General features: G+C 34.6%; 5 protein-coding genes and 2 long non-coding RNA genes across 11 annotated transcripts; 3 read left to right on the top strand and 4 right to left on the bottom strand.

Moving 5' to 3' along the window:
* Nucleotides 1–15504: 15504 nt before the first annotated feature.
* LOC146729003 (somatostatin receptor type 2-like) lies at nucleotides 15505–17058 on the bottom strand. Its single transcript, XM_085495748.1, has 2 exons — nucleotides 16240–17058; nucleotides 15505–15666 (listed from the first exon to the last, which is right to left on the bottom strand). The coding sequence occupies exons 1-2, from the start codon at nucleotides 17056–17058 to the stop codon at nucleotides 15505–15507; spliced, it is 981 nt and encodes a 326-aa protein (XP_085351874.1).
* An 18770-nt stretch (nucleotides 17059–35828) lies between these two features.
* LOC100370060 (alanine--tRNA ligase, cytoplasmic-like) lies at nucleotides 35829–60897 on the top strand. The gene is made up of 18 exons (XM_002734194.4): nucleotides 35829–36113; nucleotides 40870–41058; nucleotides 41873–42018; nucleotides 42471–42662; nucleotides 43312–43456; nucleotides 44339–44484; nucleotides 44752–44860; nucleotides 45994–46144; nucleotides 46785–46912; nucleotides 47090–47231; nucleotides 48796–48965; nucleotides 49431–49550; nucleotides 50424–50564; nucleotides 51298–51551; nucleotides 53132–53486; nucleotides 58476–58562; nucleotides 59069–59182; nucleotides 59870–60897. Exons 1-18 carry the CDS (start codon nucleotides 35829–35831, stop codon nucleotides 60044–60046), a joined length of 3051 nt encoding a protein of 1016 aa, XP_002734240.2. The 3' UTR covers nucleotides 60047–60897.
* Nucleotides 60898–61797: 900 nt separating this feature from the next.
* Nucleotides 61798–71931, bottom strand: LOC100370208 (uncharacterized). Of its 3 annotated transcripts, XM_078008758.2 has the most exons (5): nucleotides 71642–71931; nucleotides 69776–69924; nucleotides 68445–68590; nucleotides 66208–66332; nucleotides 62241–62344 (listed from the first exon to the last, which is right to left on the bottom strand). In XM_078008758.2, the coding sequence occupies exons 1-4, from the start codon at nucleotides 71914–71916 to the stop codon at nucleotides 66213–66215; spliced, it is 690 nt and encodes a 229-aa protein (XP_077864884.1). In that variant the 5' UTR covers nucleotides 71917–71931; the 3' UTR covers nucleotides 62241–62344; nucleotides 66208–66212. The 3 variants fall into 3 exon arrangements, with proteins under 3 accessions (XP_002734241.2, XP_006815834.2, XP_077864884.1); XM_002734195.3 differs by lacking the exon at nucleotides 66208–66332 and having other exon boundaries at nucleotides 61798–62344; XM_006815771.2 differs by lacking the exon at nucleotides 66208–66332 and having other exon boundaries at nucleotides 61798–62344; nucleotides 68445–68587.
* Nucleotides 71932–72213: 282 nt separating this feature from the next.
* On the top strand, nucleotides 72214–99237 carry LOC100370358 (pleckstrin homology domain-containing family A member 8-like). Of its 3 annotated transcripts, XM_078008762.2 has the most exons (14): nucleotides 72214–72318; nucleotides 74007–74123; nucleotides 74828–74980; nucleotides 76640–76761; nucleotides 83254–83421; nucleotides 85075–85116; nucleotides 86898–86935; nucleotides 87611–87892; nucleotides 92736–92821; nucleotides 93364–93422; nucleotides 95336–95466; nucleotides 97218–97288; nucleotides 98366–98427; nucleotides 98813–99237. In XM_078008762.2, the coding sequence occupies exons 1-14, from the start codon at nucleotides 72270–72272 to the stop codon at nucleotides 99008–99010; spliced, it is 1578 nt and encodes a 525-aa protein (XP_077864888.2). In that variant the 5' UTR covers nucleotides 72214–72269; the 3' UTR covers nucleotides 99011–99237. The 3 variants fall into 3 exon arrangements, with proteins under 3 accessions (XP_077864888.2, XP_085351797.1, XP_085351796.1); XM_085495671.1 differs by lacking the exon at nucleotides 74007–74123; XM_085495670.1 differs by lacking the exon at nucleotides 85075–85116.
* Nucleotides 99238–101518: 2281 nt separating this feature from the next.
* LOC144350664 (plasminogen-like) lies at nucleotides 101519–105804 on the bottom strand. Its single transcript, XM_078008760.1, has 9 exons — nucleotides 105698–105804; nucleotides 105400–105472; nucleotides 104826–105029; nucleotides 104482–104605; nucleotides 103898–104185; nucleotides 103494–103757; nucleotides 103146–103403; nucleotides 102308–102588; nucleotides 101519–101854 (listed from the first exon to the last, which is right to left on the bottom strand). Exons 1-8 carry the CDS (start codon nucleotides 105802–105804, stop codon nucleotides 102311–102313), a joined length of 1596 nt encoding a protein of 531 aa, XP_077864886.1. The 3' UTR covers nucleotides 101519–101854; nucleotides 102308–102310.
* Nucleotides 105805–106240: 436 nt separating this feature from the next.
* LOC144350666 (uncharacterized) lies at nucleotides 106241–117821 on the bottom strand. Its single transcript, XR_013420295.1, has 3 exons — nucleotides 117762–117821; nucleotides 106419–106500; nucleotides 106241–106284 (listed from the first exon to the last, which is right to left on the bottom strand). It is a non-coding gene; the product is annotated as an uncharacterized LOC144350666 (long non-coding RNA).
* Nucleotides 117822–129078: 11257 nt separating this feature from the next.
* Nucleotides 129079–134894, top strand: LOC146729002 (uncharacterized). The gene is made up of 2 exons (XR_014928259.1): nucleotides 129079–129276; nucleotides 134724–134894. It is a non-coding gene; the product is annotated as an uncharacterized LOC146729002 (long non-coding RNA).
* The last annotated feature ends 9285 nt before the right edge of the window (nucleotides 134895–144179 follow it).

The following is a 144179-nucleotide window of genomic DNA, read 5'->3' as shown; positions in this document are numbered from 1 at the left end:
CCTCGGAATTGTTTGTATATGATTCACGATCAAGTTTAAACAAAAATAAAAATAAACAAAATTGTACTGCATACCACTATTTATAGATTTTCTTGTAATATAAGTTCTAACTGTTATCAAGAATGTAATATATGCAATATATATGTTTTCAGAAGCAGGAGTTGTAACAAAATGTTATAGTGTCACTTTCGCACTAGGAGCATCATTAAATTATAAAAATTCACTGGACTGCCTATTTCTTGCTACTCGTTGATTCCGGGAGCTTAAATTTGTTCCCTTGTAAATTTACAAGGATAATATTTGTTTCGGGGGGGGGAGGCATTGTGTCTCGAATGTGTATCAATTATTTTCTGAAAAAAGGCAGTTTAAAAAAATATTACCAAATGTATTCCATAGTAATTGCCACTCGCTTCATATTGCACAAATTAGCTCGAAGGCAGGAGAACATTGAGCAGTAGAGCACAGTATCATGGCGGGTTCAGTCTACTTTGCCATTGTAGTTTAGCAGAATATAAGCTGCTTTTGCGGAGAAGCATGTTTGTAATCATATGAGGTCAGTCCGTTGAATCGTTTGTACATGTCAATGTCACATGATATGCATTTAGTTCCTCACGACGATGGGGTTAGACCTTACAAATAACGTTTTTGTACACTTCAAATGCTAGGATGAATTTTAGAATTGTTCAAGATCCTGACATTCTATTGTCCTGTAGTAAACTGGTGGTTAGAGCTTCATTACTAACGATGATGTGGCATTTACCATCAGAATAATTATACCTGGGGATAAGGAGACAAGCTAAATTGAAAGTATATCACGACGAATCGGAGGAAAGACCAGCTTGTTATGTGGAAATTGTTCAGATGGAATTGCACGTAAACGTAACAGATCTGTAACCTTTACAGCACTGGGTGGATACTTGGATTAGTGTTGAAAGAAGTCCTGAGGAGGCCGCCATCTTATCTTGCGTTTTATTGTTTGACGTTACTACATCTTCTGATGATTGGCGAATGGCCTTGCAATGGACGCTTGGTTACAAAGCCTTCCTTTGACGGTTCAGGACTTTTTGATGTTGCCGACTCATTTCTTGGTTTTGATCGTGATGAATTAGGTCTGCTAATGGTTATGACTGCATAGCATTGGAGCATTGTAGACTGTCGAAGTTGAATTTCTTTACTTGGTGGCTAACTGATCTAACATATTGTTTGCCGATGAACGGTAACTGGTCAGATGTAAGACATTGTACTTGAACAAAAACAGTAGTTGAAACGAAATGTGCAAAAAAAATAAACAGGTAATCAATACAATAAATTAGCGAGAGTTGTGCACTGGGGTGAGACAACAAATTGAATGAAAAACTGAAACAAAAAAAGTTGACAACAAAGCTAGGTGTGGCTAATTTTAGGAGAATAAAAACAGTTAATGGGCTAAATTAATGACTAGTGATCGGCTGGGGTGTATGTTCATTGATCCGGATTTTGCATCAAGCTCAGAGCATTTACTAAAAAGTGTTGCCCGAATAGAGCACTAAGTTTTCATTTACAATTTTGTTGATTGTATACTTATCGACGAAATTACTTTTGCTTACTCAATACTGTATCAATGTCCATGAATTAAAATCAAGTCTTGAAAACAGCCTTACAAGAACCCACATGTTTCAATGGTTCTACATTATCTTACCACTTTTACATCTCTTCAAACAAGTTCAAACATCTCATTCGCCAGAATAGAAGTATTACTCCTCACACTTCCCCCCAATCAATCAACTGCACTCAATTTTTCAGACAACTTGATTTATTGCGAAATAATTATAGCTGGTAGTACCATAATACTATTTATTAAACATATTAATAATATAGAGATCATGTCATAGAGATTTCTTTAAGTAAATGCTGCAAATTTTCATAACTTATTAAAAATGAAGAATGCAACAACCTGCATAGCAATGTATTGGCAAGGATTACATTTGGACCAGGTTGCTCCTCTAATTAAATCTTAACTCAAATCCAGCGAGTTAAAGAAGTCTATAGGTCAATTAAAATCAATAAAACATAAGCTCAAATTAGTAAAACGTACATACAATACATGACGTTTCGGGTGAAAAGGTTTAGCATCATATATTTCGAGGCCTTTAAGCAATATCAGAAACCAGTCCCTCACAGCAGGACAATTTCCAGTTATTCAACAACAAAAATGGAATCACTTCTAGTTGATAACAATCTTTGTCATTTAAGTAACAACCTACGCATTTCACTATTACCAGCCTTAAGACTTCTTTGCAAAAAACAAACGCTATTATCGTTCATTAATAAATGTAATTGTTTATTAATTGAATATTTCTTGACTTAACCAAGACGTTTGATACAATTAATAATAAAATCATTAGTTATACACCTATAACTAGAATAATTCAAATGATTTAAGTTACCTAAAATCGTTAATATTTTATTCAAACTTCTAGTTACAATTTAGCACACTATTAGCTATGGTATCCCATATAGACCAATTTTGGAAGCTTTAATATTCTATGTCTACACCATTGTCCTTGAATTACAATTTAAATTTTAAATTATCTACCAATGCTGTGAAGCTGTCTCAATTCAATACAAAAACTTTCAAGCACTTCAAATTTTAAATAAAAAAATACAATTATAGGGAATTCGGGTACAGCAAAAACACACACATAAAAGACAACGACAACGGGCAAATTACTTAATCATAAACACATATAATAATCAATAGTGTTGATAGTGATTGTATGCGGATTCGGATTTGTAATTGTAACACAATGGGAAGTCCAGTGATATCAATTGAGCATTGGATCTATTTAATGGTTATATAACCCACGTGATATGTATAATATGGGGAGTCATTCGAATGTGCAGTTATGGCTTTCCTAATCAATGATATTTTTGATAGTGGAAATTTCCAAAGGATTGGCCAGGTCATCATTCATGTCTATAAGAAAGAATCAAAATATTTAGTAATATTTTCAATAATAGGTTGTATAAATGGTCGGATGAAATAAAGCAGCACCATCTCGGGTGCTCAAGCTGGTTTATCTACAATGGAGAGCATTTTATTTTAAATGATATAGTTTAAAACCATTTACATTTACAATAAATGGGGAAAATGTTATTGAATATTTGATTATTTTTTTTTATTTACAAAAGCGTTTGATGTTGTCATTTATTGAAGTTGCAAGGGACACTGTTAAAAATAGTAAAATCAACGTCAGGACGTCAAGTCATGCACAATGTTAAATAGAGACTTATTCGATAATGTCACTATTGTGTTCCTAAACACATATAATTATCTAGGGCGTATTATGTGATGTAGGAATATAATATCTTACGATGTATGAGATTTGGGCGGTCAAGCAATTAATATAATGATTTCTTTATTCAGTTTCGACCGTACAGTAAAATGAAAAGCTTACACATGGTTTACTTTATCCCTTTCCTAGTTGAATACTGCCAATAATTGTGCACTGAGCGAGATTTAGGGTTAAGAACAATATGCTCTAGGTGATAGAGTACAGCTTAAGTTATGTGAAGATTGACCGAGAGTAGGCCACAGAGGTGAAGTATATCTATTTTATTTGGTTTTATGACGGCCTGGATAGAGCAAGGCGTTCAAAATGATAATGCGTTGATGATACTATTCAAACAGCGTGTTAGGGATATGTATGAACAAGATGTACTAAATGTATATTGTTACAGCCAGAGAAATATCTTATTGAAATTAAAGAAACTAAATATTGACACAGCTTGCCAAAGCTTTTTTGTCCAAATTATATGCGGATGGTTCAGAAGAGATAATTTACAGACATACATGGACGACAAATTATGTGAAATCTGAGATCTGTGATGAGATTGTTGTCTTCAAATGATTTAATATATAATTATAATACCCAATTAAGAAATCAACAACAGTAACCAAGTACATTGCCATGGCGAGTGATACATTAATCACAATTTAATAAATTAAAATACAAAAAACACCTCTTATATGCATCATAAAAATAAATTCATTATGTATTTTTTCTTCAATACTTTTGTATAATTTGCTTATTCTTCCCCACCTATCTGATAACCTTGAGGTACGAGATGGTACAAACTAATATTCTTGTTTCAGAAATAACTAATCAGACTAATGCTTTTCAAACCTGGACTTATTCGCAGTAAGCAATTTCTCACTACCTGGACATTTCAGACATAAATACAGTATAATATCAAGTAACCCCATGTTCTGCTATATTCTCAATAGGACCCCATAGTTTTCACCATATTATCATGGCGTTAAATTATTAAATACTGGAACAGCTAGGTATTCAAGAAGAGAACAAGATCACGATCACAAAAATGGTTTAAACAATATATCCTTGGCCAATACTTGAATAATATAATGTGACAAGAAACCATACAAACATTGAAAAAGTTTGTTACATATGTGTCATATAATTATTGATAGTGTAATCTTCATTAGTGAGGACGTATACACGACAAGCTGTTCGGTACCTATTTTTTCCCGGCCATCCTTACATAGTGACAAACAACAATGGCGTCTGTCGACCAGTTTCCATCTGCCCGCGAGCTCGACCACCCGTATTACTGAACCTGGTCGTTGTTTGATATATAATATATTCAGCGATGTTAAAAAAACAAAACATGTTCCTATATCAACATATTTATGTAAAAGATAATGCACGAATAGAGTGCATTAGTTGCATGGAGTGCAAATATAGATTTGACCGTTTACATGCACGTTAATTGCATAGAATTCGATGCAAACGGATGGTAACACATCAGCTTGACGGCACTATGTGTGATATAAGGTAACATTATATACAATTTTGATATTTACTAGCATCGAGTTATAAACTAAAGACTACTCAACCAAAGAAGTTAGTTCTTTATTATGCTAAACATATCACAGAAACTATTTGCCAAGGTTATGCTTGATGTAAACACTGCAAACATATACTGTTATTATCGTTACAGCACATCACCTTTGATCTCAGCTGTCTTACTGAAATACAAAACATCTATTTGCGTATATGTCTATTGTAATATGGATCATTATCCCATGCCGGGCGTCATCATTATGAGCAACACAGTGTCACCTGCGGCGAGTAGGTCTGCGATGAATATACTGCATAAGAAGATCACGTTAACTGGGCATTCTTTGAAGACACCCTTCGAATAACGCACATGAAGTGGAACCTTTCTCAGATTTTGTTAAATAACTTGTTAAATAATGTATCTATTACATAGAGTGCAGCTGTTTATTGAATTAGTTTTGTACTTGATGGCATATTTGTATTGATCGGTTCTGAGTGAGAGGATAAACATACACATTATTCATTTTTAATTGTCTAATTCTTTATATCAATTATTTCATTAGTAACGGTATGTCCATAATTAAAAAAACATATTCAAATATGTGATTGAAACATTAACTCGACATCCTAGAAATTAGAAATATATAATAATAATTTTATTCAGCATATTCAGATGATTGCATTACTTCGCATAACAGAAATACGTACAAAACAGAAAACAAATGCATATTCATTGATTGAAATTGAAAGCTGAATAATGATTTAAAAAGCTGTTCCCACTAGCTTGAAGACTCGCATAAAGCGCAGACATATTCCAATCACTGCAGAGTCCAACTAATCCCATATAAGTGTAAGATACAATTTTTTATCAAACTACAACAGTGATATGCATTTATTACACATCACCAAATGATTGAGATATATATGAGGTGACATGCCTAACTGCTAAATTTTAAATTAATTGTACCTTCTTGGAAATAAAATTCCTGAATTCTATTCTGTGGAAGAGTTTCCGATGACGACATATTGTACGTTTTCAACTGCACAGTTAAAGTTTTAATATCGTTTGATTACACTCAACAAGGTATTACCCATTCAATGAAAAATAAAACTGTTACCACACATTTGTTATATCATTCCTGTACTCATACATACAACTTACTTTCGTGAATAATTGTCATCAGTAAGATTGCAGAACATTTTTACCATCAAACAATTTTACTCTTAAAAAGATGTATATGGTTTGCAGAATTTGACTTCTGTTGTAGTGCGCGTCTTATCCCAAATTCGACAATAACGGTGTTTGTAAGATATATTGGTAAATTGCTAGTAAACAACCAAACATGCCCAGCGTTCATGTAGATTCAGCTGCAATCGAGTATTCGATATCTTTGGATGTCAACAAGTACTACGAATCACACGCGAAATGACGTATGTAAAAATTCGATGTGAAGCAAGTTGGTAATTTATTTGTTCTTAAGTTTCCTTATATGTTTGTTCTTATACATGATTTATGGAAACTCGTGAACATGCATGCGATTACACTGCATCCAAGCAAATATCGAACATGTCATACTTACTTGGTAAGTTTCGATTCAAACTGCGTTGCATGTGGGGTTTTCAAAAAATACAGCGGGCATATTAACAGAAAAGGGAAAAAATAAGTATTCTGTAAAGAATTCAATTACAACCTTGTAATTTTACTAATGGAAACACTCACTCGATTTACAAACACTCCCCAAATAAAATAAAACCACATGATCAAAGGTGATATAATTAGCACAACCGTGTATGCGTTTCGTCCAAACATAGTTATCACATACTGAATTGTCTGTCTTTTGAAATAAATCACGAATAAAGTATGGGCGGAATAAAGTATATAAAGTATATAACAACCAAGTTATGCGACTCTGTAAACTTTGATCGCCAAGCTTGCAACCCTTGCCGAGGACACTTGTTATAAACAATTGAAACAGAATAAAATCATTCTTTATAGAATTAGAATTAGAATTCCTGAAAAGTATAAATTGACATCATTTCTTTATTGTCGTGACAGCGTTGCACAGGAAATAAAAACAAATTAAACACATATATTGTTTTTACTTCTATAGTAATTTAAAGGTTGAATCGAACGTATATGCTCAACGTAAATGTGTTATAGTGTAAATATTCAAGTACTCTCCTTTACAAAAGTTGAATTGATTAGTCTCCACGCGCGATGAGATATCCGATTGCCAAATCCGCCTTGCTTCGCATATAGCACGGAATTTTAAAGTCGTGCAGAAAACAGTCAATATGTTCCACTGCTCTATTCACTCACACTAACATAGATTATCCAAAATCTTGATTTCAGCTGTCCATATTCGTTTGCAGCGGTTAGTCAAATTGAAAAACAATTTGTATTCCTTGTTGATAATCGTTCACCCCGAGTCTAATAACCCTCAGCCAATATTTAACACTTCCCGTTGAATAGTATCAAAACGAAGGTATCTTTCCACAATCTTACATAACGTAGTGAATGTTGCCAATCCCAAATATCTTTTGCAAGTCGTTTGTATGAATACTTTATAGCGGAATATATATCATGAACACCCATATTTTGCTGCCATATCAAATCATTGGTAATATCTTAATATCAAATGTTTTGAAGTAGATATCAATTATTAGAACTTCGGTATGCTTATTTTTTGTGTGTATAACATCAATCTTTTTTTACTGGATTTCATCTACAGATGTTTGAAACGATTAATCTAAAATATTTATGCGAGCTCTCAGTCTGTACGAGTTGGCTTCAAAAATACTAAATCCCGCTTTTACTTTAATGGCAGGCATTTCGCAATTAAGGCAATTTTCGTTTTTATAGGTTTATAGACATATGTCATTTTTGGGTAAACTCATACAAAACGCTCATGATAATAGCTCTCAAATTTGCCATAACAAAAATGTAATACACTACAAAAGTTTGATACTATTAAATCATATTGAAAGATACAAATAAATCATCCTTTCACTACACCCTTTCCTAGATGAAAATATTAGTGATTTGTAAAAATTGAACATACTGCCATTAATACCGTCTACACCTAACCAATACATTAGGCAACTATAACAAGTATGACAGATTAAATATAGTTAAACATGTGAACAAGTGTTTGGTACGAAATACGCCTGACAAATATCCGATAAAATAGTGAAATTTATATCGTGAGACAGTATGGTGCCATCGCGTTATTATATCAAAACGTGTCAACAAATAGAGAAAATATCAATTTACGCATGTATGGGGAAATAACTGATATATGATCTATCCAAAACAAATGCGTGATGAACTCTGGGACCTGTATGTCATTATGGAATTTAAGGGAATAGCGAATGTATATTAACGATCAAGTAATCCACGAGAAAATAAAGACTCTATATTGTATAAAACGCACCATAGCATCCCAAGCCTAAACAAGTTGTATTTTCTACAGTAAGCACACAGTAACATGTAAACGCATGGGTACACAAGGGAATAAAAAACATATACTCTACTCTACTTGCTAAGAATGCAAGTTGTCAAAATTAAGTATTTGTAAACGCACGAATCAGAATATATTGTTTAGATGCGCCGCTGTTTTATACAGCATTTTCTGGTCGCCCAACTTTTCTTTTAGCAAAGCGAACATCGGAATATGTGACTGAATAGAAATGAATTTATTTTGAACCGACTTTGCTGAGACAGCTTATCACTTTGTACTGTGGTGGCTCTTACCCGCAGAATCAAACACAGTAACGCCAATACAATGATGTAAAGCTACCTCGATATGGTAAAACGAAGACAGCTCAGTATGTTATACTGATTTCAATAGATTATAGTCACCACATTGATTCTATTTACCTTGATTTTCCGAAATCGCTTGACTTGGTCGATCATAGTCTTCCTCTATAAAAACTACCTTTTAACAAAATGAGTGGAAATGCGTTACTCTAGTTTCAATCGAATATGCATGATAGACAACAGAGAGTTTTTTAAATAGTCATGCGTCTTGCGTCTTTTGAGTTTGGTTACTGTTTGTTATTTATGTAAATGACCTACCCCAAAATTCGAACTATAAACGTTTACAGATGACTTTAAGATAAACAAATCAACTCATACCCATTTTGACCGTGTTCCACGTGGCATGTTAGTTTAAATGTTACAAAATTTTAAATAATTTATTACTATATTTTGAATGTCTGTCCCTTATTAGATGTTTGTATATATCGCCTGTATATCCCTATACTCATACTCCATGAAGTTCCGTTCAGTTCAGTCAGTAAGTCTTTTTTGCTGTCTTTATTCAATTATTACCTTATTATACCTCATGACCGTGACAGCTAATAAGACTCGCGCATTACGGGCGAACAGATTCCTTTGCCTACCTGCTGACATTTTCGTATATCAACCTCCACTAGGTACCTTCCTCCCGAATTTACATGATTTACGCCAATAACTCAACAATAACGAGGACGCCGTGTGGCAGGGTGGCGCCAGGTGTTTGTACAAATTATGTTGTTGTCAGTTTAAATCTGCTGAAATTAAAATTATACAACCATATAAGTAAAAAAAGACTTCCATGATAAAACTTAATAAAATTCGACCACTGCTCTTAAATTGTTCATCTTCTATATTTGTGTGTATGCATTCAGCTCTACGGGGATGCTATGAAAGACTGCCATAAGTGAGTGCTACAATTTCGGATTTATTCGGTATAATAATACAAATGTTCACCCTAACAGAGGCGGAAATAGTTTTAGCGACTCGAAGATCTCATTGTCAACCAAGGCGAAACTCCTATCATCATCAATCTGGCATTTATTCACAGAGGATGGTGTGAACGATTGTCACAAAGAACACATGTTTATATACGAGCACACATCTGCAAAAGAACAATATCGCCATACATGTTGAATACTATTTGGTGTGATATATATGAATGAAATAAATGTCAAAGTGTTACCGTGATAGCGAGCTGGGTAGAAAACAAAAACTAATTTGGTTTAAGCCTAACATTGAAATGAAGCAATTTTCTTTTTAATTACGCTAGTTTGGTTCAGTTGTGAAACAATCTGGTGAATATAGCAATGTATGAGAAATAAATAAATAAATAAATAAATAAATAAATAAATAAATAAAAATAAATAAATAGTGCCGATGTAATATTTCAAGACACTAAAGTTACACGACACTGTCTGCTTTACAAAACATACAACCTGTTTTTGAAGATATCCAATGGGAACTGAAGGAGCATTATGGGAAAAAGCACGACCACCATACATAATTTGACTGTATTTTGGCTGTTTTAAGAAACTTTTTGTTTTGCTAAACAGGGAACAATCATATTACTGATGTAGTTTGGGGTGCGACCATTCAAAGCGTTCTGGGTTAACATCAACATTTTGTAGTCAATTCTTTGTTAAACTGGTAGCCAGTGAAGATCATGAAGAAATGGTGATATGTGATTATGTGTTCTTGAATGAGTGATGATTCTTGCTGAAGGTTTGGCTGTGACAACACGACGGAATTAATGTGTGACAGATGTTCTGGTTCAATATGTTCTTAAATGTCCAATGCTGCGATGTATATAGTATTGCATGTGTCCTTGATGTGACGTGTAATCATGTTAGAACTGTCAAAGTTCATTTCTAGATTTTGAGCAAAAGTTTAACAAATGATGATGATGATTTGATCAACTGGATGGCGAAACTGGAACAGAATAGGATGACTTCTGTATTAGAGTTCTTGAGCTGAAGCTTGTTTTGTATCATCCATAACTTAATGTCACTGATGCAGGCATTAATGGAGTTGTCAGCAGAATGTGAATCATCATGTTAAAATGCAATTTAGAGTTGATTGACTTCTGCATGCTGTTGATACTTCACTTGTTTTCAATTAAAACAGATTGATGTATACGGCCAAGGTAATATCAAAATCATGTGATGGCCATACCAGTGGTACCAAGCACAGACAACCTGGTGATATAGGATCTATAGGATAAATACGACATAATGAGCAGAGTCGATATACAAGCAAATATAATTGTATGTTTTTAAAATTTAATTTGCTGTCAGATATATATTCAGTAAATAATCAATCAGCTTCTCCGGGATCTTGGATAAAAACGGGAGATTCGAGACTGGTCGGTAGTTCTTTAAAATAGTGTTACTTACTTATACTTCGTGCCAGCAATTTGAGCCTAGACCTCCTATTTTATGCACGTCACTCTCTTATACGCTTAGTATTTTTCCAGGTATGTACATTAAGTCCCTAACAAAAAGTACTAACAAAAGAAAAAGTACTAGCCAGTGCATATTTAGCAGTGTAGCATATATATTTCGTAAAACCAGAAGGTATCATTCACCTTAACTTTTAAATGTACGTTACATAATTGTTGTAATTGGTGTTGCATATTCAGTAAATAAATATAATAATAAACAATCGAATTCCTGAATTAGCTTGAACATTACTTCAGAATGTATTTATTCGGCCACTTTCATTCTTCATGCCCTTCGCTTTGGGCTAAGGATTCCATCCTGCCCCCCATTAAAGGGCACGGCGGCCATTTTCATGGGCACCCCCAAATGTTCGGCTCTTGCAGGAAATCCTTGACCTTGTGTGACCCTGGTCCTGCGTGACCTTGGCACCAACCGATCGAAGGGATCCCCTGCCAAGCCTTTTTTACAGTCTTGTATTTTTTATAGTTTTGTATTTTGTAGTTCATGCAATTTTATTCAGTTTTTTGTTTGTAATAAATATGTGTTTTTTGTTACTCTACTTTTGTTGTGGTGTGCATTTAGAAAGTGGAGATTTGTAAAGTGTCAAATCTATTTTTGTAAATGCACTGAGCAACATGCCCCTCGATTTTAGTCACCTTTGACCTTTGTCCACCAGCGAGTTGTTCCTTTGGTCAACATTGTTTAGCCAATCAGTCTTTATTTTGCACTCGGTACGTAGCGTCACCTCTTCTCTTAGAATTTCTTTGTTCCCCATTCATTCATAGTTCGCTACGCTTTGCTGGCTCTATTTCGCTATCCCACCACCTACCCCTTCATCCTACCTGTGTGTCTCCTTTTGTCGAGTGGCTGGGCTAAGGATTCCATCCTGCCCCCATTAAAGGGCACGGCGGCCATTTTCATGGCCACCCCCAAATTTTCGGCTCTTGCAGGAAATCCTTGACCTTGTGTGACCCTGGTCCCGCGTGACCTTGGTACCCACCGATCGAAGGGGCCCCCTGCGCTATTTGTAATATGAAAACATAATTTGCTCTTTGTTCTCGCTCACTTTTCTGCGTTTTCCTTTTTTCAAAAGTGGTTCTATCTCACTTGGACCACTGGTGATCCACAACACAATGAGATATGCGTATACACTTTGGTTTTAAAATACAAAGCTTTCTCACTGAATAATGTGTCCATCAAATGTCATTCGCCCGTCAAATGTGTTAACTCGTGATAAATTACTCACCATGTAAATATCTTCTTCGTCAACGTTCTTAATAGAGTTTGGACAGATTTACAAGGACTTTACATACATTCGGTGTATCCCGTAAATTTCAGATGGGAATGATGCACTGTCTCGTCACGTGTCACGTGACGCTATGTAAAGCATTTGTACCTACAATTTTCTTTACGCAGCTTTGGTACATTGTTTACACATACCGCCCGTAACCTAAGATTGTAACCGTGGTAGAATCATATTCGGTACTATATTTTTCATATTCCTATTCGTGATGTATCCAGTGTTCGGTGGTTTTTATAACGTTCAACACGAGTTTACATTGTTGCATTGTCAAAATAATTATGGAAAATTGTGTCATAAAAAAATAATTTACTCTTTATGTGTGGGAGTAGCTTGTTTGAAATTTGAGTCTTCCTTAAATGCACATGCACACCATATATTAGTGTATCTATCTATTTGGAATATGAAACATAATCCCACATAATTAGACGTTATCGGTAAGAACTATGCACTGAAACCCTAATCGAGAGAATTTGCAATGAACACGACGTCACCACGTACGGCGAGCACAAACGCATTGGCTGGGTATCTTTAAAGTCAGTTTTCGACTTATTTCGTTTAATGATTTGACAAATGATGTATCTATTACATACACCACAGCTGGTTATTTAATTATTCGTGAAAGTGGTGTGTATTGAACTGCTTTGGGGGAGGGACTAAACAAATTCAAAATCACACTGATTCTGATTAGTCTAATGGTTTCTGATCACCATTCAATTAGTACAAATATCTTTAAACACAATCTTACACACATGTTTAATATAATTATTATTCAAATATGTGACCGACTCTATTGTAATAATAATAATGATTTTCATCTCTCATACTTATAACTCTTTACAAAACTAAAATACGTACAAAACAGACACCAGTAACAAATTTATCAAACGACTATACAGAAATTGAAATTTAATTTTGATTTTAATAAGCTTTAATACTGATTTTGAAACGCTAAAGTTGCCTCGCGTATCTTAAGTGTGTTTTGTTCGTCGCTTTGGGATCCACGTTGTACACGACGCAACTGTATCTATAACATAATATTACTACTAGCCTAGAGTGACCCAGCCCTGGCATTTTTTTTTATCTTGGTCGATGCGAAATTACCAGGACTAGACTATTCTGTGGCGTATTAAATGTTATTAATTATTTATGATGATATTCAGTGATGTTATGGAACCCAGGAGCGGAACACTTTCAAAAGAGGAAAGTTGGAGTGTGATTTCGAAAAAGATTCTACACGCGTGCGTTATAGTAGTGTAAATCAGGTATCACCAAAATCTTCTCCTCTTATTGTTTGGTAGCTTACGATTAATGTTATCATATTTATAACCTCAAGACACAGTAACTACTGAAGACTGTGCGGCAGACCAGTCTTGGATATTTCAAGTCTACGCGAGAGAATCTATTCTTCAACCTGTCTTTGCTACTTTCTAACTAGTATATTATAATTCTCCAGTGTTCTATAGTCTTGTGCGTGTAAGTGAATGCTCGAACAGCTGGTAATATTCAAAAAAATTACGTTTCACGGAAGGCATCGGTATGTCTCACTTCATTGTACTCAAGAGAGCGTCTGTATGTTTGGCAGCGATTTCATAAGCATTTTTATCAAATTTACTGAATGTTGGCACGAAGAGCAGAAAGAAAGAAAGAGTTATGTGGCAGAGACTGATTATGGACCCTCAACCACACCACCAACGGCAGCATTGGTGAATGAACACTTGCTTGAAGACGTAAATTTATTCTTAGGCATGGACATACACACAACACCTTGTCAAAAAAAATGAATAGACACGAGTCCATTAAATATGATATTGCAGGGCCACGATCTCAATATCCTACTATCCCTTATGCGTATGTATCATATTAAGTATTACAGCGTAACCACTGTTATAAAAAACGAAAATAAATTGCACAATGAATATATGAATACAGTTGCCAGTGGTGGTCACCCGGGTGAATCAAATGTAACTAGCAACTAGAGATAACACGATGGACATCCACGTTCGTAACTGTATCATGTGGTTTCATATTTCGATGTTAAATATCCGTTTCGTCTATAGTAGTACGTGGATTTGCTCACCGGATTTCATAGCCCTGCTAAGTACCAGCCCTGACGTCACGCAATATATTATGTAATTCGTTAATTGGTTTACTACACCTATACATTCATCACCCACGTACTCAGCCAATGTCCAGTATGTTAATAAGGACGGCATGTTGGGCACGTAGAACGACTTACTCAGACAGTTGTAGTGTTTATTTAAGAATTCATCAGATAACTGTAATGAATTTGCAAGGCATTAAATCAGTTTCTTGACCAGAAATAAGACCGATACTTATACCTAAAATCAAAAAAACGAGAACAATTTCAGGGGGGGCAACGGTGTTTTTAGTCACCATCCATTGCACAATGACATGCACATTGGGCGTTGTTTCATTCATTCCAATGAAGTTGCAGTTAAATCATATTGCGTGATACATGTACATGCTCGTAACATCCAATCATTACTTTCTTAAAACAACTTTTGACAAGTTGAGCATGACTTGTGCAGTAACTTCTTAAAATGAACATACGATACGAACATATCAAAGGGAGCTCCGTGATCCCTGTTTTTGTTTTCGTGTTTTTATTGTTGTTAGTGTTAATAGATTACATTAGATTTTGATATTCCATTGTGCCAAAAGCGAGTGAATTATCAATGTATTTGTGAAACTATTGATCATTGTTAATTACACGTATAGTCCCTATTAACTTATGAACTAAGTTTTGTTTTCACATTAAACATATCATTTTTCCTTCGTCACACGTGAACATTATTTAGTGTCACATCGTTTATTTTATTGAATTTGTTCTTTTGTTTTTCTTTGTATCAGCTCATACATTTTCTCAGTTAGTAATTTTGCGTCTTATCTCGCCTTTATTAGCTCTTATCAAACTTTCAACACTCCGTACGTTAATGCATATTATTCATATTTTAATGAAAATACCGTGTGGTCCTTCAAATTATACAAATTCACAGTATTAATACCAACAGGTATTTGTTGTAAGTTTTTTTATTACAATTCTACTATTATGTTAAAAATCTTTTTGTTTCAAATATCACATTAATATTAACTTGTTTTTAATCACTGGAGAATATCGACAAGGACGTTGTCTTCCTCTGTTTGTTGCAATTCAGTTGTTAATGTCATACACCCCATTCCCATAACGCCTAACTCTCGATTCCAGATTCCAGATTCCTTCAGACACTGTGGCCATCTCATTACATGTTTACCATTAATATGTAACTGCAATATGTAAATTTATTTGTAATTTACCTTTAATGTATTCAATATTTGGCATATGAAATACACTTTGCTATAATATATTCAATCCCTAACATTTGGAATTCAGTATATAATACACACGTGTTCTTACATTGCTTGTGATTTGTGGGGTTAACACGATTATAGTTTCCGTTTACATTTTTTGTTAATAAATATTTATGTATGCTAGAATCGAATTGACAACGATTCTCGCAAAATGAGTAGCTACTATGAATATACTCAAACGAGTTTGTCTGATGAAGTTTATATAAAAATAACAACATTGAAGAAATACTTGAAAAACAAATTATAAAAGCAGGCAATAGCATGTCTAAGTATCTGATTATTTTTTTCTGAACGTCCAGTGTATCACGTTATTTATCGGATTTTCGTCATGTCCATGTCGTATATATATTGTGATCATCTTGTCATGTGTTTCTGACAGGAACACATTCTTGACAATTTCTGACTTATATCGTTTTTAAAACATGCGTATATGAAGGGATCAAGACATCCGTTTAGAAAGGTTACACATAGACTACAATAGTATGCTACCTCCATCGATTTCGACGGTGGTCCATTCGGTGCAGCTAACAATACGATGCGCACAAGCCAGAACGATGTCCACGAAAATACAAATACGCATATTGTGACGACAACCAAAGTGGAAATCCTGCCAATTTTGATTGCTGTTTGACGTAACGATTTCTGCTTGCAGCGAAGGAATCTGACGATTCGTACATAACACACGCAGATAATCATAAGTGGTGCTACGAACCCGAGAATAAAAGCGGCAGCCATAAAGTAATATGTCACTGCAACTGAACATACGATGGTACAGACAGACAAACTGTTATGTAGCAATTCCGATGTAGCGTAAAACCACAGGGGAAGCGTGACCAACAGAGACAACACCCACAGTCCGATACATATGCATTTTGCTCCGAGAATCCGACGATAAGACCTTGTGTCCGCTGCATGTATAATAGATTCATGTCTGTCTACAGCCATTGCTGTTAAGGTAAAAATCCCCGTAAACATATTCATTCCATCAAGACCCATCGTGAGCTTGCACATCACTTTCCCGAATATCCAGTTCATTGAAGCGTTGAAATATACCACGAAAGGCAGAACCAAGTAAAATATAAAATCCGCCAGAGCAAGATTCAGTATGTAGATATTTGTGACACATTTCCGCATTTTCTTAAATCGTAGAATGATAAAAATAACTAGGCCGTTGCCGATCACACCAACCAGGAACACCACTGCTGAAAACACGGGTATTGCGATATGGAACACCCATGGAGGTAAGTTGCTAGACTGTATTTTGCCAAATTCTTCAGTGAAATTCGTATCAGATATGTTGTGTGACATACCGACGAGATGTCTAATTCACAGCGCTGTATATTCTAGGAATTATGAGCACACCCCATTCACGCTTCAATATATCTCAATATTCAATCCTTACGTTACACGGCTAAAGGCGCCCTCTCATCACCACGTCGGCTTGGAGATGCATACACATAATAAATGATCAAGCTACTGCAGTTTCATTTATCTCAATTACAGTTCAAAAACCCTCAAAACTTAACCGACAAGTCTACATTACAGTTTTTTTCAAAACAAACAAACAAGCAACTAACAAAACATCACAGTACATAACATTTGTTCGATGCTAAGTTGATCTTGCGTTTTAATTTAATGACACTGTCAAAATAGAAAAACAATTAAATGCTAACGCACCGATATCATCATTCGTGCTAAGTTGTGTTTATATCATGTATGTATCATGTACACACGTTACACCTGCAAATACAATCAGTTATATTGAGCAATTAAGAATATATACACGAATATGTAATAGTTAGTTCATTTAGCCAAGTAAATCCCGAAAGTTTTAGCTATTATTATTATGTGCTCATTAATGAAATGTATATAATGAGATAAGTTTTGAAGTTCCATTATTAAATAATAGAAAAGATAAAGATATACTCGAAAGATAAGACACAGTGACAGGACACAAGATATATATATATATATATGCTTTATTACGTTTCTGGGAGAAATGACAGGTTTCATAGTTTCGATTTTCTTTTTGTGTATTGTGAATTGCTCGTCACTTGTTTTTCACAAGTACATAGCAAGGGATTGCCCCATATGATGACGATAACGCCAATGCAAATTAGACTAACAAGGAACACCAATGGTGAAAACACGGGTAACTATGGTGATTTTACGCACCTATGTCCGGTATCTTGCCAATCCAATTCGCATCCGTCATGTTGTGCGGGGAAAAACGACGAGATATGACTTACTTCGTACGTCATTGTATCTTGCGGGTTAACACATCTCTGTATCCACCTTTATAACGTGAAGCTGTACTCTGGGTGCCCAGTGTGGGATTTGTTTGTAAAAAACGACGACCATGTTATTTTGATAGAAGTGTCTCAGATTTCAGAACATACTAAGGATGAATATTAGTGACAGCGATGTTTCATATGAAAAAGGTTATTATTCTGTTCATGTTATTTTTTTGAGAACTGAAACTGAAACAAAGAAACCGAAAATAAACTTTTTTTCAACTTTTGATAAAACACATGAAAGTTACATCTATTACAACGTTGATTTTTAATTAGTGTGAATTATGATGTCTTGTGAAATATATAGTGTGAATTTCACTTCCTGAAAACCTGTACTACATGCTTAATACATCTAAAACTATCACTGTGAAAGCATGAGCAATAAAGTATCAGTATATTTTCTATCACATATATTAGTTAGTGTCAGTGAAACACAATGTATTTATTTAAGTAAATATACTCTAATTGGCAAGTTGGTCCACCAATTAACATGTCTGTAAGTTAAAATAATTGAAAATTCATAATTGCAATTCCTGTAAATCATGGGATCGACAAAACGAATTTATACCATGCAGATGTATTTAATTTCTTCTCGTAATACATTATTTATAGAATTTTCTATTTTTCGATGTTTCATAACATGATATGCTCCCTCGCAATTTGCTTTGGACAAGAACAAAGCCTTGTTATTTCCTGACTTATTTTGTCTTTAAAAAATGCGATAATGAAGAAATCAAGACATTCGTTCAGAAAAGTTACACACAGTAGTATAAACTGTTGTAATACGGTACCTCCTCTTTTCTGATGGTCCGTTTGACCCAGCAAACATTGCGATGCGTACGAGCCACAATGGCGTCCGCCAAAAATACGAATACAATGTACGCATACTGTCACAAACCTAATTGTGTAAATTCTGCTAATTTTTTTTTTTACCGTTAGCTAGTGCTTTTGTCTGAATGCAAAAGAATTAACGTTTTTAACATACGTATATGATCGTATAAGTGGTGCAGCAGACCCTAGAGTTGGCGTGGTAATCGTTCAGTAATAAATGCATCTACAACGTGGCATAAAACCACCTTGTCAACGACTGCTCTGACAATGCGTAGTTAAGACCTTGTGTCCGCTGAACTAATACTAAAGCGGTGTAACTCTACAGATATTGATGTTAAATAAAGTAAACATTCTTGTTAAACATATTCATTCCATCATTAAATATAGTTGGTTTGCACATCAATGTTGAAATAGACCACGAACGGTAATCCACCAACGCAAGATACAGTATAAAAGAGAATCCACGATACCTAGAGATTTCTGGCTCAAACCAAAAACTTAGATGAGTGGAGTCCTCGAACGTTAACCATTCATTTGACCGCTAGGTTCTAGAACCACCCACCCTTTGTTTGAATAATTGATATCCATTGACATGTTAGTGTTATGTGCGTTACGTAACAGTTGTTTGCGTGGTTAAGCAATGAATGTTGAGTGAAACAACCAAAAAATGTGAGTGACATAGCATATTTATGGCGTATTTATTTATTACGTATTCGTCATACCTCATTTAGCAGCACAGCTCAGTCACTAGAGCGACTACTTCACTACTTGGATGATCTAAATAAAAATGGGTTCTACTCCCACAGGTATTGCTACTCAAATATTCGACACTCGGAAATAGTGTGCACAAAAGGATGAATGCATGTAACAGTAATCGTTTACTACATTCCCATTGTGGTCACACTACACATCGTACTTTACTTGTTTATTTTAATGCTATCTGACTACAACGATTTCTATATTATGAATAAAAGCTAAAACAGATATACAAGTAAAAGTACACTACAGTCTCTTTTCAAACTTCACAGTGAGTAACATGGACCTGCATTATTAAATATTTACTGTCAAAATAATAAAAAAGGAAATACTATGGCCGGATCATACATGTAGATTGGTGTTTTGTTTTTTTCCAATTTTGTATGTATACCGGACAAACCTGCATATGCAATTAGTGATAGATCCATTAAACATTAATGCACAAACATGTAATAGTTAATTAAATTAGAAAATAAATCATGAAAGCAATAGATAGTATTGGCGTGTAATCCATTAACAAAATAAAAATAGTGAGTGAAATCGGATTATTTTGAAATTGCATTATTCAACAATAATCAGAAATTAGAAAAAATGAAGATGTACTTGAAAGATAAAATACAATGACAAGTCATGGAATGTATAGGTACTCCTTAACTGAAAAATGATAGGTTTTGCCTAATTGTTTTGATTTCTTAGTATTTTAATGTGATCTCCTCGCCACGTGTTTATTGCCAAGAAAATTGCATTTTAGTTTTCTAATTTATATTAAAAGAGGCTTAAATATAGAAATTGAGACTTCTGTTCAGAATGGTTATACTGAAGACGTACGCTACCTCCATCGGTTTCATATACGCATACTTCAAATTCGTTTTGCTGTTTTGGGAAATGTTTTTTCAACTGTGAAATAATTTGATGAACCATGTAGTGCAGGTGGGCGTAAACCCACTGCGGGATAGTCGCCAACATATACATTACCCATAGCCCTATACAGGTAAACTGCGACTAAGAGACCTAAGATAACAACTCGCATACTGTAAAACATGACTTTTTCGCGAATTTAGCGAGAGAACTGATTTGCTAATTCAAAATGTCGTTAATGACTTTATAACAAATTCAAAATGGCCGTCAAACAACGTCTTTTTATCCACACACACTTTGTAACAACACGAAAAAAAGCGTACTGAAAAGTAAATTAACACAAAAAAATAAACGTATTCATTGTGGTCATTATTTCAATGAAAACAAAAATTGTTGAGACCTAATATGAAAAAAAGTAAATGTTCTGGATGTAAGGCAGCAAGATACCCGCTTTTTCAAATCCCCGTTGAATCAGTTTTTTATCATTGCGAACAGAATCAAATTACACTTGACAGTTTTTCTTTGTTTTTATGGAGGTGATAACGGCGCATTTGTTTTGGTGCTCGACAGACAAGTATTGTGAAAACAGAAAATCAACAACGACAAGAGAGATTCGCTAAATCAACATTTCGCTATTACGTCATTTTGCCACAATTCGCTAAAATTGCATGTCGCTTTTTCATCGTGTTTTACAGTATTCATTCCTTTTAGACCCATCGTTATCCTATACATTCCATCGACGAATATCCAGTGAAAGGAACTTTTGAAATAGACCACAAACGACAAAATGCATGCATGATCTTGAGTAAAATTCATACCGGCATGTTGTAAGACGTATCCACGAAATATCATCTACTTTACAGTGTAATGCAGATGTTAAGACAAATGAGCACATAACAATACATTTAGCCGAGTCTATAGTATTATCAGCTATACTCGGGCGTCTATGGTGTTTTTTTCTTCATGAGGGCGCGGCACATATATGAGAGGAAACTACTTTTCTGCTTATTAGCAGCTAAAATTCTGCGGACTATTTTTTTTCAACTATTCCTTATCTTAACCGAATTGTGCTGACTTGCTCACCAAATTTCATTCACCAACACTATACAATTATACTTACAATTTACTCATTTCAAGACAATTCAGGATTTCTATGTCATAGGGCTTTAACAAAATGTATCAAATCCCTCAAAGTGAAGCACTCAATCTCGAAGAATCGAGGTGTTCTGTTATGAATTTCTCCTTAGTTTATTCTAGCGTACATGCCACGTGCTGAAGATCTGATATCGAATTGCATGTCTTCAACGTCGCCAGCGCGCGTTTCAATCGTGGAAACGTAACGATAGTATTAACAAAAATAAAGCGCAAAGAATTTATGATAAAATAATTATGATCTTATGATAGAAATATGATATTGATCTGATCTATGATTGTACTTTATTTTTTGATTCCACGTCAAGATACCTTACGTCAAAATATATTTTTGCAGTGTAACTCAAAAAGTTACAGATTGATTCTTATACACTTTGTGCGGGTGTCCTTGATACAAATACTAGCCCATTAATTTGTGTTATATATGTAGGCACGGCTATCATGGAGACTGTAATTCTAACAATGATTTTCCATTTATAACTCGAAAGGTTAATGATGGTTTCTTATGAAATTATCAGAAGGGGGTATGAACATGAAAGCAATAGCTTAGTTTACTGTACGGAGGTGGATACAGTTAAGATGGTGAAAACAATGTTGGTAATGAGTATTTATTAATAGTATAAGAACAAATTTGTCATGGGATTTGACAAAATTTGGTAGATTTGTATATCTTGTTGCCATGATGATAATTTTGAGGAAATTTGAATATAATTTTCAGTCATAAAATTTTCAGTCGTAAAACTTTCAGGTAAATTCACTCCTCATTTGGAACAGTCGATTCAATTTGGGCGAAGATTCGGATCTGGATATTTTTGTAGTTCATACAACTTATGTATGTTATAAAATTAATGGAACTCATGGCATTCCCAGGAGGGGTGCCAAATCTGTAAGAGGTTTGTTGAGAACTGGATCTCATTGCCATGAAAACAAAGATGTTTTCAATTAATTTTAAAACCTATAATAATATTATTTTAATAATAATCCGGTACAATTTTACGAGAACGTCATGCAATATGGTATTCAGGGGTTCTGAAAATTAATCTGACCTTTAATATTAGGTTGACATCTTGAAATTGATATCGTTCGACATACATCAATTTAATAAAATTAGTGTAGTGTTGTTTATTATTTACCAAATAATCGGCATTGCTACAACATATACTCAGTAAATATACGACTATAAACAATGCGAGTAAAACGGTTTAATTAACAATGAAATTCACATGTGACATAAAGATAGCTTAATATGACTTACGACTTTCCGAACTGCGTGCTTCAACCAAACGAGGTGTAGTGGATTTTGTGTTAGGTTGTTCCACAACCATTTGAAAAGTGAATCAAAATCCTTGAAGCTTGGGCGCTTTTTGGTCGAAAAATTACGGTTTTTCCTAAGACGTGACTCTTAAATTGGTGCATGGGAGGTTTGCTCGGCTGTGGAAATGGGGATCAAAACATCGCCACGTACATGCATAGTTTAAGTATGAGGGTACCCTCCCCTACCGGCGTAGTACGAACTACAGTCAAGCGTTAAATAGCGTTTGTTTATACTCATATTTATTTTAGAAATGTATATGCTCGGTTTTAACTGATTAAAAACAAATCACGCGTGACTGTTGTAGAAGCCCTTGTGAGGAGTGGTTGCATGGTCGCCATTTGCAAAATGTCAACACTGAAGTGGTTCATAGTTTCACGTATGCACATAAGTCCAAATTACGAATGCCTGGGAATGGTCTGTTACAATTTCTTAGTCGCGTCCAATAAAACTTCATCCAAAATGTAGAAAAAAATCATAAATGTAAATATAAATCGAGCTATCATCGCACAACGCGTCTATTAATGTTGTGAGCAGGATGCTAATGAGACTTCGCAAACCAGCGTGAATATAAATTGATAATCGACATGATTCATCATGTCTGTGTTAAGCTTACTGATTCGCTCCTGATTCGTTTGGTCGAATGTGTTTAATTCTACAGTTTTGGGAGGAAAAATGTGAATTGCACAACAGAAGTGCTGGACGTTTTTCAAAATTGCCAGTTAACCTAAAATATCATATCAAAAACCATGTTTGGTTTAGCAATTCCCACACAAATTCTTACTGCATAAATATAAATTATAGAACAATCGGAAAAAAATAGGACATACGCTTATACTATAAAATACAAAGGCAGACTATGTATTGTTTGTAACCCCACTGTCTTTAATTGGTCAATCAACGTGACAATATCATTGAGGTTATATCATATGGCGTAACCCGGTTATGACATGGTATATGCTAACACAGTACCGACAACTTTGAATACATGTGACAAATTAAATACAATTTAAACCATATGTATTAAATCTGATTGACCGAAAATAGGATTCGAGATAGCCGTGTACAAAATGTGTATGAGAATCATTATTATACTTGTGAACTTATTTTCGATTTTCTGACTTATATCGTTTTTGCAATATACATATATGAAAGAATGAAGAAGTGCAGAAAGGTTACACACAGACTGCATTAGTACTCCACCTCCATAGATTTCGTTGATGATTCATTCGCCGTAGCTAACAATATGATGCGCACAATCCAGAGAGCGGCATCCACGAGAACGCAAACACGTATTTTTTGATATTCAGCAATGTGGAAATGTTGCCAATTTGTGTTGCCGTTTGTGGTAATAACTTCTGTTGACTGCGAAGGAATTTGACGATCCGTTCATAATACACGCAGATGATACAAGTAATGCGACCTACCCGGTGAGGAAAGTGGTAATCATGAACGAATAATGTATTTCTGTGGGTCACGAAGTGGATCAGACTGTCATATTTTTATGTAGAGGCTAAGATTTGGCGCAAAAACACAATGGAACCGTGACCATCTGATATCCTATCCAAAAACGTTTACAAGTAAATTTAGCCATATACATGTGTTCACTGAGTGAATAGCGGTTTGGTATCGATTCACAGCCAGTGTTGTTGAGGTAAAGATCCCATATTTATTCTATCAATACCCATCGTTAGCTTACACATCCCTGTTTTCGGAATTGTTGAAATGAACCACGAACGGTGAAGCCAAGTAAAAGAACACATCTTCTAGAGCGAGATTCAGTTTGTAGATATTCCCGCATTTTCTTAAATCGATCCATGATAATAATGATTATGCTATTAGCGAGCACATAAAAATCGGGCACCACTGTTGAAAACACGGTTATGGCGATATTAAACACCCATGAGGTTAATCCTATATACCGCATTTTGTATATTACCATCTTGCCATCTTACGCGTGATGTCGACATTATGACACCCACTTCACAGTGTAACTACGACTGCATATTACGTTCGATTTGTTTAAATATTCAACATGTTTAAAACTGTTTTATCTACGGATGTAATTTATCAAGTGTCTGAAGCCGAACATTTATTAATTTCGCTGTGTTTCGTTTTTTATAAATACGTTTTATACTCAACCACTCAAACGGTATAAGGCCGACATTATTGTATTTGTCATCATTAGTTGGAACATGACTGCGCGGGTTATGCTACTAATTTAAAAAACTGTTGCTGTAATATAGTGAAAATTTTCATATCTGCCTTTTTGTCATTGCAAAACATGCTCAATTTGTGCTCCCGTTTACTATCTGTGGTTTTCACGGCAATGCCCAGTGTGTGAAATGTATTTTAAAATAATTTCATTCAGCGTTGTACCTGCTTCATTAAAAACAACTGTTTTGGTTCATAGTTTTCTCACAAGAAGAACAAACTCACGAAGCAAATGGCCGCCGAAATCTCGCTGGGAGCGAGAGAGCAATGTGACTTGTTTTCCATTCAAATAGTGTCCCATTCTCTACAACATTTACGCTCACTTTTTCGAATAACTTAATTACATATAAACATATGATATGATGATGCTAGAACATGCAACACGAAATCACGGCGGCCATTTTTTTCAAAGAAATATTTAATTTATCTATGATCAAGCCTAAGATTAAACCTTAAATGTACTGATATCTAAAAAATGTTTTCGAAAAAAAACGTCAATATTCCTGATTTGCATTAATCAATAAATATCAATATTTGTTTTGCTAGTTGGTTGGTTTACAAATGTCGAAAAAAAAGTCAAATGTGACTCGTTTTGTACCAAATAACACTTAGTAGTAGAGGAAAAAAATTGACGTATATTGATTAATATTGAAAAAGAAATAGCTGTTAGACATTTATATTTATTTATATCCTGTCAACGGTCTCGGAGCTCATTGCCAGTTTTGTATGTATGTATTTAAGCCTTCACTCTTTGCACGCTAGCCATTGTACCGCACATCAACTCATAGTTTCGACTTTTCACATACAAAAATTAATCATGCCAGACGCACTGTTTAGTTTGATTGATTCCGGCTAGAGTAACATAGACAAAGAAAATCTCTTCGGCGCATCGTTCATAGATTTCGATTAAGCATTCGATCTTGTTGATCAGAGTGGCTTTTATGTTAACTTACTAATGCATATATGTAACCCGTGTGCTATTAAAGACGAACAGTGAATGCTGGCAGTATTTGCAAGTTTCTATTTTACCAAATTTAAATTGTGGTCCCTGAAGTTCATATTAACCCGGGGCCAGTATTATTTCTCCTGTATACGATTATATACAACTTAGGGGACATAATAGTGATTTGCATATGTATATTGATGAATTAAACCCCGTAGCTACTGGTAAACCACGAGGTTTTCTAACGCAACGGAACATGGATAAGACTCTTACTCACGTCAAAATCTGGTGTTCTGAAAATAACCTGCGAGTCAATGATTTTTTACGTACGATTACAAATCACAAACGCGGAAATCTGGTCGTGTCGAGATGAGTGATGTTGCTCATAGTGAAAATCGTATTTGTGTAAAAATAAACAGGTTGTGTCAAATTTCCGAATTGTATATCCTCATGGTTAGAGTCAGATTTTACTTTGCCCACAGGGGATGTCTCGATTCAAATGCATAAATTCAGAAACAGAAATGCCTTCACTACTGCACTCTTTATCCGAGCGATGTGCGAACATTAACATTCAGACATTATTACAAAATGGTACTGACATGCATGCATTAAAGAAAACTCATATCATGTAATTTAGAAAGTAATAAATGTAATAATGCTTGTAAAATTTTGACCTAAAGCACAGTTCTCATATTATAAACATGAAAAAGCTTTTCAAAATATTGAGATAAGAATAATATTAATCTACATCGGGCAACAAATTTAATAAACTGTCTACATCGTCAGTGAACAAACCGATAGGTTAAATTAAAAAAAGAAACGAGAAATATAAATCGTTTTTGTACCTCTGACAAAGCCTGACATTGTGGTTGCCTATGGCCGTGCAGTATCATAAACATGTCTTATCCAAGGAGTGATTGTAAACGCATAGTAGCTGCTGACATAGAAAGTAAAGCAGGTAAATACATGGCAAATCAACACGTACATGTACTCTCTAATCGTATAACTTCGTCATCTTGTATGTGGTGTTATTTAATTGCTTTACTTTCTATGGCAGGAGCTACTAGGAGTTTACATTAATTTCTTAGTACTTATTTACTGTTATTATTGCTGGACCATAAACATTGATTGTCACAATCCTAGTACAACTATATTGGCGTCGACGGATGTCACACTGTCTGCACGTAATAAACTCGGTTATTAAGCATCCTATTTTGGAGGAGACCGGTGGCCAAGGGGAGGCATGTCGTGAGGTGAAGCTAGGCGATTAGATGCCATACGCGAGCTAAACAAATACAATTATTTTCAGCATCGAGGAAGTTCTAATTTAAGTTCCTATATACAATTAATCAATGCATTACACATATGAAATTGGTGTAAAATGGTGGGAAATGTAACATAAAAACAAATAAATTTATGAACATCAAAAATAATATATATATATATATAGATTCATTCGAAAAAAAATATTTTACGTCATTATTAAGTGAACAATTTTCTGTCTCAAGAACATAGATATTGGCTTTGTCTGTTTCTTGCAATTTATTTTTATTCATAACGTCGCTTCTTTAGCACATTAGCTAGACTGGTTGGTCATGAGTCGCTGACATTATGTATCATAGATCACTCTAAGTTTATTGTATAGCAAATCTAAAAAGTATCTCATATCTCTTAGAATGGACGATAACATTGACGTCATTCGTTGCAGCAATGAGCAACTGATCATTTCACTTAATAGTCACTTAAAACCAATTTAGATTCATTACACGTAGTATTATACAGATTGCTTTAGCTATAAAGCTTATATCCTTCTCGTTAACAATCATCATGTTGCCAGTCATGTGACTTGTGCTACATCCGTATGTGCATAATAAAGAGTTGCTCAACATCTTAACACTACTACTGAATTTTTTTGGCAAATAAATACCATCGAAAATCACTACTGAATAAAAATATATGTTGTGTCATTATTCAGCTCAAATTTGAAAGTGAAGGTATTCATTTTGGTGTATACCAACATACTCCAGTTTCTAGTATTGTGTATTCTAACGCAAACACTAATTGCCTTCCCAAACCTGCCCAAACCCTAATTGCTTCAATTCCTAAATCTTACCAACCCAAGCACCAATCCTAATTGCATGCGCATACCTGCCCAATCCATGTCCTAGCCCTGATAGCCTTCCCAAACCTACCCGAACTTAGCCTTAACCGTATAATGTAATTACCGTGACGGTCCCAAACCTAATTAAGTCCTTAACTTAAATTTGTTCACATTATATTAAGATAGCAACATGGCAAAATACGAATTAAATATGATCTGAGATTCTGTAAAAGTTAATGAGTATGCTTTTATACATAATCTGAAAGCTTGACAAAGCAAAACACAGCGGTGTATATGTGTCACCGACGTTTGACAATTTATTTATTTATTTATTTATTTATTTATTTATTTATTTATTTATTTATTTATTTATTTATTTATTTATTTATTTATTTATTTATTTATTTATTTATTTATTTATTTATTTATTTATTCTAAGTGGCTTCTTAAAAAGAGGTTCTCGTTTCTGAGAAGACCGAGATAAATAGACATGAGAACAACAAATCTTACAAGCTAGTAATCACATTGACATTTCATTAAAGAGTCTAATTGTTTCCTCAGCTCCAAATATTAGTCTCGTCGCTCTGTTTTGAAAGATTTGTAGAATTGTCAGTAGTCATGGTTACTGAATATAGTCACTACCTAGCTTGCATTACCGCATAACACTGCATTGGGTCGATGTTCTTGATGTTATTCGCACGAGAGAATAGAATCCATGGGCCGATTAATTTGATCACTTGTATTTCTAATTCGACCTGATCGTAGTTGGCTGCTTTTTGTTTAGAACAAATAGTCATGAATAGTAGCATTTTGACTGAGCTAACATATAGTAAAAATTCACCAATGATCGCAATTTAGTACCATTTTATCACCTAGGGACACCGACATCCAAACCAATACGTTACAATTATCCAATCACAACACCGTGACCTACAGTGTCAAATGCCCCTCGAGAATCTATAAATACAACACTTGTCACATTTCATAGATTGAAATTGCGTAACCCTTTCTCCGAGATGTTAACAAGTGACGTCACTGTGGAGTGGTATTTTCTAAAAACCTGATTGACAACTTGTAATTAATTTAATTTCTTCTAGACTAGTTGAAAATGAACAGACTTCTCAAGTAATTTTGATAATACTTAGACGATTGAAATGGATAGAGCTGTTAGTGGCCGTTGTCGCTCCTGATTTGTACACTGGGATTACGTTGGCTCTTTTCTATTCTGAGGTAACCTCCCCAATTTCAGCGACATGTTAATTAGATATGACAGTAATGACATTATTTGTTTCGTTAATGTCTTTAGCCCTTGGCCTTAGTAGAAGAAAGATTAGGTAATTGAGTTTCCATAACCCCCACAAAGTAACATCTATTTTTTTTTTAATTGTCAAATATTAGTATTGAAGCCGGAAGCTGTTAGCATGGTTCAGGCAAATCGTATTGAAATAATCGTTACATTCCTGAGCTATTTGTGTTTCCAACCGTAACAAAACCATCAGTGTCCAGGCTGATTTAGGGTTCAATAATATCGTCTGAAATAGCCGAAAAGTTGTACATTTTCTCAGCTGGTCTAATTAGTACTCGACTGTGACCCGATTACAGTAATATTAACACAAAAATCTCGATTTGTTAAGACAAGTCATTTTTGTTAGCCCCGCTGTCGACTTTGTCAAGCGGAGCTTATCATATGCGTGATTTTCTGTCGTCCGTCGTCGTCGTGTTTCGAGTTCATTTTGAAAACTACAAACCTGATTGCTTTGATACTTGTTGTATATGTACCTTGGGTAAACTTTTTTAAAATAGTTCATTTCATGATGATATTTTTAATTCTCTAATTGTTGGCATTTTGGTAAAAAGTGATATTTTCGACTTCTTGTTGAAAAGATAAAATGCTCAATTGCTTTGATATTATATATATAAGTACCTCAGGTAGACCTCTCTCAAATTTGTTCATTTCGTGATTATATCTTCAATTTTCTAATTTTGATGAATGCTTTTGTCATTTTTGATAAAAAGTGATATTTTTTGACTTCTTGTTGAAAACTGCGAGTCCGATTTCTTTTATATTAAACATACAGTTACCTCAGATAAACCTCTCATATTTGTTCATTTTGTGATGATATCTTCAATTCTCTAATTGAAATGTACATAGCTAAAAGTGGGGCTATGTCATATGCTTGTTTTTATACAGATTTTCTTTTTTTTATATCTGTTATTAAGCAAGATATAACTCCCCTGATACGACAGCTTAATCGTGGGCATGTGGCTATCGCAAATATCTATGAATCAACATATCCTTGCATGCCATGCATCGTTCACCTCAGTGATTTCTTTCTGTAATGCTTCAATGAGCTGCTGAAAGATCGTTGCAGAATTCGTTCTGATCAAAACGTTCAAAGTATCTCCATTTAATGTACTGGTGCACAAAGTGCCGGCTACTACTTATATACTACTACTTATATAGGTTATATACTGCAGACAAGGTCGTGATTAAATCGGATTTTAGCACAGACTCCATGTACAAAATAAGACAAACTAGGAAATTTACTTACTCCCTGAGTTTGAGCCCCAATTGATTAGATTACAATTAATGTCGCCTAGAGTTCAATGCCCAATATTTATATCCTTAGGTATTGCGTCAAGTTCATCAAACATTTTTTCAGGTGAGTTTGGTGGATGTGCATACATAGAAATGATCAAATCTGACCTGCGTAAAACAGATATACCAAGTATTAAAACATCAAAGATGACACAAATAAAAGGATACAGAATAATAGTAAGATGAGTCTTTTGTTTTGTTTACATTTTTACTAAATTGCGCCGGTATAACCGCACTGTTTACGGTACAGTTTTAAATTTTGCTAAAACGATGTTTTGCCTTTCTTAAACAGAATAAGAGATGCCGAGATGCGCAGTCAAGCAGAAACAAAGCACGGCTGGTCGGGTCTCAATTCAGTGCTAGGGGCAATCAATCGACATACCATTTGATCGTAGACTTAATATTATGCAGAACCGTTTTTTTTAATGATGTGGTAGGGAAAGAAGATGGGAAGCATTCTTGAATCAATTATAAGTGAAGTGATCAAAAAAACTTGAACAGGCCATTGTTATCTCGAAAAACAACCCAATGAATATAATTTAATTGAGATGTAATTTTTAAGCAACTTAAAATGTATCGTAACTGTTTGAATTGTTGTTATTTTGTCAGTATAATTTATTTGAAACAGCATATAGAAATTTATTAGCAGTTAGTTGCCATGATTTCTGTGTAAGACTTTACATACATTTTGATTTTTATAAAGCCAGTGATGTTTGTGTCAACAGCAAAACAGGTCTAAATGTGTGAATAAACAAATTGAGAAGTTTCCGAAAGACAGACCTTAATAATAGAGAGGCCTATGAAAACGCAAAGGTTCAAATCAACAACAGAAAAGTCATAACAGATTAATCAGTTTGTCAGAGGAACAGGAATCAGTTGCAGCTGATTAATGCTGTCAACTTGTTGAATGTTCAAGTCTACTTTTCGTACTCTCCAGAAAAATGAATCTGTAGAATTTCTTCTGTGCATATACTGAATTGCAGAGTTATTTGATGTATGTACATTTATGCTATGTTGTGTTGAAAAAACATTTTGTGTTGCAATAATATAATAAACAACATTTCAAACAACAAATCAAACAACATTCTGAAGTAGTTGTGATTCTTGTGGCAAAGCTACATAATAGGAATCCTGGATAATCTTTATTTTATGCATTTTTAAGCCCAAGTATGAAAAATGGTGTGACTACTCTTCTGGTTGCTACCGGAAATATACAACGATATATTTTAAATCATTGAGGCATGCTTATTATGTGTAAAAGAATAGCGAGTGAGTGAGTCCTTGCTACATTTTAGGTCAGGCTTACAGTATGGGTTTGTGAATGTTATATAACTACACGTAGCTGGGCCATTCTAAATTGACAAAAAGGTTACTGAATGTGACTAACAAATACACAGGCATATTTGTGAGTCAAAAGTCAACCTAGTTACACTTTGAGGTCAAAGGTCTACATTAAGATATATATATGTCTATGTCTGTTCACAATAGAGTTTCAAAAGGAAATATTGACCTTCTTAGAATTGACACGCATGTGACACTGGATGATTTTGGCGTTATCGGCTCAAAAACGTCACAGTTTGTATTTATATGTATAGCCATTACCTTTAAACTTGGCACACACACGTTTCTTATGTGATTCTAATACTTACGTGTGAACGTTGATGTCAAATTAAAGAAATCTAGCAGAGACTCATTTTGATTGGTTTTGTGGGATAAAACATAGAGTTAACATTTACTAATCACTTTGAACAATGCAGTGATTGAGTGAATAATACCACTAGAGCTAGCACAACAGTGAACTCACTCTTTTTGGCGTTTGCTTTCGACTTTGGACAATATGTGGCACATCAAACACCCGTAAATAGGATTCTTAACATCGGAATTGCTTCTGAGCTCACGTTCCGTCTGTTCATAACCTTGTGAACATTTCGTATATCATGTATGGGGGTGCGCGATATCTAACAACCAACTTTGGAATTCATTACAAGTAAATATCTCTAAATTTACGTATTCTCCATTTCGCTTACATTACAGTTGACTTACCAAGCAATACGACAACCTTGCCATTAATTTACAGTAGTCCCTGTGACGTCTATGTTATCTCAGGAGCGTGCGAGTTTACAGGATCGAACACACAGATCGAAGGCTTAATATGGAAGAGCAGACATCGATGACGTTACAAAGTACATTACTATTGATAAAGAGTGCCTTTATTTAATCCTTACTTAAACTCTATTTACCTTTTTATTTGTTAACGAAAATAACCTTGTGTCGATATGTGTCTGTTCTCTGCCTCGATACACACACTACTATTCAGTCAACATTCAGTATGATTCCAACTGTTTGACATTAAAATCTGTTATTGGCAATTTGAACCTTATACATTCTCACGTAATCTGCTGTGTTAGTTTTTCAACGGTATGAACGATGTGCCACAAATGCGATCTGAATATCAAAGCAGGCGCAAAGTGCAGTGAAAGTCAGCATATTAGACACTGACATACACATTGTGTTTTCCATTCAGGGATAAAGTTTATACATTCTTATATACATATATACATCTAAAGATATGGTTGCACACGAGTTAAAACTTAAAATGCAATTCATTATATACACTCATATGCTGTTAATCCCCCTCCCCCAAAAAATACTTAACTGCATATTTACTAGTATTGTGCTGCTAATTGGTATTACACAAAAAGTCACTTCACGGGAGGTCTCACACGCAAAAAAACTGATTCAGAGCTCGACTGATGCGGTTTCCTTCCTCAGTTATCGCCCTACATTAATGCTGACTTGACATTATTTCAGTAATGTGCATTTACGTGATATAACTGTCAAAGCTAATGTTTCATTGAATATTTCCGTTTTTCTAAATATTGTCCTAAATAAACTGCTGCATGTCTATCGAATATGGGACGGCTAATGATTTAAAAGTAACTCTGAATAGCTTTGAGGAATGCTGGGTATGTGAGTTTTACTCCAAATTTCATAATATTGGCCACTAAGTGTTTCTAGAATCGCTTAGCAAAACGATTTGTTCAAAGCAGGAGGGTCGTTTGTTTTTAAACATTGACACGCTATGGCCATCTGACGCATGCGCATGTGACGACTCTCCCGTTTTAAGTATAAAAATGGCGTGGCTAGTACTGAGCTTTTCTGGTGCACGTGGTTAATGAAAATGTGCAACGTTTAGTCTGATAATTTAATAATTAACTGGTATAATGTAATACCAATTCGTAATGTGATAACTCGTCGGTAATGTTATGAATGACCGATAATGTAATAATTTGTCCATCCGATATTGTAATCACGATTTTACTGCTATTGTAATAACATCCAATAACCATAGTTATATGTGAAAATTCAAGTTTTAAACCAAAGCATAATTATACCAGTAATTATAATGTGAGTTATTTACATAGTATGTACCTATTACATATTTTGGATAATATGAGGTTATTACGAGGATACCGAAACGTATGCACGAAGACAGTACAGCGGGAGTATCGACCGACGCGCAGCCGGTGGAGATCGATGGGGCTGCCATGTTTGTTTTTATTATTAGTGGAGGCTCACGCGCATAATCGCTCCATAGTTGGAATTCACATTTCCTAAAATGGTAGGATGAAAATACCCCGTAAAATACCACAAAATTACGGCACGCTGTAACTTACGGCGTTACATATACAGATGTATAATAATATCATTTATTAAATGACTGTATAAGTTTTTAATCACTTTCTTGACACATATGCCGTTGCATTAAGATAGCAACGAAAAATAGACGGAAGCTACTCAAATAAGAGTTAAATAAACTTAATTGAAAAAGATTGTGGAAGTATTCGCCTGATTCATATCTGGTTCGAAAATAATCAGCCTTAGTTTCAGATTAACCGCCATACGTTCTACTCAACTTAAGGTGAGGTGGGTTGTAAGTATGCCGAGGTGGTCTTTATTACGTAAATAAACTGAATTATCGAAACATTTGAGTTCGAGTGCGGAATGGCTTCGCAAAAAATACTATACCCACATGAGTTTCTATGCACAAGAGAATAACTTTTAATGTCTGAAATATTCCTCTGATGGTAAAAACAAATCGGGTTAGCGACGTTGGCGAACTTCGAGTTAGTAATTTCAAGTCGTGAGTTAGCACCCCTTCAAAAAATCGGGTAAAAGTTGGCGTGATTAGATCAACACTGGGTGTGGTCGGGCCAAAAAGTACGACCCGACAGTAGACGAGGTCAATGACTCGAAGTCCGAACTCGAAGTATAGCTGCCTCTGAGGGTTATTGTGGGACTGTGTGTGAAATGACAACCGATACGTCTGGGTCGTATATTCTGGATGCAATCACGAGTAACATCGATAATTAGAATTTGACAGAAATTAATTTTTGAAAATTGTCAGTAAAAATTCTTCAATATTAAGGAAAAGGTAGTGGGATTTAAATACGATAGTTTCAGACTAGCCATTATTTTGAATGTTCGGAGTTCGACTCTCTATTGATTTTGTTTCCACTATACGAATAAACACATTAATGTCAATTTCTATTTGATCGATTTCAAACTGCACTGTCACGCAAAAAGCAAAATAACAGTGTCATATCATCTCGCTCGTATATGTCTTTTAACTGCTTGTCTGTTGTGAAATATAAAAACATTCAGTTTATTCAAATCACACCGGATTTTTATATTGAGATGCAATATTTTGACAGACCAAATACGGACATGTACGAAAACTAGATTACAAAGAGAAAAAGAGGTCATTTGAGTGGAGAAATTAAATACGCGGCAGAAAAAAACAAAACATTTATAATTATTTTTTCACCAACCCAATATGTTGCAAGCGCCCGTGCTCCCAGGTGCCTGCAGATGGCAATGAATAAGCTCAACGTCCTTCGTGTGATGTCAGAGGTATTCCCCCGTATTGTAAAACAAGATGGCGTCCCCGTGAGAAACGGCGTGAACGTGGTTCCTGGGTTCGTTCATGTAGTTTCTACCTCACCGCAGTATGAAATATGTCGATTAATTTTAAGCAATCATCAGTTCTGTCAAGACAGTTGTGTTTTTGTTTGAAGAACGCCTCGATCGCACCGAACGTCGTGAACAGATGTTTTCACCGGACACATGTCGACTGCCGCAGTACGACGTCGACAAAATCAAACATCTTGACATCAGGAGAAATCAGAAGAAAGTTCATCGATTATTTCAAAGAGAAGCAGAGTCATTTGTTCGTACCGTCTTCATCGGTTATACCAAGAGAGGATAAAACATTGTTATTTACAAATGCTGGAATGAATCAGGTAAAATAATTACCCCAATATCTGTCTTGTCTTTATCTCTTTATCATTATTTCTACTTGGGAGAATAGTGTCTGGGCGACCCCCTAAATTTTAGATTTGAAGATTTTTAGATTCAAGATATGGCAAAATTTAATTAGGATGATGGTAAATAATTAAGCATGTATATTGTATATCAATCTCAACTTACACGTCATAATAGAAGAGACTTATTTCTTGAAATTGACCTAATATTTATTTAGGAATTGGCCAAATTCTAAATCTCAAAAATATTTTTCTAGGGCTTGTCTAAATTTTCAATGATTGTCGACTAGCTTATTCTTCTCTGTTATTATTATGACTACTAATTTTCTCTGATTTTTTTATTTTCAATACTTATTCTAATTCCATTAGAATCCATGCCTCGATCGTGCATGACTTTGAATAAAAATCGTCAAAAAAGTAGACCCAACAAAATTTAGCTTGCTTTGAAAAATGGAGTCCATAATTTGAATCTTGACACAGGTACATGTACACATAAACACTAACATCTCCATCTACATAACAGATGACCACCAGCTTTAAAGTTTCTGTGAATTGTCTGCTACATTCTTGCCTAAAATAATTTATTGGTACATCAATATTATTATTTTTTATGTTTCTAAGAATAAAATATTTTTTAAAGTGAAAATATGGGTTTGAAGCTCAGTCTACGGTAACTTTATTTTTGTGTATTTTAAAACGAGGCTCCTCATTAGCTTCTCATTAGCATACAGATATATGATGATGTGTGTATGCAAACTTGTTGGGCAGTTTGCATTGCTGATACATATCTATAAGACATATTTCCTGTTCAATTTTCTCATTTTTGACTAAATTGCCACTTATGTACTTGTTCGTCAAGAAAGAATGGATCATAGTGAACACACAATATCAAGTTTATCGCATAGGGTTGAGTTATATGTGAAATATGTCCTTTAAAATTCTGGCATAGCTGGTTACCGTGATCATCAGCATCATAATTATGACATTATATTGTAAATTACATGGTCGAAACAAATTGACAGCCCAATCCCGGATTCTTATTCCAGAAATTATTACGTAGATCAAACTGCAAGTAAAGATCTTAGAGGCGTGATGTCATCATTTAACACCAATCACCGAACAATTCACAAACTATGTTATTTCCTGATTGTCCGACACTTCGGTTTTCACGTGACTATCAAAATTATTGCTACCTCTTACACAAACTAAGTGGTCGCTATAAAGCAATATTCAAGATCACAAAGACATCAAATCATTTGAAACACTTGCTTGACATCTCTCTTCTAATATATGCCACAGTGAACATGGACTGGTCTGGAATCTTGTTCTTTAGAAAGTGTTGCTTTTGCACCAGGTTTAAGTTTTCGCTTGTGTTTAAAACATATGTGTTCTTTTATAAATGAGGATAGTTGTTTTGCAAAAGAATCGGAGGTAAAATGGACACTGCATATGGCGGTGTAAGAAGAATGTCCTACCCTACGTTTTCTCATTGCTTTCATGGCGTTCGTCCACTAATGTTGCACCTTTGGATTGATTGTAAACGTGTAATTACTTACACTGTGGCTATACGTATTACTCCACCCACCCACGACACAACGTTTAACCATCATACATGTAAATGTTTGTAGTGAAAACAACTTCTAAAAACTCTCTCTCTCAAAATAAAATAGATAAAAAACTGCTGACTGAAAAATGTATATCGTTAAAAGTATCATATGTTGAATGACACAGTGCTATACAGAGTATGGCTTCCTCACATATTTTGGCATTTGGTGACGCACTTTAACTCGTCGAGAGACAGAAATCCGGAAATAATCAACCGTTCCAGGATAGGTGGGTGTGGCTACAGCACAAGAAATATCTTGTAATTAACGAGTAATCATGTTCAACAAATCATTCAATAACTGTCTTATTTCAGTGGAATACAAATTAAAAATTGGAAACATGTAGATGGGCATTTCATAGGCACTTTAATTTTGATTTTATTAATATGTATTAATTTAAAGAACTCACTAATACAATTTGATATCAATCTAATGTATAATTGTTTGGCCTGGGTTGGTGACAAACCAAGAAAACCTTGCCAGAATAAAAAATCAGGTCAAGGCCATAGGATTCATTGTAGTCTCAATTACATAACCTTAGATGTATGTCAAGTTGCGATGGCATCTTCTGCTGTCCATGTTTTTACTGAAATGAGTTACCGGTCAGAAAAAGAATGTGTAATAGCATTACTGAGAATTATTTGGAAATTCTATTGGTATTGTCTTTGCAGACTTGACAGTGTGGCTTTATTGAATGCTGACTTTACTGTCTGAGATTCAGCATTGGGGTGTGCAACTTGGTGACTTGCAAATCTTATTTAGTGTACTTATACATGCTGCAGAAAAATGTTCATCCCTCACTCCTTTTCGTCTGGAAACTTGAACAAGCTGAATTGTTCAGTCTATTTCCAACTGTCTATTTTGGTAATCTTTGAACCAACTTGGTTATATCGGTATATCCAGCTGTTTTCATAGCATTATGCTCAAACATGTCAAAGTATTAATCAGGCTAAATAGATTATAGTTGCGTTCACGCACAGCTCCTTAGCACGGGATAAGAGGTCAAATTCCGTAGCCCGTGCTAAGCAAACGTGCGTGAACGCTTAGCACGGGCTAAGGAATGCTAAGTACGGGTTAAATCTGATCCGAATTTAAGACGCGGTCTAGACCCTTAGCACGGGCTAATGATGTGTGCGCGAACGCTTAGCCCAGGGCTAAGCTCCCTCTGTAGCGACCTTTGGGTATGAACATTATGCATGTGATCAAATATATCTAACTTTCTCATTCCCAAAATGGCAATCGAGCTCAGTGTACACGCTTCCACACTGATCGGGTCGCTGTAGTACAGCGTACAGCAGCTCCAATCATAGACAAAATAAATTTGGTGCGCTGTCTACGACATGCATTAATAAAACTCTGTATTCTTTTACGCCGTTGTATACTGTTTCTGTGCATCCAAATAAGTTGGGCCCGCCTTCTCTCGCGTTTCTGTGCACGTCGCTTCAAAATTAGAATGAAACATTTCAGCAGCAGAAATAGAACCTTGCGCGTGTCATCCATTTTTCGTTCGTAAATAGCGGCTTGCCAAAGGTCACCAACTGATGGCACCCTTTAGCCCGTGCTAACGACTGGCCCTCCCTGTGCGTGGACGCAATTGGGTCTAGCTGAAACGCAAATATGCTAGATAAGCCTAAATCAGCTTAAATCTTAGCCCGTACTTCGTGTAACGTGAACACAACTAATGTTAAAATTGAGTCATTTGTTTGTGTATTGCAGCAAAAGCAAAGCAAAAGACAATTAGTCCAAAAAGCAAATACATATAAATACATAAAGTCCATATAGTGGAAACAATGACACATTCAAGTTCTGATTTTCATGGCAAAAAAAACACAAAACTAGCTAACTGGTTTAAATTATTAGCATATCTTGACCTCATACAGTAAGCAAGATAAATTTGTATAAGAAGAGTTAGTACAAAACCACGCAAGCAAAAATTCTATTCTAATACATTGAAGGTGAAGGCAAATTGCCAGAAAATGATATTCGTCTTCAATATAAAATTGATTGCATTCAACACAGTATTCAAAAAGTCTTTTATCAAAGGAGACATTTTCATGTCTTCCCTTTCAGTATGCAAATTGTGAGAAGAACAAGGTAACCTTGATAACGCATCTCTAAATTTAAAAACATGAATTCAAGACAAATATTATTCTTGATCAAGTAATGACATAAATTATGATAGGAATGAACAGAGTTTGAGGGAAGAAGCAGTGTCGTTGTGCCAGACTTGTTGTGAACTGTACAAGAGACAGATTTTATGATGCCACACTTTGGTTCAACCATACATGGCCGAATCCGAAGCAAAAAAGCAACATTTTTACACTAAACACCCAATTTACTTACGTTATAACATTTTGATCTTTATCTATTAGCATCCATTTTTAGTAACTTCAGCCAATGAATTTTTAATGTAAAGAACATGGAGAGGAAATCGTCCACATTTGGAAACAGCTGATAAATCAATGAGTTATTATACTTGCATCGAATAGAAATTTACAAAATTGATTTTGAACTTGTTCTATTTGAGGAGCGTTCTCAAAACCCCAGATATCACTACCATATAATAAGATTTGCACAATGATGGCACCAAATAATTTGAATGAATCGGGATATAGTCATACTTCCAAGTTTTTGAATCTGAAAAAAAATAACTACATATACTGTACCTTAATTTCTTGATTGCAATCATGTTTTAGATAACCACCCCCTGCAAAAAACAATTATCTATGTTTGTTTAGGTTTAGAGTTAGACCCCAGTGAGAACAAAATTGGTGTACTTTATTTGTTGTTGAGTGTGTATTGGCATTTCAGAACTCACGGCTACCTCATCCGCGTACATCAAGATATTTTAAGGTTTTGAAGATTGTCATCAATGCAAACTCCCTTCTCATCTAACATGATAAATGAAATAATTTTTTGTTTAATTATTGTGTTTACCTTTTCTAGTATGATAATAAAACGATTTACATAGTGGGCGTGTCAATAAAAAGTACATATATCTTGAAGTCTAGAAATGTACGGAAACCAAAAGTCTCAAACCATCTTGTTAACTGACAATCCAAATAAAACTAGTAACCATGGTAACAACATTCATCTCTAGCTAATGAATATTTTCTTGTATTTATCCAAAGTTTAAAAGTATCTTCCAAGGTGCTGTAGATCCAAGTAGTCCAATAGTGAAATACAGACGTGTTGTCAACAGCCAGAAATGTATCCGTGCTGGGGGGAAACACAACGACTTAGATGATGTTGGTAAAGATGTCTACCATCACACTTTTTTTGAAATGCTAGGAAATTGGAGTTTTGGAGACTATTTCAAGGTAAGAGAAAAAAAATATGAGTTTTAATTTTAAGATCAGTATGGTGGTTTTCTTGACATAGCATAGTTTTTTACAGTTATAGTGTTAAAAAACCACAGTCATCATGCCTTGTTGTGCTTGATGTGGGTTCCTAGCAACATATACAGCTATAATAATACCGCTGAATGAAAAATTATTTGATAATCATAATGTAGCGTAATATTATGAGATTATTACGATGATACCTCAAGTATGCACGTATGTCTGAGTACATTATACATCTTTTCCTTCCAAGGATACGTCATGGCAATGCCAAAATCCAAAAAGTTTAGAACAGAATCAGCGAACTCCTGGTGGCAGTCATGTTTGTTTTTATTATTACACTTACATGCGTAATCATTCTTTATTTGATATTCGCATTTCCTAATATGGTAGGATTGAAAAAAACTGTGAAATCCCTCAAAATTATGGCACGCTGTAACTTATGGCGTTATGGTGACAGATGTATAATAATTATCTTTAATCTCAAAGCATCATGATACAAATGCAAATGCTTAGCATAGATCTGCTTAAAAGTGTAACTAATATTAATTTGTATATTTTTGAATTTAAATTTGGTATTGTATCTATATTACTAATATGCCTGAAATTAGATTTAATATGTTTTGAATGTAAGCTAAGCTTAGTTTAAAGCCAGTTTAAAGTTAGGTGAATATATGTTAAGTTACACTTGGACTTCAATTCTATTCTATTTATACATACATACATATAGGAATTAACAAGTAGTATCAGTTGATGACCTCTTTAATTAAAATACATCTCATTTTACCTGCAGAAGGAGACTTGTGAGATGGCATGGGATTTGTTAATTAACGTCTATGGTTTATCATCGAATAGATTATACGTGACATATTTTGGTGGAAATCAACAACTAGGTTTATCACCCGATATTGAATGTAGAAATATTTGGAAGAATATTGGGTAAGACGTGTATTATATAATATTTTACATATTAAATGTTATACTGTTTTAAACCATAATCTGCCATACTAAAATAACTCATGGAGTAGGGAATTTATTTTCACAAGTGATATTTTTGTGGTCTATGCCGAGACTAATAAAAATTACATCAAGCACATCATTTTAAAGTAATTCCTAGATGTACTATCCCAGTGTATCTATATAAATTGTTTCCATTCTTAGTGAGGAACATTTTATTCAATGTTTTATTTATTACAGTGCCATCAGTGTTTAAGTTTATTTTTTACTTTGTTTTTATAGTTTTTATCAATTCTAACCTGAAAAAGTAATTTTTTACAAGATTTTGAATTTCTGTTTTTTGTACTGTTATAAAATGTTGTGTTCCTTCAAGTAACATCCCCAGTGTTATGTAATAACTGATGAATAATATCCTGAATATTTAACGTTAACAGTGTCGCAGAAGACAGAATTCTACCGTATGGGATGAACGAAAATTTTTGGGAGATGGGCACAATCGGACCTTGCGGAATGTGTAGTGAGATCCATTACGATAGAATCGGTAACCGAAATGCTACGTCGCTGATTAATAAAGATGATCCCAGTGTTCTTGAATTATGGAATCTAGTTTTCATACAATACAATAGGTAAGCACCGTGAAGGATCACATAGTCTCAGTTGGATTGATTAGGTTTGTTTCATCATAAATAAGTTAAAAAAATGTTGCAAAATCCATCCAACTGATTCATTCTGTAAACCATTGCTCAAAAAATAATCAACGACTCGCTGGGTGCTGAGACACTGTGACTGGTACGCCATCTTGGTGTCTGCTACGGCCTTGCACTCCTCTACACTAGGTCGCAGTTATGGACCGACTGCTCAGGGGGCGTATCCAGGGTACATGTAGTATCTTTACCGCATCTCACCCCAACTGTATTGTTTGTGTAATAAATATTTTTAAATTCTATGAGAGGCCGGTGATTTGACCAATACTGTGAAGCCCAACGAAACTTACAGGCTAAGCGAACAAACAAACATGGCTGAAAAGATGGTGTGTCTTAGCCATCCTAGTATAGATAGAGAAACAACAGTGATTTTAATCTGACTGTAAAAATAAAAACAAAAAAGCACTTGAAAACATGGATACTTTCATTTGTTTATGCAAACTGTGCCCCAGCCTGTGACATTTACCAAGAAGCCCATAAACACAATATAGCTTACAGTACTATAAAGTATGTCCTTTCTTGGTTTTTTTTTTTATGTTTTCTTCACTATTGTTATTGTTTTTGCTGACAGAGAGGAGGATGGAGGTTTAAGTAAACTTCCTCAGCACAACGTAGACACTGGTATGGGACTGGAAAGATTAGTCTCCATAATACAAGGAGTCGACTCTAACTATGATACTGACTTATTTCAACCATTGATACAGGAAATACAGAAGGTAACAGGATCTAGCAGATTAATAAAGTTAATAATTTATTAACTGTTATTCTAATAAACCATTAATAAAAAAAACATCCCTTAAAATTGTGTAGAGCATTTGAACTAAAAAGTTAATAACGTTCATTAATTTGTTTACTTTTTTAGTTGGCCAGGTCCTATTTTCAAAAGCAGCTTGGATGTCTGCATTTCAGATCAACAACACGGTAGAAAGTTTGTATAGTGAAATACTTTATTTTCACTTGGAATTAATTTTCGCTATTTTCGCTGAAGTAATTCATGAAAATGAAATCCAGCGAATATACCTTTTTTTCCTATTTTTCACTTTAAACTCGGCAAAAATAAGTGAAAATAAATTCCATACAAAACACCCAAAAAATCTTTTCAGCGAAAATTAATTACAGCTAAAATAAAGTAATTTACAGTAGTGAAATATACCTCACCAAAAATTGAGTGTCTGATGATTACTGCTCTAATTTCACGAAAAAAAAAATATATGATTTTGCAAATCAGTTAAGTCATGCAAGCATTGCAGACTTGTGAAATTTATGAATTTTTTTTTTCGCAAAATTAAAGCTGTTCACAGAAATCATCAGAGATTTTATCTTACTGAATGCTATACAATCATCAAATCATTGAATTTCCTAGAAGCAATAATTAAGCAATTTACTGTATCCCTCTTTGCTTGCAAGAAGAACATTGTGCATGCATAATACTAGTACCTATAAACAACCAGAGATATTTGTCTGTTGTATGTAGGTAAGACAGTGGATGACAATGACATTGTTTTTATCTTACTATTTGGATACATTGAATTCAAGGTAAATACGCTTATATATATTCACGAACATAATTATTATTTAAGTGTTTGTCATAATTGCAGTGTACATCGATGCCTCCACACCAAGGACTGGTTGGTGACAGTGATAATGAGAACATAGACATGGCTTACAGAGTCTTGGCTGATCACATTAGAACATTGACCATCGCCATCACTGATGGCGCTAGACCTGGTAATTTCAAACAAAGGTGAGAGATTTTCAAATATAATTGCTGAATCTGAATTATAATAAAAATGTTTCTTTTAATTAATTAGTTGTTAAATGTGAAGAATAATTAAAATATAGAATTCACAACTGCCACAAATTGTGTAGAAAAATATGACCGCTATGTGATGGATTAGAGTATTCTATTACCTGACCTGACAGAGGTGAAAGTTAGAAAACATTAAGCATTATAAACATAGTAAAAATTAATTTAACTTTGAATAAGATAACCTCTCTCTATTTCTTGTAGTTATATTATCAAAAGACTGATTAGAAGAGCTGTCAGATATGCTACAGAAAAGCTGAATGCTTCTCCAGGGCAGTTTGCCAGTCTAGTACCAATTGTCGTTGACACTTTGGTATGTTAAATTTAAAGTCTGATTAAAGGAAAAGTCAAGCCAAACAACATAACTACCCCGCAAGAAAAAACCCCACAAATGTAGGAGAATGCAATTTACAGTTTTTTTATAATTACATTTCATTCTCTAGATATTCAACTTTTCATCAGTATTATGTAGTCAGCCATCTTGATTCTCAAGCAAAAGATTATGGGTAAAGTATGACATCATAGAATCTGTTGTCAGAAATTGAGAAAATGATTTTATAAATTGATGAAAAGTTCAATATCTAGAGAATGAAGCTCTTTTATCTGACAGTATTATGTTGTTAGCCTTTACTTTCCCTTCAACTGAGGGGTGATGGTCATTATTTTGGGAATAAACAAAATAAACTTATATATAAAAACAAAGCATCAAAATCTTGTCTCTTTCAGATAAACAAACAATGTGTATTTTACATACGTTGTATTCTGCACACCAATTTAATCGTTTTATATTTGCAAGAGTCAAATGTACATGAATTTCGCGAGTTGGTAAATATCCTGAAATGTTTTAGTTGTGAAAATTTCTCTAGGGTTTTATGACATGAAATGACTGTGACTTTCGCAAAATTTTGTCTTCATGAAAGACTTGGTATCATCAAATTTTGAAAATTTTCAGCATTGAAATTAAAGGTACGTGCCGTGTCCTGTTCGATATGGGACTCATAGCGATGTACACAATGTGTGTAAAACACGTACTGCACAGGACCAACACTGAGCTTTAAGATGTTTACAGTATGTTATGTGAGGTCCATTTTGATTATGAAGAAGTTGTCTGTAACGCCTTGAATATCTCATACTTGCTGAAAATATTTCACATACAGATACATAATATATTTAACCACACAGATAATGTACTTTTGATATATGCATGGTGGATTGTTTCATCAAACATTTTTCTGTATTTTTGAATAATTTGTTTTGTGCATTTTGGACTAAATAAACTAAATTTACCATCACCTAGAGATTCTGATCAAAATTCTGGAAAAAATTGATGCTGCCTTCTTAAAAAAAGTTGACAAATGATGAGTCAAAGGTCAAATAGTTGAGATCTGATGTTGTGCATACATACCATTTGTACTATAGAAACTGACTTAATATTTCATGACACAGGGTGATGCTTATCCAGAATTACTGACCAATCCACAACAAGTAATCGATGTCATTAACAGAGAAGAAGACCTGTTTTTAAAACAGTTAAAGAAAGGAAGAAAATTTCTTGACAAAAAGATCTCTAGACTGAAGGAACCCAGAATACTGCCAGGTATGACAGTGCTATATATGTGATATGATATTCAAATTTAAATTCTTTGAATATGTAAAGTTGGGTTGAGAAATATGGTAATGATCTTGACACTACATCAAGGCAAATTAACCTTTAACCTTTTCACCACCAGACTTTTCGCCCAAATTTGTCTGCATTTTTCTCTTATACTTTTCAACATTTCTGGAAATGAACTCTAATTTCATTTTTTACTCAAAAAATTTTGCTATTTTTGTCCTAATTAGGGTTCATTTCCAGTAATATTGAAAAATATAAGAAAAAAAAAGCAGAAAAATTTCAGCAAGAAGGTCTGTTGTTGTAAAGGTTAAATATAGTACCGGTAAAGGAGCAAATTTATATTTGCACTCTAGAAATGTAAATGAAACGAAGAGTTGTGTGGATAAAAACTCAGATCAAGTACTTGCTGTGATGTCATGTCATGTGACACAAATAATAAAGTGGTCACCTGTTCTATAATGACCATAATCTTTGCACAGGTTATATACTAACAGATATGCACAGATATATACTAACCGTCATTATGAACATGTATTTTTCTAACACAGTTTGTTGCCTCATTCAGCCTATATACATGTATGTAGCACTTAATACGTGTTGTCATGACGATATATATTTTTAGGTGACATAGCATGGAAGATGTATGATGGGTTTGGTTTTCCAATTGACCTAACGATATTGATGTGTAATGAGAAAGGAGTGTCAGTTGATATGGAGGGCTATGAAGAGGTTAAAGAGAAAACTCACCAGGTAGGTCAAGAGAGGAGTTTTACTTATTTTAGTTGCTTGGCAACCTACTTTTCATTAGTTTTTGGATGGCCCCAAGCCATAAATAGGCTTATGTTAATTACAAAAAAAAGCCTACATAAATAATTTAGCAATTCAGACTTTGCATGTGTCTCTTTTTGGTATCTTTTCTCTGTTTAGATTACTTCCCAGGGTGGTATAAAGAACCAGTTAGAATATGGGTTTGATACCAATGCTTTACAACAACTCAAACAAATGAACATCTCCCCAACTGATGATAGTTACAAATACAGCTATGAGTGTGACGATGATGGTAATTATGGTGAGTTGATGGTAATTATGGTGAGTTGATGGTAATTATGGTGAGTTGATGGTAATTATGGTGAGTTGACAATTATGGTGAGTTGATGGTAATTATGGTGAGTTGATGATCATTATGGTGAGTTGATGGTAATTATGATGAGTTGATGGTAGTTATGGTGAGTTGATGGTAATTATGGTAAGTTGATGGTAGTTATGGTGAGTTGATGGTAATTATGATGAGTTGATGGTAATTATGGTAATTATGATGAGTTGATGGTAGTTATGGTAATTATGATGAGTTGATGGTAGTTATGGTGAGTTGATGGTAATTATGGTGAGTTGATGGTAATTATGATGAGTTGATGGTAGTTATGGTGAGTTGATGGTAATTATGGTGAGTTGATGGTACATGTAGTTATGGTGAGTTGATGGTAGTTATGGTGAGTTGATGGTAATTATGGTGAGTTGATGGTCATTATGGTGAGTTGATGGTAGTTATGGTGAGTTGATGGTCATTAGGGTGAGCTGATGGTAGTTATGGTGAGTTGATGGTAGTTATGGTAAGTTGATTGTAATTATGGTGAGTTGATGGTCATTATGGTGAGTTGATGGTAGTTATGGTGAGTTGATGGTAATTATGATGAGTTGATGGTAGTTATGGTGAGTTGATGGTAATTATGGTGAGTTGATGGTCATTATGGTGAGTTGATGGTAGTTATGGTGAGTTGATGGTCGTTATGGTGAGTTGATGGTAATTATGGTGAGTTGATGGTAATTATGGTGAGTTGATGGTAATTATGGTGAGTTGATGATCATTATGGTGAGTTGATGGTAGTTATGGTGAGTTGATGGTAATTATGTTGAGTTGATGGTAATTATGTTGAGTTGATGGTAATCATGGTGAGTTGATGGTAATTATGGTGAGTTGATGGTAATTATGGTGAGTTGACAATTATGGTGAGTTGATGGTAATTATGGTGAGTTGATGATCATTATGGTGAGTTGATGGTAATTATGATGAGTTGATGGTAGTTATGGTGAGTTGATGGTAATTATGGTAAGTTGATGGTAGTTATGGTGAGTTGATGGTAATTATGATGAGTTGATGGTAATTATGGTAATTATGATGAGTTGATGGTAGTTATGGTAATTATGATGAGTTGATGGTAGTTATGGTGAGTTGATGGTAATTATGATGAGTTGATGGTAGTTATGGTGAGTTGATGGTAATTATGTTGAGTTGATGGTAATTATGTTGAGTTGATGGTAATCATGGTGAGTTGATGGTAATTTTGAAAAGCTGATGGTAGTTATAGTTTGTGTAAGTTGATGGTAACTATGGTAGGTCAATTGTAATTGTAGTGATGGTAATTGATGGTAATTTGTTTGTAATTATAGCAAGTTGATGGTAATTATGGAATATGTAGTTTTTTGATGATAAGTTTATGGTAATTAAGGCTGCTGGTAGTCAAGGGTAATTATATGTATGGTAACTGATACAGACTTCTGAAATATACTATAAAACGTCCGAATAAAACATTGTAACTTCTTTTCAATTCACATTTATTTTTATTTTCCACCAGAATTTGAAGTAATTACTGCCAAAATTACATCATTGAGAGTTGGTGGTCAGTTTGTTGAGTCTGTAGAACCTGACCAGTCATGTGACGTCATTCTCCATCAAACTTGTTTCTATGCAGAACAAGGTGGACAGCTATGGGATGATGGGTATTTTACAAAATTAGGGGATGAGGTATGCAAATCAGATCTTATCAGGCATTCAGTATTATACATATTGGCCTTGGCTGAGGTGAATATTTTAAAATTATGCCCTCTTTATATGCGACGGTTATTGACCAATACTGAACGATGAGATTATTGACGTGCACATAGTGTTATGAACTCTTCATATTTAGTGTTTTTAGTGTGCTAAATAATAATTTACATGTAGCAATTTGTAGATTAAAAATGACATCTGAAAATAATAAATAATCTGTTGCTTACAAATTTCTGAGAGCAGTAATGAGATGCCAAGAATGTTATGTCATGGATGATCACATGACATGTATTGACCAATCAGCGCAACTATGTTTTAGTGATAAAAAAATCAGTGATTTAGTGATAAAAACAGTTTTTGCAATCTTATATAAGCATGGATTTTTATTATGATGATAAATATTTTGATCAAATGTTGGAATTAAATTAATTTTTTTTTTAGGCTCAACAGATTGTTTTTGAAGTTGATAATGTTCAGATCTATGGAGGATATGTTGTACATTCCGGGACTACAAAAAAGACATTATCTGTTGGTGAACAACTAAAATTACATATAAATGAGGTATATAAAGTATTCTACATCTACATAAAATTAATGCACAAATAATCACACTCAAGTGCACATTATTATTCTGGTTAGTTGGCCTTTACTGAGTATAACTTATTTGCCATCGCAACTCACTGGGGAAAATACAACCCCAGCTGCCATATCTACATGTAGGTGCACATGTGTTAGGTGCCAACATTCTATACCATGTTCTTCTTTACTCCTGAGAAACATTAGTAGTAAATCACCTTGCCCAAGGATACAGCACCATGTCATAGCTGACACTCAAAATCACAACTCTGTGACTGCCAGCTTAGTGTGATAATCATAAATTGCTTCATAGTGCCTCCTAAATAATAGACATTTGATAAATACAAGATTAACATATTACATTACCTTTTTAAAGCAGTGAGGAGGTATGTAAGGGGGTCTAAAAACTAACTCTGCGACGTGATTGTGCGAAATAGTGTAATGTATGCGTCGGTGATGGCTGCTTATTTACGGTGTAACGTTAACGCCATCTTGGAGTTGTAAAACTTCGTCTAACCACAGTCCCAACCAATGGGAATCGTGCTCTTCAGAGAGTGACACCCTTTTGCAGAGTACAATAACCGACATTTGGCTAGCCGCACAATTGCATTGCAGAGTTAGTTATTAGACCCCCTCACATACATGCAGTGAGAGAAAGATATAGGGACTTCAAGCATACATTTAAGAATTCACGCTGAGTGTTTAGATAACAGATTGAGTTTCACATGTGACACCCACTGTGTGTCAATCAACTTATAAGTAGTTAGAAAATCTTGCTGGGTGATTCACAGCCACTATTGTAAAATTATGATTATTTAAATATTAACAATTTATTTCACTAAAACTCCTCTTTTCCAGGAGAGAAGACTTGGTTTGATGAGGAACCACACAGCTGCTCATATACTGAACTGGTCTCTGAGGCATTTACATGGTGATGGAATCGAACAGAGAGGATCTCTTGTTGCACCAGACAGACTCAGATTTGATTTCACTTATGAAGCAAGTAATAATAAATAGTGTACGCACACACAGTATCTGCTGAGAAAATAAATCGCATTCCCTCAATATCCATTCATTATAGCTCTTACACATACTAATTTTATTAGTAAATTCCATATTTGTTCACACTGTCATCATTGTGGTCCAGATTGTTTCCTTATTACTCTTTATACAGTGAATATTAAACACAGAGATTTTGTTTTTGAGATTGCTGTTTATAATGTGAGATCAGAACAATGGATTACTTAGAAAATATATTGTCATGTACCAGCAAACTTTTGTCTACAATCTGCGTAGACGTATTTACTTTAAATGTGTTGGGACTGTACAAAGTCTGTCAGTAATTGACAATATTTTAAAACAAAGTAGGTACTGTAAAATACTTTTGCTTGGAATTAATTTTCGCTATTTTCACTGAAGGAATGATTAAGTGAAAATAAAATCCAGCAAATATCCTTTTTTCCTATATTTTACATTCCACTCGTCAGAAATCAGTGAAAATAAATTCCATACAAAACACTCAAGAAGTCATTTCAGCGAAAATTAATTCAAGCTAAAATAAAGTATTTTACAGTAATCAGTTGTAGTGATCTTACAACATCCAAAGCAAACTCATGACAAAATATTGGTGGTATTGAGCATGTTTTTACTTAAATTTAATATTATAACAAAGTTAACGGTTATGATGTGCGACCAATAAAAAATATCTAACATAATATAATATACATTTTAGGATTCCTTGACTTCGCTGCAAGTGAAAGAGATTCAGGACCAAGTGAATGAAGTAATAGAACAGTACACACCTGTTGATTCACAGGAAGTAGAATTAGACGAAGCCAAACAGATTGAAGGATTACGTGCAGTATTTGGTGAAGTCTACCCGGATCCAGTGCAAGTGGTCTCTGTGGGTATCCCAGTTACTGGACTTCTGACCAATCCATTTGGCCCTGGTGGGTTCATGTCACCAGTAGAGCTCTGCGGTGGAACGTGAGTCAGTGCTAGAAACTTTTAAAGTGTTGGCTGTCCTGGTTTGAAACCACACATTTTAGTATCATATATTTGTAATAGTCTTATATATGTCACCATTGCACAGACGTCTGTAGAGATGTTTAATGCATTATATAAATTTCACAGAAATATTTTTCTTAATGTCAGCTCTCCAAATTGTCCAATAATGTTATGTTCTTCTTGATAGTAGTAGTGATTTTGTGAACATAATTTCAATCTTAGTTACCAACCATACTAAACAATTGATAGATAACTAAGTAAACCCCTGGTTGTGTCATCGAATGAATGAAACTAAGAAATCTACATGTTAGCTACCAAGGGATGGGGGCAAGTACTTAATGATATGAGGAACACTGGTTAGGGAATCCGCCCATCATCATTGTGGCTTTGACTCTCATGGTTACCTGCACTCACAGAAGTGCATTAAGATTACATTCTGTCAACTTGCTAGACTGGTGGCATTTGTATTTTTGGGAATAGTGTTCTTCCAAAAAGAAAAAGGCTGATTGTCCGCTGTTTCTATTATCATTGCATGTAAAAGATCCTGTTGTCTTGGAAGAAGGAGTAGTGTTTACTGCGGGACAACAAGATATTCTTGCAATACGTGTATATACTTGAGTTGTGATGTCCCTTATTTCCAACTTTGTAAATGGGCCCGGCTTGTTGAAGGAAATGATTATATGAGTGGGTAATCATCTTAATTCTGATAAATTCAGGCTAAATAAAACAAATAGATGAATAAAAATGTTGGTGATTACATTTTTAGCACCTCCATAAATTGACTTTGATCTTAATAAAGTTTAACCTTTGGATGACATGATGCAGAACAAACTTTTGAAAAACATTTACAACAGACTATTTAGGAATTCAACCTTTTCACCACCTGCAGTTCCCTCTTTTCATCACAGATTCACAAAATAGATCTGTTTATGGTCTGAATTTTCCATCAGAAGTTTTGGACAATAATAGCCAAATTTTTTGAGTAAAAATGATGATTGACTCAAATTTTGTCTGTTGGCTCAAAAAGAGTTAATTTCCAGAAATATTGAAGAATATAAGAAAAAAGTGCAGACAAATTTGGGCGTGAAAGTCTGGTGATGAAATGTTAATAGCATCCAAAATATATATAGCCAATAACAAGTTTTTGTGACATCAATTTCTAATAAGACAAATCATCTAGAATTATGGGTAATTTGTAGTGCTATACAGGTTACACTGATGACATATTTTTTCTGTATGCTGGCTGTTTTTTCTTGTTGAAGGCACGAGTATGTGCTTGATTGTCTAAGAGCTACCTTTGAATACATGCTGATGAAAATTCCTCAAACTTTTCATCTAAAAAATGTAGAGCTCTGCCTATTAAATCCAACTAAACCGTGAAATATATGAAAATTACAGATAACTTTTAAATAAAAAGAATCTGTCTAGTCCTTGAATGTCATAGATTTTTTGCTAAAAATTCAGGTGCTCATTTTTAGGATTTCTTTTTATATAGATTTAAAATTTGGATCAGGTAGACAAAAGTAAACCAAGAATTTGACTTTTTGTTCTACTTTTAGACATGTGCACATGACTGAACACATTGGCAAACTTGTGATCATCGATGAGGGCAAAGTAAGTAGTGGTGTTCGTAGGATAACTGCAATAACCGGGTCTGATGGATGGGAGGCTGATCGCAAGGCTGACGATTTATTGGTTAAAGTTAGTGAACTGAAAAAACAAATAGAGGAAAGTATAGAGAATTTGACACCCTCCCTGAGGGTGCTGTTTGATGAGGCAAATAATTTACTGGAAGTGGTTGGAGCTTCGCCGATACCACTTTGGAGGAGTAGGGAGTTGAAAGAAGAACTGTTCAAGTTGAAAGAGGATATCAAATCTTTTGATAAAAAGAGGAAAAAGATGGCTGTGAAAGAGGTACATTATATATCAAATATTGGATGAGTGGACCACATGCAAATGAAATGTGAGCTGTGTGGACCACATGTGAATGAAATGTGAGCTGAGTGGACCACGTGTGAATGAAATGTGAGCTGTGAGGACCACATGTGAATGAAATGTGAGCTGAGTGGACCACATGTGAATGAAATGTGAGCTGAGTGGACCACCTGTGAATGAAATGTGAGCTTGAGGACCACATGTGAATGAAATGTGAGCTGTGAGGACCACATGTGAATGATATGTGAGCTGAGTGGACCACATGGGAATGTGAATGAAATGTGAGCTGAGTGGACCACATGGGAATGTGAATGAAATGTGAGCTGAGTGGACCACATGGGAATGTGAATGAAATGTGAGCTGAGTGGACCACGTGTGAATGAAATGTGAGCTGAGTGGGCCACATGTGAATGAAACTTGAGCTGCTTGGACCACATGTGAATGAAATGTGAGCTGAGTAGACCAAATGTGAATGAAACTTGAGCTGAGTGGACCAAATGTGAATGAAATGTGAGCTGAGTGGGCCACATGTGAATGAAATGTGAGCTGAGTGAACCACATGTGAATGAAATGTGAGCTGAGTGAACCACATGTGAATGAAATGTGAGCCGAGTAGACCAAATGTGAATGAAACTTGAGCTGCATGGACCACATGTGAATGAAATGTGAGCTGAGTGGGCCACATGTGAATGAAATGTGAGCTGAGTGAACCACATGTGAATGAAATGTGAGCCGAGTAGACCAAATGTGAATGAAACTTGAGCTGCATGGACCACATGTGAATGAAATGTGAGCTGAGTGGACCACATGTGAATGAAATGTGAGCTGAGTGGACCAAATGTGAATGAAACTTGAGCTGCTTGGACCACATGTGAATGAAATGTGAGCTGAGTGGACCAAATGTGAATGAAACTTGAGCTGAGTGGACCACGTGTGAATGAAATGTGAGCTGAGTGGACCAAATGTGAATGAAACTTGAGCTGCATGGACCACATGTGAATGAAATGTGAGCTGAGTGGGCCACATGTGAATGAAATGTGAGCTGAGTGAACCACATGTGAATGAAATGTGAGCCGAGTAGACCAAATGTGAATGAAACTTGAGCTGCATGGACCACATGTGAATGAAATGTGAGCTGAGTGGACCACATGTGAATGAAATGTGAGCTGAGTAGACCAAATGTGAATGAAACTTGAGCTGCTTGGACCACATGTGAATGAAATGTGAGCTGAGTGGGCCACATGTGAATGAAATGTGAGCTGAGTGGACCCCTGCAAATGAAAAGCGAGCAGAGTGGACCACATGTGAATGAAATATGAGCTGAGTGAACCACATGTGAATGAAATGTGAGCTGAGTAGACCAAATGTGAATGAAACTTGAGCTGCATGGACCATATGTGAATGAAATTGAGCTGAGTGGACCACATGGGAATGAAATGTGAGCGAAGTAGACCAAATGTGAATGAAACTTGAGCTGCATGGACCACATGTGAATGAAATGTGAGCTGAGTGGACCAAATGTGAATGAAACTTGAGCTTAGTGGACCACATGTGAATGAAATGTGAGCTGAGTGAACTAAATGTGAATGAAATGTGAGCTGAGTGGACCACGTGTGAATGAAATGTGAGCTGAGTGGACCCCTGCAAATGAAATGCGAGCTGAATGGACCACATGTGAATGAAATGTGAGCTGAGTGGGCCACATGTGAATGAAACTTGAGCTGAGTGGACCAAATGTGAATGAAATGTGAGCTGAGTTGGCCACATGTGAATGAAATTTGAGCTGAGTGAACCACATGTGAATGAAATGTGAGCTGAGTGGACCACGTGTTAATGAAATGTGAGCTGAGTGAACCACATGTGAATGAAATGTGAGCTGAGTGGACCAAATGTGAATGAAACTTGAGCTGCTTGGACCACATGTGAATGAAATGTGAGCTGAGTGGACCAAATGTGAATGAAACTTGAGCTGAGTGGACCACGTGTGAATGAAATGTGAGCTGAGTGGACCAAATGTGAATGAAACTTGAGCTGCTTGGACCACATGTGAATGAAATGTGAGCTGAGTGAACCACATGTGAATGAAATGTGAGCCGAGTAGACCAAATGTGAATGAAACTTGAGCTGCATGGACCACATGTGAATGAAATGTGAGCTGAGTGGGCCACATGTGAATGAAATGTGAGCTGAGTGAACCACATGTGAATGAAATGTGAGCCGAGTAGACCAAATGTGAATGAAACTTGAGCTGCATGGACCACATGTGAATGAAATGTGAGCTGAGTGGACCACATGTGAATGAAATGTGAGCTGAGTAGACCAAATGTGAATGAAACTTGAGCTGCTTGGACCACATGTGAATGAAATGTGAGCTGAGTGGACCCCTGCAAATGAAAAGCGAGCAGAGTGGACCACATGTGAATGAAATATGAGCTGAGTGAACCACATGTGAATGAAATGTGAGCTGAGTAGACCAAATGTGAATGAAACTTGAGCTGCATGGACCATATGTGAATGAAATTGAGCTGAGTGGACCACATGTGAATGAAACTTGAGCTTAGTGGACCACATGTGAATGAAATGTGAGCTGAGTGAACTAAATGTGAATGAAATGTGAGCTGAGTGGACCCCTGCAAATGAAATGCGAGCTGAATGGACCACATGTGAATGAAATGTGAGCTGAGTGGGCCACATGTGAATGAAACTTGAGCTGAGTGGACCAAATGTGAATGAAATGTGAGCTGAGTTGGCCACATGTGAATGAAATTTGAGCTGAGTGAACCACATGTGAATGAAATGTGAGCTGAGTGGACCACGTGTTAATGAAATGTGAGCTGAGTGAACCACATGTGAATGAAATGTGAGCTGAGTGGACCAAATGTGAATGAAACTTGAGCTGAGTGGACCACGTGTGAATGAAATGTGAGCTGAGTGGACCAAATGTGAATGAAACTTAAGCTGCTTGGACCACATGTGAATGAAATGTGAGCTGAGTGAACCACATGTGAATGAAATGTGAGCCGAGTGGACCAAATGTGAATGAAACTTGAGCTGCTTGGACCACATGTGAATGAAATGTGAGCTGAGTGGACCAAATGTGAATGAAATGTGAGCTTAGTGGACCACATGGGAATGAAATGTGAGCTGAGTGGACCACATGGGAATGAAATGTGAGCTGAGTAGACCACATGGGAATGAAACTTGAGCTGCATGGACCACATGTGAATGAAATGTGAGCTGAGTGGACCACATGGGAATGAAATGTGAGCTGAGTAGACCAAATGTGAATGAAACTTGAGCTGAGTGGACCAAATGTGAATGAAACTTGAGCTTAGTGGACCACATGTGAATGAAATGTGAGCTGAGTGAATGAAATGTGTGCTGAGTGGATCACGTGTGAATGAAATGTGAGCTGAGTGGACCCCTGCAAATGAAATGCGAGCTGAATGGACCACATGTGAATGAAATGTGAGCTGAGTGGGCCACATGTGAATGAAACTTGAGCTGCTTGGACCACATGTGAATGAAATGTGAGCTGAGTAAACCAAATGTGAATGAAACTTGAGCTGAGTGGACCAAATGTGAATGAAATGTGAGCTGAGTGGGCCACATGTGAATGAAATGTGAGCTGAGTGAACCACATGTGAATGAAATGTGAGCTGAGTGGACCACGTGTTAATGAAATGTGAGCCGAGTGGACCAAATGTGAATGAAACTTGAGCTGCATGGACCACATGTGAATGAAATGTGAGCTGAGTGAACCACATGTGAATGAAATGTGAGCTGAGTAGACCAAATGTGAATGAAACTTGAGCTGCTTGGACCACATGTGAATGAAATGTGAGCTGAGTGGACCAAATTTGAATGAAACTTGAGCTGAGTGGACCACGTGTGAATGAAATGTGAGCTGAGTGGACCCCTGCAAATGAAAAGCGAGCAGAGTGGACCACATGTGAATGAAATATGAGCTGAGTGAACCACATGTGAATGAAATGTGAGCTGAGTAGACCAAATGTGAATGAAACTTGAGCTGCATGGACCACATGTGAATGAAATATGAGCTGAGTGGACCACATGGGAATGAAATGTGAGCTGAGTAGACCAAATGTGAATGAAACTTGAGCTGCGTGGACCACATGTGAATGAAATGTGAGCTGAGTGGACCAAATGTGAATGAAACTTGAGCTTAGTGGACCACATGTGAATGAAATGTGAGCTGAGTGAACTAAATGTGAATGAAACTTGATCGGAGTAGATCACATGTGAATGAAATGTGAGCTGAGTGAACCACATGTGAATGAAATGTGAGCTGAGTGGCCCTCATGGGAATGAAATGTGAGCTGAGTGGACCACATGGGAATGAAATGTGAGCTGAGTGGACCCCATGCGAATGAAATTTGAGCTGTGAGGACCACATGGGAATGAAATGTGAGCTGAGTGGTCCCCATGCGAATGAAATGTGACCTGTGGGTATCAAAGTATCAAGCGTCAAAATGAATTAGTTGTTGATCCAGGGTGTTGCCACCAATGTTGATTTGTTTTAAGTCTTTTGGAGCTTATTTATCATTTTCACCAGCCAAGGTTCTTTTATTTTGCTGTTGACTTACAATTATACCGTGACAAAATACCCAGTATGCCTCTATTTTCACTGTCAATGAAATCAAACATAGTAACTCATGCTCCGGTGATGGAAAACAAAATCAGGTGGAAATCGAAGGTGAAGCAGCATGTTTTTGTCAGTTAAGATGTACAAGATATAAGACGACAAAATCTATTGGTTTAAATTTGAAATTGATGCAGGTTGAAGTGGAGTCAGCTCCTTGGCATGCCTAATCAGCTTTTTCTAACAGAATCATCCACATGTTTGCGACCATGGATGGCAGACTTTCAGGAAACAGTGCAAATCGGTCGATGACTATCTCTTAACTTTAATCATCTAATGATGATGTTTTTTTTTATCTTTCACAGGCAATAAGTCAGGCAGCTGATATGGCAAATGATAGATTAGATAGACCCTTCATTGTAAAAGAAATACACACTGGTTCTAATACCAAGGTAAATAGCTATCTTTTTCTGATGCAGTTGTGCTATTATTGAGAATTCGGGTAGGCATTAATTAAACACTGCAGTGAGGTTAGAATCACCCCTTGCTTAATTACCAAAAATGTAATGTACAATTTATAAAGGGCAGATGAAATAAAGGCAATGCAACTAGCATTGTGCTGAGAGAGAGATTACCAAATCTCGCAATTGCAATCTGAAATCATTGTTATAGCTTTAGTGTGTGAAATCTTTAATGCAATGAATGTGTGCAAGTTTCCGAAAATATTTAAGGAGTTGTCCTGCCCTCAGTGGAGAAACCACTTGCATTGAAACAGTAACATTAGCGCATAAAATTCACATAAAAATAATAATTGATATATCAGTATGAAACTTATTGCTGGACTATAATATATTTGGCAGCATAAATATACTATGTTTAGTTTTTTATTTGATTTCACTGTTTTTTTCCATCAAATGTGATAGTTTTAAATGAATAAAATAGTTTATTTTTGTTCCAGGCATTGATGCAAATCATGGATATATTTAAGAATACAACTCCATCATCTGCCATCTTATTGTATGGCGTTGATAAAGACGACTGTACAATCACATGTGTGTGTTACACACCAAAGGTATATTCTCTCATTTCAAACTTCTTGTCCCTCAATCCAGACATGCAAACATCTTTTCTGCAGTATCTATGACATTTATACGAGTATTAAAGTTAATGAGCTAAATTATGCAAGAATTCATGTCATTGATAGTGAGAGCAATTTTCCCACATGAAAGTGATAAAGCTCCACACTTCAAAATATATGGGATGTTAAACTACTTTAAAGTCAGTAAGTTCTTTTAATGAACTATGAATGATGTATATTAAAAAAATATAAACCAACAGTCCTGGATGCATGTCTATGCAAAAAATGCCCATCTTGATATCAAATATTCATCATTCCAAAAAGACAGTATTGCTATTATAATACATGAATATCTTATCTGATTTGGTGAGTAAAATTTATCTAGTCTTATGCCACTACATTAATAATATAGCTTCAAGATATCTGCAAATTGGAATTACAAATAAAAGTTAATTTTTTTCCTACTTTCATGAAAACGTTTAATTATTTTTCAAGGTGAAAGTATTTCGGTGAAAACATTTTTCTCTATATATTCAAGCAGCATTTTGCCCCCATGTATTGCATGTTGCAGTAAAGAAAAAACAAACTTGATTTGCACATAACTGATGCACAATTGAGAAACTTTCTTGTACATGTATCAGTATATCCAAATCTTTACATATCTACCTTGATTTGTTACAGCATGCTATAGAACAAGGATTGAAGGCAAATGGGTGGCTGCAGCATGTGAATTCTTTGGTAGATGGCAAAGTGGGTGGACAAGACACAATGGGAAGACTACAAGCAAAGAATGTGAACTTGGAATATCTGGGAAAACTGAAAGAAATTGCCGAACAATATGCAAAATCTATACTTTGAAAACTTTTTTTTAAATTTTTCTACGTGTTGAGTGAATTAGAAACTGCAATATCAAATGGCTCAAGTAGCAGGGTATGCTGTTTAAAGAGAACACATTTAAAGGAATTTCCCATGTGATTTAGAACTGTCTAAAGGGGAATTGGCACAAGAGGGCGCTGTCTAATCTGAATAGAACATTTCAAAGTCAGTCATTCACATGCAAGCACCAAATCCCTGTCTATTTTGAGAAAAGTCGAAATAATTGAATCAGTGATTTCTTTACAGAATAATCCTCAATGAAACTTGTAAACATTGCATAGAAATGTACAGGTTATAAAATTTGTCAACCGACAACTAGTTTCTTGCAGCAGTGAGTTCTATGCATGATTTATTTGCATTCAAAATTGTTCCATCCCAAACCATGCGTACACACACAGTGATTTCCCAAATTGCATACTAATTAGGTAATTGTCACTGTACGTGAAATATATTCAAAACTATTTTGAGCAATAGTACTAGAGTGAAATATCAATGTGCCTTTGCATTCGCCATGAATTTTGTAACTTGCTATGATCATTTTAAAAAAAAAAAAAATTTGCGAAGTCTCAAAAGTACTTTTACACCAGTTTAACATCTATCACATTAAAATCTGATTTATTGTACGATGTGTATTTTATTTTATATATTTATTTTACTTTTTTTTTATAACTACCGTATTTTGTTTATTTTATGTTTTTTGCTACGTACTTATTATTTTTTAACTATCGCCATTTTTCGTGATTACCAAAACTCTTAAACTGCCAGCAAATAAAGATTAAAGTAAAAGACAATGTATAATAAAAATAAATAAACACAAATTAAAAAAAAAAAAATCTAGAAACTTATTTTAATCAGATTGGTTTTCTTTCAGCTCATAAAGGTAGAATTAGTTGATGTTGGCTATATAAATTTATGCAAATTTTTTTTTTTTTTTTTTTTTTTGGGGGGGGGGGGGGGGTTCAAACTACCAAAGGCCAGATTTCAATGAAAGTACAAATTCAGAATTATATCCATTGTAGATGAGGTAACCTGTCCAAATGCAATCGAAGATAGATTGGTATCAAAACGCGTTTTCAGGACACTATCTTTTACTTTATGTTAGTAATGTGACCAATATCTCATCTCGATGACGACATTTTCTAATTTCACATAGAAAGTACTATACAAAAGATGAACCATAAGTTGACTTTAGACAACAATGTAACAGGGTCAGCACGACAAGAAACGGCAACACTAGTCTGTCCCTGGTTGAATGAATGAATTCAAACATTTTTAGTTTGACATTAAATACTTTTATTACAACCCGTCACAATTCTAAGTTCACCTGCTGGTAGAAAAGTATAGAATTCAAACATATACACTGATTGTGTGAAAAAGTAACAAAAATATACAAAACAAACTTACAGTATTGAAAATCATAAAAAAATAGATAGTTTATAGAAAGATAACAAAAAAATGCATCAAAGGATGTTTATATAAGTACTACAATAAAACTTGCTCAATTTAATCAAGGTGGTACAGTGATGAATAATAAATAATATCAAAAAATATGTATCATGCTTTCTAAAACTGTCTGAGATCATTTTGTTGGAGTCTTGGGAATATTATGAAACATATTTTGGGGGAAATATTCACTGATGTTCTGCATTAGAGAAGCGAATCTTTATGAATACACGAAAGTTGAAAAACTTTTCAAAACTTAGCAACTGAAGTCAAATCTAATGATCACATGATAAGCTAAAACAGTCTTCAACCTTCATTACTCAAATCATTGACAATTGAACAAATAACGTAGGTAGAACGTATATATACCGGGTTACCCTCCCACACTTGCACATATTCAAATATTTCACATAATATTCTCAGTCAGAATCCGCAAGTCACAATCTTATTGGCCATCAAATTCAAGTAACTGATTATGCAGCCAATCAGTACCAGTCTTACAATTCACCAATGCCAGTGAAGAAGCCAAGTGTCTTCCATTGGCTGAATATTGACTTGGAATAGTCAAATAGGAAGAATCATGTAAGATGATTCCAACACATAAATTTCTGATCTCATCAATACATGTATTAAGAAAAGCATGCCAGTCTACGTAAGAAGAAAACAATCCAAGTTAAAATATTAGAGTTCATCATGTTTCGGCCCAACAAACTCCTCGTAAGACACATGTCCATTTTTATCTCCATCTTGGTCTCGGAATATCATATCCACTGCATCGTCCATTGTCTCATCATCTTTAAGTCCACCAAGACCATATTCCACAAAATATCTTAACATCTGGGAAAAAAAAATGTGATTAAATGTAAAACCAAGAAAGTTACAAGATTTTGTTGGACCATGGTAAACTTTATTGTACCATAAATTTATATACAACTTGAACTACGATAATTGGAAATTAACTTTCAACATTGGAAAAGGTAGTTTATTAATTTATCATTATTTTGTGTATTTTGTATCAAATATTGTTTTTTCTACATGGAAAAAAAAAATCTACAATTCACATGCTGCATGCTCAAGTACATGTATTTTGACAATGTTTTGTTTTAAAAAAAACAACAACCAGATTTGGCCGTATTTTTTGTTTACAGCAATGAGTTGAAAATTTGTTTCCCACAAAATTTAATACATATACATTCCAATGTACCAATAAAAATACATTATTCTGGATACTGTTTTTAGCATGCGTTCAAATTTCATTACCAAATAATACTATAAACCATTTTAATTTTAAGAAATACAAAGTTTTGAACCATTATAAATTTCTATGGTGTTCTATGTCACAGTTTCAGTAATTTGGCAACATTTTTTCTTCATGCATAAAATCCTGAAATCGCAAAAAATAAATGGTTTACAGTATTTTTCACATGAGGTTATTCATCGTGTGAAATTAATATTGTGTTTAGATACACATAATTACATTCAATTACATAAGAGCAAAATAGAAAAAACAAGCCATGCATGGCACAGTACCCGTTAGTTATTAAATTCAAGAGATATAGTTTTTTTTATAGTAATATAGTTTGAACATAAAAATGTCAGAAATGGATCCAGAAGTTGATGCTTGATTATTATCATTTTTTAACATTAAAATGATTGACATTTAGTGATCTTGTATCTGATCATCAAACGAGTACTAGTCCATATTGAGAAATATTCCTCTGGAACATCAATAATTAAAACAAAATTAACTTCAGTTGACCATTTTGAATACATCTGTATATCTATGACTTGATGTATAATGAATTTACAAAATTTGAACATAATCAGTCAAAGCATGTCAAAGATATATCCTAGAACCACATTCATTTAAACAAAATGGCCGCCTGTCAGCCATGTTGAATCTGTTCTGAAAAAAAAAAATGACGCGCATCAAGAACCAATAATGTTTAATCTATGTACCAAGTTTGAACAAAATCTATCCATAAACGACCAAGATCCAGTTCCGGAATTCCAGAAGTGCTTAATTTTCAATGATTTTTTAGCAGAAAAATAGCCACCATTTGGCCATTTTAAATTGGATGGTCAAAGCAATAGATCTGTATATCTATGACATGATTTATAATGAATATATACAAATTGAACATAATGCCAGAGATATGGCACTAGAACCACATTGATTAAAACAAATTGGCCACCAGTCAGCCATTTTGAATCCGATCTGAAAAACAAAATGATGTGCATGTCCAATGTATGTACCAAGTTCGAACAAAATCCATCTGTAAACTGCCAACATCCGTTTCTGGAATGCAAGAAATGCTTGATTTCAGTACAAAAATGGCCACCATTCGGATATCTTGAATCAGATTGTGAAACAAATTGATGTGCATATGTATAATATTATATATGATGTAGATGTGAAGTTTGAATGTAATTGGTCCAGGCATGTCTAAGATATTGGTCCGCACGGATTCACACACAGAGGTCAATCAATCGAACAGGGACTAAAAAACAGGACTAATAATCAGTAAATGCAATGTATACCAGCTGCTGGTAATTTATTCATACTGATACTACACATATGTCATGCCTCTCCCTAACGATTTTATATACACCGACGAGGCAGTAGCCTATGAAGCAGCTGTACGGGCTGCCCTCTTGGCTGGTGACAAGACAGCTGAAGTACAAGATTTATTACTATCTTACTAACGACATGGATACAATATTCTGACTCAAAAATGATTTTGTTGAAAATTAAATTAGTTAACAAGTCATTGTCAATGACACGTCCCCGTTCCGTTCATATTTGAGTGACATATACATTCAAAGCAGATCATGACCGAAATGCACCTGCATATGTACAACACATTGTACTAAATTTGAACAAAATCCATGCATGCATGACTGAGATCCGGTTCTGGAATTGTGAAAATACGTGATTTTAATGCATTTTCGGCCTTAAAATGGCCATCATTCAGCTATTGCTAAGCGGATCATGAAACAAATGCACATATCTATTTGTGACATGATGCACCATGTGTGTGTGAAGTTTGAACTTGATCAATCCAGACATGTCTTGGATACGGATCCAGAACTGAATTCTTTAAGAAAATGGCCGCCAGTCGGCCATTTCGAACTTGATCCGAAAAAAAAAATAACGTGCATCAAGGTCCTATTATGTTTAATGTAAGTACCGAATTTGAACAAAATCCGTCCATGCATAACTGAGATCCGGGTTCGGAATGGTGAAAATGTGCGATTTCAATGCATTTTCGGCCTTAAAGCGGCCGCCATTTGGCTATCGTTAATGGGATCATGAAACAAATGCACATACATATTTGTGACATGATGTACCTTGTGTGTGTGAAGTTTGAACTTGATCAATCCAGACATGTCTCGGATACGGATCCAGAACTGAATTCTTTAAAACAAAATGGCCGCCAGTCGGCCATTTCGAACTTGATCTGAAAAAAAAAATAACGTGCATCAAGGTCCTATTATGTTTAATGTATGTACCAAATTTGAATGAAATCCGTCCATGCATAACTGAGATCTGGGTCCGGAATGGTGAAAATGTGCGATTTCAATGCATTTTCGGCCTTAAAGTGGCCGCCATTTGGCTATCGTTAATGGGATCATGAAACAAATGCACATACATATTTGTGACATGATGTACCTTGTGTGTGTGAAGTTTGAACTTGATCAATCCAGACATGTCTCGGATACGGATCCAGAACTGAATTCTTTAAAACAAAATGGCCGCCAGTCGGCCATTTCGAACTTGATCTGAAAAAAAATGACGTGCATCAAGGTCCTATTATGTTTAATGTATGTACCAAATTTGAATGAAATCCGTCCATGCATAACTGAGATCTGGGTCCGGAATGGTGAAAATGTGCGATTTCAATGCATTTTCGGCCTTAAAGCGGCCGCCATTTGGCTATCGTTAATGGGATCATGAAACAAATGCACATACATATTTGTGACATGATGTACCTTGTGTGTGTGAAGTTTGAACTTGATCAATCCAGACATGTCTCTGATACGGATCCAGAACTGAATTCTTTAAAACAAAATGGCCGCCAGTCGGCCATTTCGAACTTGATCCGGAAAAAAAAATGACGTGCATCAAGGTCCTATTATGTTTAATGTATGTACCAAATTTGAACGAAATCCGTCCATGCATAACTGAGATCCGGGTCCGGAATGGTGAAAATGTGCCATTTTGATGCATTTTCGGCCTTAAAATGGCCGCTATTCGGCTATCGTTAATCAGATCATGAAAAAAATGCATGTGCATATGTCCCATATAATGTGTGATGTATGAGTGAAGTTTGAACATAATCGGTCCATGCATGTTCGAGATACAGGTGATCACGGACGCACGGACGGACGCACACAGGGCAAAACATAAGTCCCCGTTTTCGGACTCCGTCCGAACGGGGACTAAATATAATAATATGCTATTGGTAATACTCTTTTTAATACTTTCAATATTAATACTTATATTTTTATGTATATCTTATCTATATGTGTATAGATTACAAAATATATTTTAAGCACTTTACTTAACATGCCATATTTATGTCAACCTGGTAACATGCATTGAGAATCAATTAATTAATCTAAATTTTTAAAACATAACATTAGAGCAGATGTTCAATATTTTTGACCACTTAGAAAACATGCACTGCTATGCAAACCTATGCTACAACTCATCCCTTTTAGGACCGCTGAATTCATCAAATGTGATCACACCATCATTGTCTTCATCATCCGACTCTAGAAGCTTAGTTATCATCTCTTCATCATTTATGTAACTTAGCAACTGATAGTGTTTATGAAAAAAATGGATTAACATCAGTAACAGATGACTTCTGTGAGCATGCAAGAATTACTGATACTATGATTATTGGTTATTTTATTACAAAATAAAGTTGTAATCTTGAAAATAAATATTGTCCCCATACTGATTTTGGAATATATATATATTGATATGGATATAGCATTGTAGGATTTGATGATTAAAGCAGTTCACAGTAATTATCAGACGCACAACTTTAGTTGAGATATATATTTCACTAACTGTAAAATACTTTATTTTAGCTGGAATTAATTTTTGCAGAAAAGACTTTTTGGGTGTTTTGTATGGAATTTATTTTCACCACTTTTACAAGTATATAGCGAAAATAGAGCAAATTAAATCCAACTGAAAATAAAGTATTTTACAGTAAATTTATTTGCATTGTCCTTAAGGTAGAGATGCAGGTTTGTTGGCACGTGGGAGTGAAATTTTTCTTTTTTACTTTTTATTATCCAAACAGTCTTGGCTATAGACTGTTAAAATTTTGTAAAATTGTGAATAATGGAACATACTAAAAAAACGATTTTAAAATATTGATAACAGGACATATTCTCTCTTTTGAATGCTTAGCAAGATTTAGCAAGGCTGTACATAAATAATAAAAAAGAAACATGGTGAAAACAAGAAATGAAGGAATCTCCTTATTATCCACTATATATAACTTTTAACAAAACGATAATACATTTAAATTTGGAACTGTTAATTATGAGCATTAGCAAACTTCCTACTGAGTGAATTTAAGTGCACATCCCAGAACTTTAAAAAAAATAGCTCCTTAGACGCTTTGACCTTTTGTTTTGAAATGTTCACAAATGATTGACAATGTGTTTATCTTCAAAACGCCGGTCGGGGCATTGTTTTTAGTTGAATAGTGTTACAACAATCGTACAGACAACTAGCATGCGTGTTAATTTATGCATAAACTTGAAGTAGTGAAATTTGAGCTGCTGCCCTGCAAAATTGACAACTGGTAGACAGTTTTCAAGACGGCATTTTCTTCATAGCAAACAGATGTACCCATAAAACAATTTTGACAGGAAACAGAAACATGGTTTAGAAGCTAATTTTTTTTAATCACTTTTGACCAAAAAAGCACATTTTTGTGCATATTTCAAACCACAGTGTTCATAGAACAAATTCATACAAAAAGCTTTCCGAAAATATATAGTTTTGTGGACAAGAGAAGTCATCTTAGTTTCCTAATTAACTAATTAAAATACCTGTCAGGTAAACTGCAAATCTACCTTAATCCACCATTTGTACAATAATGTGGAAACAGGACTGGGAACTAGTCAATTTATTATTTTTATTTCTTTCTATTTCATAATTTCACTGAAGTGACAAAAGAACATTTTCACTGCTACAAAATTATTTTCTCCAAAAGTAATTTGCAGTAGATATGGAACAAGTCATTCACTGCTCACAGATGCACATTTTGCTCTCTAATTTAATAAAATAATGTTTTACCAATGTGAAAATGAATTTACTCACATAAATCACACCTTATTATGAGTATACCAGGCAGGAAGGCATGAAAACATCATCATACATATTATTATTATACATCTGTCATCCTAATGACATATGTTACACCATGCCATAATTTTGCGGTATTGCACTGGGTATTTTCATCCTACCATATTAGGAAATGCGAATTCCAAATATGGAATGATTGCATGTGTGAGTATCCTCTTATAATAAAAACAAACATGGGAGCCCCGAGGGCTTAACCAGATTCCACAAAAAGAAGGCCACTAAATCCGTTCAAAACTTTTTGAATTTGGGCATTCCCATTATGTATCCTTGAAAGGAAAAGATGTATGATAACTATGCAATCAGACAGTACGCCGTCGCATCGACCTCTGCTGCATGTCAGTCGATACTCCCGCTGTATTTGGCATCCTTGTAATAACCTTATATTCCTAATGCTATGGCATAATGGTGTCCAATTGTCTACAAAGCCTTGGTGGATGCAAGCAATCCCAAATATTAACCATACCTTCCTTTATTGATATTGATCAGTAAATTAAATCACCCTGCATACTGCCCTAGAAGTGTAACATGTGAGGTACTCACTTCATCTTTTGTCAGCTGCATGTCACCATTTGTATCCATCACTTTGAAGATGTTGGATCTAGGATGTGATAGAGGCTTATCACCCACATCCAGCAATTCAAATTCATACTCTAAAGCCACATCATTGCCTGGTATTAATGCACCTACTGAATAAAGAGACTTTGTCACAATTTCCTCTTTGGGTGGAACCTAGAAATTATTCATAATAATTGTATTTGGGTTCTTGGGACTATAATGTAAAATATTTAATGGATTGAGATATGTTACAATGTGTTAGTTCAGTATGTTGTTACGTTGGAGTATTACATCAGAATTATAATTACCGGTAAAAGCAATATAATTGGAACTGCTTTTGGATTGTAAATAAAAATCCAAAAGCACAGCGATGAAGTTGAACATTATGTTTCAAATTGAAGGGAAATGTTAATAAAACACATGTGGGAAGGTGAATATTTGGTGCAAGTAACAAGATATTTTGCATGTTTATTGTGTGATGTGTCAATATTATGACCGTCTCAACCTGCAAAATGGTTGTTTGGGCCTGGATATGAGTGTCATAAAATGACATTCCCAGGTGATACTTCCATGAAACAAGACACAAACTATATTGAAATGTATTAACAAATTTCATCAGAGGTTCCTGACTGCAGTGGTGCACAGACTTTTCAACATACTGTCCCCAGAATCTGTAATATCAGCAGGTATTTTCACCGGTACGATACTGTTGTGACCAGCAATACATGCACTGAACCCTAACATTGCCCATCTGATGTACATGTAATTACTATGTAAAAGAATTATTATGGCTGAAAGCAGCATTAAATTACAGTGACATTTCATAGGAATATTTTTTGAGATAGGAATATTTTTATTTCATATTTCAACGAAACTGGTTTATTCTTAATGGCACTTAATGGAAAATTAAATGGTAACAAATTTATAATGCATGATCAAATAATGCATATTTGAAGGAGGCTTTTGTAATTTACAGTATTATGTATGCTTACACAAAAATCATCAAACTGAAAAATACACCCTTAATTTCCAAATTGCGAACTTTTTACTGGAAAATGCGCTGAATGAAAACCCAGTGAATATGTAAAATTTAGCATAGCACACATTTTCTAAATGATAAAACTGTGAATTTAAAATCCACTGAATATGCCTGAAATGATAAATTAACGAAATTTAAAGCCGGTGAAAATTAGTCATTTTACAGTAAATTACATTAAGCATCTGTACTGGTTTGAGAAGGTCAATCAATAACAATTGACAAGTTTACCAGTACATTTATCCGGTATTTCAATTTTATTTTTCCACTAGTTGCTTACCAGTTCCCTTATCGCCTTCCTGCATTTCACCAGGAGGAATAAATAATTTTCGTTTTTCTCCAATACACATATCTTTCAGCCCTTCCTCCCATCCTTTCATAACCATGTGTTCACCCATGGTGAAAACCATCTTTTTCCCCTGCTTGATTCTGTGAATGATAAACATAGGTATTGATTAGGAAAATGTTTTAGGAATGTATACAAAAATAATCAATGCTATAGTTGATGACAATTACGCATATTAAATTTGATCACTTTTTGGTTCATCACAAATTAAGAAAAATTATGATTTTTGCTGAAGCACTGAGTATACATTATTTTTTTTAATTTTTGTTTCATCAAAGAACAAGACCACTATACACTATTATGGCATAATTCATTATTTTTATGAATTGATGACTGTCAGAATATTCTACAGACATACAAATGATATGCACCTAGAAAGAAATAATGTTATGATGATTACATGCGTCAACATAATCTTAGCACATCAAACTTTTGCATTTCATGTTTCATTCAATAGCATATTTTTAAGCTCAAAAAATGTTTCTTGTCAATTTCTTTCCAACAACTAAATGCACAGGCAGTTTTCATTTCGAAATTGTCTATAAATTTATGAATTTTCAGGATTGTTTTTTTCTAAAACAAATAAATCAACAGGTAAATCAACAGGTGGCTGAAAACTGGATGTATAGCTAATAAAGAAAGAAGACTAAAATGAAAAATATTAAAAAAAAAAACGGGCTCTGTGACCTTACTACTGTATTTTCCTTTGCTGTGTCAATAAATAAATAAAAAAATAGATAAATAGCATTATACACAAATAAAGATGTAGGTAATGCAACACGAAATATAACATGTTTTCTTTATTCATATTCAGATACATCTCAATCACTTACAAATAACTTATTGTAAAATATTTTATTTTTGCTGGAATTAATTTTCGTCAAAAAGAATATTTGAGTGTTTTGTATAGAATTTATTTTCACTGATTTTTGATGAATTGAATGTGAAATATAGAAAAAAGATGCATTCGATGGATTTTATTTTCACTGAATCTTTCTATCAGCAAGAATAGCGAAAATTAAGTAAATAAAGTATTTTACAGTATACACGATAAGAGTTCCTTAGTCCCCTCCCCACCCATCAATCTAATACTAACACCAGTGTCTCTCTCTAATTTTAATTGTATATACCTACTTTGGGTCACTGATAGTTATTAGGGAGCTGGAGTGTTAGGCTTATAGTTCAGGTTAAGGGTCAGGGAGCTGTCATTAATTATGTCATTATACACATACAGTGGTTACTGAAACAAAGACAATACATACATCCCCCTTAAACTATACATGCGTTGCCAACCATTATGAACACACATGCCACGACAAAATGAGTCACTGAATACATTAATGGGTTTATTATTTAAATATAAATGGTGGTCGTGCAATGGATTAGCTAATTACTATCAGTCAAATAACACGTGTCACAATGTTATTGACTACCACCGCGCAAAAACATGAACAAGTGTTGTACATGTAATCATACAAACTACCGATTATACTACAGAAGAAAAATATGAAAAAGTTCAATTAATTAAGTTTTACACTAAAATATGATATTTTTTTTTTCAAGTAAATCCTAGTACAATTATATGGTGTATCTTCTTAGTACTATTTTAACCATCGGTCGGTCACAGCCCAAAACGCCAATGGTGCAACGTTCATATCGTTAATTGGGTGTGGTCGCGTAGTCCCCAGAGCAGCTCAACAAATAAAAGTATCTTCTTAACAAATGTGATATAAAAAAAAAACGGCTGACACAAATCGCATAAATGAACACAAAAATTTAAAACGATAAAATAAAACTTACGAGGAGTCAAACTCCAATCCTTGGTTAATGTCATCGTGAAGGCGGGCAATGTAATCGAAAGTTAGCGACTTTTCATTTTTGCTGACTTCTTCGCATCCTTCCGGTTTGTGGAGTATTTCGACGTGAAAGTCAGGCCAGTCTTCATATTCGTCCTCTTCTTCGTCATTTTCAGCGAAAACTGTAGAAAAAAAAACGACAACTACGAATAGTACAAGAAACCGCATGATGAACGGCGCTGTCACCTGTACCGGTCGAGAACTCGGGCACACGTTCATCTAGCCGTGACCTCTGACACTAAAAACATAAACAATCCTTGTAGCCATACATAAAGCTCTTTTTGTTTACTCAAGTATACATCTTCAAATATTGTATTACTCACGTTTGTTAAACATAAAAACAACATTTGCCTCTTATGTATTATCAGAAAGTAGTAAATTCTGATATTACAACTTTGAAACGGTACTATCAAATTTAACACTAATTTCGAATAATTAATTGTAGCAACATGGGAAACATAAATTAATATTTGGATATCAGGACTAAAAATGTTTGGTTGTTTATGTCTTTGCTCCAATGATTTAAAGCGAGGCTGCCAACGCATCATACGCTCGTCGCGTATTGTGCGAAGATGCCCGTAATGGATGGGATGTTGTACAAATGGACCAATTATATCAGCGGTGAGTTGATTGTTAATGGTTATGCGCAGTATGCTGTATTCATAGTGTTAATGAAATGACTGTCCAGTTGTAAATGAGGGCCTTCACAACCAGCTTTCGATTTTCAGTTTTTCACACTTGTACTTCCGGTTCACGATAGACTCGTATTTAGACGTTTACGTCATCTAGTTTGTAACTGAGCAACTACGAACTCCACTTTGGGGCTCCTCTTTTCTGAAATTTATTAATAATGTTGAAAATTTTAAGATTATTTTTCTAATGCGGTTGTTAAACAGGATGAGGGGGTGTGTCATCATAAGAATCTGTATACAAATTACTCAATACATATTTTATTGCACTTTCAATCAGACTCAGAGTACGATATACATTTATATTTATAAAATCATGTAAGGTTTTCTCGTGTATTATCAAATTGAATCTATCGCAGATTTCTTGCAAACACAGAATTAAATGCTAGAGCACATCTTGTATGCATTTGTACTGTAAAACCATTCATATTCACTGGCGTTTATAATTTCACTATTTCAATCATTTAATAAATTTTCACTTATGTTTCAAGTTCACAAACTTAGCAGAAAACAATAAGTTCTATGGTTATTTTACATATTTGTGTGGCTTTAATGTAGCAGATTTAAAAAACATCAAATAATTGAAAGTGATTGCCCAGCAGGCTATTAGCCAGGAATTTGCAACTGCCAGTCTAAAACAAATTATCTTGATGAAAGTGTAGATGGTTTTTTTGAATATATTTTGGTAAAATTATTAAAGAACAATAGGAAATAACAGAAAAATGGGAAAAATTTGCCAGTCCAAAATCAAAGTTGCCAGTCTGTTTGGTGGCAGGACTGGTGGCTGGCTAAAACCCTGTTGCCCAGTACAAACTCCAGGTGTGGTTGACATATTGTAAGTGAAATAATGTGCTTATGTTGTGCATTCAATCACATATTTGAGCTCCACTTGGGCCTATGTTGGTCAAATATGAACAGATTGCAATCCACTCACACATAATGGTTAAGATGTGTGTGTATGCATGTGTCAAGGGGATACAAGTTTAAGTATTGACTGGGATAACATGACACTGCATGTGCAAGGTCTTTCCTGGATCTCAAAACATACAATGAACTCCAGCCTTTTTAAATTCATTTAAATCCCCACCCCACGTATGATGCCATACTCACAAAAATGCTACTCAAGGCATGAATTTGTTTTATGGACATTTATAAAACAATTCCTCGGGAGTGGTTAGATTCAAATCTAACCTTTTCATCACTTGTTCTCTCTTTTCATCACAAATTCACAAAATATTCCAGTTTATAGTCTGCACTTTCCTTCAGAAGATTGGGACATAAATAGCCACATTTTTTGAGTAAAAACAGAAAATTGACTCAAATTTTGTCTGTTGGCGCAAAATTTTGAGTTAATTTCCAAAAATATTGAAGAGTATCAGAAAAAAGTGCAGAAATATTTGGGCAAAAGTCTGGTGGTGAAAAGATATGCTTCCACTGCCTATAAAAAATATTTGATAATGCCCATTACCTGTCTGTCTTTTCATATTTTCTCCAGTTATTGGCCGATTAACGGCCATGTATAGCATACATTTGTATAATACAAATGCATGCCCTTATGAAATGCTTTGTATGTGATATATGTAGGTGTTATCATAATCCCATTACTTTTTTGGTTCTCAGGTTGGCAGCCACGGTGGTTTGTATTAGATAAAGGAATTCTTGCATACTATAAATCTCAAGATGAGATGCATTTGGGTTCCAAAGGATCTCTTAAAATGGCTTGTTGTGAAATAACTGGTGAGTTAATTCAGATAGTAACTATGTTTTACTTCAAGCATTCATGAAAAGATGACAGTTACTGTTGATCATTGTACGAGTTGTACAGTTTATTATGAGGATACTTTAAAGTATGCACAAAGAGGTACAACAGGAGTATTGACTGACACGTAGGGGAGGTCTATGCAATGGTGTACTGTCTTGAGTGCATACTTTGAGGTATCCTTGCAATAACCTTATTATTAGACATGTTTTCCTTCCAAGGATACATCATGGAAATGCCAATATCTAAAATGTTTAAAACAGAATCAGCGAACTTCTTTGTGTGGAGTTCGGTCAAACCCTGGTGGCAGCCATGTTTGTTTTTATTATTAGTGGATGCAAATGTGCATAATCATTCCATATTTGGAATTAGCAATTTCCTAATATGGTAGGATGAAAAATACCCTGTAAAATACCGCAAAATAACGGCACTTTGTTTGTATCCAGTACACATTTTTTTTTTTGAATTAGAACTGTTTACTGGAACTATTTTAATAGGCATTATGCATTTTGAATCATGTCAAAATTTTCTTATTAATTCAGACAAATGATGAAACTTTTTTATCGTAAGAACCAAAGGCAAATGCAGCAAAAGGAGTTACTGTAGCACTTGATAGCTTGAGTTATCTTGGCAGACAATTTGTTTTGTATTTCATTCTTTTGTATGTAATTCCTATTTTCAGTTCATCCGTCTGATCAATGCCGTCTAGATTTAATCATTCCCGGGGAGCAGCATTTCTACATTAGAGGTGCAACACCAGCTGAAAGACAACAGTGGCTTGTAGCTCTCGGAAGTGCCAAAGCTTGTTTAACAAATTCAAAAGCCCTTGCAAAAGGTAGGTGTAATTTGTATTTGTAATGACTGAAGATTCACAGCTAACCAGGAGAGGCTGTACCTGAAATTAAGTGGCACTGTTGTCTCTGTGCGTAATTTGGTACAGTGGTAAAAGGGTTATGGGCATGTTCAAGTTTCATGTCAATAAATAATGTATTTTACATGCATTGTGTGTGTCACTATGGGTCCCACATCGAAGAGAACACTGCGTAATAAACAACACCCTTGAACTTGTTTGTCTCACAGCAGAGGGGTTGTACGTTCAGTCCGCCTTACTCAGCTGTATAAACTGCAATCTACCTGGAATGACTAAAAAAACGATATTAGGTTTATGAAGAAAAAAAGCCATATTGCACTCTTTCAAAATTCTAAAAAGTGATTAAGTAGGATCTCTAGGTATTGAAGCTTGTTTGCATTGTAACTATAATTTTGTGATAAGTTTATTGTAAATTGTGTGTACTTGACTTTGGAGACCATTTTTAATCAGTAAATTTAAAGATGAATATGGAATTATATATTTTTAAAATTGTTACTCCATATCGTGGACCAAATTAGATTAATAATATACTAAACATGGTAGACTCATACACGTAGGCAGTGTTTGTTATTGTACATATTAAAATAACCAGTGCACATACATATTAGACAATTGCATTCAGTTTTATAAAATGAATACTCGGCATTTCTGGTTCATGATAAATTATAATCTAATGTGCATGTATATATCAATATACAGTCTCAAATAAGAGTATTAATTACATGTTCTCGTCTATATTTTACGAGGTTTATAATTTAAAAATTAATAGTAGTTCAATGATTTATGATGGAGTGCAGCCATGTATATTTTCAGAAAACAATTCTGTATAAAAAATGATTTTGTCGCATCCATCTAAGGTTTCAAAATTCCATTCCTATGGTTACCCACCCACACCAGTACATACATGTATTATATGTACATTGTGTCATGAAACAGCACATCATATATACTCTCAAAAAATGTTAGTATTGTACTTCTGATGAACATACAAGTACAGATATGTAAATATTTCAGGCAAGATCATTAGAAATATTTGCAGTGCTCTGTGGTGACAATATTTCCAACAACCCATACATATACAAATGTACATGAGGCTGTTATCACTGGTAGCTTAGCCATTGCAACATCTGGTGATTATGGCTGATCAAGCTTTGGGGAATAGTACTGTGCATTTATCCAGGTTTCTATTAACTGCACAAAAATGGTGTTACACGTACATGATCATGATTTACAGTGAGATAACACATATTGGCCTTGGCGTGGTCAGTTGCAGATAGCAACAGGTTGGCATGCTGGGTTTCTACTAACTCTTATCAGTTGATAAACATAGAATTATTAAATTATTCGCTTTGAATTATTACTTTCACCACCAATGGGTAATTACCAAACTCTGAATTTATCCAAGATGGTTATCTTGTAAAAAAAAAAACATCACAATCCACAAAATGAAATTAAAATGCAGACACAATCCATGATAGAGGTACTTGGATCAGGAGAATATTATAGTACTCACAATAGGAAGTGGCTACTGAATTCTTAAATACGGCTATGTTACAGTAACAAAGTTCAATATACTACATGAATATGACAAAAATATCATCTGTATTTGTATTCTGTTAATAGAAGAATCACGAGGTACATTGAAAACCAAGATGTCTGAAGTACGTTTATATTGTGATTTACTAATGCAGCAAGTTCATAGTGTTAAATCGTCAACAAGTCAACATGGCGAACCTGATTTAGAGGTAACAACAAAAGTAATAATATTTTTTTTATGTACTTTTTTATGGCTGACTCATTTTAGCCTTGCCATTAAAGTTTGCTACTTTTAAAACATACAAAAAATGATCACAGTAAATCATTCAAAAATTGTTGTTTGATGTTTCACATGCTTACATGTACATGCATGACATTCATATGGAGAAAGAAAGTGTTTCCAAGAAAACATATGTGAAGAATTCTAGAAAGCGGCCAGTTTGGAACATTTTCCATAGGAAACACATTATTACATGAACAACTTATACTAATATTCAGAATTCAACCATTTTTCGTTTCATTTCATTTTCAGCATAGGTCACCAAAAAAATTGTTGAGGTGTGATGAAATGTTTCTGCCAAAGGAATCAATTGTAAACTACTCAAAAAAACGCAGTTTTCATCAATTTTAGGGGGCGTTTTGTGGAACCTTAATTCGGGGACCATATATTTTTATTTCTGAATTTGAACGCCACAGTAACCTAATCCCATCTTGCTGGATTTCGAAGATTTCTGAATATTTATTTTTGGTAGCAAACTACTTTTAATGAAAGTTCAGGGCAAGGTGTACATGTAGTTGGCAAAATCCATCGCTGGTTTCCTGTGAGCTAAAAATTGTCATGGGATTCATTCCAAACTGATACATCTGGTGCACCGCTATGTAATCTGAATCTGCTGAAAAAATTGGTCTGCCATGCATGCATGATTTTTGTGATATCCTAAAAATTTATTTGAACTTTTGATCTTGATTACTCTTATTGAATGTCCTCATATGCTCACTTGTGTACTATGACTTGATTATGGAAATCACTGTAATGGATCAATGCAGTTTACTGTCAATTGTTAAAAAGCGGGGGAGTTGTCACCTGCGCATGCGTCAGATGGCCATATCGTGTCATTGTTTACAAACAAGCGTCTACCCATGAGCCTTTGCATTTTTAGCGTGTGTTATTGTCGGTTGGGACTCAAATCCTGCGTGTGCGCAGGTGACGACCCTCCCGCTTTAATGCTTGGTCAGTGTTTTCCCCAGGCCTTTCAAGCAACGCGGGCCAGCGTCGCTTAGACAAATAGATGATTTGCTCCACTGCGGTTAAGGTAGAGATGCAGTTTATTTGGCTTGCTTTTTAATTGAGTAATTAGACAATGAAGATGGTATTATATATCCAGCATGTTATATATTTTCTGAAAGCTCATTATACAAACTTTGTAAAACTTGTCTTTATTTTAAATATCCAGAATGCGTTTTTGATTTTGGGTCAAAAATATGCTTTTTTGGACAAAAGTGGTTTAAAAAAAATTAGCTCAAAAACTTCAAGTCCGTTTGTGGGTAAAATTACATCACTGGATACCTTGGTATACTACTAATTCAAATGCGTCCACTCATCTCTCTAACGGCTTTCAACGTCGCACAGCATGACCTCAAAGTTCACTCTTTTCTATTTTTGCATAATTTATATATCCATGTTAATTGCGGACTTGTTATTTTTGCTCCACTCGCAGTAATAAACTGTCCGGACGCATTTTGAAGGGGGAACACCTTGTCAATATAGTGTGAAAATTTCGAGGCAAATGGCCAAAGCGTCTATCAGCTATTTTAATTTAAAACCCAAGAATTCACCATAAATAGAAGACGAGAAAAAGGCTAATTTGCATATTTGCGCGTTAAACCGGGAATTACTGCTTTGTCATACTTTGTCATACTTTCTAGACTATTGAAATTGAAAGTTAACGTATAGACATAGACATTTTATGTAAAATTGTTGGACCAGAACAACTGCTCTTGAATATATAAATCAGAAACACGTCATTCATACCAGTGTTTTGATGGGGTCGGTAAAAACACGTGTCAATGCCCAGTAAACATGACGTCATCTCATGAATTATTAAACAGGGGGCGGTCCTAGGAAGGTGACTTTTTATCACGATCAAAGCATCATGGCTTCTCTTCGATGTATTTTCAATAAAAAATCTACGAGTATTTCAGAGCCTATGGTTTACCGTGAAGAGTACAAAGTGGGATATTAAATTAATTATCCTTGATGATTTTTATGTAGTATTTAGAACCAACTCCAGGAAGCGAACGCACAATAATGAATAATCGCGTAATCCTAGAATCGAAACGCGAGGCACAGTTTTGTTCAGCGTTTCCAATCCCATTTTCCCACTGCAACATATTTGTTAAAAAAAATATTTAAATTCTGTTCGTTTTTTAAGGAGGCAATTTTTTATTTTTTCCGATTTTGGTAACGCCTTATTCAGGGATTTTCTAAGACAGTCACAGACAATCAGCGCACGGATGTATGTACTAGTACAAAACATGCTGTTGTACTACCGACGACGGTCACTGCAAGGAGAGAGCTCCAGCTCCTAACGTAAAAGTTTTAAAATTTCGGCCGATTTTAAATAATTTTTGTTGGAAATCTGACATGACATGAGTGCAAAATTAAGGTGCATTTTCGAGCGGTCGAATTTTTCTGAATAGAAATCAGCAAATGAAAAAATAGGAGTGCTAATCAGTGTGCTCGCTAGTTTAAACAAATGGAATGTCCGTCAAATTGACGTAAACTTTCCCGATTTTTCACGGAAAAAGCAAAGGTCGTGGCAGAGTTGCAGGCTAAAAAACTCAAAAATCAAAACAAAATCATCAATCAGTAAGTATTATGACAAGGAAAACAAAACATCAAACGAGGAGAAGCGGTCAGCGCGTCAAAAGAGTTGTTAATGTATCAAGTTACCTCTCTCTGTGATTTATTTTTCATTGAAATTATTTGCTTGTTTTCAATTAATTTTAGCGTACCTCTGCAATATATTTTAGCATTGTCAGTTGTTTGCTTCATTGAATTAAACGGAGTTCGTCCGGTTGCAAACAAAGCTGTCTCGCACCACCTAGCACCTAGCATTGGATAAAAGATACACGAAAGTTTGTATCTCCCCGACCCAGTGCAATATATCCGGTTAGAATCAAAGCTCACGTATCCCTTATTTGAGGGACCAGATTCTGCCGTAAATTCGGGATGGGATTCATAGAAAAAAATAAAATAGGACTTTTAAGGTGTATTTTGGCGTCATTTTCGGACATTTCAATCATTCCTGATGCCTAATATAGAGTCTAAGTAGTCATTGACGCCTATTCAAGAGTATGATGTTTATTGTGACTAGCGTGAATGGGTAAGCTTCGTTTCGACAAAGAGCTGTTATCACTGTAAACAATGTTAAATTATTCTTCACATGCTCAGTTTATTTTTTGAGAACAATTATTTAAAAATAAAATCTCTCAGGCAATCAGAAACTCGGATTCACGCCTTCAGGGAAAGTCACGTTTGGACGCTCACATCGATTTTGTTTTTCGTTCGGCGGGCTGATGCCTTCAGTGTAGCTTTTGCCTCTTCCGACATAGAAATCATCTGAATCTTCTTTCTACCTCTCTTTCTTTTCACACCACGCATAATGTAATGATACAAATTAGGAAAAAACGCTGAGGAAATATAATGTTTGGTTTGCTAGCGAGCGATAACTGATTCGAGAATAATTGCACATGCGTGTGAATTGAATGAACTATGACCCGTACAATCTCGATATGCATATTGTCAATCAAAGGTCCTGTTATTTGCTTACTCATGCAAATTAGGCAATTGGACATAAACATTGCCACGTGTGAGTGTTTTTTATTTTTAACCAGAAAATAAACAGCAATTTTAATGGTGTTCCAATAAGAATTCATTGGTCAAATTTTCACAGAATGTTCTTTAGATAAAAATCTATATAAAAAACGAAAAAAAATATCTTTGATTGAAATTCACAAATAAACTGCATCTCTACCTTAATTGCGGTTTTTTACTACTCCATTGCCGATGACACTAATTACCAAGAATTAAAAAAAACAAGTGAAATTAAGTCACATTGGGAAAAAAACGTAAATAAATCAAAGCAAAAATTATTCAACTACAGACGAGAGAGCCGAAGAAAAAACAAACCCTGACCTCTAGAAATACCTCATTCATCGAGTGCCTCATTACCGAGGAACGCCACTGAATCGACGTAAACGCATGGTGTGACATCACGACCAATGCATGCTGGGTTACAAGGGGGATTCTGATCGAGGTAACAAAGATGGCGGCGCAAAGTGCATGTTTTTCTGCGATGTTTAAAAACAACATCTCATTGGCGATTTTGATGCAATTTCTAAGATAATCGTCAATGAATCATTTTAATTAACAAAACATTCTGAATTTGTGTAATTTTAAATCAAAAAGTCAGGGACCGATGATCGCAACAGCAGCAGAGAATACCTGTGGTGATCGTAGCGTTACACATAAGGTATAGATAGATCAATGGAAAATCGCTGGCATGAGTTTTGAAATGCCGTTGTAGAAAATAAATTTCATTATTGATTTATTAATTTCTAAGTCATATTTTGATAACCCGCAATCTGGCAGACTTTACAAATTTTACCCAAAAATGTTTTCCCCACGTCATATGAACTGACAGTGACATGGGCATTAAAACTGACTGTACTTGTTGTACACAAAATAATGATGAACCAGTTACCTCCATGGATAACAATATGTTCATAACAATACATTTTTAGCTCCGCTGTCGACTTTGTCAAGCAGAGCTTATCATATGAGTGATTGTCCGTCGTCGTCGTCCGTGTCAATGTTTTACTTTTTCGACTTCTTCTTGAAAACTACAAGCCTGAATGCTTTGATACTTGGTGTATATGTACCTTGGGTAGACCTCTCTTAGTTTTGTTCATTTCATGTTGATATCTTCAATTCTCTAATTTTGGTGAATACTTTTGTTATTTTTTGTAAAAAGTGATATTTTCGACTTCTTGTTAAAAACCGCAAGTCCAATTGCTTTGATATTACATATATAGGTACTACATGTGGACCTCTCTCAGATTTGTTCATTTTGTAATGATATCTTTAATTCTCTAATTTTGGTGAATATTTTTGTCATTTTTGGTAAAAAGTGATATTTTCGACTTCTTGTTAAAAACCGCAAGTGCAATTGCTTTGATATTACATATATCTGTACTACATGTGGACCTCTCTCAGATTTGTTCATTTTGTAATGATATCTTTAATTCTCTAATTTTGGTGAATATTTTTGTAATTTTTGGTAAAAAGTGATATTTTCGACTTCTTGTTAAAAACCACAAGTCCGATTGCTTTTATATTACATTTATAGGTACTACATGTGGACCTCTCTCAGATTTGTTCATTTTGTAATGATATCTTTAATTCTCTAATTTTGATGAATATTTTTGTAATTTTTGGTAAAAAGTGATATTTTTGAATTCTTGTTGAAAACAGCAAGTCCCATTGCTTGATACTATACATATTGTTCATTTTCTAATGATATCTTCTGTTCTTTAATTGAAATGTGCATTGCTAGCTATCTCTTCTTTATTGTAGTCATGTTTGTTGGAGAAACTAATTATTATGCAAATTAGATGTGGTGTTATGCAAATTACCCGCGATGCTTGGAGTCTGAGAACACTGTTGGTATATATGTTCTTTGGGTGGACTTCTATTAGATTTGTTCATTTTCTGATAATACCTTATATTTCACATGATGGTACCTTTCATGGTTCTCTCTCTTTTATTTGGTCTAAGAAATCTCCAAATTTGTATTTTGGTGATTATTTTATCATTTGCATCAAAACTGATGTTGTACTCCCCTCCATTTTTACTGTCCCATATCTTACCTAACTCCACGATGTTTGGTGTTCATTTTCTGACCCTTGCAGCATTTCCAAATGTCAATACTGTGATAGTTTCCCCATGTTTGTTTACTATTGAAGATATAGTAATAACAATTATTACATAATTGCATCAAATTTAAAATTCACCAATTATGCAACGTAATATTACCGTAATTGGTATAGTACAGGTGTGATGGTTCAAATACCAAAATGGCAACAGTAACAGAAAGACTTCCCTGGCGGCGATGATAAAATACGAACACGGAGCCTACAGATGAGGTTTCAACTGGTACTGGTATTATTATACTCTGCAAACATTAAATACAATAACGCGGTAAAACTCCAAACCTCCAATAACTAGATACTTAAACTCCAATACAATTCAACGAGATCTCCGATCTGAACTCAGTGCTGAACAACTGCCCTATATACCCCACTGTCTATAAATAGACCATTACATCAGCGTACATAATGAGTCTGGAACTTACTACCGATTTCTAGAATGTTCCATTACCTTCTATTGCCTCCGACAGTGTTCTATTACCTATTCAACCAGTTTCTAAACAAAATCTAGAATATTCCACCCAGACACAGTACGTTTCTAGAACATTCTCAGTGACACGGAAATGGTAAATAAGTCGTATGCAACAATTTGTGTATCGTCAATATTCCCACCTTGGTGTTGATAATTGGTCAGCGCCCTCTACTGTCATTCATTGATGAATGTCATCAATTGGTTGTGATTTTTTTTGTCCTGTGATCTATCTTTGTAGAAAATTAACGAAGCTACGTCGTTACTATCGGCAACGTGTGATACATTTCTACGAACTTTACAAGATTGTATGAAGATAGCAGATGATACATTTATGCAACAGATGAACCACAGTACTACATCTGATAGTGTCTTACCACCTTCTTTAGCATCACCAACTGAGAACAAAGTAAGTTTTTTTATGGCTTGTGATGCTTGGATTATTTCCTCTTTTTGTAAATAGTAGTACTGAATAACCAATCAGATTGCATTGACATGTTTAACCAATCAGATTGCATGTACATGTTTGACCAATCAGATTGCATGTACATGTTTAACCAATCAGATTGCATGTACATGTTTAACCAATCAGATACAATGTACATGTTTAACCAATCAGATACCATGTACATGTTTAACCAATCAGATACCATGTACATGTTTAACCAATCAGATACCATGTACATGTTTAACCAATCAGATGCCATGTACATGTTTAACCAATCAGATACCATGTACATGTTTAACCAATCAGATACCATGTACATGTTTAACCAATCAGATTGCATGTTCATAATAATTATCCAATCAGTCTATCATGTTCTTTTCTTCATAAATATCAATATATAAAGTGCATTTTAAATATTCAGAGTATTATTTTCTAACAAGTGTTTTTAGCATGTTCACCAGGTTTACACATACATCAATAACAGGGGTACCAATGAAAGTGTAGCTTTTTAATGAAAATCACAGCTTTGACACCGTGCAGCATAGCTTGGTTAGGAAAAGCTTAGCTGCAGGAATGAAATCCGCTAGTTTTGACATCGAGAATTCAAGCTTTGAACATATTTTGATGTTGAGGGCGTACACAACATGGCTGCCTCCAAAAGCAGTGTCAGCGACGGCAAGTATTTTACTCGTTTTCTAAACAAAATCACCAAGTTATGCTGTGTCAGCCACCATTTTACGAAATTTGCAGAGAAATCTCAATTCCAATTTTCGAAGCGTCTGTTTTTGAGAGTTTGTAAAAGCTCACGAAGATTTAAAAGTTAGTATCATATGAGATGAATATTTAGCTTCTCTTCCTTTCATTTATGCGCTAGCCACCACGTCTTTACACTGTCATAAAATCCAAGTACATGTATAAGAATAGGACGTCCTGCTAGCCTGTTCGCTTCGAAAATTGGAATTGAGATTTCTCTGCAAGTTTCGTAAAATGGTGGCTGAAACTTTCTAGAAATGAAATTGAACCTGAACCTCACTGATCGCGGCATATTACACAGCATAACTTGGTGATTTTGTTGAGAAAACGAGTAAAATACTTACCGTCGCTAACGCTGCTTTTGGAGGCAGCCATGTTGCATACGCCATTAACATCAAAATATGTTCAAAGCTTGAGTTCTCGATGTCAAAACTAGCGGATTTCATTCCTGCAGCTAAGCTTTTCCTGACCAAGCTATGCTGCACGGTGTCAAAGCTGTGATTTCATTAAAAAGCTACACTTTCATTGGTACCCCTGAATAAGTTGTGTATAGTGCACCAGCATTCATATACAAATGCTAACTGGTACTTATTGCATGTTAGGTAAATATACATCAAATACAGTAAATACAATTTTTCGTTATGGTTTTCAATTTTCATGATAAATTATATAATGCACACAAAAAGCTTGATAAAATATGCAGTAATAAACACAACTGGGAAAGCAGGAAATGTTGCAGCTGTTCGGTATTGCTTTCCTAAAGGGTCTCAATACCTTTCTCCCTGTGCCTAGCAACACTGGTGTCCTTAAGCTTCTCAAAATATAAACCTATTTCCATCTTTATTAATGCTTACATTGAAGACAAACCCTGATGGAACTTCCTCACAATCTTTATATACTAAGGTATGTAACAGGATATCATGCCCAGGAAGCAACTGAACATTCCAAATAGGATATTTGTTGTCCATGGTTCTGCCATTTTTTCAGATTGCTTGTTTACATATTTTAATATGGTCTATATAAACACATGCTGCTATCCTACCTGGTTGCTGTGTCTGGAGATTATATTTTGCTGGTGTACTGTTAAGGTGTGCTATGTAATTGCATGTAATGTGGTGATCGAACTGCGTTTAAATTTGCATTTCCACTTTGTAAATTTGTGCAATACCATCCTCTGTATATATTGAGAATAGGTAATGAGAAATTAAATATATAAAAGAGCCCCCTAAAATGAGCTAGATTTGTGTAAAACACACACTGAGTTAGGGTGCTTTGTTTGTCTTTGAAAGTCAGTTACATTGTAGATGTGTGAAGACCTCCTAGTACATTCAAATTAAATGGGTAGAAAAAGGATTGATTAAAATTTAGCTAAAAATGCATCATTCAAAAGATTTTTTTTTGTATTTAGCTGATGGGAGTGATGTAGAAATGCAACTTTAAAATTCCCGCTGTAGTTTAAAAGTGTGCCAGTGAGAAAGTCAATGTAAACACAATACAAATAGAGCATGTACTTACGTATGTATTGTCAGTTTTGTGTCCTAACGTATGTAGTGTTTCCCTTGTTCCAGTAAAACTTGACTTGAATGAAGCTGGTCCAAAAGAATCTTTACTTTTTATCATAGAGGGCACTGTTTGAAAATATTACAAAAAATAAACATGCTCATTGTATCCTAATATTCAAGACAGTGCCCTCAGTGCTGAGAAATGTAGCGAACCTCTATGGTCATAACTATGCTAAAATATATATTGATTTTTTTCATCAATCAGAATGTATAAAAGTACTTTATTTTGTTTTTGTATATAACCAGGAATATAATAGAGTACAATATTGCTGTTGGTTTACTAGTTGAAAAAGATTTAAACACAGTTTTTGTCTAATTGATTATTTGTTAAACATCCATGTGTATTTTCAATATGATGTTGTCAAACACAGGTGTATTCAATTCAAATTGTAAAATCCAAACTGTTAGTGACTATCAGAAACTAAAATCGCAATTTCTAATCTACTGAGCTTCGTCTTGTCAATTTGGGAAATGACAGACCATCTAATCAACCAATCAGGGGTTGTTAATTTTCACTAATCATCAGTGATATTAATGGACCAGTTACATATTGAGATTGTTTCTTCTGCCACTTTAACCCACTGTAAAATACTTTATTTTCGCTTGGAATTAATTTTCCTTATTTTCACTGAAGGAATGATTCACTGAAGGAATAAAATGCAGTGAATATGCTTTTTTTTTCTATATTTTACATTCAACTTGTCAAAAATAAATTCCATACAAAACAACTAAAAAAGTCTTTTCAGCGAAAATGAAGTATTCTACAGTATATAAATTTTAACCAATATAATCTGTGTATAATCTTACGTTTATTAGAAGTCGTGTTATCTCTACGTAATAAACATAGTTGCTGTTTCCTATTGTACTGGTTGTGTATGTTTGGTATTACATTGTCATTGACTATCCTTCAAAAATACTGGTTTTTCCTACACTGTAGTGACAATACTTCATTTTAAGGCAACCAATGATGAACACAAGATTTTAGTACATATTATTAATACATCCAGTAAACAATGAATGGCCATTCAAATTATTTTTACATTTCTCACGTCCCACTGGTACAATACGCATGTGGTGACTGCATTGACATTTGTTAATGTAAATATTATATTTTTCTTCCAGAGAAATGCCTTCATGCACAGAACTATGTCAGTTGATAGGTAAACAAGTATTTTTGTCATTAAATAATTTTAATTGAATCTTTTGAAGTCAACCGAAAATACATGCAATTGATCAAATAACTGAATTGGTGAAATTGGATCCTTACATAATTCTTGGCCATCTCCTCTGTTAAAATAATTCCATCACAAAAAACCAAAGAAGTTTTTCTTGCCTTCCGTTCTGTGAAATCTGTGTTTAATCTGATTCTTTTTGTTTTACCTGAAGGTTACTAGCTTATGAGATTCTGAAAAAATAAAAAAAAAAAAAAAAAATTTCTATTATGAAATCTTTTGGAATGGTGTCTTACAGTTAGTTCATATGCACAGGATTATAGGAACCTGCACATTGAACTATCTTGTAAAAATCTAAATTTTATACATTCTGAAACATTGTGTAAACATGTTTTATACACTATAACCTGCTTTAATATTGCAGACGACAAATGTTTTTATGAATTTAGTGAAATTTTGTATCAGGGAAAACTGTCTCTGCAGTCATACAACACAAAATGTTTTGATTTTCGCAAAATGTTTACTTCATGAATTTCATAATAAAATTACTAGCAGAAAAATAGTTTCAGTATACATGGTATCAGATTCATATCGATCATGTCACATCAACCCCTGATATTTAATCCACTGTAAATATCTGTTTTATTTTTACTTCCCTGACAGGTACCAACCCCCTCTACCTAATAAAAGTGGTGTCAAAACAACTTTCAGAAATCTTGAAGATATGGCGTCCAAACCGAGATACGCGAGATCAAGATCACATTCAGGTTCTTCCTCATCACCGCAGTCATTATCGGCGCCTGCAACTCCGACATCATCATTCAGTGCTGAGGGAAACTGTAATAGTCATTCATCACAAAAACCTCCTTTTCCTGATCTGGTTAAGGGGTACTCCTCTTCAGAAGAAGATAGACCAGGAACGATTTTTTCAAATATGAAATACAGGTACACTTAAATACACAACTGGTATATAATATAATTTTAGGCAATCCTCTCAGATGCTTGTAGATTAGCTTCTCCTAGTTTCTTTGCCCAATTCTTGTTAGATTGACAAAAAAAATATCTGTTTCTCGTTTCTGCATGCATCATTTGAACTATGCGCCTCAGACGTTTTTTTTCCTTTTAAAGCATTCCAAAATACGCTTGTACTCGCACTTGTCTCAAATTCCCCCCCCCATTTTAGCTCAGTATTCAACAAATTTTGAAATTTCCATGAAACGAGAAACAACAAATTTTTTTTCCTTGTCGTACCTACAGCACTGGAGCAAGGTGAACTGTCCTATACACAAAGTCCCTGTTCTCATGTAGATTCCTGATAGAAATTTTGTACTCGGCAACAGTACGCATGAAAACCCAGCTAAATGTATATAGATATACGCGACAGGTAGCCAAGAAACATAGATTCTATATAGATATACGTGACAGGTACCCAAGAAACTTAGCTTCTATATAGATATACGCGACAGGTAGCTAAGAAACTTAGCTTCTATATAGATATACCCGACAGGTAGCCAAGAAACTTAGCTTCTATATAGATATACGCGACAGGTAGCCAAGAAACTTAGCTTCTATATAAATATACGCGACAAGTAGCCAAGAAACTTAGCTTGTATATAGATATACGCGACAGGTAGCCAAGAAACTTAGCTTCTATATAGATATACGCGACAGGTAGCCAAGAAACTTAGCTTCTATATAGATATACCTGACAGGTAGCCAAGAAACTTAGCTTCTATATAGATATACGTGATAGGTACCCAAGAAACTTAGCTTCTATATAGATATACGCGACAGGTAGCCAAGAAACTTAGCTTCTATATAGATATACGCGACAGGTAGCCAAGAAACTTAGCTTCTATATAGATATACGCGACAGGTAGCCAAGAAACTTAGCTTCTATATAGATATACGTGACAGGTAGCCAAGAAACTTAGCTTCTATATAGATATACGTGACAGGTAGCCAAGAAACTTAGCTTCTATATAGATATACGCGACAGGTAGCCAAGAAACTTAGCTTCTATATAGATATACGCGACAGGTAGCCAAGAAACTTAGCTTCTATATAGATATACGCGACAGGTACCCAAGAAACTTAGCTTCTATATAGATATACGCGACAGGTAGCCAAGAAACTTAGCTTCTATATAGATATACACGACAGGTAGCCAAGAAACTTAGCTTCTATATAGATATACGTGACAGGTACCCAAGAAACTTAGCTTCTATATAGATATACGCGACAGGTAGCCAAGAAACTTACCTTCTATATAGATATACGCGACAGGTAGCCAAGAAACTTACCTTCTATATAGATATACTCGACAGGTAGCCAAGAAACTTACCTTCTATATAGATATACGCGACAGGTAGCCAAGAAACTTAGCTTCTATATAGATATACGTGACAGGTAGCCAAGAAACTTAGCTTCTATATAGATATACGTGACAGGTAGCCAAGAAACTTAGCTTCTATATAGATATACGCGACAGGTAGCCAAGAAACTTAGCTTCTATATAGATATACGCGACAGGTAGCCAAGAAACTTAGCTTCTATATAGATATACGCGACAGGTACCCAAGAAACTTAGCTTCTATATAGATATACGCGACAGGTAGCCAAGAAACTTAGCTTCTATATAGATATACGCGACAGGTAGTCAAGAAACTTAGCTTCTATATAGATATACGCGACAGGTAGCCAAGAAACTTACCTTCTATATAGATATACGCGACAGGTAGCCAAGAAACTTAGCTTCTATATAGATATACGCGACAGGTAGCCAAGAAACTTATCTTCTATATAGATATACGTGACAGGTAGCCAAGAAACTTAGCTTCTATATAGATATACGCGACAGGTAGCCAAGAAACTTAGCTTCTATATAGATATACGCGACAGGTAGCCAAGAAACTTAGCTTCTATATAGATATACGCGACAGGTAGCCAAGAAACTTAGCTTCTATATAGATATACGCGACAGGTAGCCAAGAAACTTAGCTTCTATATAGATATACGCGACAGGTAGCCAAGAAACTTAGCTTCTATATAGATATACGTGACAGGTAGCCAAGAAACTTAGCTTCTATATAGATATACGCGACAGGTAGCCAAGAAACTTAGCTTCTATATAGATATACGTGGCAGGTAGCCAAGAAACTTAGCTTCTATATAAATATACGCGACAGGTAGCCAAGAAACTTAGCTTCTATATAGATATACACGACAGGTAGCCAAGAAACTTAGCTTTTATATAGATATACGCGACAGGTAGCCAAGAAACTTAGCTTCTATATAGATATACGTGACAGGTACCCAAGAAACTTAGCTTCTATATAGATATACGCGACAGGTAGCCAAGAAACTTACCTTCTATATAGATATACGCGACAGGTAGCCAAGAAACTTAGCTTCTATATAGATATACGCGACAGGTAGCCAAGAAACTTAGCTTCTATATAGATATACGCGACAGGTAGCCAAGAAACTTAGCTTCTATATAGATATACGCGACAGGTAGCCAAGAAACTTAGCTTCTATATAGATATACGCGACAGGTAGCCAAGAAACTTAGCTTCTATATAGATATACGCGACAGGTAGCCAAGAAACTTAGCTTCTATATAGATATACGCGACAGGTAGCCAAGAAACTTAGCTTCTATATAGATATACGTGACAGGTAGCCAAGAAACTTAGCTTCTATATAGATATACGCGACAGGTAGCCAAGAAACTTAGCTTCTATATAGATATACGTGGCAGGTAGCCAAGAAACTTAGCTTCTATATAAATATACGCGACAGGTAGCCAAGAAACTTAGCTTCTATATAGATATACACGACAGGTAGCCAAGAAACTTAGCTTTTATATAGATATACGCGACAGGTAGCCAAGAAACTTAGCTTCTATATAGATATACGTGACAGGTACCCAAGAAACTTAGCTTCTATATAGATATACGCGACAGGTAGCCAAGAAACTTACCTTCTATATAGATATACGCGACAGGTAGCCAAGAAACTTACCTTCTATATAGATATATGCGACAGGTAGCCAAGAAACTTAGCTTCTATATAGATATACGTGGCAGGTAGCCAAGAAACTTAGCTTCTATATAAATATACGCGACAGGTAGCCAAGAAACTTAGCTTCTATATAGATATACGCGACAGGTAGCCAAGAAACTTAGCTTCTATATAGATATACGCGACAGGTAGCCAAGAAACTTAGCTTCTATATAGATATACGCGACAGGTAGCCAAGAAACTTAGCTTCTATATAGATATATGCGACAGGTAGCCAAGAAACTTAGCTTCTATATAGATATACGTGGCAGGTAGCCAAGAAACTTAGCTTCTATATAAATATACGCGACAGGTAGCCAAGAAACTTAGCTTCTATATAGATATACGCGACAGGTAGCCAAGAAACTTAGCTTCTATATAGATATACGAGACAGGTAGCCAAGAAACTTAGCTTCTATATAGATATATACGTGACAGGTAGCCAAGAAACTTAGCTTCTATATAGATATACGTGATAGGTAGCCAAGAAACTTAGCTTCTATATAGATATACGCGACAGGTAGCCAAGAAACTTAGCTTCTATATAAATATACGCGACAGGTAGCCAAGAAACTTAGCTTCTATATAGATATACGCGACAGGTAGCCAAGAAACTTAGCTTCTATATAGATATACGTGGCAGGTAGCCAAGAAACTTAGCTTCTATATAAATATACGCGACAGGTAGCCAAGAAACTTAGTTTCTATATAGATATACGCAACAGGTACCCAGGAAACTTAGCTTATACAACTTTTAAAAAAGCTAATGTGTATCTATGTTGAAATTGTTTTTTTAAAACATGTTCTTCAATTTGGAAAAAAAATTGAAGTATCTCACTGGACAATCAAGACTACTTGTATTCAAATTCCAGTCTGGTCTCCCTTGCTTCATTATCATTGTTTATAATCTTTAAAATAAATGCTTGTGGCATCTATGTTGACTTAGAAATTACAGAAGCCCCTTCTACCAACCACAATGCTGTACTATAGTGGCCCCTGGTGCTAATGTTATACATTCAATGTTCTTGTTACAACTATACCGTGTTCAAGTATGTGAATGTTGCCATCAGTTTTGTTTTTATTGTAGTCTAAAAAAAATAAACGAAGGACGAGAACAAAAATATTACAAATGATTGTCTACTGTCTCTTTGCCAATCATTACAAACTAGGTAATATACGATTATAATAATTTAGCAATTGCACATCTATGATGCAGTGATTGTTCCCTATCAACCATATAAATGACCTCTACTAATATAATTAAATGGCATAACAGAGTGACTGCTTCAAGTGTTATGTTCCAGTAGTTAATCCACTGTTCAGTCTGTGAAATTAGTAGTATATTTTTTGAAGAGTAAACTTAAAGCAGGGGAGTCATCACCTGTGCATGCTTCAGATGGCCATAGCATGTCATTGTTTTGAAACAAGCATCTACCCATGAGCCTTTGCGTTTTTAGCATGTGTTATTGTCGCTTGGGACTCAATTCCCGCGAGTGCGCAGGTGACAACCTTCACACTTTAAGTCTTGTTTTCATGCATTAGTTATTTTAAAATAAAATATCCAAATAATGCAATGTACGTATTCATCAGCAATCAAGCGATAAAACTGGCCCATTGTAATGATTTGGTTTTAATTAATTAATTAATTATTTTAATTAACACCTGGGGAATTGAAGTATCAGCATGCAATGTGTTTTTGATGTACTAAACTTTTTTTTTTGCAGTTTTACAGAAATGGATTTGTCGGAAAATAGTTCAATACCCACTGCTCAATTCTTAGAGGCATTCAGAAATATTTTGCCAATATTTGGTAAGTAGTATGTCAAAAATATAAACATATAACGCTTTGTTTTCTTCAATAAAAATAATTTAATATCAAAGCATCTAACTAAATTATAGGACTGATTCAAAGGTGTTGTGAAATAATTTTGCATGTGGTATAGGTGTACCTCTAACCTCTATTATATTTCAATATTTAGTAACGATGTTTCCTATTCTATAATTTTAGTCAAATTTTTGGGTTAAAAAATGCTATAACTTGACTTTTTTCACCCCAAATGTCAAAAATGTTTGCTAAAATTACAGAATTGGAGACATTGTCAGAAATTATTCCAATTTAATAAGTCAATGTTAAGATACACATATACTAAGTATCAAAGCAATTGAAGTAGTGGTTTTCAAGAAGAAGAAGTCAAAAATAGAATTTTTAAAAATGACAAAATTTTTTGCTAAAATTACAGAATTGGACACATTGTCATGAAATAATCAGCTTTATCAAAAAATGCAAGTATTTTACATTCCCAGAAATTGGAAACTGCATTCACGTATAACAATATGTTACCTTTGTTATAGATGCACTTGGATCAACAACATTTGCTCCTGTTAAAATGGATATTCTAGGAAATATTCGGGTGAGAGCTTGTTATTATTAATGATAAATTTTACAGACTTTACTATGGTCAGGGAATTACATCCTGGTACACTAGTGCATCATGGTTGAAATGAGAGAAAAATAGTATTTGTAGAAATTCAGTTTTCTTCCTCATCGATTTAATCATCAACATGCTATGGCTGTTAAATAATTAATTTATTAATTTGGACACAAATCATTAATTAGTCCCTGTAATATAGATCATTTATAGTGGTTATTATTTATTTATATTCACAATAAATTCTTGACAACCACTAAAATGATAGATATGATGAAACATATAAACCAATAATCCTGCATGCTTGACCCAATATTAATGAAAGGTAGTCAAATGGTTGTACATTTTAAAATGTTGTTACAAATGACAAAGTCTGAGGATTTATGTGGTTTGCACATGCTTATTACCTTGCCTGTACCATCAAAGATGGAAGGGAAAGGTATATTAAGGGGAAAATTTTGTCCGGCGTTGTCGTCGTCGTCGTCGTTAATAATTGTTATTGTGTGCATAATAACTTTACTAATTCTATTCCAAACTTCACCAAACTTGGTCACCTTATTATCAGTATAAAGTCTTCCCTGAGTTTGAACAACAGATGTCCTGTATGAAAATATCATGCAAAAATCGAAAAAATCTGATAAAATATTTTGACTGTTTCTACTTGACTGATCACTGGTGATACACATCAAAGGTCACTGATCTCAGTGGAAATATGCATTGTTGTATGTGTTCAATGCAGCAAATGATTTATCTTGTAATAATATCCTTGGTAATGTATCTCAGAATCCCATACTGGGTTTCAAAACCAACTCATGGAGAGAATGCACAGTCTGATACACATTTGCAAACCTACCAATAAAATCTTTACAGAAAACAAGATGTCAGAAAATCAATATAAGCACTCCTATGAACTGGGTGCCAAACTTTGATCAAGATCTGAAGCTAATAGAAAATCTGTTTAATTCAAAGTTACCAAATCAAAAATAATACATAAAAAGCAAAACATTTCATCCACATTTTAAAAAGAAAATTGTTCTAAAATATATGTATTCTGTATTTGACAAACAGTTCATTCGACAAATGAAAACTCACAGGAATATGTTTCAGCTATTAGAACAGAATGATAGAGTTTTTATAATACTGGTTTAAAAACTCACTTCAAAGATTGCAGTGTTTGAAGATGTAGATTCTCAGGAGGCAACAGTACTGTTAACTTCTCCCTTCACTGGACACCAACTAACTATTTAAGTTGATTTGCATACAAAGCAGAGCTTGCAACATGATAGCTATTCATAAAGGGTGGTTTTTTTTACTTTTCATATAATACAGTAGTCGCACAATGAGGCAGTTCATATTTGTCTCAGTGAATCATTAATTTTTTACAGACACCTGTACAAAATACTTGGACAAAAGCCAGCTAAGATTTTCTGTTATCTTGCATGTTTTATGAATCTATTCACGTCTAAATGCAGCACTTTTGTTTTTGCGATGAGGTATTTGTTTTTATACTAAAATATCTGAATTACTTTGAATAAAGCTGGAAATTATGTCCCTTAAAATAATTAAACAAATAAGGCACCAATGTTTTTGTAAGATATTTACATCTTTAAAGGACATTCGGTAGACTGATTTCCCACTGTTGGTTCAACCCCAAAACTTGTTTGTATTCAAAATTAATTATGACAATGCATATTTATATTGAAACAAACTATGATAAAGGGAATTATATTATATAACAAAGGGCAAGGTCACCAGAGTTCAACTATGTTAGTAGATTGTATTTGTATCATTTTGAACAGAAAAATTGATGTTCAGTTTTACTGTACAATGATTTTACAACTTGTGTCTCCTATTGTACTTGCAACATCCTCCTAATTATCTGCCTCACATTGCAGAAACTTAATCAGAAATACATGACAGATACGGAAGGATATGCATCACTACAACTGATTGTAGGGGAAGAAATACAGAAGAACAGAACTAAAGTTAAAAATTCAGCAACAGATGCATTACTCTGGTTAAAAAGGTGAGTATCTTCATTAGTTCCCATCAGATGTCTTATACAGAGGCTTATCTTTTGGGCTCTGCTCATTCATCCATCTTTGTGCCCATGTGTACATGTGTCAAACTTCATTTTTTGCACGTGCCTGGATCAAGCTGGTACAAGGATAAGTCTCAGACTAGTAACACAACAGACTCGCAACGCATATTGTTTAAGGTGTTAATCGGCTTAATTGTATATGCTATGCGTGCCATGCTCTGTAGCATTGGCATAGACACCGTCGAAGTTTACCGAGCCCTGGATATTCTGCACACTTCGCGCTCCTTCGGAAATTGCGTATTTCTTCGTAAAACGGATCCGGATATATTTAAAAAAACGGGAGATGCGTTCTGGACATTTTGACCTTTGCAGCTGTGTAAGAATTTTAAGAATCGACCAAGAATCAGGGGAGTTGCAAGTAACTGAATGTCTTAGTGTTTACCTCAAATAGTTTTTGAATATATAATGAGCAACTTTGAAACGATATTTCTCGCTGTTGCGGATTTTGCGGAAGGTTTCCAATATTTTTTCGGGGAGATCTTATCGCTGCGTTTTGAACGATCATACTTCTTTGTGTGTTACCCGTTTTGTTTTCGTGTTCTGGGATGCCGAAACATGAGATAGCTAGTGCCATGTACATACCTCTCTCAGCGTATCAACGTGATCCAGTAACGGTAAAAAATGGAGGTGCGTTATTGTTGTCGCGTTCGACTTCATAGTACGCGATCTACGCGTTGTTCAGTGACTGTTTCAATTTTCTATTGTGTGTCAGTATTGTTGCTATTTCGAGTTTCACTGATTTTGTTTGACTTCCGTCATAGTTTTGTATAAAAATAGCCCAGTATATTTCTTTTTATTCCTAATTTCAGGAAATGAAAAACACGAGATCGATCAGGGGTTGCAAAGTTCTACAGAGAAATTGTCATTATCTTCGTCAAAATATTCTTCTAAAATAGCTTCCCACTCATAATTATCGTCTTCAGATTTGCCAAATTTTTCGGTAAATGCCATTTTCGAAGTTCACTGACAGCTCCTGTCGTCTGTCACTTCCTGTCTTTATGTCTCGCGATGCATCGCGATAGTTGATTGTAATATGAATAGATCTCGCGTTATTTTGTGAAATATAATGAAAATGTTGTTGCCCAGCAATCTTTACTCGGTACGATAAGAACTGATAACCTAAACGAACGTGGCACGCATTACTTCAAAAGAAAACGCCGCGTTGCTAGTCTGTTGTATTACTAGTCTAAGGATAAGTATATAATAAGTTAATATTGCATGTCGATTTTTTTTTTCATTTCATAAGTCAAAATGGTATGAATATTTCATATTCCATATATCAGATTCTATGCCTCAAAGTAGGTTTCTCTAATATTTGAATGTATTGCATTCATGTCTAGTTCTGCATGCGGGCAAGTGCCAGTGTACAATAAATAAACTGTTGGTTTACATGTGCTTGTATTGGAGATAGGCATCTAATGAAGCAAATATTGTTTCTAAGAAATGTCTTTTACCTTGGTATGACATGGAATGACACATATTGCATACACGTAATCAGTCAATTCATGCCTAGCTTCAGAAAAACCTTCAACATCTTTAACCCTACAAGTGGTTGTTGTGGCTTTACTCTCCCAGATTAATAATAGTAGTTTTAAGTAAAATGGTTAAATTTGATTCTAATTCTGCAACTATTTATGCATAGTTATGTAACATGTGTATATATCTCTGTATTTCAGGGCTCTTGAATATGTATACGAGTTTCTCCATGAAATAGCTGAAGGTGAAAAAGATCTCAGTGCAGTTGCATGTAAGTCTATTTCATTTGTGGCCTCACTCTTGTGCCTTCTGTGCATACGTCTATATAACACCTTTCTTATATAGATTGTATGCACTAGTGACAAAGCACACGTCTGTGAAGTAAATGGGTAACACATGCCGTTTATAGCAGCGATATCATTTTGAGCTGCAGTTGTCCACAAATGAAGATGAAGTGTTTTTGAGAGATTTTATTATGTTTTTATTGTATTTTCTAAATGACTACACAACCAATTAAACTTGTGGAATTGAGTACTGTTAAACCATTTACTTTCACCGACATTTAATTTCACTATTTTGATGTTTTGAGCATATTCACTGTCTTTTAATTTCACAAATTTGTCAAGGAAACAATGAGTTTTATTGTTATTTTACATTTTCATATGGATTTAATTTAGCGGATTTTACTTATCAGCGAAAATAGCGAAATTAAAATAATGTAACAGTGAATAATTAAAGCATTTACAATATCATATACCCATATAGGTAATTTTGATATGACAGAAGCATTCTATCAATAGAAGGCGCAATTTATTTTTTGCTAAAAAACTTGCAATGGGATCTTTTAGTAGATGTACTGAGGTTATGAGGAGGTTTTGTGATCAGTTTATAATACCACAGTTGTCAGACTGCACACAACTGTGGTCCTTTACCCAAAAAGGGCATACCCTATTTGTTCTATTACAGCTGTGTCTTTATTAGTAGTGTATGTAGACCTAAAGTTGTATTGTTTGTACACTTGGTTATTAAAATATACTTTGTGCAGGAAATCCACTTTAATGAGTAATGGCAACTGCTATGCATAGTTTTAAATGCATGTTTGTAATAAAAACAATGCATAAAAAGGGAGTTCATTGGGAAAATAAAAATAAACTGTCTACCTTATGTTTTGTCCATTACTGGAAACATTGATTCAGAAGTTTTTTTTGCCTAACCACATTAGAGCAAATACTGTACAGCAGTATTGGCCTTATTATATTCTCTTGATAAAAAAATCACATAATTGATTGCGTTTAGTTTTTGCTTTCTCCATATCTTCAAATATTTTATTTGTATATTCTGTCCATAGCGCATGCATATAGCAAATCACTGAAGACATTCCATGGCTGGGTAGCAAGAGGTGTCTTCGCTGTGAGTAATTTTTAATACACGATTAATGAATTTTAATGTCTTTTGAATATCTTTGCTGCTTCTAATAAATCTTCCAGTTTTGGATACAATCAATGAATGTAATTATTTAGATTGGCTTATAGATGCATATAAGCTAATATTAACATCTCAAGATTGATATACAGAGCTCATTGGAGCTTGTTGATATCTTTTCATTGTGTAAACTGCAGCGATTGAGAGAAATATTATTTGGAAAAAAATATTTGAGTTTCCTCCTAGAAGGAAATATATGGTAGGATGAAAATACCCAGTGCAATACCACAAAATTACGGTACGCTGTAACTTATGGATGTATAATAATGATGATTATGCTTCATTTTCTTGTTTTAATTTTATCTCTCCATAGCTTGTTGCAAAGACAGTGCCTTATTATGAAGACTTCATATCGCTACTAGCTCAGAGTAGAGCAGATTATGATCATCCTAATTTTGAGAAGTACATCATGAAGGACATGAGGACTTACTTAAAATCTGTGAATACAATTATCACCATATTAAACGATTTCTACACTGAAAACGATTTGGATTTCCCAGAACAAATATAATACTAAACCGCCATAATATGATTAGTGTTTCACATGATTCTCACATAAGCCACTGAAACACTATAGAGATGTATATAATTAGGAGATATTACTCCATAATGTATATTAAGAGCTTTCAAATATTTTATAAATGCTGCACAGATTACTTAAAATAATTAATGAATATTATATCTGGAAAAACGGATACTAGATCGTATTTATCAAAATATATTGCATTTTATTATTATATAGCCTGCTGATCAACATTATATATTTGGGATATGTACATTTTTGACCTGAAATATGCTGAAGCCCAGGTTAATTTAAAATGATTGTAAGATTTGGATTTTGTTTTTCAAGAACATCCTTTATTACTCCTAACAGTGTTCGTCTATTTACTAAATTATTCTTTCACAAAATATGAAGATGATGGTGTGAAATTTATGTTATCATTAGCTGAGATACTTGGTGCCATGTGCATCAAAATAACCTACATATTTTATGCACAATCTATTCTGGCTAGAATATCCACTCATCAAGAATTGATGCCATATTCTTGCCTAAAGTACTTTGATGCACTGCCATGTGCTCAACTCTTTGTATTTTCTGTTAAATATTAAGTTTATCGCACCACTGCAGTGCATATTAACAAAAAAAGATCTGCTACTCGCACTGCAGCATTGTTAATAGCAAAAACAGATCCACTATTTCCACCAGAGTAGTGTAAATAGCAATGACAGATCCACTATTTCCACCAGAGTAGTGTAAATAGCAATGACAGATCCACTATTTCCACCAGAGTAGTGTAAATAGCAATGACAGATCCACTACTTGCAACACAGTGGTGAAAAATAACGGAAATGATTCCACTACTTGCTTTGCGGAATTGTAAATATAAACCATGTAATCTAACATTAACCCATTCAATTGTATATAGACTTGCATTCTAAGAAGTATGCTACCAAGGCAATGTGTAAACACTAAACATGTTTAGTAATACACTACAGAGTTTGAATGTTTACACACCAAAGTCAGTTTGGTGCTTTTAAGAAGCCATGGTACGGATAACAAAAATAGAATTGTTATATGCGTTGCTGCGGTGTTTATAACCATCATTAATTTTATTAGAAGTTTGAATCTCGCTCATAGAGCACTACTTTGCTATACCATATGAGACAGTATTGTACAATGCAAGATTAAAAAATATAGATATAGAGGAATTGTTTTATAACGTACAGTGTAGAGAAAACTATTCTAACCTATCATCCTGTACATGATTGTAATGTTGGATACAATTGGGGTACAGCATACATATGGGTGTGACTTGCAATGGTGTATGTATGTTTGGGCAATTTCACCCTTCAAATGGTACATAGCAGGTGTATCAATTGCCTCTTCCAGTTCTGATCTTTTATAAACTGCTTTTCAATCCATGTTCGCTTAATATTTGTTTGGATTATATCACTGATATTCCATGATTTAGTAAATAACATCACCGAGTCAAATACATACACTAACATGTCATTTTGATTCTGGAGAATATAATGTTGAGCCTATACATTGCGTAATACGGGGTTGTATAATATTTAGGAACACAGCTGTTTGGTTGTTAAGCAAAACGACACTTTGTAATATACATTTGTTGGTTATTCTCTGATAATAAATAGCATGTTTTTTTTAATTTGTTCTTTCTGTACATTTATTCAATCACTGAAGTTATGTAGACTTCAATTTCCACAAAAGCAAAATATATTGGGATACAAATGCTCTGTTTCAAATCTCTCAAATGAACCGCTAAGTGAATTTCCTGGGTACGTGTTAATTACACTAATTGTAACTGTCGCGTTCATCGACGTTACCATGTGTGGTCGTGTTGAAGTTGTTAGAATTGCAAATGTTGCTCTGCGAATGTTATCTTTAATAGCGCAAACTAAATTCTAATTGATACATATGGTTGTCGAAATCACCACCCTAATTTCATACAGAACCTGAACTATCCTGCAGTCCTCGAATATAACAATGGGAATGACGACATATATTAAAACATTTTGCCTTAATGAACTAAGAATTGAAACTGGAAGTGAATAATGCCGATTATCTGCATATCGCTGCATAAAATTTGTGTCCTTTTTTCGATTTCGGTCAATCTGTTTTAAGTTCGTGATAAATTTCAATTTATCGGAAAACTGCAGAATCTAGTTAGATAACTTTTAGTAGGAAAACTATTTTTTTTGTTTTATTCATTTGCCCATAAATAATAAACTATTGAAAAGATTAACAAATGACGTAGGTACAACACAATTAACCTATGCTTGTAACCCATGACATATATAATTACACTATTAGCCCCGTAAAAAAAAACGTTTTTACTGCTATGTACTGCTGTTTTTTTAATGGTGAGTGACACGATCTAAAATTGTATCGCTAATATGATAATCATCAGCATATTAGATACATATAGCTATATCTATTGACAAACAGTAATTGTGGTTAATTAGTCAAATCGAACAGAGAACATTGAGATGCGTGTTTTATTCTGTTGTAACATTTAATTGTTAATATAACTACTTTTACGAATTTCTATAGAATTTATAAGACAAGTACCTACATTCCCCAATGTGAACAACTTTTGTGGAAAACTGTTGGTAATCCCCTTCTTTGGGGGGAAATACCGAGTTTTCCGAATCGGGTGTTCCCAATGATCGAGCATGCTATATGATACATATAACGATAAAATACAGAGTGATGAATCGAATAGAATGCAAAATAAAGTTGAGCTGATGTGAAATAACAGTCATCGAAACAATCGATAGTCATTCACAGTGTCGTTTATTTCACGGGTTGGTGTCGTACGTTAAGCTGCATCTACAAAATAAGCATTAACAAATTGATAACGTTAGGTGAAATAATTAATGTTATCATATTTCTGGAGAATGTGTCTACAGTGTACCTTAATATGAACACAGAATTTTTGTTTTCAATCTTACCCCCAACAATTTACATCATCTCCTCAAAATAGGTTTTCTTAAATCAAAAACTGGACTTGAATCATTTACGCAATGTGTTTTTTTTTCTCTTGAATTTGTAAATTGCCACTGAATTTAAACAACAACAACGTGGTGGGACTAAAGTATGCTACATAGTACCGCGATAAATCTCGGAAGCACAAACTAGTCTCATCGCTCTCTCATTCTCAACGAGATTTCGGCAAGGTCTATTGTCAAAAAAGTATTATATGTACATTATTCTTAACCAGTCGTACCCACGATTGACACGCGAGCTCAGTTGTGAAAAATGTAATATCTAAGAAGTGTTCACCTGCTAGTAATACTTGCTACAATCTCCACCAGGAGGACCAACATCACACAACTCCCAACGTTTACCAGGATCAGTAGTGTAGCACCAGGCTCCCACTTCTCCATCACTATTGCGACAGTAGTTGTGGTTTCCAAGGCCACTATCTGGACGAGCTTCCGGGGTGTTGCTATGGGAATGGGGTGATTGCGAGTTCCATTTCTGGCAGGTCCTTCCATTCGTTGTTGTGCTTACTGTCCCTCTGTAATCACTAGCATCAGTTCTTGCATAGCATTCGGCAAAATCTGAAAATTACAATACCATTCCAATAAACGAAATGAAATGGTATAAATAGACATATGTTCCATATGTAGGGTTTGGCACTCTATATTTTTAATGAATGTTGTATCCCCTCAATATACACAACCGCCCGTGGACGATGTCGGCTGAACCATCGGATTCTTTTGTGTGTAGGAGCGGTTAAACAGTCACTATCAGTATGTCACTATCAGTGTTAATTATTACATTGGTACCATGAGAGAGAATGTGGATATCGTTTGTTAATGCAAAGTAATTTAGGCTTTCAAGTTCATTGCAACCTTCAAAATGAATCGCCCCTTTCCCACTATTATTACAGTATATCGCGATGTCAAACATTGGTGGATGATAATAAGAGCTTTGATAGGATAGACAAATCGAAGGATAGACAAATCGAAGACTGAATTATTACACTGGTCACATGCCAAGACCAAGATATACATTTGAGGTATTGACTTTAGCCATACACTTATTCAGTTCGACTTATGTGTATCACGTATACTCTGTCATATTGTATAAGTTTAGATAAGGTATAAAAACCAACCGCAGTATCTTCCCGGAAAACTTGTATCACAAACAGCCCATCGTGTGCCGGGGTCGGTGGTATAACACCATGCTCGGTCTTCGTTATCCGGATTCCTGCAATAGTTGTGATTACCGAGACCCGTGCCAGGATAGTTTTCAGGTGTTCTTGTATGAGAATGTGGATACTGGGATGTCCATTTCTGACAGGTCTTCCCTGTGGCAGTCACACTAATTCCCCCGCGATAGTCATCCCCATTTGGGGAAACTGTACACTCGCCTGGAAGAGTGCAAATATCGTATGATGTACAAAGAAATATACTCGCGTCAACATTTGAGGATGTATACTTTAGTGAAATGGCATACTTACTGCACTTATCACGTCTGCTCCCTACGTCACAATATTCTCGTTCAGTATTTGGATCAGTTGTGAAGCACCATGGACCAGACGAGTCGTCAGGATTTCTACAAAAGTTATGATTACCAATTCCTCTATCTGGTTGCGTAACTGGACTGAAATTGTGGGCGTGTGGAGTCTGTGACAACCAGTTTTGACATGTTTTCCCGTTTTCGGTTGTGTCAACGGAACCTTTATAATCTCTCCCATCTGATTCAGCGTAGCAATTGGTGAGTGCTGAAACAGAAGAAATCGTTATTTTAAACAAATGCTAATAGTATAGTTTTCTAATCAAATAATGTGGCATTCTGTTCCTAGCTTTAGCAATAATTGAACGACATCCATCAAAAAGCAACGAACATATTCAAAATACTCACCACACTTGTCACCGGGCAATCCGACGTCACAACTTCCCTGTTCCATATTCGGATCAGTAGTAAAACACCAAGGGACAAAGTACCCGCTAGGATTGCGACAATAATTATTATCTCCAAGTCCAGCCGCAGGGTATGACTCTGGGTCATATTCGTGACTGTGGGGCGTTTGGCTCGTCCATTTCTGACACTCAATGCCTGTATATGTTTTGTGAACCATTCCACGATATTCTTCACCTTTCACTGACTCCATGAAATTATTCCTAACCATCACCGTACATTCGCTACTCCCTGGAAGACAAGATGACGACATCAATCGATATCGATATTCCTATCTTAAGCTTCCGGTAAGAAGGCCGAATTCGAGATTGGCTACCTACCAATTATTCTTTACTCTTAATATTTAGAAATATTGTGATTTGTGGAATCCGAATTCAAATATATGGTTTAAGAAGAGCTTGGCACATGTTTCAGAATTTGTGTATGAACTTAATGCTTGGTAATGTATTTTATGCTGTGTGAGTTACCATTCAAAATAATTTATACAATAATTTATACGAAGTAAATGTAAAAATATGAACTCTTACCACAAGGATACATTAAATTTGCCAAAAGGATGTCACTGTATGTAAGACTACCGTGGTTTCCCATTCTGCTGTTATCCTCTGGATTAATCGCAGTTATTGTAGGGCTACCATTCTTACTGAATATCTAGAATATGAACATGTATTAAAAGGTTTTAATTTTTCCTATCAATCTATCAATCTTATCTATCAAGTCTATCAATCTTATTTCACTGTCAGTATTACCAAGCACGCTTATTTGTCAGTTGCATCGGTGTTGTTTCGTTGTCAGTGTGTATCCATTTCTTTAAATCGATAAATAGCATGGGAAAATGTACAGTTATGTTGGTCTACTTTTTAATACGTACTGTTTTGTAATAGTGCATGGCGGATCCTACATCGTAAGGGATGCCGTGTGAATCACCCTCGTTTGCTCCATATTTTTGAAAATTATGTGTTTGTCCGTCTTCGATGTTCTCCCAATGTATCTCTACGTAGTTATCCCTGTCCAACCGACTCTGTTCATGCCAGAATCCAATTACGTGTCCCAATTCGTGGACAATAGTTCCTTTCTACATTAACAAGTAAAACGAATACTATTTACAAATATTAAGTATAACTATTATGAATTCATCTTCCAATTGACCCCAAGAAAGAGAAAGGGAGGTTTAATTATTGGATATGTATAAAACGTACAGTAATTCGCATTAATCCATTATTAATAAACTTTAAATGACCCTCGGAATATTTTTCAAAAATTAACGAGCTATGTTTTCTCCCCTCAAGTAGTGTTCTATTCTCTCCGTCGCGTTCACTGTGCCACATATTATGGTTACTTAGATGGAACACTAATTTAGAAACAAAAACAAGTCGAGTGGCCCTCTCGCTCCCGACGAGATTTCGACCGCCATTTGCGCCTACAATTATACAATTATGCCTTACGTTTGCACATCCTGGTCCAAGTGATAGTTCCTGATAAGTAGTGGTTTTTATCATTCCAATGAAAGACCAACATCTGTAAATGAATAACCCTCGAATATATAATTACGAGCAAATCGAAGTGTTTGGCATACCAGAGCAAATAGCGCGCAATGAACGCAGACTGACAGTGACTAGGTGCACATATGCGATTCGAATCTCTGAGATCAAAAACAATATGAAAGGCTGATGGATTCAAAGAATATCAGATACAGATATTGCGTCTGAACATGGCATACAAATCGAAATTGGAATTACTGACCCATTTCCCTTAGTAAATCGTATTCTTCCATGGTGACCAAGTATACTAGCTAAGTGCTCAGTGTATGGTTTGAACCGTATGCAGGTTTCATTCTCCCAGTGTGCCATAGCTTTCAATATAACTTCGAGGGCGTCAACACCTTTCTCAGAGAAAAACACAAATGCAAGGATAGACAATATATTTTGGTCAATAGATTCTACGTTATACAATGTTTGTAAGTCAATGCATAGAATACAATTCATGTGCGGAGTTTTGATTAGTGAATCTCATATAAACAAGACCAAACCAATTGACTGGAAACAAAAATAAACAATTTGAGAAAATAAAAAACAATGAAAATATTCCATTTTATGTGATATAATGACATTGAAAAGTCAAGGACGAATGATAGTGTAAGACTTACGCTCATCAGCAATCTCGTAAGTGACGATGTTCTGTGGCCATCGTTTCGTTAGATCGGTATGTGCCTTTCTGGCGTTCAACTCAGGATTGGCTATCCTTGCTTCTACTTCTGTTTTTTGTTCATCTGTGAGCTTGATATCGTGCTCAAACGTATCTGATTCTGCGGGTTCCTCTACTTGTCGTTTCTATTGAATACATAATAGTTAAATTGAATATAATACTTTTTATATATGTATTATTTTAAGTGGCGGTGGTCAACATTTTATAACATAACATAACATTTTTTAACATAATATAACATAACACTATTGAAACTCACTGAATAAGCATTGCAGTTTGTCACGATAATCGCGAATACCATTAATGAAGACATCACCATTTTGATCTCCATCTTGATATACCTGCAATTAAATATGCTCATTTTATTTACACAATTAATTGTAGAAAGATCGGGGATCAACTATAACTACATTTTTTATGTAGTTATAGTTGATCCGCTGTCACGTTATGCTTATCGATGTTGTCTGGTTTCGGTTTCCATAGCCTACACTAATGGCTAATCACATCAAATAAGCGAATAGGTATGATTGCCCCATCAAATACTGCACAAAAGTTTCTCGCAATGAATTAATTACTGTACTTATCATATACAATGGTTTTAATATAATGCATGCCGAATTATCGATAACAATCAACAACACGGTAGTACATTACTTTGAAATTGAAACTTCTATTACATTAAAACTAATTAGTTTGTACTCACACTTTCTGCTACAAGCAGGTGCAGGTCACAAAAGACGGCAAATCGATGTCAACAGTGTAACAACGAACATTAAACTGCCAACGCTATCAGCGATTTGGGAGTTACTTCTAAGCAGGGGTATTATTTATATAATATTCTAAATATATAAGTACTTTGTGACGTTGGTAGTGGCTAATGAAATAGCTAACATCTGCAAAACTAAAATAAAATCGAATTCAGCTTATGTTTAGAAAAATTTGTATATTAATTTGTGCTCATAATATTGCGTGCATCAATTTGGTTACTTACTGTAACACTAATTTTACTTCAAATAAAACGTGAAATTACAATATGTCGGATTCGTGATAACAATTTTATTTAAACCTGCAAACTCTATATGCAAATTACTGCTAAATGAGTGACGTCATATCTAAAATCAGCAAGAGATGTTGGCATATCGCCCGTATAAAAATAATGTATCGATGTGAACTCTCGCACATTAGATCAAAAGGTAACCATAAAGTTCAGTGCGGTGCCAAACAGAGGTTGCCTATTTGAAATTTACTTGACATTTGTTCAATTTAAGCAATGGCCAGTTTACTGCTGGTATTAACGGGGCATGGAAAATGTTAACAACACATGTAAAGAAACACTACAACAAATTTTCCACTGTCAATTAATAACTAATTCACACTTTTGTGTGTTTTCACGAAGCAGGATGGATATTTATGACGATGTTTTAACTGATAACAACATTACCCTACTAGTACCTTAATTGAAACTAACAATTTTTTACAATCAGATTGTTAGGTTGATGTGTTTAATATATGGCTTCCATAAACACAATATGACACATATTGTAACCTGCAAACTGTAAGTATATGCAAATTGTATTGACCAAGTGACGTTGTATCTACAATCAGTATTATACATTAGCAGATCGCCCGTATAAAAAACACGTGCGTGGGAGTGAACTCTCGCATGTAATATCAAAAGGTAACCATAAAGTTCAGTAAAGTGCCAAACAGAGGTTGATGATTTGCACTATACTTGACCAACACCAAATGTTTAATTTTAGCAATGGGCAGTTTACCGCTGGTAGTAACGGGAATGGAAAACGTCAAAAACATGGGAAGGGCAGTGCTAAACCAGATCTTTCCATTTTCAACTATAACTAATTCACACTTTCGCGTGTTTTTTTTAGAAGCAGAATGGATCTTCCTGACGATGTATTAACTGATAATTACCATACACCCATGACTAAGACATTAACATATGCCTACAATCGGTCTGTTAGATTGATGTGTTATATGGCTCCCATGGATACAATTTGATAATCTGTACTTACTGAAAATATGTTACACCCAGCATAACCCCGTGTAATGAGAATGAGACTTGACTGGAATTCTGTCAGCGAGCATGTCATCAACAATTGCATTGCCAGTGTTTATGCATTGAGAATTTACGAAATGCTCGATTACAAATATTTTACAGTGGCATAAAATCCGGCTGTCTTGTGTCACAGTCCCTCTATCATGATAGAGGGACTATGCTTGTATGTTATATTTTTCTTGGTTTATTACTTAGTCCTACTAATATCGAAATGTCTCACGCCATGGCGTGTGGAAATATATAGTTGAGCGGCGTGTTGGAACGTTGCACTACATGTGTTTGGATTTGTTTGCTTTCGGTACACCTACTTGAACGTTGTATTGAAGTAGCGAACATAATGTAGTAATTAATTTTATGTATCTAGTGTAACTTTATTTTAATTCTATTTGTGTTTTATTTGAATGTGTCGCATTTGAAAATTCAGATGGCTGTTTGTTACGGGCTGACTGGTTGTTAGATGTTCAGATGGTGGACTAACTATGTAATGCTTGGTGACTGGTCGCTGCAAGCTTATAGGAATGCATATTACTGATATATACAGACACTTGGATACATCGAATGATTAGAGATGCCGTACGAGCCACAGGTGAAGGATTAGCAATCAACGCACTGTTGCTTGCAGATTACTCAGATAGCAGTGACTTTGTAATGGTTGGAGACCACGAACAGTTTAGTGACTGAGCAACTATGATAGTAGAAGCGCATAGGATAAATGTTAACCAGGGGTAGTTGTTAGCATCATATGAAGATGGGGTGCGGAAAATTCTACCAGTGACGTTCTTGAACTTTTTTTGTGTATATTACGAATGTGTGCGATTGGAATTCATTGAAAACGACACAAAACCTTTGAAGTTATTTTGTGTGAGCTATACAACAGAAATCCCCAAGAAAGAGTTAGTTAACCAAGGAATTACTATATCATGTGCAGCCAAAACAAAGTCAGCTTGGACATTCAGTTGTGAGACACGACAAAATAAACGGTGCCAGTGATGGATTTCGCGAATGAAAGAACAAAATAAACGCAATCAAAGGCGCCGACCACGCGCGTTGGAAATAAATAGAACGCGCTGCGACGAGTAATCTCGCCTGCATCTTTCACTCACGCAAACGCACACACATGCTATTTCCGTATATTGAATACGTTGGCAACGGAAGTTTAAATCATCTTTGTATTACCACAACTTTAAACAACAGTCTCATACTGAATATATGTTTATCAATTATTAAACTAAACATTCAATGAAGCGCTAGCTTGGTTTCGCTGGTTTCGCGTTAACCCTGGTTTCGCGTTAACACCACGACGAACAAAATAACCGACAGCGAAACCAAGCAAGCTACAGAAATGCAGCTGAACTGCAGCTAGACACAGTACGATTATGCTCGTCTACTACACGCCCGGGAACTACACGTAAAAGTACCCAAATCATGATTAGTATCAGCAATAATTTCTAGTATTGCCTGGATAATTGCGTATTATTAGTTGACATCAGACATATCCCTGTACAGGATTTTTTTTTTAACAATGTCTCAAATTTCAGAAAGAATATTCAAATAAGTTGGGATGAATATGATTTGAATATCCATCTTTTGAAAAATCAGCTAAACAGTTTACCACCACGATTGTGGTGAATTGGCGAGGTAACAACGAAGACGACCGAACGTCTCCGGTCATCATGAGCTGGCTGGTTCGATTTTATCCACTTTTACAGTGGTTGATCATTGCGTTCGAGTTGAGTTACTAGTAATTACAAGCCTGATTTGCATTTTTCTTGTGGTGCTTTTCGTCATTGTATTAAATATAAGTGCGTTGGGAAATAGCATTATTATATTGCGTGAGTGAAAGACGCGTTCTATTTATTTCCAACGCGCGTGGTTGGTGCCTCTGATTGCGTTTACTTTGTATTTTTATTTTCGAAATGTATCACTGCCTGCGTTTTTTTTTGTTATGTCTCGCAACTGAACGTCCAAGCTGACCTTGTTTTGGCTGTAATTGCACAAGAACGAAATGACCTATCTGAATGTGTCACGTTTAATAGGCTCAAGCCATTCTTCTTCTAACTATCTGCTATGACTGACACTTGCATGACATGCACGCCATAAAACGTGGGACAGTATACTTATGCATTTATTTGTATTTGTGCTGTATGCGATCGGCCAGGACATGTGTGAGACGCGATCCTAAACATCATTCGTTAAAGAAAAATGGCAACCAGTCAGCAAATATTAATCTGATCTGATTAAAACATTATTTGTATGAAGGTCTCATTATATTCAATGAATGAAACAAATTTGAATAAATTATGTCGATAAGCGAGCAAAATGGCAAATCTCAAAATTGTTGAAATGCTTGTTATTTAGAAACTAAAATGAATGTAATTTAGCAATTTTGAATAAAACTAATGAATGTGATTATGTGTGAAGTTTGAATAAATGAAAAAAAATGACTTGCATCAAGGATATATTATGTTAAATTAACATACCAAGTTTGAATGAAGTATGTCAATGTGTGGCTTAGATCCGGTTCCAAAATGGCAGAAATGTTTGATTTTTATGCATTTTAAATACTTAAAATGGTTACCACACGGCCACCTTGAATTGATTCATGAAATAAATGCATCTGCATATGTATGGTATGACCTGTAATGTGAGCTGACGAACGGACACACGGCGGTGAAGAAATAATAAATTTCCTCGGTCGGTCTGTTGCGGTACGTCCATTCGGGGATTCCGAAGTGATCATGTCAATTACAACAAATTTTGATTTTGTATAAAAAAAAAAAAAATTCCCGAAGAGCGGTGGTAACAAGTTGCGCGAACCGCTTTTAACCTCAGGCCCGAAGGGGGTGGGGGGTATGACCGTAGATTAGTACCTATTAAAACAGTAATAGTAATAATTAAAATATTTATCATCGTTTAAATCACTTGACTTAGTGAGGTAACTATCAAACTCCAAATTGCATAGTAATGAGCATTTTGGTGGCTGGTGTTGACTAAACAGCAGCCAATCCAAAACTATTGTTATTAATGGGCAAGTTGTTATAAATCAACAAAATGTAGTCAACTTATTGTATAAGTGCGTGTAGCCTGTGTTATTGAACAATAGTGCTACGGATTGAGAGCAAAATTGTCCGTTCACAAGTTGTATAGGTCGAAGAGCCTTTTGCAGTCAAAAAATTAACTCCAGTGTGTTGCTTCAGCATTCAAAGTATGCGATGAATCATACTATTCAAACATATTAGTTTTACTACAAAAACTGCGATCATTACAGTGACAAGCTGTGTGTGTGAGCGCAGTTTCTTCGAATTGAAAATATTGAATACATATCCGGGCAAGAGAAATTGACATCTCCAGCTTTACTCCACATTCATCGCGAAATCGATATTGATCGTGTTGTGGATACGGTTGCAAAGTTACATCCAATGAGGATAACTTATGTAATGTACTGTATGGTATGCCAAAGTCTGCGTTATCAGAGTAGTGTGCTACACAAACTATTGTCAGTTTCTTCATTTTTACATAAATAATATATCATGTAAAAATATTACAAGAATGAAGAAAATTAAATACAAAATTTGCGGTAACCGTACACCGTAGAAAGTGTTGTACAGTTTAGGGCATATTACTTTTGTTTTTATGGCAAGCATATATCCCAATATCTCACGATTTTTCACGGTAACATATGATGAAAAAGTGATGTATATAATGCCTGACACGTTTCTTTTTGATGTCTTGGAAAATTGACAATATTTTTAGTAGGTTCATAAAAAGAAAATGTAGTCGTTGTAGTCTGTGGAGACCGCTGCTAAAATACCATCGAATGAATATTATTTTACCCCCCCCCCCCAAAGAGATTTACAGTGAACCAAACATTTGCATACTGTTATAAAAACTTGGTGGTATGCCATTTGTTTGATGCAATCATTGTGCCAGCTAGTTGTTATGGTAACGATATTTGGGGATACAAATATTCGGATATCTACTTAGCGTTAATAGTTGTACAAACAATGTAGCGGTGTTAGGCGAATGTGGGAGACTGCCATGATTATGCTGTGTTTATTTCAATCGTTGTATCTCGTATTGGTTGAAATTACTTGAAATAAAAAAAATAGCCGGTACCAGAAAACATGTTATATAATGCTTAAACGATTAGACGAGACCGGCAGACTTACTTGGGCAACCCACATAAAAAATCTCCTGTTCAAATATGGTTTCAGCATTGTCAGCAAGTTTGGGATACTGCAAATTTCTTATAGACATTTACTCAAAGAATAACAAATTGTTGTCAGCAAGAATGGCATGCCTCAATTTCACGATCATCTAGGCTGTGTACTTACTGGAAAAATGAAAGTAGTATACAAACCTGAGAGATACTTCATTGAAAAGCAATTATAGGCTAAAATATATACTGGCACGTTTCCGCCATAAACTTAGTATTGAGTTAGGCAGATACACAAAAATACCATAAGATCAAAGATTTTGTAGTATTGCAGTAATACATTTGAATTTAGAGTGGTATAAAATGAAATAAAATGCTTTAAGGGCTGATCTTTTGTAAATAACACAATGCAGTTATTCAAATAATACTGACAGTCACGAAATAGTGTCACTACTAGGTGCGCTAATATCTGCGAAAAGCGAAACAACTTGTGAGTAGCATTCTACTTTAAAAGGATTAGACAATAATGTTAAGATAGTACAATCTTGTCTTTTTTGTGTATAAAAAATTGACGTAGTGGGTCTATGGTGTGTGTGTGTGTTTGTGTGTTAAATATGTTGTGTGAAATAACTTAACAATGTAACACAAAGTAAGCTAATTAAATTTCAAACCGACAATATAAAAATGTCAGTAACAGAGCGCCAAGATACCAAAGAATTCACTCTTTTTCCTTTTTAAAATTAAAAAATGCACGTTTCACAGCAGATATATATCATTGTTGTTTTCGAACCCCCTATTCAAATTTGCTGGCTACGGGCCTGAACCTATGGCGAAAAACACTGAATTTAGCCTTGAAAGGTACAGTTAATATTCTGCAATCAAAACGCAAAACCGTAACATCACTTCTCCCTGCTACCTTGTCGTTTTGGACTGTAGTATTCGGCGCCCTCAACTTTAAAAATGTAGTTTGTGTCGAGAATGTTCTCGTTTATATTTATCGGTCAATGATCTAACACTCCCACATTTTTGTTATAATAATTATGTAGTATTAAATTTCAACAAAATGTTCCCTTGCATCATAAATCATATAATGCTCTACTCGGTCATTTCAGATATTGTGTTGTGTGTCGGCTTCTTTTCGACAGTGCCGAATGCGTTTCGAAGAATCAAACGCCAATGATGTCGGGCTTTGGTGGTGGATTCATTGTACAGTATTGCTTACGGCTAGCATGATTTCTTGTTGATTATTTTTCTACGTTTGTGTTCAAACATATCGGGGTAGACATGGGTGGATATGCAGTTCCATTTTTCAATATAAAAATAAAGGGGGGCTCTTATTGACGTGGCCAAAGTAGACCTCCGGTGGACTGGGTTTGTCAATTGATTTGTAATTTTTATTTTGCTGGCTGATGTTTAAATCCGCGCGTGAATACAACATTATACCGTGACATGTCAGTGTTGCTCATTCTATTGAGTGGAATAATGCAGTGAGATCACGGATGTGACGTCCGTGCTAATAGGATATTTACATATGTGTCTGGTGGAATCAACGTTTTGACGACTAGTCATGATTAATTCAATTACACACACAAATTAATCCTCAATAATTTTCATAATTTATATTAATATTTATTCGAATTTCTCTGGTAAGTTCTATTATGACGTTTTTATTTAATTAAATTTAATTAAAATGCAATCATATTAAAGAGGGTACTTGCATTGCTAACTTGCGTAACTCTACATAGTGTGACGTAACACGTGGCAGATCAAATACCAATATCACATACTGCCGATCTTGTTTTAGTTGTATGCGCTGCCTGAAGTGTGTTCGGTTTATAAACAATAACTGCGAATTGTGGTAATACTTGAATAGTTCATTTTGGCAAGCTCGCGTGCTTATTTTCTGAATTATTATTCAGTTCTTCCAAGAAATTGGTTAGAATTAAAAAAAAAAAATTCTAACAAATTAGAGCAAATATCACCGACGAGCAAAATCACCGTACATAAATATACCTCACACAAATACAACACCGTTGCGTCAATAAAATTAGCATACGAGGCGCGCGCAATGATATACATGTATTTGTACTCGGTGTTATTACAGCTTCAATAGTTGCCCTGTCTGTTTTACTGTTGAAATATGCATGTGATAAATTGTGATAAATGTATAATCCCACAACATTTTTTCTATGGTTAAAATCAGCATACACTTGTGAATTACCGCCAGAGTAACATCAATCTTTTCCTCTGGCTTCGATTTATACAAAAATATACGCAAAGATCATTTATAAATGTTTTAATGAATAATAAGCACAATTCACAATACTGTACGTAGTTTAGATGTATGTATAAACGATACAATCAGGTTTATAAACAATACCTGATTCTATTATAGGTTGATTTTTTACAATACAGTCCTCAAATATCCTTTCAGACTCATACAAATGTAAGCATATGTATACAATTACAACACTAGAGGGCGCATATGCGCATATACAACTGGGCATTATCATTCAACACCAGAGGACGCTATTGCCATCTGAAAATTTCGACACAGTCATCTCAAATGATAAATTCTAGAAAGGTGGACAAACACAGACGGTAGTTTTTTCGATAAACTAATGAAAGTTATACAATTTTTCATGAAGGACACTGTTCCCATTCATGAACTCACTTACTGTTGTTGTTGTTGTTGTTGTTGTTGTTGTTGACATAGAATTCATTGTTTGCATATGACGTAGCATATTGTCACATTCAATATGTTGACAGAATTGAAAATATATTATTCCTGAAAGCGTCATGCAGAGTAAAAATTCATCAGAAATTCAGATCTTGAACGCCTTTTGGCAGGTTTTTGTATGGATTTGTACAGATCGAATTACTCAAATTTCACACCTTTAATTTCAATTGATTGCTTTCACATATAAACCAACTAAATTATGGCGAAGAGTTTTCGCTATGGATAATTCACAATCGGCTGTCCCCAAAGGCGTAGTTTTTAATCGAAGGCGCATCTGTACATTTCGTCTTGGACTGAAATAAAAGTCGGCATTTAAGTAAATATACATAATACATAATGTTACGTCGATACGCCAGACAATATAAAACGGAAGGGAAATAGTAATACAAACAGTAGGATGAAACGGACACAAGATCTTCAGTATGTTAACAAAGTGAATTCAAAAGGTCCCCTGAATGACATTGCAAATGGTTCTAATACTGTAGTATTGGCAATACGATTACATCTAGTAACACCACTAATCATGCATAGTGAACTAGAATGATTGAAATACAACATATTAGTCTAGTTAGATTGGTATTAATATCATTAAACTGTGAAACATCTTTCTTCCTCAACTGTGTATACACGTATTGAGTTAGTGTAATCCGACAGTAATTACACACGGATTTCGCTCATTGCGGGAGTCTCGTTTAAATATAGGCAATGTAAATCACAGTACTATTATCAGAAAATCTGCAGATTGGTTTTTCATTGGTTGCTTCATATTATAGCAGTACCACTGTTCTCACTAGCTTTTTAGAGGGCTGACATAAAAGGAACTACACTTTGGCCAAGGATTTTGCATACAACACTGCGATAAAGACTTACCGTTTTCGACATTGTGAAATTCGTTCTTTTTTTCCATGCAGACAAATTCAGTATTTTTATCAAGTAAAATCATATTTAATAAAGCTATTGTTCATACATGAGTTGTTGAATACACTTCTTAGTTTCTAATTTCATTCATCTTCTTTCAGTCATAATTCAAGATAAAAAGGCAAAAATATAAATTATCATTTTTCTGTAATATTCTTGCGCAATCGGTAATTATAAAAATTATTTATGCGTGTTTAGGAAAAAACATTTCGTTAATTATTTTTAATATAAATTCCTGAATTATCTTGTCAAAGTAAGGTTTATCAGTGTTTTTTTCCGCACCCCCCCCCCAAAAAAAAACCAAAGAATTTCACAATGTCCGCCGAGGATTTAGGGCGCCAGGCGCGCGCACCCCGACCTCAGCCCGCAGAAAAAATGGCGAATCAATTAAAAAACCCCAGCCCACCGGAGGCCATGTCAATAGAAGCGCGCTCTTCTTTTACTGAATTTCTGGATCCGCCAGTGATTTCGAAAACGGAAAGTTTTTAGCTTAGTATAACACAGAGTAGAGGCTCCGGCAACGTTTTCGAAACTGGATTTAAAATAGTGTCGAAAACGTGGTAAATCCAAGAAGGAAAGTAACACAGAAAGATCCCCTTAGTGCTGGAAGTGAGTCACTGAAGACACCGGTAGAATTGGTGATATCTCCCCAGGCAATAAGACAAGCTCACCTGAAACGCTAAGGTGGGTTACAGGGCAGGTTCCGGCCACCCCGCGATAATGCGCTGCTTGTTGATTATATGATCCGTGAATGGTGTACCGTATTAGTTACATCTGATATGCTTTCAACTTAATATGCCTGTAACCTAGTGTAATATGTAAACATACCCAAAAACATGAATTAGAACGTGCACATTAAATTGTTCAATGTCAATTGCTTGTTACTAATATAATGCCAGGTGACATTCACAATTTCAATTTTAACAAATAGTCATGCCTAGGCAGCGTAATATGCATGTGATTTAAAAACATATTTTGGGAGTAAACAACTTCCTATTTCATATGCAACACATTACAAACAGCAGTAATATGCTGGCAAAACGTAATGTTCGGTCATTTCTGTGGCGGCTGCACCGGGGAAACAGAGGGCGATCGCCACCCGAAAAAAATGTTGTCAAAAATCAAGCTGAAACTCTTTGTGTTAGTAAAATTTGCCCCTCAAAACGCAGGAAATAACGTTTCGAAGAGTATAGATTTCAGTTTTGGCCCCCTCATGCAACATTTCGTTCCGCCGCCTCTGCATTTGGCATTTTGCTTCAATGATATATATTTACAGCTTAGTCGGACAGAAGAGGTAGATGCGCGCGCACGTCCTACAGAATTCTCTAATATACTACTTTACGCGTGAATCAATTCGAGCGTATGTGAGCTCCAATATTGGAGCTAACTGAAACAACCATGCTCTTCGATTACGGAATAATTTTATTTATTGTGTATTGTATATCGCCCATCCATCGAGCCGTTCTATCTGCAACCGTTGACATATGTGCGTCTTCGATTGGTTATAGACGTATCTCAAACTATTATTTTGATGGGCATGTATACAGTGCAGAGACTGTGTTTAGCATATCCGAATGCACCGTGAAGTGTGCCGAGTCCTCGGATTGTGTTTCATACAATTACAATCGGCGAAGCAATATGTGTGAGCTAAATCGTGACTCGGCGAGTGTTACTGACGAATTGGTGTACGACCATGAGAGCAGTTACTTTTTACCTTGTGGACAACAACTGTCACCAGCACTGGACTCGGTAGGTAGTTATGCACTCGGCCTCAAATGACAGACGACGTTTTAACAGTTTGAAATTACTCGTTGCACCGCTTTTGAAATTATCTCAGTATACAGTCAATTGCATGATCAAGTGTCAGTCATCGGTGTACAACAGGTGTATATATATATATAATTGATTACGCTTCTTTTTTCAATGCTTTTAGTGATTAATTGACAAAATGAATAAAACCAAATTAGATTGAGAAATTATTATTACACGTCGACGATATCGATTGCATGTTGAACTGTTCACTGTAAATAGGCTGACTTTTCTCAACTACTATCCATTGCACTTCTGAGTAAATCGATCATAAATTAAGCTAGATGGGGGGCCTACTAATTTTAAAAGATTTAGAGGTATATGTTCCCCTGTGTCTGTCTGTGTGTGTGTGTTTATCACATACTGCGTTCTCACCATTTTCCGTAATGTGTATTTGCCCCTGAAACCTAGCTGTCAATCAACGAATACAACACATGTGGGCATTCGTATGTTTATTGCCTTGTATTGAAAAAAAAAATCCGTCGTGTTTCTGACTGCAATTATTCAACATTAACCTAATGTACGCACACTTGTCATGTTAAGGTCATAACCATTAATATATAATAAGCGAATTTTATTTCACGAAATCAAACAGGCTACTTATCTACGCATAGTGTACTTAAGTTCAATCATTCGATGCTGAATAATATAATTACAAACAAAAAGAATGACTCATCACATAGCCTTCATAATGCTGAGTCGTTACATGATATTTTCACATCATATCACGTCATATCATCAATCACAATACCAAGGCGTTGTGTTCGGCTTAATTAAATTGTAGTTAATAACTAAATAAATAGTTATGCCTAAACAAAATCGACATGAATCTGTTCAGATGGCCACTAATAAAAGTAATACGTTGTTGTTTAAATTTTAAAATGGCAGTATGTTCTGTAATCGTAATGTTTAATTCCATAGTTACGGTGAATATGCTTCAATCATTGCGTATTTTGAAGATACATGATTAAAGATCGCCCAATGTCACTGAATACACTGATTGATTGTTGTAATAAAGTGTTATTTCCATCCACTTTAGTAGTTACTTTCCACCGTGTAAACAAAAAAAAAATACCAGAACTGTCGTTGTTAATTTATTTATTCCTCTAACGTAAACTAAATCATGCTGAATTCTGACAGTCGACGTTTTAAAAACCTGAAAACCAAGCAGCATCGTTTTTTTCAACCTCTCCACCAACATACCTTTTAAGCGCGCATTACTCAAGTTGTAATATCAATTCAGGTCACGACAATCTTCAGTGTACCCGCAGGTTATACCTGTGATTTAATTGCCTGACAAAATAAACACCACTAAACCACTAAAATCGATTATATAATATTTTTCTTTGTTGGCAATATCGATTGAAATTTAAAATATTCAGTTAAAAGGGTAATTCTATATTACCTCAAATACTAAGCATTAGCTCTTGCGTAAATGATTATGAGGTTATTATGAGGATACCACAAAGTGTTTAGAACATAATCAGCGAACTTCTTTATGTGGAGTCCGGTCGAACTCTGGTGTAATCATTTCATATTTAGAATTTCCTAATATGCTTGGATGAAAATACCCCGTAAAATACCGCTGTAACTTATGGCGTTACGCTGACAGATCTATAATGATAATAAATTATGATATGTGAGTGTTGAAATATTTTCACCGTCAGTGGTGGTGAAATCCATACATAACTAAATTTTTGTCTTTGTATGTTTGAAGTCCTTGTTTACCAGTGTTAAAAAAATCATACATTTCTGATTTTTATTCCTCAATATAAAAATATACAGGTCATCTATTATTAAAAAGGGTTACCATAAACAACGATATGAAAAATAGTAATCAATATAATGATTAAAAAATATTCCTGATGTCTTTCGAAACCTTGCGACATAGCTGGTATGAAAATATATGCGCAATCTATGCGTGGCTGTTCATTGAACGTAACCCATGACTAACTATATTTCCCTGTAATTAACACAATTGAATACAAACATTATCAGCAAGATTGACTTGAACAGATACATCGCTAACGACTTGAAAAAAGAAAATGGTTTGAGCACTCGCGTGTTTATAGTCTTGTAATACATATACGCTGCGCCTTTGACAACAATAATTCAATATTACATTTCCTTAGTGTGTAATTACACAATAACAAAAATAAAAAATTACCCAACAGATGAACAAAACGTTTAAATCGCGGGTGGCGAAATGCAAATAATGATGTTTGGTATATCTTACTTATGAGTCGTTTTGACTGGCAGACATAAACGCATTGATGATTAAAACTAAGAACAAAATCGTGTTCCTGCCTCGAAAAATATCCGCTTCTATGTTCATGAATATTTAATCATCTTGTCAATTATTCCAAAATGAAATCCCCTGGCTCATTGGATCATGGTTAACAAACTTTGATAATTGAATAATGCCGAAATTAACAATATCGTCATGCATATTCCAAAAACCCACAGGCTATTACTAAAAATATTAAGAATAATAACATTTGAATGTCATTCTACCTGGGAAATACCACTTAAATTACGAAGTACATATACATATATTCTGAATGGGAAATTTTAATTATTACCAGAGGGATAATGGATTTATAATGTTCAAACCTAATGCATCACTTATTGTATTTAATAAATTTATGAAGACAAATGCAGTCTGATATCATTATTATTAATAGGCATGTCCGAGAAAACAAAACAAATGCATGACAAGCAATGAATAATAAGTTTTTTTTATTTTTAACAATGTACACAAGATTTGAAAGTAGATCTTATTCACTGCAAAATAGATGTCTATTGACCAGTGTAGTTCATGTTTCGTGGTTTTTTGTGTGTTTACATGCATAAGAAGTTGTCTTGAAAACTGTACTACCACCTGGTTAAGTTTCATGACTGATGATCATGTATGTCCTTTTTATCGTAGTGTGTTATTAATATATTTATGCTTATCGCCATATTCTCCATTGCTACTAAATAACCCATATGGGTGATATTTGTAGGTGTTTTAAATTATAATGGAACAAAACCCAATACATATAATATGCTAAAGAAACGATTGTCCCTGGGCGGTCAGGGTAATAGTGATATAGAGCTAAACATCATGCAGCTGGCGAATCGCTTCTCGGAAATCAACCAACTTGCGCAAAGAAATAAGAAAGCAAAATATATTTACATACATGTTTCTCGGTGCCCCTTGTATACTGCGTACAATGTTTAATGTACCATATTCAAATTTTGTCAACGTACGGATATTATATTATATTAATATATATATATATATATATATATATATATATATATATATATATATATATATATATATATATATATAAGCTTTGTTATAGCAAATAGTCTCTGAAAATGTGGCTGAACAGTATTTATTTTTTAAATTAATCAAACAAGGGCTTTCGTACAAATTCGTATATTGGACAAACTATAAGAACACGTGTTCCGTCCCCTGTTACATATCAACACGATGGACTAATTCTATTTTTACAAGGTATCATAGTATTGATATGTTATTTGTGAACGCAGTTTGGATATGGCAGACATATATATGAAATATGTTCTTCTATTTACGTCATTTTAAAAATAACTCCATATTGCAAACAATAAATGTAGACGCATCAATCCAAACGATTTGCATATTCTGCTTACAGAATGATATTTTAACGCCTAATGCAAAAGATTGTTAATGTAATCCCCCCTTTATAATTTGTCAACTAAATGGTAATGTTTACATGTAATACTATAAAAGGTAAGAAGGTATCGCCCATAATGGTAGTATGTTGTCCAACACGCGACTTATATTCTGACCGTTTTAACTGAATATCACCAATTGGTTTGCTGTAACCATTTTATGAACTAATCAAATGAATAATTTAAAGTAGGCTTCATTTTGGTATCGACAGTTTTGAAAAGTATTTTTCAAATATTAGCTTTATCCACAAAATATGTGGACTCATATTGAATGATTTAATATATATAAAATGCATTTCTAAATTCAATATAAATTGTCTATCAAATATACAGCAATGTGGCGAACAGTAATCTAAACATGTGATCGATAAATTTCAGTATTGTGGCAAATTCAGTCGCCGTATTATCCAGTATAACTGAGTCGATATATCCTGAGAGATATTAAGTGTTTTTCTGTCATATTTCCCTAACGTCTAAATGTAAGTTTATTCTATGACTTGCACCATCCTTTGAACATTTTATTTACAATCAAAAAATCTAAACTAAACAAAAACAAAACTAATCCTTAAAATTAACTACTAACGCGAGTCGATACCTCAAAGAAATAATGACTGTAAGCAATATTCCTATTAAAATAAATGCTTTCAATACACTTACGTGTTCCTCTATTCTTTTTTACAACAAATATAATTACATTTGCGGAATATGGTGAGAAATACCAAAAATATCATCTTACGTTTCAAAAATAATGTTTCGAGCATGCAACGTAAGAAAATATGTGTTCTAATACATTTATTGTCTAAATAAGAAGTACAGTCTTGTAGTCATATGTGTAACTGTTTATGTGTGTAATTCATGACCCACGTGACCCATGGCTAACTAAATTTCTCTTACTTCCACCTGAAGTGGGTAGGGGTGAGTAGTTCACCTCTCGTAAACCTTACTCAGTTCTAACTCATACCTCATACACTGGCTTTGAATATAAGAACCTGTAAAAAAGTAAACAAATGCTACACACTTCTAAACAAACAAAAAACGTGAAATGACATCTCAGTCGGGCGTATTGCACACATATTGTATAGAATACAGGGCAATTAGCACAATCGAATACAAACAAACTTGAATAGAGACAATACTCGAACGCAATTAGGATTGCCCATCGCCATGTGTTGTTGTGCTTGACATTTGACTAGTTTCCCTTGTTATTGATAGTTGTCCACGAATGAATATTACTTAAAGCGAATACCCATGAGCATTTGCGCTTTTGTTCGCGTTGTTATCGTCGCATAGGACGCAGTGACAATAATACTACTTAAGTACACAATTATTCCACTCACTGGTGCAGAACAGTAATTATTTATTATATTAAAGATAATAATAACAAGATGTATATGCCTGCAAATAACTATATTGAAGATGGAGAGCATCTGCGGTTGCAGTGACATATATTCTGTTCAAAACAATGTACTTATATTTATAAATAACAGAATTTATGTCAATGCAAGCGCAGTTGCAGGTCATCTTCAATACAGTAATTTACCATCGTATAAATCTTATTATTATTATTATTATAAATCATGATCACCGTGACGATTTTCACAATTTATAGTGTAAATTTATATTATGACCTTATCATGGACAGCTGTACCATTCTCTCAGGAAATTCAAACAAGAGTGCGTTCTGGAAGCCGAGCCAGCCAGCGTTTTAACATACGCATCAACAATTGCTATAAAGGCAAAGCTCATGTTTATCAATAACTGACATTATTTACGTGTGCTTACGTGGTTATATGCGATCGTACCTAATTATTTTAAAGTTACGGTTTAAAACGCTGATTGTAATAATAATAATTTCAATGAAATGGCTTCTGTGACCGGAAAATAAATCAAACAAATGTAGTTATTTTTGTGGTGCAATTCACAAGAAAAACGCAAGAATGTAAAGGACACTCGATTGTAATTGTGATATTGAATTTAACAAACAACCTGTTACACATATTTACAATTTCATCATTCAAACCCATATCGTCATTGCTGTATTTAAGTATGCAGTTCCAGTGTCTGATGAACTTGATTCTTACATAGGAGATATCTTAAGAGGGTCTCTGCAATTTCACATGTATTAGACATGTTTGTATTGTTTTATGAGCTTAGCGAGAAACAAATCACAATAACAACACGATTAGCGCTAGCAGATTTGTCACGGAAATGTCAAGTTTGATATATATATAATATTTACCATTATTTAGTTCTAAACAATGTATTAAAGTATATTGTTACCGTTTTAAATGAATTGAATGTTTAGTAAATGTATATTGTTTCTATCAAAATCGCCCTAACTCCATCACATTATTATCAGTGATTGTAATATTAACGGACATCGAACAATTAACTTCAGATGAAATTCTTCGTTGATATTTTTTGCCACGGAGTCAGTTAATGCTAGTGTAGTCTACACAAATTATTACAGTTATATTCTTTTTTTTCAGATTGAATTCAGAAATATGTGTGAAATCACGAATTTTGGGTGTGATCCAAAAATATACGGTAAGTGATAATTTAAGTTCGATGTGAGAAAAAACAATGGTTATCAATTATTGAACAGAACATCAACGGGCTCTTTCCTTAAACTCAAAATGGCGCGAAACGACAAGCTTTAAATATGCTTCCCATACACGATACACACATAATTTAAATTGACAGGGACCCATGTGAGGTTAAGTCACGTCGGTGATCACAGACGTTGTGTGTGGCTGGCTATAAAACTAGCGATAGCGCGGCCTTTTATTGATGAATAATTCACATTAAATCTAATGCATTTCATTCATCCAAACGTATTTGCCTTTGTTTATGTACAAAGATATTTTCCGTTTCTCAGAACTAATTTCACAATTACCAAGGTTTAATATGGCAGTGAATAAAACATTTACATAAAAAGTCACCTGGAATTCAATTACAGAATATGAAACTTCGATTTTTAATCGACAGGATTTTCACCGCAACTGTTAATAGAGCGTTGATGAAAGACGTATATTGCTATGGTAGCATGAATAAAGGTTAAATTGCTATCCATTAGTATCGAACGAATTACAGTGTTTGATATTACACAATTTCAATTTGTTGATAGAGCTGGTAACTATATCGTTTTGTGTATGCTTCAGTTTATGGTAGTTTTTTTGTTTGATTTGAACAAAAATACGTGTGTTGCTATAGTAACACTAAAGGCGTATTATTTATTGAGTATTCGAACGAAATTTGGTGCATACGATTACACAATTTCTTTGTGCTTGTGTGTGTGTGTGTGTATGTATGTTGGCGATCCGCGCCCGGAGCTAGGATTGCCCTGATCATCACTAGGTCTAACCCGCTTGATTGTCTACTGTGTGTCTGTTAACGTGTACTTACGTATCTTCTGTTATTTGCGGGGGGGGGGGGGGTGCGTTATGTACGTCATACTCTAGATAAGAGAGTAAATCTGAAAAATTCTTTTTCTACATTGTGCCAAATTCATCTCCCTGTACAAATCTCGGAGTAAAGATCTTATTATACTCTCTTTTGGGTTTGGGGTTATTTTTCTTTTGTTTAGCTTTTTTGGGTGGAAGAGATTGTCTAAACGTAGGAGAACGTCTAAACACTATAAAGATTTGGACATATATTATACATTGCTTGAGTGTGTGCCCAAAGTTCCTATTTAAGGACAATTCAGTGATTGGTCTGGCAATGGCAATTTTCTGAAGTCGGTAAATATTGTAAGGTCCAACACAGACCCTTTCAGCCTAACGGCTTTTCTAGGTGATACAATTTGTCAAAACCTACCTCTGTGTGTCCATTTTGTTTGCTTATTCCCCTATTGAGCATTTATTGTATTTATTGTATCAACCATAACATGAACACAAGCTGAGTTATGTACCACAATAACTTGACTTTATTATCAAATCCCCAGATCCCGTTGCATTCTGGCCATTAAATACACGATATGGATTACAGGATATATCAGGAAATGGTAACCATGGAGACGCTAATGGTGTACTTTTAGATGCCAATGGAGGGCAGTGCGGTGCGCATAGGTTTACAGGTAACGCGAATTCATACATCGAATTTCCTAATAATGGGGCGTTCGATAACCGTTACTCGATGACCCTGCTAGCTTACGTCTATCCTGAAGGAGGTTTCGGTCCAGTGTTTAACTATAAACGAAACGAATATGGTGTACATTTGTGGGCTGGAGGTGGAACCATTTTTGCGAGATTCACGGAACGCCACACATTGAAGTTCACCCAGAGCCTCTTCAGTTCAAACCTCTCGCAGAACAAATGGAACTTAATAGGAGCCACTTACAACTTCGACACTGGTGTGGCAAAGTTATGGCATAATGACGATGTTGCGGTCAGCAAGGTTATTGACCAGATGGAACTCTCTACAGATAACGAAGCCCGAATGGGTGCCCGAGTTTCAGACGATCGGTATTTCAGAGGTTTGATCTCGTGTATGCTCGTGTATGACAGAGAACTGGCGAGGGATGAAATCATGTTAGCACATGCGAGGTGTACATGTGTCACGTGAATAAACTACTTATGTACGCTACGTTAACGTTTCTCGACAGTGACGCACATACACACGTGCGACCGATACGCAAAGGTTTGGTAATTTAAGGGTGTGATCACTTGCTTTTTGTGAGTTTGTATCTGTACTGCATTGATCAAAAGTATAAGTATCTTGATAGACCAATGTATATTTTCAAGTTCGACACTTTCAGCAGTTACAGTTATACTGAACTTGAATGTTAAATCGCAGTTCGATTAGTAATACTTTGAAAACGCCACAGGTATTTATAATATACCTCACTGATATCATGTGAAATAATTAAGAAAATAATAATACGTCACTATAAGCGAAAATTCCCTTGAACAAAATATCAACATTTGTAGGGAGCCACAATATAAAAACACTGAAAGCTGGTGGAAAATTAAAAAAAAATTGAAAATCTTCCCCAACAAACTCATTAAGAACTTGATTGTCACGTTGAAAGATTAATCCACACAATCGGTTAATTTGTGTGTTCAACTGAACTTAACTAGAGAAAAAAAAACGTTCATTCTTTTTAAGCGATAACTTAATTATATTTAGATTCGAACAATCGTAAAGTAGAAGAAATAATTTTTACACCTAATTGTATTCTCATATACATATTCTTAATACAACGCTAGTCATTGCAAGATCAAAGAAACGATAAGTACTCATTATTTTGAACCATTTTGTTACGTTCACTTCCGGGAGCGGGGTACGGTATATATAAGTTGAAGTGGTATATAGATACGTGACATCACAAGAGGTACTCTGTTGAAGCCAAAGTGTCTGGAATGACGCAGTTTTGATTGCAAAGGTGTCTGGAGAGGGATCTACAATTTCAGCATTTATTAATGAATCAAGGAGCCATAAAAGCTTTTGTTCAAAGACATAATAAATGTAAATTTTGGTAGAAAATATCTCAATTAACTACTGGTAACAAAAAAGTCTGGGGAATTCCTAGCAAATTAACCGAAAGGGGAATTTATCACATTTTGGCTGTCAGGAAAACAGTAGAAAGCTGTAGGTACTTGTGGCCCATCGAAATCACATTATCAGGTAAGTAACCTGAATACGGAATCATGTAAGCTAGACGTGTAGCCCCCATGGAAGGCTAGTTGACTTGTTAGGTCATTGAGTCGTATACTTTTCTCTTTGATTAATCTAGCGTACAATATGTTGTGTTAAGATTGGCACGTTTATCGATGTAAACTACTTTATCAAAAACTACCGTCGTGAATAACTCTTGACAATCATTGGTGAAGGCGTATTATTCCGGGGATCTCGCTGTTGCGACCGTGCAAAAATAGCCGCTGTATTGACAAATTCCGACTTTGTATTATATCTGAGAAAAGTGTTTTTTGTAGGTATACTATATTTGTCTGTGAAGATGATTTGCGTTTGTTGTATGAATAAATACATGCATTTACCAACATAAACATGTTTCCTTTTCGTTACGTTGATGTTATCAAATAGTTATATATCCATGCTACCCATTTAACTTTTATTAAAACTCTTGTCGATTGCACACAGGTCAGGTAATTCGATCTTAACATTTAAAACAGAAAAAAACAAAAAAACATATCGGCAGTTAGTTCTATCGTTACGAACATTTAGTGTAAAAGGTACTCATAGAATATTGCAATACTGTGTGAAATACTAAATGAAGACTTAGACAAAGCATTGACTTTATTGGTTCAAATTCGTGTTTATTGGATATGTTTTGTTGCAATGAAAACACAGAAATTGCAGTAATAGTTATAATTGTACAAGTCAGCCGAACGTCAAGTGATTTTCACACCATTTTTCATAACAATAATCTCCACAAAAGCTGTTCGATTTGCAACTGAGTGTGAATCAATATTCTCGTGGATTTTAAATGGGCAGAGTATTTAATAATACGAATCCGAGGTTTGTTCATTGACGGCAAGATGGGAAACACACAAAAGATATTATCCATCTCCAAGTTTTAAAAGAATAACCATTTAAGACACATTGTGTTAACCAACCAATATCTTGAAATATTCGCTTAATTTGCGATAGAAAGCCATAGTGTCAAAAGGTCAATTTGCTTGCAGGGACCAATCAGAATAGTACAGATTTGTATTACATAATATGAAAGTATAGACAAATATAACACCTTTTCCCATTAACCTCAACTGCAATACTATTTGCAATAAAACTCTAAATTCTAATTTAGGAAATCAATTTACTATTATATTGGCTTGTTTTGTATTATTATTATTTAGATATGACCCCGTTCCAAGATTATCAGATACGATCTGCCGATGAAACATGCTGTGCTTTATAAATATGACTAATGTCCCAAGTTATAATTTGGTTATCCAACATTGTATCGTACATGCGTGTTAAGAAAATAGAATCAGCATTTTACAAAGTATTTCGATGCTTTACGTTCAAGTGTCTTAAAATCTAGCAACACAATTTTAAACTCCACACAATATTTTTCTGGAAGCCAATGCAATCTAATCAAAACGGGTGTGAATGTATGTTCACAGCTTGTCGTCCCAGAATTAATCTCTGGGTTCTGTACTCACTGTGATCTATCTATGTGTATTTGTGTTACACTATACAACAGGCAATTGCAATAATCTAGCCGAGAACCACTAAGGGAATTAAAAACAATCTTTGTAGTTTTCAAACATTTTCTAATCTAGAAAAATCTATGTAGGTGATGAAATTTTCTTACACGTCGGACATGTTTAACGGTTTGTCAAACATGTCACCCCGATTTCGAACGTATGTTAGGAGTTCAAAAGACCCTTACGTTCAAAAGTCTCCCCTGTATATTTTTTATATCTTAATTACTCACTAATTTATGACTCTTACATTCATATTTTAGCAGGAAGTTGTTTAACTTTATATTATCAACAGATACTGTTGGCGTTTCCTAATTTTAGCGAGACTATTTATTATTAATAACTCTTTTTCGTCGGAAACCCCGTTCTACTTCTTCAAACGTGCGAAAAAACCCGTCGATAATTGACTACTAGCCTGAGGAGTATGAAAATGGCATCATGGGAAAACTTTAAATTTGTCTACCGGAAATCAATGGCCGTTCTGTTGCTGTTGAACCGTCCCGCGAATCTTCCACATAGATTGCTAATTTACAACGCTGCGACTAAAAGGTGGGTAGTTATTGCATTCAATTTGTTAACAAACATGTACAAATACTAAATAATGGGAGGTGGGTGTTTCATGATTGTAATCACTTCGTGGACAGTTGACGCTGGTTCCAGTGCCAGAGACAGAGTGCTCGTTTACTAGTGCAGTGATGTGATGATGTGAGCTGCAGTCCGGGTGCTATGAATTGGGAGATACAATGTAATCAGCAATCATAGCTAGCATATAAATTGTTCATGTTGCTTCTAAAATATGCCCGTACTGTTCGAAAATATTGGGTACGTTCAGTGAAGTGAGTGACTCAGGCCGACAAACAGCTCGTCGCAGTTTAGTCGGTCGCCACTTATCCTGATCATGGAGGTAAAAAACATCCGTGTCTTGATAGACAGTCTGCATGTCTCCAGTGTTTTTGTAATTTTGGTAATGTGTTTTGAGAAATCTGATTTTTGAAAATATGCCTGTGCGTCGTACAGCTTCGAACACGAAAATTAGAAGCAGACTGGCAACGCAAGCCCCATAAAGTCATTCCATGTGTGCCTCCAATTGATCGAATGTACAATGATACGCATTATTAACTTGTCGAGATAAATTGATACACTGAAATACCCCTACCCAAAGGAGGGCAAATATGTTTGAGTTACAAACTTTGAGTTACTAACAAGTCTTGTCATAATTTAAAGGTCACTGTGACCCTATTCAAAATTATTTAATTTGTACCCCATAAAAGTATATACTGAACATTACCATATGTTTTGTGTTGTTGATGTAACATTTTCTGTCTGCATTTGGTCAAGATCTAAAGAAAAAATATGTTTACTATGAATTTATTATTTTATTCTGTTTTAAAAAGTATGAGAACCTGTTTGTAAATTTTATATGATAAATTTAATTTGGGAAAAAACACAAACTGTACACACTTTATTCTTTTATCCAAGATTTTGTATGATCTTATTATTATAATTTATACTATTTTGAAGTAGTGTTTTTGAGTGAACTTAAAAAACATTTTTTAGAGAAATTGAGAAAAAATACAGCAAAGGAAACACAGGCGTACACTACTGTACACTATTATGTAACACATATTTACAACAGCATAGTATACAAAACAGAAAATGTTGTATTTAAGTTAAACAACTCTCACATGTTGTGCATCTCCATGCCTGTCATAAAAGTGGTATCTCCCAACTGCCCGCGAAACATGTATCTAAACTCCAAAGGCGCGGCCTTTGATCTGATTGAGTTTTGTCTAAACAATCATGTACATTTCATGATTGACCTGACCACTTTTGTCGAAGGTTCTAACCGGCAAATCTGCACGTCTGTGTTTCCGTTACTGATTTATCTGCATGATTGGTTGGAACTCCATTGACAATCCCTTTTCACAATGTTTGGTCCAGCATAGTGGTTACAAGTGTACGAACAGTCATATCTCTGCCATTTCTATGCCAATCTTCTCCAAACTGGGTATGATTAGTGTACTTATGGGTCCGGTGCTGACATCATATAGTGTGTGTGCTAATTTGCATATTTGTAAATTGTAATCCTTATGGATGAAGTCATATCTCTGGCATGGCTGATATTCTTCAAACTTAGCATGATTAATGTAATTATTGATCCGATGGTGACAATATATATTGTGTGTGCTAATTTGCATATCCGAATATTATTTGCATATATTAATGCTTATAGACCAAATTGTGTCTGGCATTTCTATGCTGACTTTTGACTGTCACGCTTATTTTTAAAACTGTTGCTCTCAATTTACAATTTCTCTCCATTCACACTAAAGCTTTTCAGTGTTTAACTTTAATTGCAAGAACAAAGAGTTCAAAAATTTCTAGCAACTACATACAGATTTGTTCAGTGTAATCAACCAGATTCAAAAATAGCATACACTGCCTTATAGTCACTGTAATAGCAGTGTAAGATACTCAAAGTTGTAACTGAATGATTCCAATTTTCCATGAACAGTTTGGGAATCAACCATCTCTGATGGTTTTTTTGTTTTATTTACATATGAAGACATTTGAACAAAGTGATTTATTGAACTTAACACACAAAATCACCATTACCAGTAAATAGCGTTTTATTTATTTGGAAACTGTACATGTATAACTAACCGGATGCAACACATACATGTGCGGTCAGAAAGGGATTTAAATTTTGAGCAGTCTGTATGAAAAGGGGGGATGATTTTTAGCATCGCTGTCGACTTTGTCGAGTGGAGCTTATCATATAAGTGATTGTCCGTCTTCGTCCGTCCGTCGTCCTTGTCAATGTTTTACTTTTTCTACTTCTTCTTGAAAACTACAAGCCTGAATGCTTTTATACTTGGTGTATATGTACCTTGGGTAGATCTCTCTCAGATTTGTTCATTTTGTATTGATATCTTCAATTTTCGAATTTTGGGGAATATTTTTGCCATTTTCGGTAAAAAGTGATATTTTCGACTTCTTGTTAAAAACCACAAGTCCAATTGCTTTGATATTACATATATAGGTACTACATGTGGACCTCTTTCAGATTTGTTCATTTTGTAATGATATCTTTAATTCTTTAATTTTGGTGAATATTTTTGTCATTTTTGGTAAAAAGTGATATTTTCGGCTTCTTGTTAAAAACCACAAGTCTAATTGCTTTGATATTACATATATAGGTACTACATGTGGACCACTCTCAAATTTGTTCATTTCATGATGACACTTCAATTCTCTAATTTTGATGAATATTTTTATCATTTTTAGTAAAAGTGATATTTTCGACTTCTTGTTAAAAACCACAATCATATATGTTGAAAAATTATATTTTTAAATTCTCACTTATTACTACAGCTGCTAACAATATTGTATAATTTTATCTTACCACTTTGTTGTAAATTCATATTTTACCCCATTTATGCATTTTATCATTTTTTTTCGGACTATGTTTAGACTTATAATTCGATCTCCGTCTGTCCAGAGTCATATCTCAGAATCCCTTGGACCGATTCCATTCATTCTTTGTATGTGCCTAGTACTTTATGTGGGACATATGCACATGCAGTGGTTTAGCGATTCGATTCAAAATGGCCGACTGGCAGCCATCTTGTTTTTTGAAAATGTTGTATTTTGAGCATGCTTTGTCAGTTTTCATTCAAACTTGGTACATAGATTATACATGTTAGGATACATGTCCATGACGATTTATTTCACAATTGGATCAAAAATGGCCAACTGGCAGCCATCTTGTTTTTTTTAAATGTTGTATTTTAGACATGCTTTGTCAGTTTTCATTCAAATTTAGTACATAGATCATACATGTTAGGATACATGTCCCTGGCCGTCCGTGAGTTCCTGAGTGTCCGTCCATCCATCCGTCTGTGTGTCCGTCCGTCTGTCCGTCCGTGTGTCCCTCTGTCCAGAGTCATATTTCAGAATCCTGTGGACTGATCCCGTTCATTCTTTGCATGTGCCTAGTACCTTATGTGGGGCATATGCACATGCCGTGGTTTCGTGATTCGATTCAAAATGGCTGACTGGCAGCCATCTTGTTTTCTGAAAATGTTGTATTTTGGACATGCTTTGTCAGTTGTCATTCAAACTTGGTACATAGATTATACATATTAGAATACATGTCCATGACGATTTATTTCGCAATTGGATCAAAGATTGTCGACTGGCAGGCATCTTTTTTTTATGCGGTATCTTGGACATGCTCTGTCAGTTTTCATTCAAATTTTGCACATACATGTACATGTACTTTATACATGTTAGGATGCATGTCATTGACAATTTGTTTTCAAAATCTGGTAAAGGATGGCCGATTGACAGCCATCTGACTTTTTGGCCTTACTACTATATTTCCACAATTTATGTATCATTTTTATTCGTATTTGGCATACATCATACATATCAAGTGTGTTTCATGATCAGATCAAAGATGGCCAAATAACAACTGTTTTTATTTTTGGCCATATTACTACTACACGAAACACGTGTTTTGATGTAAATAAACAATCTGTTGTATACTCCACTTGGAACTCAAGTTTCAAGGACACGCTCGCGACAACCCCTCCGCTTTAATATGACGAGCACAAGGAGAACTTTGAAAAATTTAACGGGGACTGTTTCATTTTCAATGACTTGTTTTTAATTGTAATGTTATCATATTATTTCGTAGTCATTTTATTTTATACCCTATTTATGCATTTCTTTATTGTGTTCTCGTCATTTTTGCAGTGGATTGTTCAATTGTATGTTAAATTTTATATCTATATGCTGTGCATGAAAAACCATTTATGAATGTACTGTTTTAAATGAATAAATAACAAATTACAATTACAAATTTTGACCTCAAAACAAATCGATTTGTCCATAGTGTCAGCGATTATTTCTCCCAGCACATTCACATCCCTATCCAACCACATCTGGTCTACTGGTAACTTCACTGTCCCTTACATGTGTTTAACCATTACACAACATAATTTTCAATACGCCACTATTAAACATCTGAACTCTGCCCCCCCAACCCTAAAAAGCATGGGCAGTAGAAGCATTTTCAAACAAGAGCTGAAGAAAATGCTTCTCAGTGAATTATATTTATCTCTGTACATAGAGCATATTCATTTTAAAAGTATGCCAATTTGAATACTCTTATTAAATAATTTTAATATCATTCATTCATTGTGATGATTGATTATACTATTTACTGGTTGATCTCATTTATTTAATTCATTACTTTTGTTTGTTTGTTTGTTTGTTTGTTTGTTTGTTTACTGTGACTTTTATGACGACTTAATTTTTTTATTTAATATTAAGGGCCATGGACTAGACTAGTCCATGTGGACTATTTCCTTGGTCCCCACCAGTATTATACAATTTTGTCTCGTACATGAACATGTAAATATTTTGTTTGTATACTGGTGAAATAAATAAATATAAATATAAATCAAGAACCAGTGATCATATTCAGACAAAACTCGGCAATCGGATAATATGGGACAACCGATGGTTTTGTTACAAGTCTGTTCATATTTAATCAGGAAAATTTGCATTATAATGAAAACTTCTGGTGCTAATATCCTAAAACAAAATTGTCACATACAACCCAGAACACTGAAAAATATATTTCTAATAATCGGATGAAATCACAGATAATTTAAGGCACTTATATAAGATCTAACTAGTTGTTGGTGTCAATCTTTGCATAATTAATTCACTTTAACTTATAACTTTTTTGTATGAATAAATTCTTGTTCCAGTTGTACCTTGATAACTAATCTTAATATTTAAGTAGTAGATATGCAGTAACCGTATGTCAACAAGCTATTCTGATATCTGCATTAGGAGCATATATATTGCATGTTTTATATTATATATTTACTTCTCAAGAAAGCTGGCACAAAATAAAATGTTGTAGTATATTTCTGTACGGTTTAAATTAAGGTTTATTGTACATTTCTTTTTATTCACAGGATAAATGCAATACACCAATTAACTAAGGAGTTGTAATGAAGACCGGATTGGTGGAAATTTGTCAGGTCCTGACCCTCCTGAACCTTGCATACATGCAACCTGATATTATTGTTTTGTTTTGCAAATGTGTGTTTAATATTAACTTGAATAAATGATTTTCTCAAATGATACATTTTAGGTGTTTGTTTTGTTTCCCCGTCTACTTCACGAATAGTTCAATAATTTATAAAACATGATGTTCAAAAGTGCCCTCAATAAATGTCTACTAATATTAATTATAAATAAATGGAAGTTCAAAAGTATCCTATTTACATTCAAAAGTATACTGGTAATATCTTGCAGTTATGTAATAGACGATTTCAATAAATGTCTACTAATATTAATTAGAAATAAATGGAAGTTCAAAAGTATCCTATTTACGTTCAAAAGTATACTAGTAATATCGTAATGTTATGTATTGGAAGATTTGAATAAATGTCTACTAATATTAGAAATAAATGGAAGTTCAAAAGTATCCTGTTTACGTTGAAAAGTGTACTCGTAATATCGTAATGTTATGTAATAGAAGATTTCAATAAATGTCTACTAATATTAATTAGAAATAAATGGAAGTTCAAAAGTATCCTATTTACGTTCAAAAGTATACTAGTAATATCGTAATGTTATGTATTAGAAGATTTGAATAAATGTCTACTAATATTAGAAATAAATGGAAGTTCAAAAGTATCCTATTTACGTTCAAAAGTGTACTCGTAATATCGTAATGTTATGTAATAGAAGATTTCAATAAATGTCTACTAATATTAATTAGAAATAAATGGAAGTTCAAAAGTATCCTATTTACGTTCAAAAGTGTACTCGTAATATCGTAATGTTATGTATTAGAAGATTTCAATAAATGTCTACTAATATTAATTAGAAAATAAATGGAAGTTCAAAAGTATCCTATTTACGTTCAAAAGTATACTAGTAATATCGTAATGTTATGTATTAGAAGATTTCAATAAATGTCTACTAATATTAATTAGAAAATAAATGGAAGTTCAAAAGTATCTTATTTACGTTCAAAAGTGTACTCGTAATATCGTAATGTTATGTATTAGAAGATTTCAAAAAATGTCTACTAATATTAATTAGAAATAAATGGAAGTTCAAAAGTGTACTCGTAATATCGTAATGTTATGTAATAGAAGATTTCAATAAATGTCTACTAATATTAATTAGAAATAAATGGAAGTTCAAAAGTATCCTATTTACGTTCAAAAGTGTACTCGTAATATCGTAATGTTATGTATTAGAAGATTTCAATAAATGTCTACTAATATTAATTAGAAAATAAATGGAAGTTCAAAAGTATCCTATTTACGTTCAAAAGTATACTAGTAATATCGTAATGTTATGTATTAGAAGATTTCAATAAATGTCTACTAATATTAATTAGAAAATAAATGGAAGTTCAAAAGTATCCTATTTACGTTCAAAAGTGTACTCGTAATATCGTAATGTTATGTATTAGAAGATTTCAAAAAATGTCTACTAATATTAATTAGAAATAAATGGAAGTTCAAAAGTGTACTCGTAATATCGTAATGTTATGTAATAGAAGATTTCAATAAATGTCTACTAATATTAATTAGAAATAAATGGAAGTTCAAAAGTATCCTGTTTACGTTCAAAAGTGTACTCGTAATATCGTAATGTTATGTATTAGAAGATTTCAATAAATGTCTACTAATATTAACTAGAAATAAATGGAAGTTCAAAAGTATCCAATTTACGTTCAAAAGCATACTCATAATATCGTAATGTTATGTATTAGAAGATTTCAATAAATGTCTACTAATATTAATTAGAAATAAATGGAAGTTCAAAAGTATCCTGTTTACGTTCAAAAGTATACTCGTAATATCGTAATGTTATGTATTAGAAGATTTCAATAAATGTCTACTAATATTAATTATAAATAAATGGAAGTTCAAAAGTATCCTATTTACGTTCAAAAGTGTACTCGTAATATCGTAATGTTATGTATTAGAAGATTTCAATAAATGTCTACTAATATTAATTATAAATAAATGGAAGTTCAAAAGTATCCTGTTTACGTTCAAAAGTATACTAGTAATATCGTAATGTTATGTATTAGAAGATTTCAATAAATTTCTACTAATATTAATTAGAAATAAAGGGAAGTTCAAAAGTATCCTATTTACGTTCAAAAGTGTACTCGTAATATCGTAATGTTATGTATTAGAAGATTTCAATAAATGTCTACTAATATTAATTAGAAATAAATGGAAGTTCAAAAGTATCCTATTTACATTCAAAAGTATACTGGTAATATCTTACAGTTAGGTAATAGAAGATTTCAATAACTGTCTATTAATATTAGTCATAAATAAGTTTACATTGAAATTCTTATTTTTCATCGAAGTTAAAAAGCATCATTTTTTTGGCGTTCTAAAACCTCGTAATATCGAACGTTTAACAAATCTTAGAAAGGGTATTGAGACCAGAAATAAAAATCTTGTACTGAAGCTCAAAAAATTACAGTTGTACCAAATATGTCAAAACTCAAGATTGTTCTAGTTAGCTCATTGATATACTTAAAATAAAATATTCAGATATGTTTTTCATGCATAGTTTATCTCTAGAAAATGGGTGAAACATTTATAATTCACCATTTTTCATGAAATTAAACAATCATTAGTATTATAATTTGCATATTCAGATAATTACCACTAGTAGTATGGATGCAGACTGCATCAATGTATGTGCCTATCATATTTCGTCCAAATCTGTCGAGTTGTTGAGATAATCCATATTTAGTAATGTGCAAATGAGGCAATTTACATATGCAAATTATCTCTAAATGTAGGGGCTATAGAAATGATGCCAATGTATATCCCTACCAAATTTAGTTCAAATCTGTTCAGTGTTGATGAATGAATCCAAACTTAGTGAAAAAATGCAAATATGCTAATTTGCATATGTAAATTACCCAATAGTAATAATGCCTGCAAATAACATCAATGAGCACCCGTATCAAATTTGGTTCAAATCCGTTGAGTTTTCATGAGATAATCCCAATTTACTAAAGAATGAATATGGAAATTGTCTAATTTACATAGTTAACATTAACTGATTTTGTATAAGTATTCATATTTCTTTTCAAATGTCTTCAAATTTCATTTATCTTCCTTTTAGACAACCTCAGAAAGTGAAGTTTATGTGTAAAACGCCTGCATTTGTGGTGAGCAGGCAGTAACATGAATTAAATATGCTATCAGACAGTACCTATGCAGTACCACCTAAGCTTCTGTTCATTGGGACATGGGACCCTTTGAACGCAAGGACCCTTTGAACTCCTAACAAACGTAATCACTGACAACCTCAACCGAAGTCAGATTGACTTTGTTCAGTTGATATGACTTACCATACTTTTTGTTTCGACAAATGTTTGATGTTCCGAAACAGACGGCAATTTTTGTTGATGATGAAAAGATAAATACAACTGTGTATCATTATCATTAGCTATGTAAATCGGGAGGTTAGCGATTCACATACTGTCCCACCTTTGTCCAGGGCTAAATATTAGTGTAGCTAATGAAATCTTTCTTTTTTGTATACTGTTCATAAAAATAAGCAGTTTTCTCAAAGTAAGATGAGTTTATATGTTTTCAAAGTTTATGGTTGAATACTTGTTTTCTACCTCCATCTAAAATAAAATGATATAATAGAGAGTAAATTATCATACTTCAATGGAAATGTGCCCGCAAGACAAGAAAAGTTGTAGTCTTCAGCCAAAAAATATTATATTAAATAGTGAGATTTGGGCTGGCAGAAAACAGTCAATTAAATTTAGTTTCACTCTTGAGGAGAGCGAAGACATGTAGTGCAATATGTAAAGGAAGAAGGCTTGAATGCGGAAACTGGGAAAACAGCACATGGGAATACTAGTGTTGTTGCTGCGAAGAAATGTTGCGAAAACCCATTAGAAATTATAGGGACAAGAGCAAGAACGACAATACACATCCCTATGGAAGATGTCAATAGAAATGTTGAAACGTGAACGGCCGTCTATTACGAAAGTCGTGATTTAGCAGCGTGTGTCAGATGTAATGCTTATTCAATGACATGATAATTTGCCTGAAAAACTACTCTGTGGTAATTTGGATTATGCGGTATTCGACGTCCTTGGAGATACATCCGCTGCACAGACTGCCACGGATTTTATCAACATGTTGAATATTTAGATCATCCTTTGCCCCTCAAATACAGCAACAAACTATATTCATTCGTTTAGATCACTAATGTACATTACTGATAGCTATGAAATGCAGATTAAAGGTGAGGAATATCAGCCTTGCAAAGGTTAAACTATGTACCCAGACATGTAAACAAATGCCGTTCAATTAGTGCGCTGTGATTGGATGACATTTTTGCCTATGTTAGACACCGTACATGAACCACCTAATATGAAATAAAGATTTGAACGTGAGACGTTACAAGTTCTGCCCTGCTTAAATTTTGGCGTGATAATTTCCAAAGATCTAATTTAATGGTGTTTTAAGAAGCAAAGTCTCATTCAATGTCACGACATTTAAGTTAATGACATAGAACACATACATGGCCACTGGAATTATAGGATCAATTTTTGCCCACATTTTCCAATACGCACATTTCTAAAGTGATTTGTAAAACGCCCTCTGATTTGGCAATATAGTAATTCGGCAATCATGCCCTAAATACTATTCAATGCGTAGCGAAAAAGCCTGAACTAAAAAGTCAAAAGCCCCAGTGAGCTTGCGACAGTATTGCTGTAACGTGATTTTACAAATGGCTATTTGTGCACCAATGCCAATGTCAGACTAATTTAACGACATGAGAACTATTGATATTCATAGTGTTATAATCCTTTGAAATGCATCCCTAGCTTGTTGTTAATAGATTGCTCGCATGGAAAGGCGCGAATACGTCAGCAGTGAAACATAACATAACATTTTCGCCAGAAGTCCGCGCGTTTTTACTGCACAGGAGAACCAGTAGAATTACTTTTGTCTGCTGATCGAGTAAATATGTATCTGTTCATAGTATTTTACATCTGCAGTTTACACAATATAATATTTATTATCGTTGCCATCATTCTGTATCATCCCGGAGTGCCGATGGAATGTGTTTTGTTTCCCTTCACTTCCAATATATGTAATACTGTATTTTACGGTGAGAAAAATGACTAAGCCCCAAGGACATGTAATCAATTTGTTTACACTCAGTGTTACTGTACGTATGGGAATAATAATTCCCACCTCTGTATAACCCATGCTGTAGCTGGATTTTCTCCATTGTCAATAATATTACTATAACCGACTTCGTGTAATGACTAGAGTAGGTATCATGCACTATATATAGCAGCCCAAGATTGAATATATACACATCCAACACAGAAACAGAGTAAAATAATGAACTGTTCAGTAAGAAAATGTCTTTTTTTTCAAATTCGCGATAATAAGACAATTTGACGACAACTTAAACAAATATTGGGTACCGACCAATTTGTAAAGATATGCTAATACATAATCTGAGGTAAAGTTGTCTGCGCATTCAGTTCAAACTCAACCACGTTCGGGAAACTGTATTGATGAACATAAGGGCTAGATTCGTTGTTTAAAATAACTACACTACTTCTGAATCACATGAATTTAAATATACCACGCGTGGTAAAGCACAACACTGAATAATATGTTGTATTTACATTAAAAGGCGTTGGTTGTCGCGCCAAGCATGCGCGGGATACGGGTCTCTATGAACAATATGGCGACTTTGACTGTTCCGCAGACCAACGAGTACAAACTGAAACGTTACTACGCTTTAGCTTGGCGATTGGAATGTATGGGGGAGTCACCGGCAGAAATAAGCGACTTAGCAAGGCTTCAGCCGTGAGACACATCCCTGGTAAACACGTGACTGCAGCGATTGGCTGATCGCATGTTTACTCCGCAACGCGAGTTTGTAACACATTTGTAAGAGGAGAACGAGAGAAATGGACAGCGATGGGTTAACTCAGCTGACTTTTATGATGAATAAAGCTGGGCTACCTGCAATGAACTAATGTGTAATATTTTGGGTCGAATCAGGTATCTCTACGTGTAAGTGTTATCAGAGAGTCAATGCCCTTGACAACAAACGCTAGTGTTCACTACATTACGTCGCAACCAGGTCCAAATATTTATTGGATTGTTGGAAAATCCATGTCATACATGCGCGGCGCGACGACCAGCGCCCATTAATTTAACAAAATAAAAGCCCCTAATATTTTGACATAGCCGACCGTTCCTAACCATAATAAAATCTGGGCACGGGCACTATCAATCACTTAATAGGTGTATAACGATGCAGTTTTTGCCACCAAGCGACTGCGTTCTAACCAATAAACGTGACATGAGGTCTAATTATGTGAGATTATCTTTGTATGTGGTAATTTGCTTAGATTGTACGTTATTTGGTACACGTAGCATCTAATGCAATAGACGTGTTTATATAGTACGTCAGCACGCTTTAGATGACCCACTTCCATGATCACATATATCACTGAGCTAAACATATCGTGTTGATATATATATATATAGTTTCTCTTATATGGCATTTTATGTTATTATATAAGCGTAGTCGGCGTCACTTTGAAAATAGCAAAATGAATACATCCGATATTTCCAATCCGGCATATGTAGCTGTTTCTCGGATCGGCTTTGGAAAGCACGAACATCGGAATCGTAATTTATAAGCGCGGATGAGAAGTCAGTAAAGCGTTATCCCATTGCATAAAGAACACCGAATTAATGTGTTGATAGTGTATTCTTGAGGTTATAAATGTATTCCCGATTCCGGAAACGCATTGCCAACACGACTACTAATTTTGGAGTGAATTAAATCAGTATAGGAGATAAGAGAAATCATTCAAACTCTGAGATTTATTGAAATCTACTATATTTCCTAACTCCATAGTTAAATAATACAATCACTTTCGACTGAACGACGAAAATAGTTTGTTATAAACAGCATCATAATTCGAAAAACAAAACAAAACATTAAATTGATGTTTTTTATCAAATTAGGAAACATGAATCCAATTAAATCAGGAAATCTGGAAATGTGAATCGATCTTTATATTAGAACATTGCATGTGCATAGTTACTGTGATATTTACTGTGTGGTTTCAAGTCAATACTAGGTTTCAAAAAAGCAGAATAATTTTACTATTGGATTACATATAAAAATGTCGCTCTCAACTGTTGTGAGCGTCACAATTACAAATCACATGTACGCTATATTGAGTATAAATATAAAATTAATGCAGTTAAGTTTACCTAGTGTGTTTGTCGTATTGTTTTCTGAATCCTGATTCCCTAAAATGAAATCTGAGCAATGTTGAAAATCGATCAATGCTTTGTTGCGTTTGTGATGCTATGGATTGGAATTTTAGCATCGACGTCACACAGACAGACATGTAATAATACAGTGAGCGAGCTGTTGAACAACGCAGTATATATTCACGTCGCTAATCACCATTTCGTGGGACACACATTCGATGTGGTAAAAGTGTTTAGCAGCTTTGCGTGCAGTAGCATATGTCAAGAAACATCTAGATGGACAAATCGATGTCAGTATCAATCAACTGATATTAGCTATTTTGTGCGCTGTGGGAAGAATTCAAAATCATTGATGTCAGTTTGTATAATGAAGTTATCATTATCAATAACATATCACTTTGACCCCCCCCCCCACACACACACACACTCACGACTAACCAACTAACCGAAGTAACATGTGAATGAAAGTGCCTAAATACTAGAAACATATTTGGCTATTGTTTTATAAACATAATGTATACTCAGTGACATGAACATGTATTTTCGACAAAAGCTAACCATGTTTTTTAGAGATTTGACACGTACCCGACCCCCCCCACTCCCTATATTTAGGGGGGCCTATGCTTGTTCCCTCATTTTTTTGACCCCCTCTATCTAGGGAAAAGACGAAAATTTAACCCCCCCTTTTTGTATATCTCGGGAAGTGTTTTGAAATACACCCCCTATTTTGAGAATCTCGGGAAAACAAGCAAAAAATACCCCCTTTTCTACGATTTTCTCGGGAAAATGTTCCTGAGACAGATCGTCAAAAAGTACCATCTTTCCCGAGAAAATGGGAACGCGCATGCGGCCCCCTATGGATCCTGAGTGGGGGGGGGGGACCCGATTTCACAACGAGTATATTAATCGTTAGAAACTGGATACACTTTTTCCGGCCGTAGGTTGTAGGTTGTGTAGGTTGCTCCCGAGTATACGAGAGCGCGTACAACAAAAAATCGTATCCAGCCCATGAAAATGTTATCATATACTTTATACGACCCAGCACAAATGAAAACAATTATTTAGAGCTCCAGGTGTTATATTTATTTAAATAATAATATTATATTTCATTTTATATTTACATTTCATAAATATTTTTAATTGAAGACACAAAAAAATTAGAAAGAATCTTAAATGTTCAATATTCGTCTTTATTATTAGTAAACTGAATATATATGCCAAAGGCCTTTATACCTGCGTGTATATTTGTAATCAATCTAAGTTTACAGAGTTTCGATTTGCAATCCTTTTATTAAAGGGAATTATATATCATGAAATATGCGATGACTGTACATTCATAGAGACCTTTTATATTACATATTTTTGCTATGCAAAATGGTCAACATATCCTATAATATACACAAATATGATAATATAATCTTTAGATTCCATGCTACATGTTACTGTGGCATATAACTTCCAATTACAACCCTGTAAATTGATGGGTATTAGGAGACATGTGTGAAGCTATCGTTAACTCGTCGTTACTAGTGTCCTTATTAAAGGATATTAAAGAAATAAGAATCCAGCGGCTCACCCAGCTTCATTCAATTTAATATAATTGGTTCACTTTAGTATGTGCTTTTTGCGATATTTTATATAAAACTACAGTATAAGTTCATTTTATTTTAATTTATAAGAAATGTGGGGAGGCGTATTTACTAATCATGAATTTTCGTAGTAAATGTATTGTTTTTTTAATAGTTAATAACAACATATCTGAATGTCTAAGATTTAAAGAGGGCTCGTTCATTTGTTTACTCGAGCTGTTATACTTACGTGTTTTGTGAAAGATCGAGATATGTTCGAAGAATAATTTTCTGAAATGATTACAAGTTTTCCGAATTATTCATAGCATCATTTCAATACACATTGATTGAGTTTGAAAGCCAGTACCTACGGGAATGATAACTGGGCTACTAATTGTTGATAAAAGCTAGACAGGTCTATGTGAAACTTGAGTATTCTGCACAAACTACAATGAGAAAAATGTGTGTTACTCTTATCAGTAATTAAATTTACAATAACAACATTTCACGTTCATGCAAT

Source organism: Saccoglossus kowalevskii, chromosome 22, assembly GCF_978046115.1.
Source record: "Saccoglossus kowalevskii chromosome 22, keSacKowa6.1, whole genome shotgun sequence".
Classification (NCBI taxonomy): domain Eukaryota; kingdom Metazoa; phylum Hemichordata; class Enteropneusta; family Harrimaniidae; genus Saccoglossus; species Saccoglossus kowalevskii.
Note: the sequence above shows the minus strand (reverse complement) of the source record. Positions and strands in the feature narration are given on the sequence as shown.

What these genes read in the sequence shown, in the direction of transcription:
- LOC100370208 (XM_002734195.3), bottom strand. Translation starts at nt 71,916, where the DNA reads ATGAACGTGTGCCCGAGTTCTCGACCGGTACAGGTGACAGCGCCGTTC. An exon ending in GGATTGGAGTTTGACTCCTC is followed by an intron (nt 69,925 to 71,641) that starts GTAAGTTTTATT and finishes TATCATTCACAG; the next exon opens with AATCAAGCAGGGGAAAAAGA. An exon ending in GGAAGGCGATAAGGGAACTG is followed by an intron (nt 68,591 to 69,775) that starts GTAAGCAACTAG and finishes CTCTTTATTCAG; the next exon opens with TAGGTGCATTAATACCAGGC.
- LOC144350664 (XM_078008760.1), bottom strand. Translation starts at nt 105,804, where the DNA reads ATGGCACACTGGGAGAATGAAACCTGCATACGGTTCAAACCATACACT. An exon ending in TTGGACCAGGATGTGCAAAC is followed by an intron (nt 105,030 to 105,399) that starts GTAAGGCATAAT and finishes TTGTTAATGTAG; the next exon opens with AAAGGAACTATTGTCCACGA. An exon ending in GAGCAGACGTGATAAGTGCA is followed by an intron (nt 103,404 to 103,493) that starts GTAAGTATGCCA and finishes GCACTCTTCCAG; the next exon opens with GCGAGTGTACAGTTTCCCCA.
- LOC146729003 (XM_085495748.1), bottom strand. Translation starts at nt 17,058, where the DNA reads ATGTCACACAACATATCTGATACGAATTTCACTGAAGAATTTGGCAAA. An exon ending in CACCGTCGAAATCGATGGAG is followed by an intron (nt 15,667 to 16,239) that starts GTAGCATACTAT and finishes TACATATTGCAG; the next exon opens with TTACATATTAATGGTAAACA.
- LOC100370060 (XM_002734194.4), top strand. Translation starts at nt 35,829, where the DNA reads ATGTCGATTAATTTTAAGCAATCATCAGTTCTGTCAAGACAGTTGTGT. An exon ending in GTTTTCATACAATACAATAG is followed by an intron (nt 42,663 to 43,311) that starts GTAAGCACCGTG and finishes TTTTGCTGACAG; the next exon opens with AGAGGAGGATGGAGGTTTAA. An exon ending in TGATACAGGAAATACAGAAG is followed by an intron (nt 43,457 to 44,338) that starts GTAACAGGATCT and finishes TCATAATTGCAG; the next exon opens with TGTACATCGATGCCTCCACA.
- LOC100370358 (XM_078008762.2), top strand. Translation starts at nt 72,270, where the DNA reads ATGCCCGTAATGGATGGGATGTTGTACAAATGGACCAATTATATCAGC. An exon ending in CACAATCTTTATATACTAAG is followed by an intron (nt 85,117 to 86,897) that starts GTATGTAACAGG and finishes TTTTTCTTCCAG; the next exon opens with AGAAATGCCTTCATGCACAG. An exon ending in AGAACTATGTCAGTTGATAG is followed by an intron (nt 86,936 to 87,610) that starts GTAAACAAGTAT and finishes CTTCCCTGACAG; the next exon opens with GTACCAACCCCCTCTACCTA.